Raw genomic sequence first — 144,179 nt, forward strand, 5'->3', positions numbered from 1 at the left:
ATAAAATAGCCTTGCAGAAGATCAATACTTAGATGAACTGAACACTATTAATCAGACACAAGAGACACTTATAAAAATTTATCCAACAATATTCTTCACAGAATGAGAAGTAAACACAAAATATTCTCAAGTACAAGCAAAATATTCTCCAGAATATACTAAGTTGGGTCACAAAATGAATATCAATAATGTTTGAAAAACTGAAATCATGCAAATGTCTTTCCTATCACAATGGCACAAAATTAGAAATCAATAAAGGAGGAAAGGAAAACACACAAATATACACAACCCAGTCACATCCCCAGTCACATCCCCCATTGCATTTACTAGAGACAGGGTCTCACTGTTGCTGTGCCTTGCTTTTGATGAGGCTGCTTTGAACTCACAATCCTCTATCTCAGCCTTCCAATCCATTGAAATTACAGGCATGCACCACATCGCCTGGCTACAACATTCTCTTAACTGAGAGTTAAAGAAGAAATCATAGCATGCATTACAAAATTCTTTGAGTCAAAAGAAAAAAACACAATATATTTACATATATGGAATAGTCTGAAAACAGTGGTGTGAGAGAATTATAGCTTTAAATGCTTACATTGAAAAAGAAAGATCTCACATCAAAAATTTAAGTCTACATTTCAGGGACTAAATAAATAAATTAATTAATTAATAAACAAACAAACCTAGGAGAAGGAAGAAAATAATAAATATTACTGATAAAGAAGAGAGACTCAAGAAAACCAAAAGGTGGTTAAATTGATTAGATTAGTAACATTCCTCACAGAATGAGAAGTAAACACAAAATATTCTGAAGTACATGTGAAATATTCTCCAGAACATACTTTGTTGGATTGATGGGAAGAAGAGATTCAAATTACTAAAATGAGAAATGAAAGAGAAACCTTACTACTAAATGTACAGAAACAAAACAAGTAGGGGAGAGTAGCATGAGCAACTGTATGCCAACAAACTGCTTAACAAAGACAAAATGGTTAAATTCCTAGCAACACAGACTTCCAAAACTGATTCAAGAAGAAATAAAAATCTGAAAAGAACTATTACAAGAAAGGGGACTATATCATTAACAGAATGCCCCAACAAAGAAATGCCTAGGACTAGATCACTCCACTGGTATTCTAACAAACATTTAAAGCAGAATTAACATCAATCCTCAAAATATTCCAAAAGAATTGGAGAAAAGATTCCCTAATTCATTCTACAATGCCAGCAATACCCTGATAACAAACCTAGACAGACTACAAGGAAAGAAAACTACAGTTCATAACCCTTATAGAGAAAGGCAAAAATCCTCAACAAAATCATAGCAGATTGAGTTTATCAGTATGTCCAAAGAAGTCAGGCCCAATCACATTAAATCCCCAATGAAAAAATCTGAAATGATTTGAAATCTGAAAATTTTAGAGCAAATGATGCTACAAGTATTTTGGATTTCAAAACATTTCAGATATCATATTTTTGGAGTAGGGTTGGCCAACTAGTGAAAGATACACAAGTATTGCCAAATTCAAACAGCACTGAAATCAGAAAAACTTCAATTCTGAGCATTTTGATAAGGGATATTCAACCTACATATATCACAGCCAAATGGGATTTTCTCCAGGAATGTGAGAGTGGTTTAACATGAAAATCAATCCTAGGTAATACACATCAACAGTTAAGAAAGCATGACTATTACAAATGATGGATAAAAGCATTTGAAAAAGCTCAATACTCTTTCACAATAAAAATATCCAGTACACTAGGAACAGAAGGAAATTTAATCAGCTTGTAAAAAAAAAAAGCCACAGTTAATGGCATAATCAATGATAAAAAGTGAAAGTTGTTTTCCTAAGTCCAGAAAGAAGTCAAGGGTATCCTTGCTTTTAAGTTCTAGACAGAGCAATTAGGCAAGAAAAAGAAAAGGAATCCATACGACAAAGTAAGAAGTTAATTATCTCTCCTTGAAGATGACATAATCTTCAATGTACCAAATCCCAAAGAATTCACAAAAGGTCTTTTAAACTTAATAAACAAATACAGCAGTATGGGACATATAAAATCAAAACACAAAACCATTTGCATTTCTATATGTAGGCAATGAAAAATTTCCAAAGCAAATTTAAAAAAGAATTCCACCTACAATAACATCAAAACCAGAAAAATACTTAGGAATAAATTTAATCAATAAAGTAGGAGACCTGTTTACTGAAAAATGTAAAATGTTGCTCAAATAAATCACACTACCTAAATGAAAAGACAGCTCACATTCACAGCCTGGAAAACTTAATATTGTTTAGATAATTATACTACCTAATGTGATCTACAGATTCAAATTCAGTGCAATCTTTTTCAAAGTCCCAATGGTATTTTCTGTCATTTTGTACATTTTGAGGAATAGAAAATTTCACTCCAATATTAAAATGAAATTACAAGGGACAGAGAATAAATATAACAACCTTGAAAAAGAGCAAATTCTGAGAACCCATACTTCCTGATTTCAAAGCTTACTATAAAGCTGTTGTAAACAACACACGGGTACTATCTGTATGGATAGACATACAGACACATAAGACTAATGGAATAGAACTGAGAACCCATAAAGAAACCCTTACAACTGGTCAACAATTTTTGACAAATAGTTGACTTACATCCATGGTCAACTATTTTTGACAAGGGTGTTAATATCATTCAATGGAAAAGGACAGTCTTTTCAACAAATGGTTGAAACAAATGGTTATGGAAAAATGGATATTCACATGCAAAAGAATGAAGTTGGACTGGGTACAGTAGTGCATGCCTGTAATCCCAGCAGCTGGGGGAGCTGAAGCACAAGGGTTCCAATTTTAAAGCCAGCCTCAGCAGCTTACCAAAACCCTAAGCCACTCAGTGAGAGTCTGTCTCTAAATAAAATATAAAAGAGGATAGGGCCTGGGAGGAGGCTCAGTGATAAAACAGCCCTGGGATCAAATACCAAAAATCTAAATGAAGTTGGACCATAATTTTATACCACAAACAAAAATTAACTCAAAATGAATGACGGCCTTAAATGTAAGAGCTAAAACTATAAACACCTTCAAAAATAAAGGAGCAAATAATTGTGATCTTGAGAAACTGGCAATAATTTCTTAAATATGACACCAAAGTGACAGGAAAAAAAATTTAAAAGATAATTTGAACCTTTTTAAAATTAATAACATTTTGCATCACAAAGGTACCTTCAAGGAAGTGAAAGAAAATGCACAGAATAAGAGGGAATAATTACAAACAACATACCTTATAATAGTATGATGTCCAGGATCCATAAAGAATTCTATCAAATCAACAACCAAAAGACAAACCTACTTTTAAAATAGACTAATTACTTAAAACTACTTCTTTAAAGCAGATAAACAAATGGCCAAAATACACATGAAAAGATGCCCAACATCAGTAAACTTTAGGTAAAGGTATATTAAAGTTACAATGAGATACCACTTCACTCCTATTAGGATAAAATTAGTAATAAAGGGTCAATAATAAGTATTAGTGAGGATGAAGAGAAATTGAAATCCTTGTGCATTACTACTGGGAATGTAAAATAGTACAAGTTCAATAGAAACTATTTGGTGACTCCACATGAAGTTAAACAGAAATGTATTCCACTTCTGGGTGTATATGTTATACCCCAAAGAATTTAAAACAGGGACTTATATAGATATTTGTACACCAACATTTCATATAAGCATTAGGCACAACAACTAAAAGGCAGAAATGACCCAGTGTCCATCAATAGATTAATGGATAAAGAAAATGTCAAACAAAAAAAACCAAAAAACAAAAAACAAAAAAAAACAAACAAACAAAAAAAGAAAATGTCTATATTTGTAATAGAGAATTATTCAGTCACAAAAGAAATGAAGTTTGGATATATGCTAAACATGAAGGAGCCAAAAAAATGCCAAATGAAATATGCCAGATATAACAGAAAAATACATTATGCCTCCTCTTACATGAAGTATCCAGAATAATCAAAGTCATAGAAGTAGAGAGTAGATTAAAGTTATCAGGGCTGGGGACAGCATGGAAAAGGAATTTTAAAAAATGACTTCAATTTCTGTTTGGAATATTGAAAGATATGAAAATAATGGCAAAAGTACAACTTTGGAATGTCACTAATGCCACTGAACAGTACACTGGTTAACTGTTAAAATATTGCCACTTAAACAAAATAGAGAATTTAAGAAAAATATCCATATGAATTGTTCTAATTCTAATAGATAGATAATTATAACATAATAAGTAGTCTTTCAAATCTAATTTGATAAAGCCTCAGAAAACACTCTGTTCACCCATAGTGTCATATTCTGTGTGTGTTAACAACACTGCTTGGGAAGAAAACAGAGGAGACATCTTCTCTTACCTTTAAGAACTTCATCAGTTTCAGAGGATTTGTAATTATTTAAAGTTCAAATATTTCTGAGTTTAAATTATCTTCACTGTAGTTTTCAGGACCTGAATGATGCTCAAGTATCAATAAACAAATAAAAATAACCCAAACAAACACTTGTTTGATTCCCAAATTTCTCAAAGAAATGAAGAAACATCCCCAGAACATCCTAGGAACAAGAATTTTATAAAACAGCTGGATGTATTCTTCACCATTAGTATGTAAGAATCAAACTTACAGATAACAATAGACCAAAACTGCAACAAAACAATTATATATCCCGTGGAATGGCAAACTTAAGGGTGCTGCTATATAAAATGACAATAGAGATTACTAAAGAATTGTTCAGCACTAATACAATGAAGCTATCAATTTTGAAACCGTGACTTCATGGAATCACAAAGGAATTATAAAATAAAATTAACCTATTTTGCATAGTCATCTTCCCCCAAAAAGAAATATGACCCAACAAAATCCCATTTAACACAACATGGAGATTCTGTTATTATAAATTTAAAAACAAAATGTAGGAATTTCCTAATAATATTTATAGCTTGCAAAGTACAATATTAACTCCTGTCAGATAGAAATAACAGTATTTGGGCAAATCCCAGCCTGAGACACCTGCTGGAGACTTGAAGCTCATTGTCAGGTACCTCTCACACATCAGACTACTGAAGACTGGGAGGTTTGAATACTATATGACTGTTATAGTGTAGATTTTCTTTTTTGTCATTATTGAACAATTTTATGATTATATTTCTTTACATTTTTTGCTCTCCTTTCCTTTTGTTTACATGTTTCTCAGAGTCTCTTTATCACTTTTTGCATGCTAACAACCAACCTCTTTTGATTTTATGCTCACCGTTCTAATATCTAGAACTTCTATATATTCTTCTCTTATCCCATTAACAACTACATCCTACATCCCTCCACATCCTCTTTGTCCTCCATTAGATACTGCAGACCTTATTGCAAATCTGTTTGTTATACTGAAGATAATAATTGAACTCATTCTGTTTATTATGTCAATATTGTAAATGACCTCATAGGGGCTCTTTGGTCTAGGATTGCATATTGTCTGGACTGGGCACTGCTAATATTGTTCTTCCCCTTAAAGGAAAGGTTTTTGAAACCTATAGTGTCACCTTAAGCCTATAAGGGGGAAACTGCAATACGACAGATCTGCACTGCTAGAGGGGAAGATACATAAACAACATGAAAAAACAAGGGAAGAAAATGATTCAAACAAATCTAGATTCTATATTAATAGAATTCAATAACAGTATGCTAGAGATGTCAGAAAAGAACTTAAGATTATACATGATTAAGATGATTTGTGAAGCAAAGGATGAGATAAGAGAGCAAATGCAGGCAATAAATAATAATGCCAATAAGCAGTTGAAAGAGCAACTGCAGGAAGCAAAAGATCATTTCAACAAAGAGACAGAGATTTAAAAAAAAAATGGAGGCAATCCAAGATGGCAGACTAGAGGGTGACTGCATCTCTTGTCACTCCAGAACCCAGGATTCAAGAAGGAGAGGCATTGAAAGACTCGGACTAACATAGAGCCAATGGGGTGAGTCTCCCGCACCGGGTGAAGCTTGGCCCAGGCAGTAGACCCGGACAGGGGCATCTTCTCAGAGCAGGGCAAGGCAGCTAGAGTCTTCCCCAGGCAGCCCTGCTCCCTCTGGCAGTGGACTCCTTCCACAGCCAGCTTCTCGGAGCAGGTTGCCCAGTGAGAGCTTTTCTGCAAAGAGCCAGCTCCAAATCCGGAGCCAAAGGTGAGCTCTTGCCCTCAGGCAGTCTCTGGGATCAGGGAAGGGCAGCCAGAGACTACTCAAAGCTACCCTGCTCCCTCTGGTGGCAGACTCCTTCTACGGCCACCTTCTCGGAACAGACAGCCCAGTGAGAGCCTTTCCACACAGAGCCAGCTCCAAGACCTGGAACAAGTAGCGGGCTAGGGGCAGCTTTCTTTGGAAGCACTGCATTATCAAGTTCCTCCAAGATTTCAGGCTACTGAAGACTGGGAGGTGATATACTGGAGAACTACAGGGACACTATTAGCCAATAGAGGAAATCTGCAATATCTCAGATTCCCACTGATATCTGACCAATATGAGAAAACAAGGGAAGAAGATGTCCCAAACTAACCTAGATACTATATCAATAAAACCCAATGACAGGACAGCAGGAGAAATGTTAGAAAGGGAGTTCAGAATGTACATAATTAAAACAATCAGGGAAGAAAACAAGGAGATGAAAGAGCAAATGCAGGCATTAAATGATCCTACCAATCAACAGATAAAAAAGGAAATACAGTAAGAAAGAGATCATTTCAATAAAGAGTTAGAGATACTGAAAAAAAAAAAAACAGAAATCGTTGAAATGAAGGAAACAATAAACCAAGTTAAAAACTCCATAGAAATCATAACCATAGGAATAGAACACCTGGAAGACAGAACCTCAGACATTGAGGACAAAATATTTAACCTTGGAAACAAAGTTGAACAAACAGAGAAGATGGTAAGAAATCATGAACAGAATCTACAAGAATTGAGGGATATCATGAAAAGGCCAAATATAAGAATTATTGGGATAGAGAAACAAACCAAAGGAATGAACAATCTATTCAATAAAATAATATCAGAAAATTTCCCACATCTGAAGAATGAAATGGAAAACCAAGTACAAGAGGCTTATAGGACTCCAAATATACAAAATAACAACAGAACCACACCAAGGCACATTATAATGAAAATACCTAACATACAAAATAAAGACAGAATTGTAAGGGCCGCAAGAGAAAATAATCAAATTACATTCAGGGGGAAAACAATAAGAATATCAGCAGATTTTTCAATCCAGACTCTAAAAGCTCGAAGGGCCTGGAACAACATTTACCAAGCCCTGAAAGAAAATGGAAGCCAACCAAGAATCTTATACCCAGAAAAACTTACTTTCAGATTTGATGATGAAATAAGATCCTTCCATGATAAACAAAAGCTAAAGGAATTTACAAAAAGAGAGCCGGCATTACAGAACATTCTCAGCAAAATATTCCATGAGGAAGACATGAAAAACAACAATGCAAATCAGCAATGGGAGGAACCAGCCTAAAGGAATAGCCAAATAAAGGAGAAACCAAATCATGTCAAAAAACAAAAATGAGTCAAATGACTGGGAATACAAGTCATATCACAGTAATAACCCTGAATGTTAATGGCCTGAACTCATCAATTAAAAGACATAGACTGGCAGATTGGATTAAAAAGAAAAATCCAACAATATGCTGCCTGCAAGAGACTCATCTCATAGATAGAGATATCCATAGACTAAAGGTGAAAGGATGGGAAAAAACATAGCATGCACACGGACACAGCAGAAAAGCTGGAGTATCCATCCTCATTTCAGATAATGTGGACTTCAAGCCAAAATTAGTCAGAAGGGATAAAGAAGGACATTACATACTGCTTAAGGAAAGCATAAGTCAGCAAGTCATAACAATCATAAATATCTATGCCTCAAACCTTTGCTCATCAATGTACATCAAACAAATCCTTCTTAATTCCAGAAATCAAATAGACCACAAAACAATAATACTAGGTGATTTTAACACATCTCTCTCACCACTGGATAGATCTTCCAATCAAAAATTGAATAAAGAAACCATAGATCTCAGTATCACAATCAATAATTTAGACTTAACCGACACATATAGAATATACGATCCAACAAAGAACGAATACACTTTCTTCTCAGCAACACATGGATCCTTCTCTAAAATAGACCATATTTTATGCCACAAAAGTACTGTTAGCAAATACAAGAAGATAGAGATACTACCTTGTATTCTATCAGATCATAATGGATTGAAATTAGAAATAAATGACAGAATAAAAAAACAGAAACTTCTCCAATACCTGAAGATTTAATAATACACTATTATATGATGAAGGGAAAACAGAAGACATGAGGATGGAAATAAAAATTCTTAGAAATTAGCAAGAACAAAGACACATCATATCAAAATCTCTGGGACACTATGAAAGCAGTATTTAGAGGAAGATTTATTTCATGGTTGCATTCAACAAAAGAAGTAAAAATCAAAAAATAAACAACTTAACACTACAGCTCAAAGCCCTAGAAAAAGAAGAGCAGACCAATACCAAAAGTAGTAGAAGACAGGAAACAGTTAAAATCAGAGCAGAAATGAATGAAATTGAAACAAAAGAAACAATCAGAAAAATTAACAAAATAAATAGTTGGTTCTTTGAAAAAATAAATAAAATTGATAAACCCTTAGCCACACTAACAAAGAGAAAGAAGGGAAAACTCAAATTACTAAAATTCGGCATGAACAAGGGAATATCACAACAGACTCAAGTGAAATACAAAACATAATTATAGGTATTTTGAAAATCTATATTCCAACAAAACAGAAAACCTCAAAGGCATCAACAAGTTTCTAGAGAAATACGAATTACCTAAACTGAACGAGGAGGATATACTCAACTTAAATAAATCAATTTCAAGCAATGAAATAGAAGAGGCCATCAAAAGCCTACCAACAAAGAAAATTCTGGGACCAGATGGGTTCTGAGCCGAGTTCTACAATACATTTAAAGAAGAACTCATTCCAATACTCCTCAAAGTATTCCATGAAGTAGAATGGGAGGGAACACTCCCAAACTCATTTTATGAAGTCAATATTACCCTGATACCTAAACCAGAGACACATCGAGGAAAATACATTTCAGAAAAATATTCTTCATGAACATCGACACAAAACTTCTCAACAAAATTTTAGCAAGTAGCATACAAAAATATATTAAAAAGATAGTGCACCATGACCAAGTGGGTTTTATCCCAGGGATGCAAGATTGGTTCAAAATCCAGAAATCAATAAATGTCATTCACTGTATCAACAGACTTAAAGTTAAGAATCACATGATTAGATGCAGAAAAAGCATTCTATAAAATACAGCATCCCTTCATGCTCAAAACACTAGAAAAAATTGGGATAGTGGGAGCATTCCTTAACATTGTAAAGGCCATCTATGCTAAGCCCATAGCCAATATCATTCTAAATGGTGAAAAACTGAAAGGATTCTCCCTAAAAACTGGAATAAGGCAGGATGCCCTCTTTCACCAATTCTATTCGACATCATCCTTGAAACTCTAGCCAGAGCAATTATACAAACCAAAGAAATTAAAGGGATATGAATTGGAAAAGAAGAACTCAAACTATCCCTGTTTGCTGAGGACATGTTTATATATTTAGAGGAACCTGGAAATTCCACTAGAAAACTTTTAGAACTTATAAGTGAATTCAGTAAAGTAGCAGGTTACAAGATCAATAATGATCATAAATCCAATGCATTTTTATACATAAGTGATGAATCTTCAGAAAGAGAAGTTAGGAAAACTACCCCATTCACAATACCTTTGAAAAAAATGAAATACTTTGGAATCAATCTCACAAAAGAGGTGAAAGACCTCTACAACAAGAACTACAGAAAACTAAAGAAAAAATTAAAGAAAACCTTAGAAAATGGAAAGATCTCCCATGTTCCTGGATAGGCAGAATTAATACTGTCAAAATGGCCATACTACCTAAAGTGCTATACAGATTCAATGCAATTCCAATTAAAATCCCAATGATGTACCTTACACAAATAGAGCAAGCAATTATAAAATTCATCTGGAAGAATAAGAAACCCAGAATAGCTAAGCAATCCTCAATAGAAAGAGCAAAGCAGGGGGTATCACAATACCAGATCTTCAACTCTACTACAAAGCAATAGTAACAAAAATTGCATGGTATTGGTACCAAAAGAGACAGGTAGATCAATGGTATAGAATAGAGGATATGGACACAAACCCAAATAAATACAATTTTCTCATACTAGACAAAGGGGCCAAAAATATGCAATGGAGAAAAGATAGCCTCTTCAACAAATGGTGCTGGGAAAACTGGAAAACCATATGCAACAGAATGAAATTAAACCCCTATCTCTCACCCTGCACAAAACTCAACTCAATATGGATCAAGGAACTCAGAATCAGACCAGAGACCCTGCATTTTATAGAAGAAAAATAGGTCCAAATCTTCAACTGTTGGCTTAGGATCAGACTTCCTTAACAGGACTCCGATAGCACAAGAAATAAAAGCAATAATCAACAACTGGGATAGATTCAAACTAAAAAGCTTTCTCTCAGCAAAGGAAACTATCAGTAATTTGAAGAGAGGGCCTACAGAGTGGGAGAATATCTTTGCCACTCATACTTCAGATAGAGTGTGAATTTCCAGAATATATAAAGAACTCAAAAAACTCTACACCAAGAATACAAATAATCCAATCAACAAATGGGCTAAGGAAATGAACAGACACTTCACAGAAAATGTACAAGCAATCAACAGATATATGAGAAAATGTTCAACATCTGTAGTGATAAGAGAAATACAAATCAAAACTACCCTAAGATTCCATCTCACTCCAATTAGAATGGTGATTATCAAGAACACAAGCAACAATAGGTGTTGGCGAGGATGTGGGGAAATATGTACACTCATATATTGCTGGTGGGGTTGCAAATTAGTGCAACTACTCTGGAAAGCAGTATGGAGATTCCTCAGAAATCTTGGAATGGAGCCACCATTTGACCCAGCTATCCCACTCCTGGGCCTATACCCAAAGGACTTAAAATCAGTATACTACAGAGATACAGTCACATTAATGTGCATTGCTGCTCAATTCACCATAGCCAGATTGTGCAATCAACCTAGATGTCCTTCATTGATCAATGGATAAAGAAACTGTGGCTTATATACACAATGGAATATTACTCTGTTATAAAGAATGATAAAATTATGGCATTTGCAGCAAATGGATGAAATTGGAGAATATCATGCTAAGTTAGAAAAGCCATCTCAAAAATCCAAAGGACAAATGATCTCACTGATAAGCAGATGATGACTTATAATGGGGGAGGGGTTAGCATTAGGGTTAGGTTTATATTTAGGATTAAGTAGGTGGGCAAGAATGGAAGAAGGAAGGACTGTATAAAGGGAAAAGGGGGGATGGGAGGGGTGGGGGCTGAAGGAAAAAATAACAGAATGAATCAAACAATGTTACCATATGTAAATTTATGATTACACAAATGGTATGCCTTGACTCCATTTGCAAAAAGAGAAGCAACATGTATCCCATTTTTTACAATAAAAAATAATGGAAACCCTTGATATGAAGGGAAGAAATAACAAAAAAAATCACAATGGAAATCATCATCAATAGTCTAGGCCACTTGGAGGACAGAACCTCAGACAATGAAGACAAAATATTTCATCTTCAATATAAAATTGTCCAAACAGAGAAGATGGTAAGAAATGAACAGAATCTCCAAGAAATAAGGAACATCGTGAAAAGACCAACTTTAAGAATTATTGTGATTGAGGAAGGCACAGAGATACAAACCAAAGAAATGAACAACATTTTCAATTAAATAATATCTAAAAGTTTCCCAAACCTGAAGAATGAAATGGAAAATCAATTACAAGAGGTGTACAGAACATCAAATACACAATATCACAACAGATTCACACCAAGGCACAGTACAATGAAAATTCCTAGCATACAAAATAAACATACACTTTTCAAGGTTTCAAGAGAAAAGCATCAGATTACATATAGGGGAAAACCAATATAGATATCAGCAGATTTCTCAGCTCAGACTCTAAAAGCTCCAAGGGCCTGGATCAACGTATTTCAGGCTCTGAAAGAACATGGTTGCCAACCAAGAATCCTATACCCAGCAAATCTAACCTTCAGATTTGAAGATGAAATAAGTTAGTTCAATCTTAAACAAAAGTTAAAAGAATTTACAAATAGAGAACCTGCACTACAGAATATTCTCAACAAAATATTCCTTGAGGAGGAAATGAAAAACAATGATGTAGGTTAGCAAAGGGAAAAACTACCTTAAAGAAAAATGCATTCAAAGGAGAAACCAAGTAAAGTTAAAAATGCAAAATAACCCCAAATGACTAGGAATACAAATCATATCTCAATAATAACCCTGAACATTAATGGCCTAAACTCATCAATCAAAAGACATATACTGACATAATGGATTAAAAATAAAGACTCAACAATATTCTGCCTTCAAGAGATTCATCTCATAGTAAAAGACATCCACAGAGTAAAGGTGAAAGGATGGGAAAAAACCTTTCACACACACGGACTCAAAAAAACACCAGGGGTTTCCATCCTTATTTCATATAAAGGGGACTTCAAGCCAAAGTTAGTCAGAAGAGGTAAATAAGGACATTTCATATCACTTAAGAGAATGATAAATTAGGAAGACATAAAGATCCTAAATATTTATGCCCAATAAAATTGTGCATCCCTGTACTTCAAACAAATCCTTCTCAATTTCAGGAATCAAATAGACCACAACACAATAATTCTGGGTCACTTTAGCACACCACTGTCACCACTGGATAGATCTTCCAAACAAAAACCAAACTAAGAAACCATAGAACTCAATAACACAGTCAATAACCTAGTCTTGTTAAACATATAGAGAATATTCCATCCTTCAAAGAGTTAATTCACTTTCTTCTCAGCAGCACATGGAATTGTCTCAAAAATAGACCATATGTTATGTCACAAAGCAGCCCTTAGGAAATGCAAAAAAAAAAAATAGAGATACTGTCTTGTGTTCTATCAGATCATAATGGAATGAAATTGGAAATCAATGAAAAAATAAAAAAATTACTCCAACACCTAGAGACTAAATAATATGCTAATGAATAAAACATGGATAACAGGAAACATCAGGGAGGAGATAAAAAATTCTTAGAGGTAAATGAGAATGATGATACAACATAGCAAAATCTTTGGGACACTATGAAAGCAGTACTATGAGGAAAATTCTTTGCATGGAGCACATTCAAGAAAAGAATGAAAAGTCAACGAGTAAATGACCTAACATTATAGCTCAAATCACTAGAAAAAGAAGAACAGAAAAACGGCAAAAGTAGTAAAACCAAAAAATAATTCAAATCAGAGCTGAAATCAATTAAATTGAAACAAAAGAAACAATTCAAAAAATTGACAAAATGAAATGTTGTTTCTTTGAAAAAGTAAACAAAATAGATAAACCCTTAGGCACACTAATAAAGAGAAGAAGAGAGAAAACTCAAATTACTAAAATACGTGATGAAAAAGAAAATATCATGACAGACACCACTGAGATACATAACAATGAGAAGCTACTTTGACAATTTATACTCCAACAGAATAGAAAATACTGAAGACATCAACAAATTTCTTGAGACATGCTTCTCCCAACCTGAACCAGGGGACATACAAAATTTAAACAGATCAATATCAAGCAATGAAATAGAAGAAATCATCAAAAGCTTACCATCCAAGAAAAGCCCAGGACCTGACAGATTCTCAGCTGAGTTCTACAAGACCTTCAAAGAAGAACTCACTCCAATACTTCTCAAAGTATTCCAGGAAATAGAAAAGGAGGAAACCCTACCAAACTCATTCTATGAAGCTAATATCACCCTCTTAACCAAACCAGGCAAAGACACATCAAGGAAAGAAAATTTTATATCCTTGATGAATATAGATGCTAACATCCTTAACAAAATACTGGCAAGCCATATCCAAAAACATATTAAGAAAATTGTGCACCATGATCAAGTGTGGTTCATCCCTGGAATGCAAGGATGGATTAACATCCGTAAATCAATAAATGTAATTCATTATGTCAATAGACATAAGGATAAGATTCATAAGGTTATTTCAATTGACACAGAAAAAGCTTTTGACAAAATACAACACAACTTTATGCTCAAAACACTAGAAAAAATAGGGATAGTACTAACATACTTGAATATTGTAAAGTCTATTTATGCTAAGCCCAAGGTCAACATCATTCATAATGGAGAAAAACTGAAAGCATTACCTTTAAAAATGGAAACAAATAAGGGATGTCCTCTTTCATCACTTCTATTCAGCATTGCCCTTGAAATACTAGCCGGAGAAATTAGACAGACTAAATAAGTTAAAGGGATACAAATAGAAAAAAAGGAACTTAAACTGTCACTATTTGCTGGTGACATGATTCTATATTTAGAGTATCCAAAAACTCCTCTAGAAACTTCTAGACCTCAACAATGATTTCTTCAAAATAGCAGGTTATAAAATCAACACGCATAAATCTAAAGCATTTTTATATATAAGTGATGAAACATCTGAAAAGGTAATGAGGAAAACAACTTCATTTGCAATAACCTGGAAAAAATAAAATACTTGGGAATCAATCTAACCAAAGAGGTGAAAGATCTCTACAACAAAAACTACAAAACATTGAAGAAAGAAATTGAGGAAGACCTTGGAAGATGGAAAGATCTCCCATGTTCTTGGATAGGCAGAATTTATATTATCAAAAATGGCCATACTTCCACAGGCACTATACAGATTTAAAACAATTCCAATTAAAATCCCTATGACATTTCTCATAGAAACAGAAAAAGCAAACGTGAAATTCATCTGGAAGATCAAAAGATCCAGAATAGCCAAAGCAATCCTGGGCAGGAAGAGTGATGCAGGAGGCATCACTATACCACATCTTAAACTGTACTACAGGGCAATAGTAACAAAAATGGCAAAGTATTGGCACCAAAATAGACAGGTAGATCAATGGTACAGGATAGAAGACATGGAGACATACCCACATAAGTACAGTAACCTCACACTTGACAAGGGTGCCAAAAACTTACAATGTAGAAAGATAGACTCTTCAACAAATGGTGCTGGGAAAACTGGAAATCCATATGCAGTAAAATGAAACTAAACCCCTATCTCTCATCCTGTACAAAACTCAACTCAAAATGGATCAAGGATCTAGGAATTAGACCTGAGGCCCTTCACCAAATAGAAGAAACAGTAGGCCAGAATCTCCATCATGTTGGTTTAGGACCAGACATCCTTAACAAGGACACCATAGTGCAAGAAATAAAAGCAAGAATCAACAAATTGGATAGACTCATACTAAAACGTTATTTCTCAGCACAGGAAACAATTAATAATGTAAAAAGAGAGTCTTAAGAGTGGGAGAAAATCGTTTCCACACACACTTCAGACAGAGCACTCATCTCTAAAGTTTATAAAGAACTTAAAAAACTTTACACCCCAAATATAAAGAACCCAATCAATATATGGTCTAAGGAAATGGGCAGACACTTCACAGAAGAAGATATAGAGGTGATCAACAAATATATGAAAAAGTGCTCAGCATCTTGGGCACAGTCAAGATGGCGCCTGGCGCTGAGCCAAAAGCGGTTGGCTATACAGTATTAGCTAGTTAACAATGTGATTAGTGCATGCCTCTCTCGTGTGCCTATTCTATACCTACAGCTGTTCGCCGTTTACCTCGTGTACTCTCCCTTGATTGGTTGAAGTGTATATAAGCTTGGTAACTTCCTGGGAGGGGGGAGTGGAAGCGAGGAAGAAGAGTGCGAGTGAGGGCGAGAGCCGAGTGGGAGAAGCGGAGTGGCCGAAGCAGGCGTGAGCCGAGCGGGAGAAGCGGAGCGGCCGAAGCAGGCGTGAGTCGAGCAGGAGAAGCAGAGCGACCGGAGCAGGCGAGAGTTAAGCAGAGGGAAAGAGAGCGAGAGAAAGAAAAGAGAGAAGGGGATAGAAAAGAGGGAAAGAAAGGAAGACTGTGCACAATAAACTTCCAAAGCTTCAGACGTTTGTCGTGTCTCTCTCTGCAGGCAGAGGGAACGCGATAACTGGTGCCGAAACCCGGGAACATGAAAATTTTATAAAGAAAACAAGGTAAGATATCTAAAAAATTTTTTTAATAAGTTAAACCGGTTATAAAAGGTCAAAAGTAAACAGGTAAAGGAGAGGCAGCCTTGACGTTCGCGGTATATCGACTATCGGGACACGCGGAATGCGGTCCGGTTAAAGGAAAATAAGGACACGCGGAAGGCGGTCCAGGGACACGTGGAATGCGGTCCAATTAAGGTAAAAGGGACACGTGGAAGGTGGTCCAATTAAGGTACAGCTAGCACGTGAAAAGCGGCTACAAACTTTAATACATATTTGACAGATAGTTTTCCTTTTAGTAATCTCGTTGCTCCTGGCAGCTTGGCCACTGTTTGTTATCGTAACTGCCATAACTGAAGCCATTCAAATTAGTAACAATGGGGTCTGAAAGTCTAAATTCAGGATGCAACAGCCCCTTAGGGAGCTATTAAAAAACCATGGGACACCGTTAAAGGCAAAAACAGCTAGAGCATTTCTCGATACTGTAGAAAAGGTTTCCCCTTGGTTTTTGGATGAGGGCCTTTTAAACACCCTACAGTGGGAACAGCTGGGGGAGGACCTTCGTGTAGCAGATAGGCAAAGCCCTTTACCAGTAGGCACTATGGCTATTTGGTCTCTCATTAAATCCTGTCTACGAGGCAAAAACAAAAAACCTTCACTCGCCGAGCCTCTAGCTGAAGGAAGACAGGTCTTGGAAGAAATAAAGAGGAACGCTCATATCGTTCTCAAAATTCAGAAAGAGGAACTAACTCAGATGAGGAATTATCAGAAGGGGAAGTATCAGGAGAAGAATTAGAAAAAAGAGTACAAAAATTAAGACTAGATAAAGAGCCCCCTCTAGTGCCTGTGTTGCCTAGTACACCTCCCCTAAATAGGGAACCTCCTTCTCATGAAGCGTCCGGTTTCAGATCACGCTTAGAATGGAGTCATCTTGGATTTGTAGCATATCCTGTTTTTGAGGATGCTCAAAATCAAAGATTCCACCAACCCTTAGACTTTAAAATAGTAAAACAATTAAAAGAAGCAGTTAGTACATATGGTCCTCAATCATCCTTTACTATAGCCTTAGTAGACACCTTGACGTCATTAAACTTAGTGCCCCAGGACTGGACTAATCTTGCTAGAGCCGCTCTGTCTGGGGGACAATACCTTATGTGGAAGACATCATGGCAAGAAATTTCTGCGGATACCGCCCGCCGAAATGCAGCAGCGGGAAATCCCCAAGTTGATAGGGACATGCTTATGGGCGTGGGACCTTATGAGACTCTTCAAGCGCAGCTTAATTATCATCCAGCAGTCCATGCACAAATTGCTGTAGCTGCAACCAAGGCCTGGAAAACATTACAAGGAGCAGGAGACTTAAAGGCCAGTTGTCAAAAGTAACTCAAGGGAGTAGTGAGCCCTATGCAGACTTTGTGGACAGGCTGATTCAAACAGCATCACGCATCTTCGGAGATGCGGATCAAGCCATGCCCTTAGTAAAACAATTGGCTTACGAACAAGCTAACAAATGGTGTAAGGAGGCTATAAGACCATGGAAAAATAAAGATTTATCCACCTATTTAAAAGTGTGTAGAGATGTAAATGATACTTCAGCACAAAGCAGTGCCTTTGTAGCAGCCATAGATAGACAAACCACTTTGTTGTCTGCCGCACTTGCACAAGCCCAGGGGAGATCCCCTCAAAGAACTAATAAAGAGTCTCTAGGATCATGTTTTGTGTGTGGACAGATGTGACATCTAAAAGCCACTTGTCCAAACAAAAGGCTATTCCTTGCCCAAGGTAGGAACATCTATACAGGGAATAGTTTGGGAACCGGACCTGGGCTATGTCCAAGATGCAAAAAGGGAAATCATTGGAGCAGTGCCTGTAAGTCTATTAGAGATAGGGTGGGTAATTTTCTAGGTCTAAATCCTAAACTCCAAAAAAATGGGAGACAGGGCCCTCCCCGGGGCCCGCAACAAATATACGGGGCAATTCAACAAGTTCCCCGACAGTGGTATCCTCCCACAGAGAAGGGGAGCGTAGAGCCACCTCAGGGAGTGCAGGATTGGACATCTGTGCCACCTCGAGACTCATATTAACCCCAGATATGGGGGTACAGATGATTGATACTGACTGGCATGAAAAAATCCCACAAAACAGTGTAGGACTATTGTTAGGCAGAAGTTCTTCAACATTAAAAGGACTTATAGTACACCCAGGAGTTATTGATCCTGATTTTACTGGACAAATAAAAGCTTTAGTCTCTTCACCAAAAGGAATTACGGTCATCTCTCCAGGGGATCGTATTGCACAAATGCTTGTGCTACCCAGTCAACATTCTTTATGGCCCAGTAAAAATACAAATGGAGGACAAGGAGGTTTTGGATCAACAGGAACTACTTTAATAAATCTTACTATGGATATGGGACAGAGGCCCCTCCTAAAATTAAAAGTGGGAAATATGGAATTTACAGGTCTATTAGATACAGGAGCAGACAAAAGTATTATTAGTGCAGTGGTCTGGCCAAAACACTGGCCATTGATCACAGCAGCTCAGAGCTTGAGGGGCTTAGGAGTAGCGGAAAGCCCCAATCAAAGTGCTTCCTCACTATCATGGAAGGATACAGAGGGACATACAGGAATATTCCAGCCATATGTTTGTAATGTTCCTATTAGTTTATGGGGACGAGATGTCCTGCAGCAAATGGATATGAAACTCACCACTGATCAGATCTACCAAGGGACTCCTGTAAAAAATATGCTACAAAACATGAACTATAATGATAAAAAAGGATTAAGAGGACATAGTCAAGGATTTGCCCAACCACTGCCCTTACTCCCACCAAAGAACGATTCTCATGGGCTGGGTTTTTCCTAGGGGCCACTGATAAACCATCAATCCCTATAGTATGGAAAGAGGATAAGCCTCGCTGGATTCCGCAGTGGCCCCTAACAAAAGAGAAACTAGAGGCAGCTCATACGTTGGTACAAGAGCAGGTACAAGCAGGTCATTTACAACATTCTACTTCTCCTTGGAATACTCCAATATTCTTAATAAAGAAAAAATCAGGAAAATGGAGGTTATTACATGATTTAAGAGCCATAAATGAACAAATGTACCCTATGGGACCTATCCAATGTGGACTCCCTCTTGTCACTGCGCTACCAAAAAATTGGCCTACTATTATTCTGGATTTAAAAGATTGTTTTTTCTCTGTACCCCTATACAAAGATGATTGTTGGAGATTTGCCTTTACTTTGCCCTCTCTTAATCACACTCAACCTGATCAGAGATTTGAATGGACCGTGTTGCCTCAAGGTATGGCCAACCGTCCTACTATATGTCAAATATACGTAGATAAAGCGTTAACAACTACTAGACAAAAGTTTAAGAGATTATTGATTTATCATTATATGGATGACATACTTATTTGCCATCCAGAAAAAGAAGTATTGTTAGAAGCATTACAATTTATAACTCAAGCATTAGAAAAAAGAGGATTAGTGATAGCCCCTGAAAAATTACAATTGGAAGAGATCCAAGAATATCTGGGTACAAAACTCACTGCTACTACAGTCAGACCATTAAGGTTGACCATTAGGACAGATCAATTGAATACCTTGAATGATTTTCAGAAACTCTTAGGTGATATTAACTGGATCAGATCCTATTTAAAATTATCCACGGGGGAATTAAAACCTTTATTCAATATATTAAAAGGTGATCCTGACTTGAATTCTTCTAGGAAACTTACTCCCGAAGCACGGATATCCTTACAGCTAGTAGAGAATAGACTTCAGCAGTGTTACATTGATCGTTGTGATCCTACTCAACCATTAAATTTAATCATAATCTCAGAGAAACATGCCCCTTTTGGCATAGTTTGGCAAGGAGGACCTCTACAAAGTATAAATCTTCCTAGCTCTCCAGCTAAAACATTGCAATCATATCCCCAAGCTATTGCTCAGGTAATATTCAAGGGAATAGAATCTTGCATTACTGTTTTTGGAATCCATCCGTCTATTATTATAACTCCTTATTCCACTCAGCAAATTAAATGGCTAATTAATAATGATGATGATTGGTCAGTATTATATTGTTCCACCTCAGCTCAGTTCGATAACCATTATCCCCAACATCCCTGGATTCAATTCTGTAAAAATACTCCCATAATTTTCCCAAAAGTAACTAGTGCCCAGCCTCTTAAAAACTGTGTAACCATTTTTACTGATGGCTCCAAAAATGGAGTAGGTGCAGTACTTATCAGTAAACAACTTCACACCATAATAGTTCCACCCAACTCCGCACAAGTTACTGAACTCGCAGCGGTAATATTAGCCTTTAAATTAGCAGATAATCAGCCATTCAACCTCCTATCTGATAGCTTATATGTTGTCAACGCTTTACATGTTCTTGAAACAGTACCCCTTATTTCTTCCACGTCCACTGTAGCTTTTTATTTTATCACGTTACAAAACCTTATTCTACAGCGTAAACATCCATTCTATGTAGGACATATTAGAGCTCATTCTAATTTACCAGGACCTTTGGCCAATGCTAATGACTTGGTAGATATGGCCACCAAATCAATTTTTGTTTTTTTCTATAGAGGAACAAGCAAAACTCTTTCATGAAAAATTCCATGTAAATTTCACTACCTTGAGTAGAAAATTTCCTATCTCTAAATGTATGGCTCGACAAATATAAAAAATTGTCAACATTGTGCTCCTTTAATCCCAGTACAATCCTTTGGAGTTAACCCCAGGGGACTGCTACCTAATCATATTTGGCAAATGGATGTAACCCATATTCCTGAATTTGGTACTGTCAAGTATGTACATGTGTCAGTAGACACAGCTTCAGGGGTCATTATGGCTTCCGCTCATTCCGGAGAAAAGGTAAAAGACGTCATTCAACACTGCCTACAAGCATTTGCTGGCTGGGGCATACCTAAAGTTATTAAAACAGATAATGGCCCTGCTTATACTTCCAAAAGCTTTCGGTTGTTTCTACAAACATTCAACATCCAATCAGTCACTGGCATCCCCTATAATCCTCAGGGACAAGGCATTGTAGAAAGAACACATCTTACCTTAAAAAATTGTTTAAATAAACAAAAAGGGGGAATAGGAGCCTCCTACAAGTCTCCTAAAGATAAACTTAATTTAGTTCTCTTTATTCTAAATTTTTTAACCTTGGATAGGGACGGCCACTCTGCAGCTGATCGGCATTATAATCCCCATGATACTCCTCAAGTATGGGTAAAATGGAAAGACATCCTGACAGGTTGTTGGAAAGGACCGGACCCAGTCCTTCGTTGGGTCCGAGGGTCTGTTTGTATCTTCCCACAGGATCAACAGACTCCAGTCTGGATTCCAGAAAGGCTGATCAGAGTTGTACAACATGCAAGTGATGCTGCTCCTCCTTGCAGTGATGAGCCTGAGCCTTCCCTCAATAACAAAAACTCAGACGGAAAGGCAAACCCGGGACCTATGGGCTATTGTTAGAGCCTGGCCATATCTTTTACTTCTAACTAACATATTTTTTTTCCTTTCCCCCCCATTTCCCACTATTTCTTACAGGTCTGTTAATTCTACCGATAATTTTTCAAATCATACTGTTCTTGATCGCCCAACTCATGAAAAACCCTTTCGATAACTGGCTATTTTTCATTTCTAAACAAAGATATACCGGTCTACAGCCTTTCTTTGCCTTAACAGGAGGAACCTTTGCACTTTGCCGATGAAATTATGCTGCAGATCAGACCCAGAGTAGGACAACTCGTTCTGCTGACCTTAACTGTACCAGAAATATTGCCTTTCCTCCCATGTCAGCTTGTGTATTTTCTCCTTTTATGTTTCTGCTAACTGGTACTTCTAATAACACAACTTTTAACTGCTCACTAACCGTGTGCTATTTCTCACAATGCTGGAATGGTTCTTTTGCCACCTGTGCAATTCTGATGCACATTCCTACCTTCCTACCTGTCCCAGTTTCTGTTACAGATACAGAATTGCCAGTGCTATTATCAAGAAACAGAAAAGACTTTGGCATCACAGTAGCTGTGATCATTGCCATTGCAGCTTCTGCAGCAGTAGCATTGACACAACCATATAGTAACAACAATTACCTGGCCAAAAATACAGCTGCAGCCTTACAGACTATGGAGACCCTAAACCAGCATCTAACAACAGGCTTACCTCTTGTAAATCAAAGAATGAACTTACTACAAGAACAAGTGGATATCTTGCAAGAACTTTTGGGACTGGGATGCGTTTATTCCTTAAGAACTGTTTGTGTCACCCCTATTGTATATGATAATTCCAGCACCGTGGCTGGGTTATCTAGAAAATTGTCAGCCTATTTTATCAATTTGATGGTCTTATTTCAAAACTGAGAGCTGAAATTTTCAAAGCTAATTCTACTAGGGTGCATATTGTTTCTGTATCTAATATGGCTAAATAGTTTTTTTCTATTTGTGGCTTTGTCAAACAATGGGCAGGCTTAGGAGCTATGATAGTGCTCCTCTGCCTTGGCTCCCTTCTCTTCATTTGTTTTGGCATGCACCTACAAGACTGCCAACAGAGGGATCGGATTATCTTTCATCAGGTCATGACCGCCCTAAAGGCCGGCAGCTCCCCACAAGTATGTCTCTCGATGCTGGACCGGTAGTCAGAGACGGGTAATGAAGGAGGTGGCTATGTACCAACCTAAGACAGGAGCTGCAGCATGCTCTGCAGACTCTGATGACGGGTAAGGACATATGCTGACCACTGAACCTAAGACAGACACGGTCCCGAGCCTTAAATTTATAATAAAGAAGGGGGAACTGTCGGGGTACCCGGGACTCCCAGCCTTGGGCACGGTCAAGATGGCACCTGGCGCTGAGCCAAAAGCGGTTGGCTATACAGTATTAGCTAGTTAACAATGTGATTAGTGCATGCCTCTCTCGTGTGCCTATTCTATACCTACAGCTGTTCGCCCTGACAATTATAGATATGCAAATTAAAACCGCCCTAAGTTTTCATCTAACTCCAATTAGAATGGCTATTATCAAGAATGCAAGCAATAATAAGTGTTGGCATGGATGTGGGGAAAAAAGGCACACTCATATATTGCCAGTGGAGGTGAAAATTGGTACGGCCACTCTGAAAAGCAGTATGGAGATTCCTCAGAAAGTTTGGAATTGACCCACCATTTGACCCAGTTATCCCACTCCTTGGGTTAGACCCAAAGGACTTAAAATCAGCTTACTACAGTGATGCAGCTACATCAATGTTCATAGCAGCTCAATTCACAATAGCTAGATTGTGCAACCAACCTAGATGCCCTTCAGTTGACAAATAAATAAAGAAACTGTGGTATATATGCACAATGGATATTACTCAACCTTAGAGAACAATAAAATTATGGCATTTGCTGGTAAATGAATTAAGTGAGAAAATATCATGCTAAGTGAAATAAGCCAAGCCCAAAAAACCAAAGGCCAAATGTTTTCTCTGATAAGTGACAGCCTTTTGAGGTGAGTATTGAGAGAACTGTTAGATCACTAGGGAGAAAAAACTGATATAAAATGAAAAGAACTAAAAATTTTGTTTTAGATTTAGGGTGGGCCTTACAGTTTTGGATCAGGATCCATATATTACTCAGCGTTAGTGTCAGGGACAGCCCTCTGTGATATGTAGGAAGGGCTTGTGTTTATGGTTATGGTTAAGATTAGGGTTATGTTAAGGATCATTGTCAGTAATTTAAGTGTATAAAGAATGACTCAGTGATGAGTTGAAAGGACTTTTTGAGATGTACATTAATTGCTTTCTAAGGTGAGTAGACAGTCTGTCTGTTGTGTTTAAAGAAGGCTTGGCAAGAAAAAGAGTTAGTAAGAACTGCTTGGAAAGGAGTATATTTTGGACCAAGTGAGGTATTTAGACATGCCTCACTGAGGTGTGTAGGGATAGTTCTCTGAGGTGTATAGGGACTGCTCTTAATGTGGGTAGGGAGGGCTACATTTGATGTGTATGAGGGTATGCTCAGGTGTGTAGGAAATTCCCTCAGGTTGATAGCATGTGACCTCTGAGCTGTGTAAAGAGTGCTCCACGAGTTGTGTAGGAGGGTTCCATGGTGTGTGTGTCATAGGACAATTTAATGTGTATGGATGTGCCACTGATGTGAGTTTGGAGGGCACACAGTAGTTCAGAGAAAAGTTGCTTTGTGATGTGTAGGAAGGGTTCAGTGAGTTGTTTTTGTAGGGCCTTTTGATGGAAGAAATGAGATCTCTGAAAGATTAGTAGGGAGGGCAAATTGATGTAGAAGGGAGAAAACTATGAGAAGGATGTGGGTTGTGGTTAGGCTTAAAGTTTAGGGTCAAGGTCATGATCATGGTCAGTATCATGGTCAGGAAAGGCCCTCTATTTTATGTAGGGAGGGCTTGGGATTAGAGTTAGGGTTAGGTTTAATGTTAGGTTCAGGATCAGGGTCAGCATTTGTGGTGTACATAGAAGGCCTATGTAGTGACTCAAGAGTGTTCTGTGAGGTGTGCTTTGAAGGCTCTCTGAGGTGCATAGATCGGCTATTTGAGGTATTTAGAGAGGTTTTGCAAAGAATAGCTTGAATAGCTTGTGCAGGGAGAATTTGTGTCTTGTTATCATTAGCAGAAGTGTCTTTAAAACAAGTATAGTTTTTATTCAGTGAGGTATGTACGGATGTCTCTCTGAGATGTGTAGAGATTGCTTTGAGGTGATTAGAAAGTGTCTTTATGTATGTACATGGAGGACACTCTAAGTTGTGTAGGGAGGGCTCTCTGAGGTTAGTAGTGCATGGTCTTTGAGCTGTTTAGAGTACACTATGAGGTGTGTAGAACTCTATGACATGTAATAGGGCTATTAGACGTGTGTGGGTGGTCCAACTGTGAGGAGTGGAGAGTGCTCACACAGGTCTGTACAGAGTGTTTACTAAAATGAGTAGAAATAACTTTAGTGAGTTGTGCTCAGAGAACCATTTGAGGTGAGCAGAGAGTGATCTTTAAGATGAGTATGGAGAAAAAATTTATATAGAAATGGAGGAATTATGAGGTGTGGAGTGAATTGTCTCTTTGGTGTGTAGGTAGAATTTACTTAGATAAGTGGAGGGGGCTCTCTGAGCTTGTTGTTCTCTGAGGTGTTTAGTGAGGACTCATTGAAATGCAGAGGGATGGCACTCTGATAAGTGAAGGGAAGTCTCTCAGGGTCGTGTAGGGTGGTACCTATTAGGTGTGCAGAAGAATCTATGAGGGTTGTAAGAGGGCTTTACATCTGAGGAGAAATGCTGTCTCAGTTGTGTAGGGAAAGCCCTCTGAAGTGAGTAGTGTGATAACTTTGATTTCCATATGGAGAATGTTCTAAAGTTTGATGGGAGCATCCTTTGAAGATAGTATAGGGAATCTCTGAGGTGTTTTGGGAGGGCACTCAATGGAGTATCACAAAAAATCTCTGAGTTTTGTAGTTTTGGCCTTCACAGTGAATAGAGAGGACTTTTTGATAGGTAGCGCAGGCTATCTGAGATGCACAGGTAGCATTTATTGAGATTTGAGGTTTGATGAAGTGGTCTAGGGTAAGGATTTAGGGTCAGGTTCAGAATCATGGTCAGTGTCAGTGTCAGAGAGGGCTCCCTGGTATGTAAGGAGGTCTGAGGTTTAGGTTTAAAATAGGATTAGTGTCAAACTTGGAGTCAGGTTCAGTATTTGCAATTTATATGGAAGGACCCTGTTGTGAGTCAAAATGACACATTGAGGACTTTCTGTCATCAGTAGATAAACTCTCTTGAGGTGTTTATAGTGTACTTACAAAGAAGTTTAGCAGAACTAACTAGCAAAGAAATCTAATTTGTACAAACTGAGATATGTAGGGACATCCTTCTAAAGTGTGTAGTAAAAGCATTTGAGGTAAGTAGAACCAGCTTTCTTTGATGTCTAAGGAGGGTACTCTGAGATTATTTGGGAGGTGCTTTAAGTTGGTAGTATGTGACTGCAGAGGGAGGAAATTATGACAGGTGTAAGAGAGCACTACACAATGTGTTTGAGATCTCCCAGTGGTGCATGGGAGGTTTTCCTGAGGTGAACTTGGTGGGTTAACAAAACTGTATAGGGAGGGTGTTCTGTGAATTTTAGAAAGGGCTTAATGAGTAGTGTTTGGTGGGCCTTTCAAGGTAAGGCATGAGAACTCTGTGACATGAGTAGGGAGAAAACACTGATGTAGAAATGAAGGTTCTTTGAAGTTAAGGTTAAGGTTAGTATTAGAATTAGTAATGTATCAAGGTCAGGTTCATGGTCACTGTCAATGTCAGCAAGGGTTCTCTGTGGTACATATGGTGGACTTAGTGTTAGGGTGGGAGTTAGGGTTGAGTTCTGAGTTGGGGTCAGTATTTTGAATGCATAGGAAAGGCCTCTATTGTGAATTAAAGGTCTCCCTTAGGCATGTATTGAGGGTCTTCTGAGGTGAGCAGATGGGCTTTCTGAGGGATATAGAGAGTACTTGAAATGAAGTGTATTTAGTAAGGAGGGCTTTTAAAGGAATCTTATTTGCACTTGCTGATGTGCATATGGAAGTCTCTCTGAGGTGTGTGGAGACTGCTGTTGAGGTAAGTAGGCAGGCTTTCTTTGATGTGAATGAAGGCTACTTTGAGGTGGTAGAGAGGACTCTCTGAAATTGGTAGTTTGAAGTGTCTGATCTGTTTAGAGGATCTTGTATAAGGTCTGTAGAAGAGATTGTTGATGTGTGTCAGCAGACTGTATGATGTTTGTGGGTGATCCTTCTGAGATGAGTTAGGAGGGCTCACTCAGGTGTATAAAGAATGTATACTGAGAAGAATAGAGAGGACTCAGTGAATTTTTTCTGGAGGGCCTCTTAGCAGAATAGTGAGAGCTCTGTAAGAGAAGTAGGGAGGAAAAACTGGTGTAAAAGCGAGGACCTTATGGAGTGAGAAGGGGGGCCTATGTCACATGTAGGTCAGACTTGCTGAGATGGGTAGGGAAGACTGTCTGAACTTTTTAGTGTAGGTTCTCTGAGGTGTATAGTGAGGGCTTGTTTAAATGCATAAGGATGGCATTCTGATGTGTGTATGAGTGCTCTCACAGGTGTGTCAGGAGTTTTCCATTATATATGCCAACAAATCTATGGGGGTGTAAGTGGGCCTTATGATTGAGTAGTGATGTTAACACAGTTGTGGAGGGAGGAACTTCTGTAGTAATAGTGAGATCTCTCTGATATGTGTAGGGAGAACACACTGTGTATTGATGGGAGGGTTTTTTGAAGATAGCATAAGAAATATCTGAAGTGTTTGTGAGGGCTTTCAATAGAGAACAATGGGGCTCTCTTAGGTGTGTATATGCAGCACCCAGAGATGAGTAGGGAGAGTTTAGATAGAAGTGAGATCTCTCTGTGTTGTGTTTGTAGCACAGGTTGAGGTGTGTAGCATGGGCATCCTGATGTTTGAATTAACATCTCTGATGTTTACGGGGAGTGTTTGCTGGGTTGTACACGGATGGATATCTGAATTGTTTGGGTGTTGCTCAATAAAGTGTGGAGGAAAAATCCCTATGCTGTGTATGGACAGCACTTTGAGGTGTGTAGAAATGACTCTTAATATGAGTAGGGTGGTATTACTTAGATGTTTAGGGGAATGAGTTTTTGGTGTGTAGGACATGTTCTCTGGGGTGTTAAAACAGGTTCTCTTTGTGTATGGTGGTCTGTTTGATGTATATAGGTAGGGACTTCTGAAAGGTGTTCGGGGGATTTATAAGGTTTGTCAGTGAATTTCTTGCTATGAGAGGGAGGGCTCAATAACTAAGTAGGGCTTTTGCAGTATATAGGAAAGACCTCTGAGGTGAATGGAAAGAGCTCTCTCATATGTGTAGTGAAGACTTTCTGAGGTGAGTAGAAATTCTCTATGAGGTGTTTAAAGAGTACCACCTAGAAGTATAGTTAGTACAAAGGTCTCATATAGAAATATAATTTGTAATCATTAAGGTATATATGGATGTCTACCTGAGGTTGTCTACACAAGTAGGCACTTCTCTTGATATACAGATGGTGTTCATTGATGTTAATGGAGTACACTATGATGTGTGTAGAGAAGGGTCTCTAAGATTGTTAGTGTGCAGCTGCTGAACTGTGTAAGGAGGTGTGTATGAATTGTGTAAGAGGGTTATATGATGCTTGTCCTAGGGCTTCTTTCTGTGTGTAAGAGGGCCCCCTGAAGTGAGCTAAGATGGCTAACAGAGTTGTACAGTTTATGTGCACTGAAAATTTTAAAAGAACTGAGGGATCTATGTTTGGAGAGCCATTTGAGATGAGTAGTTAAGAGTTTGGTAAGATAAGTAGTGAGAAAATACTGATGTAGAAGGGAGAGCACTATGATGTTAGAGTTAGTTTAGGCCTAGGGTTAGGTTTTAGTGTCAGGGTCAAGTCATGGTCAGTTTCATGTTCAGGGAGGACTCTGTCATGTAGGGGGGACTTAGGTTTATGCTTAGTGTTAGGGTTAGGTACAGAGTAATAGTCAGTATTTACAGTGTATAGGAAAGGCATAGTGGTGAGTAAAATGTGTTCTGTGAGGTGTGTATATTGAGACATCAGTGAGGTGAGTATATAGGCTCTTTGAGGTGTTTAGAGGACTTGCAAAGAAACACTGTTTCTTCTTGCAAAGAAGTATGGTTTTGCTCACTGATTTATGTAGGAACTTCTCTGACATGTGTAGGAACTGCTCTAGATTTGAGTATGGATGGTACACTTTGTTGTGTCTGAAAGTTAAACTGAGGTGTGTAGAGAAGTCTCTTTGAAGTTGGTAGCATGTGGCCTCTGAGCTGTGTTTTGTGGACTTTATGAGGTGTGCAGGGTAGTTCTATGATGTGTATTAGAGAGCTACAAGAAGTGTGTGTGAGGGTCCTTTCAGTTGATTTGGGAGGGCTCACTCAGGTGTACAGATAGGGTGCACTGAAATGAGTAGAAATGACCTAAGTAGTTGTGTTTGTAGGTTTTTTGCATGTGAGAAGTGAGAACTCTGTTAAATGAGTAAGGAGGACAAATTGATATAGAAGGGAGGGCCCCATGAAGTGTGGAAAGAAGATCTATATGGTCTGAATTTAGTAATCATGGAGATAAATAGGCTGGACTCAGGTTTGCTGTGTATGTTTACTGAGGTGTGCACTGAGGCCTAATTGAAATTCACAGGGAAAGCATATTGATGTGTGTTTGGACATTCTCAGAGGTGTGTAGGGAGGTCTATATTAGGTAGGCAGAGGAATCTATGAGGGGCATAGGAGGCCTCTTTGATACAGTAGAAATGCTATCTCAGTTATGTAGGGAGGGACTTCTACAGTGAATAGTGAGATCTCTGATATGAGTATCAAGAATAAACTCAGGTGTGGTGAGAGGAATATTTGAGGATAGAAGAGAGAATCTCTGCAATGTTTTGGTAGGACACTCAGAAGAGTTTCTTGGAGGTTCTTTAGTTTGTACTTATGGCCCTTGCAGGTAAATATTGAGGGCATTTTGGTTAGTTTTGAGGGCTACAAGAGATGTGTAGGTATGGTTTTAAAGGTTTGTTGAAAGGGCATTCTGAGGTTTGTATAAGAGCCTCTCTGAGATTTGTATGGAGGACTGTTGAATGATGTGTATAAGGTGGGTGCTCATTTGTAAAAATTAAGAGTTACCTGAGGTGTGTATTTGTGGATGTCTATAGTGAGTAAGAGGAGATCTATGAGATAAATGAGGACAAACTGAAGTTTGAAAGGCCGACTTTATGAGGTGTGTAACAGGGCCCTCTGAATAGTGAAATTATGTCATTCTGAGGTGTGTAGAGGCAAGGTATGTGGTGTGTAGCAATGATTCTCTGGTCCCAACATTGATACAGTGATTGATAAATAATGTGTGTAGGAAATGTGTCTAAGGTGTGTATGGATGGCCCTCTGAATTCTGTAGAATGGGCACTTGATATGAGAAGGTAGGGCTCTGAGCTGTGTGGAGAGGTGACTGCTATGTGTGTAGGAGGTTTTCACTGAATTGTGAAGGGAAGATTCTCTGAGATTTGTAGTGCAGATGATTAGAGGTGTGTATGGAGGCCTCTAATAAGTGTGCAGTAGGAATCTATGAGGGGTGCAGGAGAGCTTGTCTGCATAGGTATGCTCTCTGTTGTGCATTTAGGGTCCTCAGAAATGAATAATGAAATCTATCAGTTATGACTAGGTAGAACACAATGAGATGTAGTGCGAGTATTCTTTGAATACAATAGGGGCAACCCCTACATTGTTTAGGAAATTCACTCAACAATGTTTCCAGAGTCTTCTCTGAGATGTGTCAGGCCAACCCTCAGAGGTGAGTAGAGAGGACATTTTGGTGAATAGTAAGTTGTATCCAAGTTGTGTAGTACAGTGTGTTGTTGTTTGTAGCATGGGAATTCTGTGGTTTGAATTAACATCTCACTGGAATTTATAGGGAGTACTCCATGGGGTGTATAGGAAAGGCTTTCTGAGTTGTGTAATTGTTGCTCAATAAAGTGTGGAGGTAGTGTCCCTTCAGGGTATATGAACGGGAATTTGTGCTGTGTAGTAAAAGCTCTTGGTATTAGTAGGTTGTCATTATTTAGATGTGTAGGGAAGTGAGTTTGAGGTGTGAAGGAAAGATTCTCTGAGGTGTTAGTCGGTTCTCATTTTTATGTAGGGTGGGCTCTCTGACATGTAGGGAGGTCCCTCTGAATAGTGTAGAAGGGCTTTATGAGATTTTTCGGAAGGCTTATTGATGAGAGTGCAAGTGTTCACTTAAGTGAATAAAAGGGCTATTTGCAGTATATAGGAAAGGTCTCTGTAGTGAGTCAAAAATTTTCTCTGAGGTGTGGGTGCAGGATCTCTGAGGTAAAAAGAAAGGTTCTCTAAGGTGTTTAAAGAAAACTTGCTAAAAAGTATAATTACTAGGGCTTGTGAAATACTAGTTTGTAATCACTCAAATATGTCTTTCTGAGGTGTGGAGGGAATGATGTAAGGTGGAGCTCTTTTAAAGGATAGTATCACAGCTTGATCAGCATCAAATTCAGTAAGTCACAAAGGTAAGACAAAATATAAACACACACAGAGAAAAACTTCTGAGGGTCTGGTGTTATCTAAATGGGAATCTGAGTGGAAGGCTAGACTCTACTCACTTCCAATGGCCTGTCCTGTTTCACCTCTGGTCTTCTTGGGAAAAATCACCAGAGTTGTTGGTCCCAATATTGATATAGTGCTTCAATCTTGAGTAAGTCCCCTACTAGAAATTTCCTGAGGAATAAACATCCAAAAATGAGTAGACAACAGGAACTCATGGTCTGGACTTGCTGTCTCAACACAAGTGAGCAGAATGGGAATTTATCTGGAATGTGGTTGCCTAGCTACTAGGGTTCCAAGTTCTGTGTGTTCTACTTCCAAGGAAGTGAGGTCACTTCCCTGGGGACTCCATATGCATAGCTCTTTATCACACAAGATGGCTCTAATGGCCAACTGATATGCAGGTTTCTTCCACTTTCCCTTGACATACATACATACAAACAAGTGGACATGGTTAAACCAACACACCCTGAATCTGGTCACCAGACTGTCACAGGTATAGCCAACTCACCTGGTTTGAAAGACAGTTTGAATCAGACCCATTTCCTCCTTCTGGCCATGTGGGTGGTCCTGAAGTCATTATGCCTTATGAGGTCCAAAATTTTTGCCATTTATTCCCCTGGGATTATTCTAGTATATGCTTTTGAAATTGTCATCAGGTGTATAAGGCCATTTATATCCATACTCCTTGGGAACCCTAATGTTTGAGTCATTTGTCTGTAATGCACCAACATACAGAAAACACAACACAGAAGGAGAGGGACAAGATATGACATACAACTATACCATGATGTGAGTCCAACAGTGAAAGAGTGGAAGTCAACTTCTACCGTGTCCTTGTTTCCACTCTGCCCCACTGGAACTTTGTAATGACTAACTTTCAGAGATAGACTCCTGAGCTGTAAACTTTCCAATGCTTCCTGTGAAATTTAAAATTGTTTCAATATTTTTTCTCATTGTATGATATGGGTACACTACAAGGGATCATTGGCACCAGAGAATTCTATTGTCCCAATCCTGTAACTTCCCCATATAAGTGAATCCATATCAGCATCAGTTTTCAAAGAAAAATAAATCAGCAAGAGCCATGGTATTTCACTTCCAAGATGTAGTCTTCAGAAATCTTATTTCTTTGTCTCCATAGTTCCATAGCAGTGGCACTGCTATAATTCCAGAGATTTTTTGGAAAAGTTTGTGTGGCAGCAGGCAAAGTTCCAGGGACCCCATTAAATAGCAAGAAACTGGAATTTGTTTCCATTTCTAAATGCCTCACATAGGTTAGGATATTTTGGTTATAAAATTCATGAGTGCAATTTTTATCAAAATAAATGATGGTGTGAAACTGCCAAAACTTTGTGCAATACCATGGTCATAACCATGGGAGTGGAATTCTCTTTTTCTATTACTTTATGGAACATCTGCACTGCTTCTTTCAAGGTCACAGCAGGTCATTTATTTTTGTGTGTGTTCTTGAAGACAGTTTCTTTCTATTCTTCTAACTAAAATTTGGAAAGAATGCCCCAGTAGAAGAACAAAGACCCATCTCAGAAGTCAATATTTATTCACTAGCTTAGGTTACTGGAGCAGAGAGAAGGACTGACAATTCAGTTTTAAAAAAATGGAAAAGGACAAGGTAACCACTCTCTTCAGGGGATAGTCATTAATCTAATGTATGTTCACTGAGTGCCCTGTGCCCACTTTTGAATGAACACAACAAGCTGATCTCCTCCTCTTCTATTAAAAACATCAAAAATTAGAAAAGCATCTCAAAGACTTAGAACTATCTTGCTTGTGCACACAGAACTAATTGGCTTCTCCTTACCTTCCCACAAATGTGAGAGTCTGATGATAGACCACTGGCTTGGAAAGACTTTAATATAAATACTCATATGCACAATCACCCATGTTGAGGGTTCCCAGGAAAGGGCATTGCTGAATGCTTCTGTGCTCCTTGAAATTTACTGGGGAAAAACAAATGGAAGAATCACCACAAGTAAGTCCTGCAACTCTGAATGGTGCTGAGTTTGGTAAGCCATGAGGCACCAGTGAATTTGAAAAAAGGAAATAGTCCCTGTATTTTAAAATGATAAAAATCAAAGTCATGGAACATTCTCCCCCTTATCTCCTACTCTTGTAGGTTTTCATCTTATGACATTATGGCATTATGTGATAACATTCCCTATCCACTAAGTTTATTCAGGAAGGAGAAAGAGCCCTGTATGAGCTTTGGCAGGCCTGTTAGAACCATGAAATGAGCAGAAGTTTAGTCAGTTTCCAAATCACTGTAAAAAGCCTTTAAATTAACAATGTCAGCTAGTGATAACTTCTCTTCATTGACTACTATTGTAAAATGCCTAAAAGTTGATTTGCTGGGATTGTTGCATAATTCTCCAAAACAAGAGAAAAAATAAATCCCAGAAAAGGGGTGATGAACCCTGGGTTTCAGAGGGGTTTGATTCCACTGGAAACAGATTCACTGTCTTAACAAAGAAGTCCCACAAACAAGTATATCAATAAAGCCTAACTGAGTGTTACTCCCTTACCTCTAATACATCTTTCTACCAATATCCTCAACATGGTTCTGTACCCAGTTTTCCCAGTCCTGACTTTGACACTCAGAATCACAGCATCACCAGATCCAAACACTGAGGCACCAACCTCTGAGGTCTGCACTATTCCCGTTCTAAGAAGAGCATCCAAGACAAAGGTGTAGTACACCAAAATCTCAATAGAAAATTCAAAATGACATGCATTTTTTTAAATTATGATTTTTCTGACAAGTAGACCAATGTAGACAAAATAAAAATTTTAAAGTGATATATTATGACCACAGTTTCCCTACTGAAATCTAAATTAGGCAAATACAGTGATTAAAGGCACAGTGTGAAGCCCAGAACAATCAATGTCAGTGTGAGATTGAGACACCCTGTAAACACAGCCCACAGACTTTGACCTCTGGTCTTGTGTTACCAAGAAGCATCAAGGCAGTACAGACTAATCTGTCCCTCCTCATGTCCTCACATCTACAGCTGCATATTCAGGGTATGATGATCCTGACAAAGCAACCATGGACTTAGGGGCCACCTGGTTTGTCTCAGGTGCAATACTGCAACTCAGATCTGAAGGGTCAAATCCCAGGTGGCATGGAGCCCTGTGTATGACTGAGGGATGTTTCATTGCAGTTGCCTTATTGATGACATGTTCCTCCCAGAGAAGTTGGACAAAGAGAATGCTTTTTATGTGGCTACATCAGCTGACTTCTGAACTCTTTACGTTACTGGGCATGGTTTGTTTCTAATGGAGCCTGTTGAGAACTTACATCCTCGTTTCAGTTACGGCTCAGTCTTACCTCTCTGCTCGCTGCCAGTGAAGCTCATGAAGTGCAGCCCTAGTCAAGAAAATTCTTAATAGTATGGATTGTATAACAGGACAACTATTATATCAATTTTGGATGGTGTAGTACTGGTATTATTATTAAAAACTAAGGACAGATATTGCATTATCTTGAGGAGTTTTATTATGATATTTTTGCATAATAGACTACATAACAGCTATTATATTTGTTATGGATGTTATTTCTCACCACTTCTATCAATATCGAAGGTCTATGGAAGCTATTATGTTAATATTAAATGCTATACTATGGAACATGTAATAGTATTAAAACCTCAGGACCACTATTATATTACTATATATATTTATATCATTAAAGACTATATGGCAGCTATTAGATTTAGGGGGTACAACAATCATACTTCTTAAAGTATGATTATTACATCAATTTTAAAAGGCAGTTCTCAAATCAGTTTGATATGTCATATTATGGATATCATATTAGTATTAAAAACTATGAATAAATCTTTAGGTCATTTTTAGAAACTCAAGTATGCATATCATTTTAGGATTAAAATCAACATGGTAGATACATTAATTTTATTGATAACTCATAAAATTATTTAATGCCAAAAATGCAGATATTTTATTAGCATAAGGTTGTACAACATAAATATGCTAATGTGAAATGCTACAGAACACCTTATTACAGTTTTAGATGTTATATCAAGGATATTAAAGTTATTATTTTGGTTTCAGGGTTTATGAAAAAGATGGCATAAAGTAATATTAATGGCTGCAGGAAATAAATTTCATTGGTTTTTTAGGCAATGATATGGTTGTTATATTAGTATTTCAAGGTAGAGGGGAGCTAGTATATTCATATTAGATGCTAGGCTATGAATAACACATTAGATTTAGAGGCCACAGCACAGCTTCTATATTCATATTTGATACTCTAGTTTGGATATTATATTAGTATTTGAGTACTCTGAATGACTGTTTTCCATTAATGATGTTGTAATATCAGACAAATTATATTAATATTAAAGGACAGAACAGCTTTTATATAGTTTTTCATGCTATTGTATGCATATACTGTTAAAAAAAAGGACATGGAATAGTCATAATAGACATATTGTATTATTATTGAACTTTACAGGAGAGCTATTATATGTGTTTTAGATGGTCACTATGGATATTATAATCATCTTTAAGGTCCCAGGGATTCTACTATATTAGTTTAATGTGGAATAGTAAGAATATTTCCTCATCATTAAAGACCACATGGCAGCTATTAGATTTAGGGGGTACAACAAATTTATCACATTCATATTAAGGGTAACAAGTCAGGCAGCTATTTTGTTAGGTTTAGATTTTATAGAATGGAAAGCATGTTAGTATTAACAGCCAGAGGCTAGTGATTACAGCAGTTTTAATGCTACAGTATTAATATAATATCAGTATAGAAAGAACAAGGGACAATTTTTTAAAAATAACAGAATTCCTTGAAAATTAAATTTAATTTATTTATATTTTATGTGTTGCTCAGAATTGAATCCAGTGCCTCGCTTGTGCTAGGCAAGTGCTCTAACAGTAAGCCACAAACCCAGCACCGAAGGACAGTTTTTATATGAGTTTAAGAGGCCACATATTGCATATTACATAAATTTGAAAGGACTCAGGGAAACTATTAATTTTGGATGTAAAATCAGTGATAATAAGATGGCATTAAAAGCCAAAGGACAACTACTATATTAGTTGTAAATTCTAATGTATGAAAATTATGTAAATACTAAAGGACACAGTGCATACTAAGGATGTTATGTGAGTGTCAGCAGTCACATTAAGGGTATTAGGGTCTTCAGTCACAATGAGTATATTATATGAATGTCAGGTTCCACAGTAAGGATATTATGTTAATGTCAGCGGTCAAGTGTAAATATTATATGAGTGTCAGATTCCAAAGTGAGGGTATTTATGTGAATTTCTTGTGTCAGAGTTATGATATTATTTGAGTGTAAGTTATCAAATGAGGTAGGTATTAGATTTCGTTTTGGTGAATATTTATGTGTGGGAAAGCATGATACAATGATCTCAATCACAAAAAATGGAATATTGTGTATGTATATTCATGACCTGGACGTCATGTCCAACTTAGCTGCTGGCAAATGAATAATTTTGTTCTTTGCTTGCACTTTTATTTTTTAATGTAATTTCTGTGTTAAATTTAAAAAATGCTATTTTTTTAAAAATAGTCAAGTGAGGATTATATATGAATGTGAGAGTTCATAGGGCAAATATTTTGTAAGTATTTTAGCCACAGGGAAGATATTATGTGAGTCTTAGAGGTCAAGGGAGAATATTATGTAAAAGGGGCCAGAATGAGAATAAGTAAGTGTCATAGACCACATAAGGATATTCTATGTCAGTGGCTATAGTGTGGTAATTACCAGAGTGTCAGAGGCATTGTGAAGGTATTATGTGAGTGTTAGTAGGCAGATTAAAGATATTATGTGAATGTGAGCTGCCATTATGTGTCAGAGGCCAGATTGAGGGTAATATCTGGATTTCAGTGGCTACAGTGAGGACAGTTTGTCAAGGTTAGCAGTCAAAGTGAGAATATTATGTGAGAATCTAAGGCCATAGTAAGGATATTGTATGAATGTCAGAGGCCAGATAAGGACTCTATGTGTGTGTCAGATGTTATAGTGAGGGTGTAATATGAGTTTAAGAGGCCACATGGAGGACATTTTATGTGTGTCAGAGACCAGAGGAAGAGTATTATGTAAGAGTCAGAGGTTACAGTATGAACATTTGTGTGCATGTAATTATTCATAGTGAGGATATTATGTGAATGTGAGAGTCCAAAGTGAGGGTATTATGTGAGTGTGAGAGGTCACATATTATTATATGAGTTTCAGAGGTCAGAGTGAAGATATTATGTAAAAGTCAGAGGCCACATTGATGTTTATATGTGAGTGTCAGATGCCACAATTAGGGTTTTATGTGACTGTCAAGGTAACAGTGAGGAAATATTTTGAGTCAGACCAAGGGAAGATATTATGTGATTGTCATGGCAACAGTGAGTGTATTTTATGAGTGTCAGAGGACACAAGATATTATGTGAGAGTCAAAGACCATAGTGAGGATATTGTGTGTCAGAAGGCATAGTGAGGACTTTATACAAATGTTTGAGGACACACTGATGACATTATATCAGTGTCAGAGACCAGACTATGTTCATTGAAAGTCAGAGGACTCAGGGAAGATACTCAATGAGTGACAGTGGTTACAGTGGTCACATTGAGAATATTATGTGTGAGTGGTAAGAGTGATGATATTATGTGAGTGTCAGAGGCTACAGTGAGTGAAATGTGTGAGTCTTATTGGCTTCAGTGAGGGTATCTTATTAGTCATAGGCCACATTGAGGATATTATGTGAATGTCAGATGCCACTGTAATGGTATTTTTTTAGTTTCAGAGGCCAGAGTGAGGGTACTAAGTGTCAGAAGTTTAATTGTGTATATTATGTAAGTGTCAGAGGCCACATTGATGGTATTATATGTGTGTCAGAACAAAATGAGGATATTATGTGAGTGGCAACTGTCCCAGAAAGGATACTTTGTGAGTGTCAGAGACTAGGGTTGGGATATACTGTCAATCACAGGGACAACACTGAATAAATTATGTGGGTGTCAGTGGCCACAGTGAGGATATTTTGTCATATCAGGGGCCAGTATGAGGATATGATGAGTGTCCCAATTCACAGTGCAGTGACTGTCTTGGACCATAGTGAGTGTATTATGTGAGTGTCAGAGGTGACAGATATATTATGTGAGTGCATAAGGCCACATTGAAGGTATTTGGTGAGTATTAGAGGTCACACTGAGGATATTATATGAGTGTCAAGGTAATAGTGATGGCAATTTGTGATTGTCAGATGCCAAGTGAGGATATTATGTGAATATTAAGGGCAAAAGTGAGTAATTAAGTGAGTGACAGTGGTCACAGTTAGAATATTATGTGAGTGTCAGAAGCCAGATTGAATTTATTATATTAATATCAGAGACCAAATGTGAATATTATGAGTGTCAGAGGCTACATTGCAAGCATGATATAAGTGTCTCAGGTCCCAAAAAGGTATTGTGTGCATGACAAGTCACATTTAATGTAATATGTGAGTATAGGAGGCCACTCTGTGGGTATTATGTGAGTATCACAGATTAGAATAAGGATACTATGTTAGTATCAGAGAACAAAATTATGACATTATGAGTGCAAGAATTCACAGAAAGGATATTATATTAGTTTCAGACATCACAATGAGTGTATTATGTCAATGTCAGAGGTCAAAGTGAGGATATTTTATGTGTGTCAGAGGACCCAGTGATAATATTTATATTACTTTCAGAGGAAACGGTGTGATATGGAGTGGCAGAGACCGGAGTGGTAGTAGTCTGTGTCTGAGGTCAAAATGTGTGTATTATATGATTGTCAGAGACCAGAATTAAGGATTTATGTGAGTGTCAGAGGGTACAATGAGGGCATTATGTGAGTGCCAGGGGTCACAGTATAGTTATGTGTTAGAGGTAGCATTGATGATATTATGTGTCAGAGGCAGTTTAAGGATAAAATGTCTGTGTCAGATGTCCAATTGAATGCATAATATCAGTGTCTGAGATTACAGGGAGGTTGTTATTTGAGTGTCAGTGGTCAAAGTGAGAATATTACATTAGTGTCAGAGGTCAAGTGAGGATATTTTGTGAATGTCATAATCCAAAGTGAGGGTATTACCTAAGTAATAGAGATCCCAGTGAGGTTATATTGTGATTATAAGAGGTCACAGTGAGGATATTATTTGAGTTCAGAGGTCATGTGAGGATATTATGTGACTATCAGACTCACAGTGAGGATGTCATGTATCACATAACAAGTGAGAAAATTAGGTGAGTATCAGAGGCACCAGTGAAGATAAATGAAAGTGTCCAAAGTCATTTCAGAAAATAATTTGAATGTCAAAGATCACAGTGAGGACATAATGTGAGTGTGAGTGGCCACAGTGGTATTATGTCAATTTCACAAAAAGAACAGTGATAATATTACATGAATGTCAGAGAACTCATAAGGGTAATTATGTGAGAGCCAGATGACACATTGAGGGTATTCTGCGAGTGACTCAGGCCACATAAGGATATTATGTGTGTGAGAAAGGTCACACTGAGGTTATTATGTGAGTAACAGAGGTCACACTGAGGATATTATTTCAGAGTTAGAGGGCAAAGGGGGTATTACCTGTCTGTCAGAGACCACAGTGAATATATTTTATGAGTGTTGTAGACCACAGTGAGGGTAATACTTAAGCATTAGGGGTCAGAATGAGGGTAATCTGTGAGTGTGAGATGTTAGTTGAGGGTATCATGTCTATTTTAGAGGTCAATGGAGGACATTTGTGTCAGATGTCAGAGTGAGGGTATAATGTGTCAAATATTAGATTGAGGGTATGACATTAGTGTCAAAGGTCCAGTGAGGATATTTTTTAATGTCACAAGAGACATTTTGTGAGTGTGAGATGTCAGAGTGAGGATATTGTTGAGTGTCAGAAGCCAAGTCAGGCTATTTTGTGACTATCAGAGTCACAGTTAAGATATTCTTTGAGTATCATATGCCATAGGGAGATAAAGTGAGTATGATAGGAAGCAATAATTATATTATGTCAGTGTCAGTGGCCACAGTGAAGTTGTTAAGTCACTCAGGGTTTTATGAGAGTTTCAGAAGTCACTATAAGGAGATATGAGTATCAGAGAAAAGAGGGAGGTTATTATGTCAGTTTCAGAGGCCACAGTAAAAGTATAATGATTGTACCTGAAGTCACACTGGAGGTATTTTTCAAGTGACAGAGGTCACAAGAAGGATATAATTTCAGTGTCAGAGGTCACTATGGGGGTATTATGTGAGTTTAAGAGGCCATGTTGATGGTATAATGTGAGCTTCAGGGGTCACCATGTGGGTATTTGGTGAACATCATTTGTAAAACAGAGGTTACTGCCTGAGTGTCAGTGGTCACAGTGAGGTATTATGTGAGGGACCAGACAAGTTGAAGATAATTTTTGAGTGTCAAAAACAAAGTGAAGGTGTTATGTGTCAGAGACCATTTGGAGGCAATCGTGTGAGAGTCAGAATTCACAGAAAGGATATTATATCTGAATCAGATTTCACAGTGAGATTATTTTATGAGTATCAGAGGTCACACTGAGAGTATTATAAGTGTCAGAGGTCCAGAGAGGTTATTATGTGAGTGTCTGAGACCACAGTGAGGATATTATGTCAGCATCAGCTGTCACAATGAGGTTATAATGTGAGAGTCATAATTCATGATGAGGGTATTATGTAAGCATCACAGGTCACAGTGACTGTATCATGTGAGTGTCAGTGGTCACACAGGATATAATCTGAGCCACACTGAAGGTATTAAGTCAGTGTCAAGAGTCACAGTATTGGTATTGTTTGAGTGTGAGAGTCCACAGTGGGGGTAATATATGAGTATAAGAGGTCACACAGAGTGCTATGTGAGTGACACAGGCAAAGTGAGGACATTGTGTGAGAGGATATATTGAGAAAATATTATCAACATCAGGGGCCTTAGTGTGGATATTTTATGAATGTAACAGGTTATGATGAGGGTATTGTTAGAGTCACAGGCCAATTGAGGACACTGTGTGAATGTGAGAGGTCACATGGAATTTATCATATAAAAATCAGAAATCAAGTGAGAATATAATGTGTGTCAGTGGCAACAGTGAGGGTATTATGTGAGTATCAGAGGAGAGGTCAAAGTGAGATTACAATTTGAGTGTCAGAGGTCATATTCAGATTATTAAATGAATGTAAGAGGACAAAATAGGATATTATGTCAGTATCAGAGGACACAGTGAGGATATTAAATGAGTGTTCAGGGTCACAGTGAGTACATTAAGTTAGTTTAAGAGGCCGTGTTAAAATATTATGTAATGTCAGAGCCCAGTGAGTTATTGTAATAGTGTTAGGGGCCACTGTTAAGTTATTATGCAAGTGTCAGAGACCAGAGTGAGGGATTTATGTAAGTGCCAGAAGCCACAGTGAGGGTTTCATTGCAGTGTCAGATGCCCCAGGTAGGATAGTATATGTCAGGGGGTGCTGTGAGTGTATTATGTCCATGTCTGAGGTCATCTGAGATCATTATATGAGCATCAGAAGCCACAGTGATATGATGTCAATTAGAGGACACATTGAGGGTATCAGGTTTGTCTCAGGTCACACTAAAGAAATAATATGAGTGAGAGATGTCACTGTGATGATATTCTGTCAGTGTCTGAGGTCAGAATGAGGGTTTTATGTGAATGTCAGGGAACACAGTAGGGTATTATGTGAGTGTCAGCAGCCAAGTGAAGATATTATGTAAATGGCACAGGATACAATGAGGGTATTACGTGAGTATCAGTGATCACAGGAGACTGCTATATGTCTGTGATCATGCTTACTATCTTGTGTTCATGTCAGAGGTCACAGTGAGGAAATTTTGTGGGTGACAGAGGCCATGTGACAAGAATACATGAGTGCCCAAGGCCATAGTGAGAATTTTTTTTTGTAATCAGAGTCCACAGTAGGGTATTATGTGAGTGATAGAAGAACAGTAAGAATATTATGTCACTATCAGAGGACAAATGAGGATATTATGTGAATGCCAGAGGCCACATGAAGTTGTTATGGAAGTGTTTGAATCACAGTGAGTAAATCATATAATGTCAGAGGTCTGGTGAAAATATTGTGAGACTGTCACATTAAGGATATTTTGTAATTGTCAGAGAGCAGAAAGAAGGTATTATGTGATGGAGAATAGGCACAGTGAAGGTATTAGGTGAGTGTTAGATACCCCAATTGGAATATTCTGAGTGTCAGAGGCCACATTTATGGTATTATGTGTCAGAGAGCATATGCAGGTGTTATATTAGTATCTGAGGTTACATTGAGGGTATTATATGAGTGTGAGAAATCACAGTGAGTGCATTTTTGAGGATCAGAGGATTAGGGTATTTTATCAGTGACAATGGTTATACTTAGGGAATTATTTGAGTGCCTGAGGTCACACGAGGATATTATGTGAGGTAATTATGTGTCAGAGATCACAGAGTATAATATGTGAGAATCAGAGGTCACAGTGAGAATATTATGATGGTGTCACAGGTCAATTTGCTGAGGGGGTCAGGCACCAGGGAGAGAGATGATATTTTGTGTTTTAAAGGTTACTTTGATGGTTTTTATATCAGAAGTTCCAGTATGGTAATATGTAAGTGTCAGAGATAACAGCAAATTGTATGAGAGTCAGAGGCCACAGTGATTGTATTATGTGAATATAATATTCAGAAAAATGTCAGTGTCAGATGCCAAGTGAGGATATTATATCAGTGTCATAGGCCATATTTAAGGTCTTATGTAAGATTCAAAGTACACACTGAATATAATATGTGTGCAGGACTCCAAAGTTTTGTTATTATGTGAGTGTCTAAGGTCACAATGGAGATATAATGTGTCAGTGGTAACAATGAAGGAATTATGTAAGTGTCAGAGACCGATTGAGAACATTCTGTGTCAGAGGCCACAGCATGGTATTATATGAGTGTTTGATGTCACACTGAGGTGTATTTTGTGAGGAACTCATGTGACAGTGAGAGTAATATGTGAAAGGAATTTTGTAAATGAGAAGGTATTTTTTAAATGTCAGAGGTCACAGTTTGGAAAAATTTTTAATCTCAGGGGCTATTCTGAATAAACATATGAATATAAGTGAACACAGTAAGTATATTTGATAGCATCAGATGCCATAGTGAGTATATTTTGTCAATGGCAGGGACCATAGTGATATGTGCTATCAAGGTCACAGTGATGATATAGTGTGAATGTCAAGGTAACAGTGAGGATATTTTGTGAGAGTCAGAGGCCAAGTGAGGGTATTATGTGAATGTCAAAAGCCACAGTAGTGTATTATATGAGTGTCCTATGTCACACTGAGCATATTATGCGAGCATGAGAGGCCCCAGTGAGGGCTTTAGTTGAGTGTCAGAAGTCAGTGAAAATCCTATGTGTGATAGGCCATGGTGAGGGTGTTATGTGAGTTGCAGAGGCCAAGATACTATGTGAATGTCAGAGGTCAGAGTAGTGTAGCATATCAGTGTAAGAGGCCTCAGTGTGGGTATTATGTGATTTTAAGAGATTATATTGAGGGAATTATGTGAGTGAACCAGGACATGTCAGGATATTATGAGACTGTCAGAGGCCACATTGCTCCATTTCTGAAATTGAAAAAAATGTTTATCCTGAAAGATTGACTAGGAAGTTTAAGGCATATACCCAGGATTTCATGGATGCCCAGTACACAGCTGTATTGCCCATGATGATGAGGAAAAATGGATTTGGGGGAAGAAGAGGGAATAAAGCCAAGAGGTACAACAGAAAATGAAATATGTTGGGACCAGAGCCCCACATTCCTCCATGAAGTGCCAGGCCTGGTCCTTAGATCTTGATATGAGGAATGGGCCACTTCCCTAACTAAGACCATTTTCTGAAAGACCATTTACCTTGCTAAGCCAAATTTAGACTGGTAACAAAGTCCTCCCAGCCATGGCGTGCCATGTCCCTCTGGGAGTCACAACTTGAGGTCAGTACACTCTTGGCTAACTGAGGTTTAATTTTGCAGCCATTCCTTCTGGATACATTGGGCTAGGTGCTGAGTAAAGGCTGGCACAGATTCTTGGGCATATTTGACGTGTCCCAGAGTCTCCTAGGATTTTCTAGCCAGTGCAAGTATCAGTCTTGACAAGAAGTAATCACAGTAAGGGGACCAGGGCTCTAGTTTTATCCTAGTGGCAACAAGCAGCATATCAACATATAACCTTCAACATTGCTAATGAAATAACTTACTTGTGGAGTCATGATGAGGGGGTTCGGGAAGCAGGGAAAGAGAGAAAAAGAATCATAGAACTGCAGCAGTGGCTGGCAGCATAGTCTCGCACCCTTGAATTTCCTTGCAATTCTAGAGGACCAGCAAGAAGCAAAAGGTTCACTTGTGAATATTCATCCTGCATGGGAAAATACCTGAAGTCAGGGTCAGGGCTCAATGCCCAGAAAACATTGACATATTCAGTCCCATGGGAATGTTGGTTTCAATTCTGGATATTTAGGGGAAAACACTCAAGATGACTTGGATTCTGCAATATCCAGTGCCATTATTCTTGGCATGGCACCTTCCATGTGACAGGACAGATTAGGCACACCTAGATGAGCTCCTAACATTAGTTTCCAGTGGCTGATGTATAGGGTTTGCAGGAGAGAGTTGGGTATGCCAGGCAGCACTGAGGCTCTAAGTGGAGACAGTGAGTCTAATCAGGTCACATATCTCTATATTTCTGCATACTACCCCACAAGTTTACTAGCAGCACTAGAGTTGAATGTTTGAGACCTTTTGCTCAAGTACATCATCAGATGGCACAGTAGTAATCTCATCATACATGCAATTTTCTATTTTATTTTACATTTGAGTATTTTTTGAGTTACTTAAGCCTCCATATTTTTAACTATCATTCTTAAGTCTGCATAAGAGTTGTGGAACAATGTACCAATTGATTCAGCCATATTGCTCCTCTTGAATACTTAGGTTCCTCTAGTTTTTAGCTAGTATGAAAATTATGTGTAAAATTTAAAGATCTTACTATATAGTAAAACCAGAGTTAATGTAGAAGATTTTTGGTTGGGGAAGGAATTCTGTTGTCTCCCATCCCTTTCCAAAAAGACAAATCTTCCTTGGAATCCTGTTTTCTTGTCACAAGCTCGACCCTTGAATGGTCCAGACCTTTGCCCCCTTAGACTATTTGTGTCACTTGCCCCTACTCAGTTCTATTCCTGGTGCAGTTGTGCTGAATCTTGGATGGTGGAAAGCAGCCTTCCCTCTTGGTTATCCCCCACCAACACTGTGAGAGGATCCAGAGGTAGCCAGACTGAAGTTCAATTGTAAAATAGGACTGAGCAACAGGGAGTAGAGTGGCTGACTGTGAGAGAAAAGGGCAGAGGCCACAGCAGTCTGACTCCTGAAAGACACAATGACTCCATAGTGCTTTCTAAAGAAGATAAAATTTAGTCCATGTGCAGCATCTGGTATAAGCAGTCACATAAAGCCTTTCCCATTCACAGAATGGAAATTCTTGGAGTCTTCAGGAGGAGGGTGGGGTAGGGTGGGGATTTTTAGATATTTTTAGGTGACCCAAGCCTGTGATTTCTATTTCTAGAGGATCATTAGAGTCTAGCAGATCATGAAGTTAACCTCCTAGGTGAGAGAATATCCTTGTGACTGCATTGTCATATTACAGAAATTAGAGTGAAGGGTTAATAATCTGTCCTTGGAGTTAGGAGCCCAATGTAATTTGTGGTGGAAATATTTTCAGTTGAATAAATAATAAACATGTGCCAGGAGTCAGGGGACATTGATTCAATATAGCTGTGCCCCAGCTGGTTGTGCAAGATGGGGAGACAAATACCCTCAGGTCTGGCTTGCTTCTCTGTACACTGAGGGCATTTTCCTGCATACTCTCAAAGGCCCTTCTTTCCTTTGGTGGCTCCTCTGTTCTTCCATTGAGATTGGACTCTAGCAGACATTAGAGAAGCAGATGGACAGTAGGACAGCCTAGTACTTCTCAGCCTAGTACTTCTCAGCCTAGTACTGCCTGACTTCCTGAGGACACGTGCAAACCTGGTTTCTTCTTCCTAGAGCACTTAACAAGCAATAACCACAGAATAGATAAATTGGGAGTTATGACATCACTCAATGATCAGGAAATAAGGTGCTGAAAAGATCCATGACACCTGGATTAGATCACATTTAAAAGGGTATGTAGTTGGAAACTAAAAATGCAGTGACCAGAACCAGGAACCTGGTTTTGAAGTGTGTGAACTTGAGTACATTTGGGGTAGTATATCTTCCTGGCCTCCTGGCTAAGGGAATTTAGAACTTCCCTCACCTTTCTCTCAGAGTGCAATGGATATTGAAGGAGTGTCTGGATAACTGCATGTGGCAGAATAGCACAGGAGTACTTTGTGTTCTGGTGTGAACCAGTAACTCCAATTCTCCAAGCTCATTCTGAAAACCCAGATGAATGATTTTGAATGGTGCACATATGTCTGGTAATTAATTTAGTAGTTCTATGGGATTTTGGAGTCAATTTTTATTTGGGGCAAATGGTAATCATTTTTATTAAAAACTGCCATAAAGCACTGAGGTTTTAAATATATTTCAGTAAGTACAACAGGCAAGGTGACTTAAGAAAAATAAGTAGGCAAAAAATAATTCAAATGCAAAAATCACAAAGGCAATGTGGAAATAAATATTTGTGGAAACAACTAGAAGATGTGAGTAGAAAGGAAGTCTTCCAAACTCAGCCTCAAAATGACCGGTGTGGGGTCTCCACGAAGTGCTATCAGGAAGTCTTTATTCCTTCTGATTTCCCTCTTCCTTCTCAAGGTCTATGCTAATATTTTTGCAACTCAGAGAGACTATTAGTGAGCTGGTAGACCAAGAATGATTTAAAACCCACCTTTGGATACTGGATTTGTCTTTATGTTCTGGCTCACCACTTCCATGACCAGTGGCCATGGGAAGGAAGTTTTACACCCTTTGAGCCCTGATCCCCTCATCTATGAAGTGGAGATGTCCTGATACCAGGGTTCTTTGACAATGCCATGAGGTGACATAGAGACTTCCCAGGTCTGTGGTGTAGTCAGCTATTCCCCAAAAGGTCATAGGTGAGTGTGGATAGCAGTGGCAGAGAATGGAATAGCAGTGACTGAGATTGGCAGTCTCTGATGACATCATGGTTGTGGCATGCCTGGTGCCTAAGAATGTTTCAAGGGCAATGAATGCTGGACTGCTGCTGTGGCAATGCCCTGCATGAGGAGGCTCTGTCTAAGAGTCCTATCAACTCTGATCTTGATCTCGGGCTTGTATCTCCTGGGAAGGAAGAAATATTTATGGTAGATGATCATAATATTTCACCAGCTCCACTTCTCCTGTGTCTGCCCACTTTAGAATAACTTTTAACAATGGACCTTCTTGAGTGCTACACAAAGCTCCTAACATTAATCTTTGCAGCTCTGGACTGCAACTGTGGAAAAGCTACTTAGATGTCCTAGTTTTTGTGACTTTTCTGAATAGAGAGAAAAATTATTTCATAGTCATTAACCTGATAGTGGGACTATATAAATAAGTATTGCTGGTATAACTCTTTAGATCTACATCTTCATCAGAGAGCAGAGCTACACTTTATCCCAGTGTGATCTTCAAAATCTGTGTGAAAACACAGCAGAACAATTTCTGAGTACAGAGCAGTTGTAAGGCAGCAGCCAATGTGGCTGGCTGGGGCAGGTGGAGTGAGCACAGAACATCTATCCTTGCTTGACAGCTTCCTCCTGTCCCCCATTCAACATGCTGAGTGAATGATTCCCTTGTCTACTCATGAACCATCACAGCAGCCACCCACTTCCACTTAGAAGACCAACTCCCCAGGTCCAAGCTGTCTCCTGTTAGGGTTTTATGGGAAAGGAGGGGCAACTGACCAGACTGGGTGTGATGTTTCCCAATTCAAGGAGCACCTAAATGCCAGGGAGCTGTGTTTCACACTCCCCAGCCCTGAGTTGTCAGCAGCCATCATGCCATGTGGCTGCTAGGACCCTAGACCAGGTTCCTGACTCAGCCAAAGCCCATGTATGCCCAGATTGGAGAAGCAGATTCTTAGGGCAATGCTGTTGGGGGCTGGTGCTAAGCTTGTTGATCCACGTGCCCTCATGAAGCCCTCCATTCTTGTCTGGTCCCCTAGACCTCCTGGGGGCTCACTACCCACAGCAGGATCTATGTGACCGGGCTCTCATGATGCCCAAGGTGGCCAAACTAGCGCAGGGCCACCTAGCAGGCCTGGATAGCAGTGTGAGCTGTCAGGCTTCACTGGGGTCCTCTATCCTGCCTGAATCTGGATCAATCCATAGCTGGCTCGGTTGTGCCTGCACCCAATGTAGCTCCTCTTCAACTGGGCCAAAAACTTAGGATCACCTTTCTTGATACTTCGGTCAATGACCCACACTCCCTTCCTCTTTTCTCTTCCCATCACTGTGGATCCAGCATTTGTGTTGAATCTTGTTCTGAAGTGGTCAGGAGCAGAAGCGTCTCTGGTTGCCATGGGACCCGTGATGCCACTGGACTGTAATTCCACCCCTTGTGACTTCAGATGCTGTCTCTGGTGCAGAAACTAGGTCACAGAAGCAACGCCTCAACATCCAGGTTGCCCAAGGTCCAGAGAACACCTCTGGGGAGAGAGACAAAGTGCATCCTCCAACTGGACACTGGAGCCTCCATGCCCTTCATACCTGCCATGTCCTAAGCCTGCCCCTTCCACTTCAAATAGAGTTGCTCTCCCATCTTTTGCTCTCAGGGCACAGAAGCACTGGAAACCTACTGAGGCCATTTTCAGAGTTCAGGATTGCAGTTGAATGATTGAGAGTTCCCATATATGACTTTCAGCCACTTTTCTCACTCCATTGAATCTTGAGAGAAGAGCTGCAAAAGTAACTAGCAGTAGATGTACATTGGATGAGGAATTTTTTTTTCTGCCAGTAAATTTTGGTCCTGGGACCCCAGACCTGTGCCTCTTTTGATTTACTGTCAGCGTCTGGCTGAGTTGCTGAGGCATTCCCTAATTTTGGGAAAAAAAAGCTTTGCCAAAGAAAAACACTTTCCTCTACCTCCTCCATCAATGGGACTGTAGGCAAGTTTCAGCATCTACACTGGGTTGTACCTTTTGTCCAGATATCTCCTGCTTAGAAATTTTCCAAGGAAAATGACAGGAGGAAAAAGAATAGTGAGGAGGAAATCATCATAATATGATTGGAATTGGCTAGCTATCCAGGTGTGAATGATCCCAAAATCTCCCTTCCTACTCACCACCTGAGTATACAGTCTTTCCTTCCTCCATTCCTGCCCCCCTCCCTAAACCCAACTCCAACCCCAACACTAACCCTTCCCACCCCCCATTATGTGTCATCATCCACTTATTAGCGAGATCATTCTTCCTTTGGTTTTTTGAGATTGGCTTATCTCACTTAGCATGATATTCTCCAGTTTCATCCATTTGCCTGCAAATGCCATAATTTTATCATTCTTTATGGCTGAGTAATATTCCATTGTATATATATACCACATTTTCTTTATCCATTCATCAATTGAAGGACATCTAGGTTGGTTCCACAATCTGGCTATTGTGAACTGAGCAGCTATGAACATTGATGTGGCTGTATCTCTGTAATATGCTGATTTTGAGTCCTTTGGGGATAGGCCAAGTAGTGGGATAGCTGGGTCAAATGGTGGTTCCATTCCAAGTTTTCTAAGGAATCTCCACACTGCTTTCCAGAGTGACTGCACTAATTTGCAGCCCCACCAACAATGTAAGAGTGTACCTTTCTCCACACATCCTCGCCAACACCTGTTGTTGCTTGTATTCTTGATAATTGCAATTCTAATTGGGGTGAGATGGAATCTCAGGGTGGTTTTGATTTGCATTTTTCTTATTACTAGAGATGTTGAACATTTTTCCATATGTTTGTCGATTGCTTGTATATCTTCTTCTGTGAAGTGTCTATTCATTTCTTTAGCCCATTTGTCAGTTGGATTATTTACATTCTTGGTGTAGAGTTTTTTGAGTTCTTTATAGATTCTGGAGATTAGCACTCTATCTGAAGTATGATTGGCAAAGATTTTCTCCCACTCTGTAGGCTCTTTCTTCGCATTGCTGATAGTTTTCTTTGCTGAGAGAAAGCTTTTTAGTTTGAGTCTATCCCAGTTATTAATTCTTGCTTTTATTTCTTGTGCTATGGGAGTCCTGTTGAGGAAGTCTGGTCCTAAGCCGACATGTTGAAGCTCTGGACCTACTTTTTCTTCTATAAGATGCAAGGTCTCTGGTCTGATTCTGAGATCCTTAATCCATTTTGAGTTTAGTTTCGTGCATGGTGAGAGATATGGGTTTACTTTCATTCTGTTGCATATGGATTTCCAGTTCTCCCAGCACCATTTGTTGAAAAGGCTATCTTTTCTCCATTGCATATTTTTGGCCCCTTTGTCTAGTATGAGAAAATTGTATTTATTTGGGTTTGTGTCCGTGTCCTCTATTCTGTACCATTGATTCACCTTTCTATTTTGGTACCAATACCATGCTGTTTTTGTTACTATTGCTTTGTAGTAGAGTTGAAGATCTGGTATTGCGATACCCCCTGCTTCACTCTTTCTGCCAAGGATTGCTTTAGCTATTCTGGGTTTTTTATTCTTCCAGATGAATTTCATAATTGCTTTCTCTATTTCTGTAAGGTACATCATTGGGATTTTAATTGGAATTGCATTGAATCTGTATAGCACTTTTGGTAGTATGGCCATTTTGACAATATTAATTCTTCCTATCCAAGAACATGGGAGATCTTTCCATCTTCTAAGGTTTTCTTGAATTTCTTTCTTTAGTGTTCTGTAGTTTTCATTGTAGAGGTCTTTCACCTCTTTTGTGAGATTGATTCCCAAATACTTTATTTTTTTCAAAGCTATTGTGAATGGGGTAGTTTTCCTAATTTCTCTTTCTGAAGATTCATCGCTTATGTATAAAAATGCCTTAGATTTATGTGCATTGATCTTATATCCTGCTACTTTACAGAATTCACTTATGAGATCTAAAAGTTTTCTGGTGGAATTTCCTGGTTCCTCTAAGTATACCATCATATCATCAGCAAATAGGGATAGTTTGAGTTCTTCTTTTCCTATTCGTATCCCTTTAATTTCTTTGGTCTGTCTAATTGCTGTGGCTAGAGTTTCAAGGATGATATTGAATAGAAGTGGTGAAAGAGGGCATCCCTGCCTTGTTCCAGTTTTTAGAGGGAATGCTTTCAGTTTTTCACCATTTAGAATGATATTAGCCATGGGTTTAGCGTAGATGGCCTTTACAATGTTAAGGAATGTTCCCACTATCCCTATTTTTTCTAGTGTTTTGAGCATGAAGGGGTGCTGTATTTTATCAAATGCTTTTTCTGCATCTATCGAAATAATCATGTGATTCTTGACTTTAAGTCTATTGATATGGTGAATTACATTTATTGATTTCCTGATGTTGAACCAACCTTGCATCCCTGGGATGAAACCCACTTGATCATGGTGCACTATCTTTTTAATATGTTTTTGTATGCAATTTGCTAAAATTTTGTTTAGAATTTTTGCGTCGATGTTCATTAAGGATATTGGTCTGAAATTTTCTTTCCTTGATGTGTCTCTGTCTGTTTTAGGAATCAGGGTAATATTGGCTTCACAGAATGAGTTTGGGAGAGTTCCCTCCTCTTCTATTTTCTGGAATACTTTGAGTAGTATTGGAATGAGCTCTTCTTTAAAAGTTTTGTAGAACTCAGCTGAGAACCCATCTGGTCCTATTCTGAATCCCACATATGCCTGCCTCTCCTTCTGCTCCAGTGGCCTCCATGCTCACTGCCATCATTTTCTGCTCAGTGATCAGCTATAAGTCTTTTCCTCCTTCAATAGACAGGGATAAACTTTTCCCCTCATCACATACCACTACATGGTGGGTCTTGACATGCACAAAAGTTCCTTGCAGGATTGCTGTGAAAAGGAAGATGAAGCGTTCCTTAGAAATTTGTTGGTTTGACTGTGGCAGGGTTTTCTGCAGATAATTTGACAGAGTCAGACCAGTAGATGATCTACAGGGTGGCTAAAAGTGGCTCCTCTGAAGCCAAATAAATTGCTCCTTTTGGAGAGCACTCACCTAGCATGCGAAAGCTTGGAGGTTCAAATTCCCAGCTCCTCAGAGGTGAGAAAAAAAAACTCTTTCTTGTATGCCACCCCTCCCACGTCTCAAATGTTTCTCCTCTTTTTATCCATTCAATCGATAAAATTGAAAAAGTACCAGTGGGATACACAAGCATTTTCCAATCAGACTTTCAGCATGGAGCTATGGTGACAGAATTTCTTCCCAGGTCACCTGCAGTTCATAAGAGAAGGTGTACCTTGAGATGAGTCAACTCTCAGGAACCCATAGGACAGACAGATCATTCTCATGAGTTTGCTCATGGTGGTATATCCTCAGCCTGATCTTGAAGAATATGATGCTCAGGTTGCAATAGTAGGAGCTTCAAAATGACAACTGCATGAGTCTTTGGCAATGACCAGGCTTCTTGGGCACAATCCAGACTCTGTGCAAGTGAAGAGGACTTGCACACCTCAGCACTTTCCATATGAACCTCAATTTCTTCTGAAAATCAAAAATTGAGGACCAAAGACAACTGTCCTTGGCCCTGACTTTTCTCATTCAGTTTTCCTTTGCATCAGGTTGCAAATGATTTGAAGTCAAATTGTATGATTTTGGGATGAACACATGTTAGCTCATGCTAATAGCATTCAGGAGGAACAGGGGGACTTTGCAACCTAGTCTCCCAGTATCATTGGGGGTCCAGTGTCAACAGGAATGAAGCCCTTTTATAGAGTGTTGTTTATTTGGATGGATGTCTGAAGAGATGCAGTGTAGAATTGGGTGAAGGATATGATGTCTTATGTGCAATGTGGTTCTGGGACTGAGGGGATTGTGCTTCACAGGGTCAGAAATGACACACAAAGCCCTATTTGAAAGAAGTCACACTGAAATAAGACAAGCAGAGACAATAGGCCTGTGGTGTGTTGGTGGTGGATATAAGTGAGTCCAAGAAACCAAAAGTATGTTAAAATTTGACAAAGCTTGAGGATACACTCTTCTTGCTCACTAAGGCCTATCACATGGATGTTCTTTAACCTATTCTGTTTTGATATTCAGGTTTTACCCATGTTGGATCTTCACTTTTGTTTTTGAGAAGGATGGTTTTGAATAAATTTCTGATATTGAAGTGCACTCTTGAATTCCAGAGCCATGTTTTATTGCTGCCTATCCCAATGTGAAATCATTTATTTTGAAGGTCATTGGGGTAGGTTGTGTGCTGCAAGGAAAGCCTTTCCTCAGAGGTCTTGTGCTGAAAAGAATAAAATCATCACAGGCATCATAAGCTGTCCTTGAGAGCAACAGGAAAGAGCCCAGAATTGTCAAGGACATTGGTGTCCTTGCAAGGGGAATTAGGGTTGGTCATTATGGTTGCTTAAAGAATGATATGGCACTGACTGCCTCCTGAATCTTTACAGTATGTTGAAGCTGAAGAAATGTTTTGGAACTTTGGCATAGACCTTAAGCAATAAACATTGCTAGTTTCTCTTCACTGAATTTGGTTTTCATTTGGTTGCAAATGTCTTGAAATCAAATTGCATGATTTTGGCATGAATATGTGTTATCTCCTCCTGATAGCATTCAGGAGGAACAGAGTACTTTGCAACCTAGTCACCCAGTATAATTGGAGGAATGAAGCCCTTTCGTAGACTTTTTAATGGAAGTTCTCAAAAGATTCATTGTAGCATTCTGTGAAGGATATGGTGTTTGCACATGCACCATGGTTCTGGAAATGAGTGGATTATGCTTCACAGGGTCAGGAGTGACACCCAAAGCCCTATATAAAGAAGTCACACTGAAAGAAGTCAAGCAGAGGTATTAGGCCTGTGGTGTGTTTTTGTTTGATATAAGCAAGTACAAGCAATAAAAATGATGTTAAAATTTGACAAAGCTTGAGGATACGCTCTTCTTGCTCACTAAGGCCTATCACACTCATGGATGTTCTTTAACATATTCTGTTTTGATATTCAGGTTTTCCTGCAATTATTGATCCTAGGAACCCAGACACTGTGAGCCATCACCACTTCTCTTTGCCTGTTTTGATTTACTGACAGCATCTGGCTGAGTTACTGAGGCATTCCCTTATTTAGGGAAAAGGCTTTTCCCAGGGGAAACACTTTCCTTACCTCACTTATAGGGGTGCCAGGCTACCTCTGGTGCAAGTAAGCCCTCCTGAGTGAAGACCCCCTAACTCCAGGAGTTGGGTTAATCAGGCTTCTGGTGAGCATTGGCAAACTAGTTTATTTCAGAAACAGGTATACATTTTATAAGTTTCTTGCCCAGTCACAATGTGCCACAGGGTATCAGACCACCAGGCTCCTATACAGTTTCCCTTGGTAACACTAGGTCAACTTGGGGCAGTTATAGAATTGGAATGCTCCACTCTGCCTTCCTAGGTCATAGAATTGGAATGTTCCTCTCTGCAAGTTTATACTCTTGAGACATTAACTGCTTTTAGCCAAGAACTAGGATTTCTTCCAACATTGCATCACATTTCATTGAAAAAAATTAAAAATTCTTCCAATAAAGAATAGTGGCAGCACAGACACATAGTGCTTTCTGATGTTTCCATGGATGAAGTCAAACTGACTGGAGTGTGGCCACATGATGAAAGGAGGGGCTGAGGGACTCAGTGGAGAGTCAGCAAAGAGAGTCTGCTGCCATATAAAACCCAGAAATACTGGCTTTTAGAATGAGAAAAACATCCACAGGAGGAAGAGTCCACAGCTGTGTCAGGGAAACATAGCTGAGTGGAGATTTTAAAAACTCCCCTCCAGTCAGCTGTGGAGAATCCCACCAAACCAATTAGTCAATGCAGAAAATAATTGGACCATGAGTCTTCATGTTGGTCAATTTCAGTGGGGATCTGACATCAAGACCTCACCACTGCTTAGGCACATCACACAGAGAAAGCTATACCCCAAAAGGACCCACACCTAAGAGGGGATTCTTCTAAATACATGCAAAATTTCAGCCTATTAACACACACAACATGAGAAAACAATGAGACCCCTCCAAAATTTTCATTATTCCCCAATAACTGCATCCAAGGACTCTTTTTTTTTTTCTAACATCCACTGAGGAAATGAACTGGAAAATTAGATTGTACCCTAACCACAAAGGTTCCAATCTAGATGGTTGTTATTTGGTTAAAAGTTACATGTGAGACTCATTTGAGACTATTACCTGCCTCAACATAGACAATGATTTCAAGGGATGATGGAAGCTTTAATCTTGTCATTAATGACTAGTACTGTGAAATTAAAATCTTGTATCATTGGGAATAACCATTATTGGACACAAATGACATCAGTGGCAATCACAGTTATGCATGTTCATAATTTTAACTGTTTATTCATAAGTCTTATAGTTAGCATTTTCATCAGTGAGTTTTTACCAATGAAAACACAAATATTCAGAAAAAAATGCTTCAATTACTAGAATAAAACTCACTTTTAGGTTGCCATGATTTCCAATGTTATTTTCATACTTATTAGATTGCATTATATCTAAATATGAAGTTATGACATTTAGATTCCTAAAGAGTTTTGCAAAAGGTCATTTCATTTGAACTAATTTACATTCTGGATATGAGGAAAACAGGATGAAACCACGAATTCAAATTCCCATGTTTACATACCTGTGACTGCTTATTTTCAGTGCCACTAAGCCCTTCCTCCTCTTCCTCTGATGTTACATCTAACAGTAGTCTGTTGACAATGGATAGTTTACTTGAGTTACTTAATACTCCTGGAAAGTATAAAATTCTATCAAATTAAAAATTAATAATAGGCTTCATACTAGATCATCATTTGCTTTAGAAACTATCTTATTTTGCTGTGTGTATTTGATTGTGCTTGTGTGTGTGTGTGTGTATTCATGTTTTGTGATTTTATCCAGGACTTTTGCAACCTTAGCAATTACTCTACCAATGAGTGGTTTTACCAAACCTATTGTACTTTGAGAGAGAATCAATATAAATTTTTCAGGGTGTCATCAATCATGCCATTCACCCATCTCAGTCTCCTAAGAAGCTATGTTTATGTGTGGCCAACTATACCCAGCAAATATTTACTACTCTGATCGCCCACCACCCACGGGGACAATCACAACACATACGCTATTGAGCACAAAAACCAAAAAGCCTCTTTATTCCACAAGTTTCCGACTTATATTGAGAACATCACCCTATCAGAGAGTAGACTACCAGGAAAGTCAGCCTATCAAAGAACAGTCTCCAGGCAGATACCAGGATCGCATCACGTACAACAGCCAATCAGAGTTACTTCCTAAAACTTGTTTACGAGTGCAGCTATGTTTGGCAAGCTGCCATGTGCCATCTTAGAGATCAGGCCATGGTGCGGCTCTAGGGCCCTCAGAGCCCACCCCTGACATCTCCCCCTTATTCTTTAAATAAAGAAAAGATGACTTGGGACCATGCCTGTCTTAGGTTGTCCATGGCAAATTACATCCTTACCCGTCATTGGAATTCTGACCTCCAGGCGTCAGAACCCTGTCTTAGGTTGGTATGCATTTCCACGGATCTTACCCATCTTTGACTACTGGTCCAGCATGCTTAGCCATACTTGGGGGGATGTGCCTGTCTCAATGGCTGTCAAAGTCTGTACTATAGCCCGTCGATGACATTGGGCATCTTGGCGAGCTCTGATTTGGCTGCGTATAACATAGGCTATCCCTAAGCAGATAATAATCAGAATAGCCACTGTTCCAGCCCACTGTTTTGTCAATCCCAGGGCTTTAGATAACAAAGAGAACATCTCGGATACCGATGCAACTTGAACCCTGGTGGCATTGACTCTGAGTATTTCAGCTCGTAGCTGACTGGTTAAATTATCAAACGTAGATGACCAATTGCCAGTAAGGTAGACAGAGAGATTTTTAGACAACATAGCCGCAGAGCTATGGTTACTATAAGCAATAGGGGTGACACACACTGCTCTTAAAGGATAAACACATCCCAGTCCCAAAAGTTCTTGCAAGATATCCACTTGTTCTTGTAGTAAGTCCACTCTTTGATTTACAAGGAGTATGCCTGCTGTTAGATGTTGGTTTAGGGTCTCTTTAGTCTGTAAGGCTGCAGCTGTATTTTTGGCCAAGTGATTGTTGTTGCTGTAGGTATGGCAGTTGCTAGTGCTGCTGTTGCAGAAACCACTATTGCAGTGACCATAGCCGCTGTGATGCCAAATTCTCTTCTGTTCTTTGATGGTAACACTGGCAATTCTGCATCTGTAACAGAGACTGGGACTGGTAGAGAGGTAGGGACACACATTAAGACTGCCAGCGGGAACCTGGAAGCATTCCAACATTGAGAGAGATAGCACCCTAAGAGACTAAAAAGAGGTTGTAAGTTAGTTCAAGGGGGGCTACGAGCATCATGGTTATCAGGAGTATGTTGGTCTGAGTTACTTGTTGGTAGTGTTGGCACTGGTTGAGTTAGTCGCTCAGGAACCCAGACAGGCGATGTTTTTTCCTGTGGAAACACACAAACCTGAGCCACGGCTCCAGTAAAGCACCGGGTCCGGGCCGTTCCATTGTCCTGTAAGAACATCCTTCCATTTTACCATCACTCTATCATGTTGTTTATGATTGCCATGTCTCTCAGTGGCAGAGCGACCCTCATTATCCAGAGTTTAAAAATTTAAATTAAAGAGGCAAAGAGAAAGTTTATCTTTAGGGGAACTGAAGGCCTCCCCTATTCCCCCTTTTTGTTTATAAAGAGTCCTTGTGGGTTATAAGGTATACCTGTGGTTAGAGTTATTTCAAATTTAGTGAGAAATTGGTTCTTACCAAATTTAGTTTTTAAAGAAAAATTTAGACTCTATAATGTAGTACAATACTCTAACAGTTGCTTAACCGTAATTGTATAAACCCCTATTTTTAAAACTAATTGTTCTAAAGAATAAAACTTAATAGACACAAAGTTAAGAGTAAATTAGTGTTTCTAAGAAATCCTTGTTATTTTACCATGTCATTTTACCATATAGATTAAACTTTGGTTTATATTAGAACATTACTATTTCACCTTAGGAAAAACCTTAAATAGCTTTAACTGTGTCACATACATACAACCAACTTAGTTACATGCAAACTTATTGAAATTTGCCCTTTACTTACATAGACCTTTTTAGCATTTACTTAGACCCTCATTTATTTCATCACACAAGCACTTTCTTACCCAGAAACATTTCCTTTTTCCTTTTATTAAATATATTTCCATACCCAGAACCTTTTATTTTCTCTTTCCTATTTGTTGACCCCTTTTTGTTCACATTCTGAAACAACTCTTTCGAAATTTCTGAATTTAGATAAATTACTCTATTTTAATAAGATTAAATATTTTGTTATTTATAGTACTCTAATTGAAACACAGTTGAAACTTTTGGGACCCTTTGTGTATAGAATTGTACCTGTTAGGACATAACTCTTAGTAACCTTGTTTTTAGTTTAGTGATGACACAAAACAATTTTCTGTACAAACACATTTGAGTAATCCCATGCATGTCAATTCTAATTCACTTATTTTCTTAAAAAAAAAACCAAGATATTAGACAAGTGTCCTGAACAGTATTTGCCAGCTTTTTCTTGTTGGAGGAAAGTCCTAGAAAAATTGATGTTAGACATTTTATTAACATCAATATTTTATTAGCTTGACCACCTCGAGACTTGTGAGTTATTTTCAATAACATTTTACTTCCATTAGTTTACCCAATTTGAATTGAGTCTTTAAATCACGTGAATTAAGAGTATCTGGATCCATTTTTAAATTTCAATTTTAGGAGCGCTCAATTTTGATACAGACAAAACATGACATTGGATAGCACGACATACACATAACACAAAATCAAAGGCCTTGAAACTTTATAGGTGAATCTCCATTGCAATGTAAGAGATGTTCAAAAACTCTAGTTGAATAAAAAATAGAACTGATCATAAAGGTCATGAGCTCAAAAAAAAAATGTAGAATTCAAAAAAAACAAGAGTCCTGGAAAAATGATACAGGAAAAATGATACGGCCGTTAATTACTTTAGTAAAGCACCATAAAATTTACTTTTGCTGGAGTTCAGGTAAGACTTTTTGCTTTTTTTTTTTTTTTTCCTTTTCTTGGGTTTGAGACAGGTCTCCTACTGAGCCTTCAAGCTTTCTCTATTTACATTTCAATGTAAGCCTTGACTGAGATTTGGATCTGAAAGGGGAGAAAGTGTTCCAGCAGAAACTTGATGCCTAGGGCATTTTAACCCTTAATCCTGGTTAGTAATCAATTCAGGTTTGGTCTCCCAATATTTGTGGGGACTGGGGCTACTCTATTATACTCCTTACTAGGACATGCCACTGATGGTTGGGGTGGTTTGTTTAGGAGGCGGCTCTTTGGGGAGAAACTTTGAGCCCCCTTTGGGAGGTCCTGGAGAGAAGCAGACCTTAAGGGTGGATAATGTAGGGCAGACTTCTAATGGAGGACCCTCCCCTAAACTGATTTCCCTCTTCCTAACAAGTTGTTCCTCACACCCAGTTTCATTTTCCTTGTCTGTCTCTGATCTTATTGACACCCTTTCTGATGCTTTAGACCTTTCCTCTTTTATTTCCTCCAAAACCTCTTCCCCTTGTTTTATGGCCTTTCTGCATTTTTCAATATTAACTCCATTAACCTTCTAATCAGTGCACTTCGCTTTACTTATAAAACTCCTTAAAAGTGAGGTACCAACATGAAGAATTAAAAGATTACACAGGATGAAAATAAGCAGCTTTCTTTACTGAGAAAAGATGGAAATCATCTATGTGGCTAAATCAGCTTATGAGGGGCTATGGGTCCAACCAATTCCAATTTGGGAATTGCCCGAGTGATGCAATCACTATCAGCAAAAAGATCTGTTACTCTTAAACTCTACAAGGGCTATGACAGCTGCTTCCATTTTGTGAGCCTTGAGTTGAAGAGTTCTGTGCCCTGTTTCTTAAATGATTTGTTAACATCTTTCCCTCAACTGTAACCAATTTGCACTCGTTAGCCCAATGTTTTTTCTTTTCTGTGCCTCGGGCAAAGACCTGAGGCGTGAGGTGTAACAGATTTTACTATAGTTATCTCTTATCTTTTGTGAGGGCATTATCTCTTTGCTGCTGATTTTGTGCATCTATTGAAGCGTATTGGCCTTCTCCTATTAACATCTCAACATTTCTATCAGGAAACCTTGCTACTGTTTCTGCAAGCAGTTTCAACAGCTATTTCTTTGCCACTGAGCTTTCCAATTAGACATTGTCCTCCAGATAACACTGCTCTGTATACCTGTTTCCAATCAGTCTTAACTGCCTCTTTAAAGTTTTTCTAATGGTTGATGGTATCTCTATTTTGGTCCTCAAATACGGGCAGGTTCTACAAATTTTGAAGCTCTTTATATTAGGTTTAGCTTTCTACTACCTTTTCCCCTAGTTCTTAAGTTTTCACTACCACTTGGTTATTTCTTTGGGGTTCTTTGTATTAGATTTAGCTCTCCTTTTCCCCTTGTTCTTAAATTTTCTGAGTAATTGTTTTCTAGGTTACTACCACTCAATCCTTCCTCACTTTGTTCTCTTTAAGAGTTCTTTTCTGTTGCTATTAGATCCTGTTTATAAAGATCCTCTCCAAGATGTTCCCGCTGTGGAATATTTAATAATCCTTCATCTAAAAACCAAGGAACTACCTTCTCTATTGTATCTAAGAATGTTCTAGCAGTTTTGGTTTTTAAAGGTGTACCATTGGCCTTAAGCAGTTCCCGTAAGGGTTGTTGCATATGAACTTTTGATGTTTCAGACCCCATCTTGTACAATGTAAACCGCGTTCCACATGCTTATCTAGTCCTTGAACCGCCTTTTGCTTAGTCCGGGGTGTAGCCGCCTTTCGCGTGCCACTTTCACTTTATTACCTTTAATGTGGACCGCCTTTCGCTTAGTCCAGGGTGCAGCCGTCTTTCGCGTGCTACTTTCACTTTAATGCCTTTAATGTGGACCACCTTTCACTTAGTCCACTGTTTTACTTTTCTTTTTATAACCGGCTTAACTTGTTAAAATTTTAGAATATCTTACCTTGCTTTCTTACTTATCCTTGTAAAATTTTCATCCCCAGGTTTCAGCACCACTTGTGATCGCCCACCGCCCTCAGGGACAATCACAACACGTACGCTCTTGAGCACAGGAACCAAAAAGCCTCTTTATTCCACAAGTTTCCGACTTATATTGAGAATATCAGCCTATCAGAGAGTAGACTACCAGGAAAGTCAGCCTATCAAGGAACAGTCTCCAGGCAGATACCAGGATCGCCTCACGTACAACAGCCAATCAGAGTTACTTCCTAAAACTTGTTTACGAGTGCAGCTGTGTTTGGCAAGCTGCCAGGCACCATCTTAGAGATCAGGCCACGGTGCAGCTCTGGGGCCCTCAGAGCCCGCCCCTGACACTACTCTATGCATGCTTTTCCTGTTTGAGAACTTCAGAACTCATCAGGGAAAAACTACATGTCAACAGGCTTAATGCATAAAAATAACTCAAAGAATTATCCTTCCAGGAAAACTAAAGTTCCCAGAAATAAATTTTTAAAAATGCCCACAAAATATCCAAATTCATAGTTTTCTACACTCTCCTTGTAATAATAACTTTTCAACATGCTCTGTTCATCAGTATTGTTTTCCTAATGACAGATACTTCTTACTCATTTGTCAATGAATACCTTCATATCTAAAATGTTTTATCCACTATTCTGATGAATTGATTTTCTTCTTTTAGAAGTCAAACTATTTGTTCAGTCCTTCAGGACTATGGCTAATGTTCCTGAGTTTAGTGTTTCCCCCCTTGGGGCTACCTTAGTAACCCAGCAACTATTCTGTTTAGGACCTAGTAAATTGACCTGTAAAAATTTTCTGTACAAATCTAATCCACTTGCTCCCAGATTGCTGGGGATATCTTTTATATCACCGTGGTGTCAACAGCTCTAATTATTTGAACCAATAAATGAATAAGTTTTTGGTAAGATGTAGTTGAGAAAAAAGGTAACTTTTCTGCAGGTTGGTATGAAGAGAGGCTTAAGGAGTGAGATCATGAACCAGAGGCAGGAAATAGTAAGAACAGGGAAGGCTGTAGCATGACTCAGAGAAAAGCAACAAATGGACCCATATTTGTATGACCATATAGGGATGGATGAGGAGTAATGACAGAGGACAGTAGAGGCAGGAAAAAGGATAGAGGCTGATGGCTGCATATGCAGTGTAACTAGACCAATATCAATGCTGTGGGGCAGACATAGAGGGCCTTGGTGAGAATACAGATAAATAATGAGAAGGCAACATTCCATTGTGATGTTCCTGAAGACCTGAATGGAGGGAATGTTTCCAGAAATAGAGAGGATAGACAATTTTCAGTACCTGTATAGAATGAAGTTCAATTAAATTAACAAAGTTTTAGAAGCTGGGCCAGCTGAAATGCTTACTTTTGTTTCCTTTGCATTCCTTTCCAGAGTTACCTAGCTCATGTCCCCATCCTGTTAGTTATTTAAAAGCAATTTCTAGAGATTTGGTCTTAGATTATTCGTACTACAATTTCTTCCTATTCAGTAGTTTTATCTTAAAATATATATATTTGCTAACAGATATATAACCCAGGAAACATATATGACTGATCCTCATCCTCAGCATTATTTACTTACTGACTGACTGACTTATTTATTTATTTATGAGATAACTTCTTGCTAAATTGCTATGGCTTCACTCTTTGCTGAGGTTGGCCTAGAATCTGTGATCCTCCTATACCACTCTCTGGGTTCACTGTGATTTCAGGTGTGTCATTGTACTTGGTTGACTAGAAATATAATTTTTGTATCTTCCTTGTTGTTGTCCTTTTCTTTTACCCAGAGACGTGCTCAAAAAAATTTGTGTTTTCTCTGGATCTGGTTATGACTGAATTAACATGCAACAGCTCTTCATTTAGACTCCCTCAAGGCAGTTCCCTCCCTTGCAAATCAGAATGTGGTCCATGGACCAGGAGCATTGGAAACATCTTTAAATGTTTTAGAAATGTGGATGCAAAAACCTGTTGAGTACAATGTGCATTTTGAACATGGTCCCCAATATTGGATTCAGTAAAGTTTGAGCATTCTTGGCTGTAGCTACTCTTCTACCAACTTCTCTAACATAACTTGCCTTTTTGAAATCCTCATATATTGTTACCCAAATTGTAGGTGTATTAGTATTCATAATCTTTCAGTGAACATTTTATCAGGGTATACTTTGCTGATCCTTTCATAATAGTCCTACCTTTTTTAATTTCCAGATTATATTATTATGCACCATATTTACTTTTCTATGAAATCAGAAACTTTCATAATAGCAATAAATTACATACATCTATGGTGGATCATATGTGTTTGTGTTTATTTATGGCAAACCAAATATAGCACTGCATGACATGGCATGAATTTCTTAATTACATTCCATTGTTGATAAAGAAAAAACTGTTGGAAATTTTTACTCTGTCTCTAAGACCAGTGTTGTTACTGAAAACTCACAATTTTTCTAATGCTTTGCTCTTCCACTTTCTAATGTTTAATCTGAATTTACCTCCCTTCACAATATGTGCCCACTTCTTTTGCTTTCTTTTGCTTTTTGTGATATGTAATTTTCTTATTCTTTGTTCTCTCTTCTTCTCTCCCTTTTTTATTTACAAACTTCCCTCTGATATAAACTATGGGAAGCCATTCTTATTTAGCAGAATCAGATGAGGCTGAGCTATGAGATTCAGAGACCTGATTTCTAGGAACTAACAGGCATAAAGTTCTGTTCCAGATTACCAGGAAGCTTGTGGTGCTGTGTGCCAGTGGTTCCCTGTCTCCTTCTGGAATATATTCCCTAAGAGAATGGATTACTTAACTCCACTCTATCCTGTCAATCACAGAAGATGCTCCTCTATGTCTTAACCCCCTTTACCTGTGTATTAAAAATAAAAAGAGAGTTGTGTGAATAGTTGTTGTTGTTAGAAGCCAGAGATGATATGGCCAGACCAGTCATACGCCTTCTCATTTAAAAAGTGTATTAGATCTTGTGTGTTTATTGAGTACATAAGTTTTTGGGAAATAGACTGAAATAGAGAATATCCACCTCCAGCAGTTAACTCTTTCCTCAGCAACGAGGGACATGGCAGAGAGGACCTCCATACTATGCAGATCCTGAAATGGAATTCAACTCCTTTACTGACATTCTCAATTTAATCTGTTACTGAAACTGAATAAGATATGACACTTATTACCATTTAACTATTTTTTCTTTCTATATATTTATTATGTTTAATTCTTCAACTATTAGAATCTACTACTACCCATGTTTTAAATAAACATTATAGCAAATGTTATTTTATAATATGTGGTTCTTACCTTCTATAGGTCCTGTTATGCCATGTTTTTCTCTTTGATATGCATCACCAGATAAATGACAAATGCATTTCTGAGGAAGACATAGAGAGATGACCTGGAAAAATAAACATCAATAATCAGGTGCATAAAGGTTTATTAATCACTAAGGTGATACCCAGTTTTCCAGTTTTTAAATAAATTAAACTTAAAAACTAGAGAATTACACATTGAAAACTGACACATTTTATATCATAAGCTTGCATATCCTCTGCAAATAAAGTAAATTTTACCTTCTCTTCTTCAACTGGTAAGGGTTCCATAACACTTCCTAGTAGGCAATGATGAAAATTTCTCACATTAAAGTCTCCAGATGAAGCATTGGCCTGTTTGGGATAGAACGGTGGAGATACAAGTAGAAATATAGTTGCTCCACAGAACCCTCCCCAAACTGGTATATTGTACAACTAGAAGTTGTGGAAACAATTTTGACATTTTAATCCTTTTGGTCTTGCAATTTTTAACTGTCTTCCATGTTTTTTCCTTATCATTTATGTTTTTAACTTTCTATTTCATATGCTCTTTTCATTGTTTTACTGGTTTTCTTTGCACTTGTCTTCTTGTCTCTCATCCATATCTGCTCAATATTTCATTTGTAATATTCATCCTCCTTCTACCTCTTTTTTCCTTACACCACTTAGTTTTTGATACCAGGGATTGAACTAAGGGGTGCCCAATCAATGAGCCACATCTCCAGTCCTTTTATATTTTATTTACAGACAGAGTCTCACTGATTGTATTTGGCCTCACTCAGCTACTGATGTTGCTTTAGACTCATGGTCCTTCTGTCCCAGCCTTTGGAACTGCTCTGATAACAGGTGTGAACCACCATTCCCAGCCCATGTGTCCCTATATATTTTAATATTAATTTTGGAATCACTAGTGGCTAAAGTGTTGTTCATTGTACATTATCATTCATCAATTATCATTGTTATTACCATTACAGAGATCATTTTAATATTTTATAAGTTAAAAATGTGCTTTGCTTCTAAGATTTTGCTACTACTGGTAGTTAATCTTTATTCTAAAAGAATTTTGTGAGTGAGTGATCCTGAAACTTTTGTCACTCTGTTAGGACTTTGACAATTAAATATAAACCATGATCAGATTATATCAAAAGAGAAATTGGTTCAATAATATGACCACAACTAAGAAGGGAAAAGAACTCTATTCAAATGCATGCACAAACCTATGCATACTAACACAGAAAACAGGAGAGAGCAAGGCAATAAGAAACCACCAAAAGCTCCTAGTTCCCTGAGAACTTAATTCACATTTTTGTGGAAGATATGCTGTACAAAAATTCAAATAATTGGTTGTAAATAATTGAGGAACTAAGAGAAAAAAGAGGTTCCAAGATGGCGGCCTAGAGGGAGACTGCACCCCCAGTCGCTCCAGAACCCAGGAGTTAAGAAGGGGAGGCATTGAGAGACTCGGACTGAAGTGGAGCCACGGGTGAGTCTGCCCACTGGGTAAAGCTCGGCCCGGGTGGCAGGCCCAGATAGAGGTGGCTTATCGGAGCCGGGCAGGGCAGCTAGAGTCATCCACAGGCAGTCCTGCGCACTCCGGCGGTGGGCCCCGCCCACACAGCCAGCTTCTCCAGGTTCTCGGAACGGAACTGGCCCGCTAGTGAGAGCCTGTCTGAACAAAGCAGGCTCCGAGTCCCGGAGCCGCTGCAGTGCAGTGTACTCCTGCAAAGAACCAGCGGAGAGCCTCGATCTGCAATCAGCCTCAGGGATAAGGGCAGGGCAGCCGGAGACCTCTTCAGGCGGCTCTGCCCACTCCGGCTGCGGGCTCTCTTCATGGGGAGATCCAAGATGGCGGCCTAGAGGGAGACTGCACCCCCGGTCGCTCCAGAACCCAGGAGCTAAGAGGGGGAGGCACAGAGAGACTCGGACTGAAGTAGAGCCACGGGTGAGTCTGCCCACTGGGTAAAGCTCAGCCCGGGTGGCAGGCCCAGATAGAGGTGGCTTAGCAGAGCCGGGCAGGGCAGCTTGAGTCTTCCCAAGGTAGTCTTCCACACTCCGGCAGTGGGCTCTTCCCACACGGCCAGCTGCACGGTGCAGGCCCACAGTGAGAGCATTTCCGCACAGAGCCAGTTCCAAAACGTGGAACCAGTAGGGGGCTAGGGGCAGTATTCTTCAAATGAGCTGCTTTATCAGATTCCTCCAAGACATCAGGCTACTGAAGGCTGGGAGGTGATACACTGGAAACCTACTGGGACACTATAAGCCAATAGTGGAAAACTGCAATATCTCAGGGTCCCACTGACAACTGACCATTATGAGAAAACAAGGGAAGAAAATGTCCCAAACAAACCTAGATACTACATCAATAAAACCCAATGACAGCACAGCAGAAGAACTGTCAGAAAGGGAGTTCAGAATGTACGTAATTAAAACGATCAGGGAAGCTAATGAGGAGATGAAAGAGCAAATGCAGGCATTGAAGGAGGAGATGAAAGAGCAAATGCAGGCATTAAGTGATCGCACCAATCAACAGTTAAAAGACCAAATACGGGAAGCAAGAGATCATTTCAATAAAGAGTTAGAGATACTGAAAAAAAACCAAACTGAAATCCTTGAAATGAAGGAAACAATAAACCAAGTTAAAAACTCCATAGAAAGCATAACCAATAGGATAGAACACCTGGAAGACAGAACCTCAGACATTGAAGACAAAATATTTAACCTTGAAAACAAAGTTGAACAAACAGAGAAGATGGTAAGAAATCATGAACAGAATCTCCAAGAACTATGGGATATCATGAAAAGGCCAAATTTGAGAATTATTGGGATTGAGGAAGGCTTAGAGAAACAAACCAAAGGAATGAACAATCTATTCAATGAAATAATAACAGAAAATTTCCCAAATCTGAAGAATGAAATGGAAAACCAAGTACAAGAGGCTTATAGAACTCCAAACATACAAAATTACAACAGACCCACACCAAGGCACATTATTATGAAAATACCTAACATACAAAATAAAGACAGAATTTTAAAGGCCGCGAGAGAAAAGAATCAAATTACATTCAGAGGGAAACCAATAAGAATATCAGCAGATTTTTCAATCCAGACCCTAAAAGCTAGAAGGGCCTGGAACAACATATACCAAGCCCTGAAAGAAAATGGATGCCAACCAAGAATCTTATACCCAGCAAAACTTACCTTCAAATTTGACGATGAAATAAGATCCTTCCATGATAAACAAAAGCTAAAGGAATTTACAAAAAGAAAGCCAGCATTATAGAACATTCTCAGCAAAATATTCCATGAGGAAGAGATGAAAAACAACGATGCAAATCAGCAACAGGAGGCGCTAGCCTAAAGGAATAGCCAAATAAAGGAGAAACCAAATCATGTCAAAAACAAATATGAGTCAATTGACTGGGAATACAAATCATATCACAATAATAACCCTGAATGTTAATGGCCTGAATTCATCAATCAAGAGACACAGACTGGCAGATTGGATTAAAAAGAAAAATCCAACAATATGCTGCCTGCAAGAGACTCACCTCATAGAAAGAGACACCCATAGACTAAAGGTGAAAGGATGGGGAAAAACATACCATGCACACGGACACAGCAAAAAAGCTGGAGTATCCATCCTCATCTCAGATAATGTGGACTTCAAACCAAAACTAGTCAGAAGGAATAAAGAAGGACATTACATGCTGCTTAAGGGAAGCATAAATCAGCAAGACATAACAATCATAAATATCTATGCCCCGAACATTGGCTCATCCACGTACGTCAAACAAATCCTTCTCAATTCCAGAAATCAAATAGACCACAACACAATAATACTAGGCAATTTTAACACACCTCTCTCACCACTGGATAGATCGTCCAAACAAAAATTGAATAAAGAAACTATAGATCTCAACAACACAATCAGCAATTTAGACTTAACAGACATATATAGAATATACCATCCAACAAAGAATGAATACACTTTCTTCTCAGCAGCACATGGATCCTTCTCTAAAATAGACCATATTTTATGCCACAAAGCTACTGTTAGTAAATACAAGAAGATAGAGATACTACCTTGTACTCTATCAGATCATAATGGATTGAAATTAGAAATAAATGACAGAATAAAAAACAGAAACTTCTCCAATACCTGGAGACTAAATAATACACTATTATATGATGAATGGATAACAGAAGACATCAGGAGGGAAATAAAAAAATTCTTAGAAGTAAACGAGAACAAAGACACATCATATCAAAATCTCTGGGACACTATGAAAGCAGTACTTAGAGGAAGATTTATTTCATGGGGTGCATTCAAAAAAAGAAGTAGAAATCAACAAATAAACGAGTTAACACTACAGCTCAAAGCACTAGAAAAAGAAGAGCAGACCAATACCAAAAGTAGTAGAAGACAGGAAATAGTTAAAATCAGAGCCGAAATCAACGAAATCGAAACAAAAGAAACAATCGGAAAAATTAATAAAATAAATAGTTGGTTCTTTGAAAAAATAAATAAAATTGATAAACCCTTAGCCACACTAACAAAGAGAAAGAGGGAGAAAACTCAAATTACTAAAATTCGGAATGAACAAGGAAATATCAAAACAGACACGAGGGAAATAGAAAACATAATTAGAAGCTAATTTGAAAATCTATACTCCAAAAAACAGAAAACCTCGAAGACATCAAAAAGTATCTAGAAACATATGAATTACCTAAAATGAATGAGGAGGACATACACAACTTAAATAAATCAATATCAAGGAATGAAATAGAAGAGGTCATCAAAAGCCTACCAACAAAGAAAAGTCCGGGACCAGATGGGTTCTCAGCTGAGTTCTACAAAACCTTTAAAGAAGAGCTCATTCCAATACTCCTCAAAGTATTCCATGAAATAGAAGAGGAGGGAACCCTCCCAAACTCATTCTATGAAGCCAATATCACCTTGATACCTAAACCAGACAGAGACACAACGAGGAAAGAAAATTTCAGACCAATATCCTTAATGAACATTGATGCAAAAATTCTCAAAAAAATTTTAGAAAATTGCATACAAAAATATAATAAAAAAATAGTGCACCACGATCAAGTGGGTTTTATCCCAGCGATGCAAGGTTGGATCAACATCCGGAATCAATAAATGTCATTCAACATATCAACAGACTTGAATTTAAGAATCACATGATTATTACAATAGATGCAGAAAAAGCATTCAATAAAATACATCATCCCTTCATTATCAAAATACTAGAAAAAATTGGGGTAGTGGGAACATTCCTTAACATTGTAAAGGTCATCTACGCTAAGCCCATGGCCAATATCATTCTAAATGGTGAAAAACTGAAAACATTCCCACTAAAACCTGGAAGAAGTCAGGGATGCCCTCTTTCATCACTTCTATTCAACATCATCCTTGAGACTCTAGCCAGAGCAATTAGACTAACCAAAGATTAAAGGGATACAAATTGGAATAGAAGAACTCAAACTATCCCTGTTCACTGATGACATGATTATATATTTAGAGGAACCTGGAAGTTACACCAGAAAACTTTTAGAACTCATAAGTGAATTAAGTAAAGTAGCAGGTTACAAGATCAATGCTCATATATCCAATGCATTTTTATACAAAAGTGATGAACTTTCAGAAACAGAAATTTGGAAAACTACCTCATTCACAATAGCATTGAAAAAAAATACTTGGGAATTAATCTCACAAAAGAGGTGAAAGACCTCTACAATGAGAGTTACAGAACACTAAAGAAAGAAATTAAAGAAAACCTTAGAAAATGGAAAGATCTCCCATGTTCTTGGATAGGCAGAAGTAATATTGTCAAAATGGCCATAAGATAAAAAATTGCTATACTGTTTCAATGCAATTCCAATTAAAATTCCAATGATGTGCCTTACAGAAATAGAGCAAGCAATCATGAAATTCATCTGGAAGAATAAGAAACCCAGAATAGCTAAAGCAATCCTCAGTAGAACGAACGAAGCAGGTGGTATCACAATACCAGATCTTCAACTCTACTACAAAGCAATAGTAGCAAAAATGTCATGGTATTGGTACCAAAATAGAAAGGTAGATCAATAGTACAGAATAGAGGACATGGACCCAACACCAAATAAATACAATGTTCTCACACTAGACAATGGTGCCAAAAATATGCAATGGAGAAAAGATAGCCTCTTCAACAAATGGTGCTGGGAAAACTGGAAAACCATATGCAACAGAATGAAATTAAACCCCTATCTCACACCCTGCACAAAACTCAACTCAAAATGTATCAAGGTCCTCGGAATCAGACCAGAGACCTTGCATCATATAGAAGAAAAAGTAGGTCCAAATTTTCAACTTGTTGACTTAGGATCAGACTTCCTTAACAGGAATCCTATAGCACAAGAAATAAAAGCAAGAATCAACAACTGGGATACATTCAAACTAAAAATCTTTCTCTCAGCAAAGGAAACTATCAGAATGTGAAGAGAGAGCCTGCAGAGTGGGAGAATATCTTTGCCACTCATACTTCAGATAGAGCATTAATTTCCAGAATCTATAAAGAACTCAAAAAACTCTACACCAAGAATACAAATAATCCAATCAACAAATGGGCTAAGGAAATGAACAGATACTTCACAGAAAATGTACAAGCGATCAACAGATATATGAGAAAATGTTCGACATCCATAGTGATAAGAGAACTGCAAGTCAAAATTACCCTAAGATTCTATCTCACCCCAATTAGAATGGCGATTTTCAAGAACAGAAACAACAATAGGTGTTGACGAGGATGTGGGGAAAAAAGTACACTCATACATTGCTGATGGGGTTGCATATTAGTGCAGCCACTCTGGAAAGCAGTATGGAGACTCCTCAGAAACCTTGGAATGGAGCCACCATTTGACCCAGCTATCCCACTCCTTGGCCTATACCCAAAGGACTTAAAATCAGCATACTACAGAGATACAGCCACATCAATGATCATTGCTGCTCAATTCACCATAGCTAGATCGTGGAACCAACCTAGATGCCCTTCAGTTGATGAATGGATATATAAACTATGGCATATATATACAGTGGAATATTACTTCACCATGAGGAATGATCAAATTATGGCATTTGAAGGCAAATGGATGAAATTGGAGAATATCATGCTAAGTGAGATAATCCAATCTCAAAAAACCAAAGAACAAATGATCTCACTGACAAGGGGATGAGGACATATAATGGAGGGTGGGAGGAGTTAGCATTAGGGTTAGGGTTAGTTTTAGGGTTAGGGATAAGGAGGGTGGTAAGAATGGAGGAAGGAAGGCCTGTATAGAGGGAAAAGAGGGGTGGGAGTGGTGGGGGGAAGGAAAAAATAACAGAATGAATCAAACTACATTACCCTTTTTAAATTTATGATTACACAAATGGTATGCCTTGACTCCACGTACAATTAGAGAAACAACATGTATCTCCTTTGTTTACAAAAAAAAATCTCTGGGACACTATGAAAGCAGTACTCAGAGGAAAATTTATTTCATGGAGTACATTCAATAAAAGAAGAAAAAAATCAACAAATAAATGGCCTACCCCTACAGCTCAAAGACCCAGAAAAAAAACAGAGCAACACCGAAAGTAGTAGAAGACAGGAAATAGTTAAAATCAGAGCTGAAATCAATGAAATTGAAACAAGAGAAACAATTTTTAAAATGACAAAATAAAGATTTGATTCTTTGAAAAACTAAACAAAATTGTAAACTCTTAGACACACTAACAAAGAGGAGAGAGAAAATTCAAATTACTAAAATTCATGATGAACAAGAAAATATCACAACAGACATGATTGAAATACAAAACATAATTATAAGCTATTTTGAAAATGTATACTCCAATAAAATAGAAAATATAGAAGATATCAATAGGTTTCTAGAGACATATGAATTACCTAAACTGAACTAAGATGACATAAACAATTTAAATAGACCAATTTCAAGTAATGGAATAGAAGAAGTCATCAAAAGACTACCAATAAAGAACAGTCCAGGACCAGATTGGTTCTCAGCTGAGTTCTACAAAAACTTGAAAGAGTTCATTCCAATACTTCTCAACGTATTCCATAAAATAGAGAGGAGGGAACCTCCCAAATTCATTCTATGAAGCCAATATCACCCTGATACAGAAAACAGACAGAGACACATCGAGGAGAGAAAATTTTAAATCACTATTTTTAATGGACATTGAAGCAAAAATTCTCAACAAAATTTTAGAAAAGTGGCATACAAAAATATATTAAAAATATTGTGAACCATGATCAATGGGTTTTTTCACAGGCATGCAAGGTTGGTTCAACATCCAGAAATCAATAAATGTAATTCATCACATGAACAGACTTAAAGTCAAGAATCACATGATTATTTCAATAGATTCAGAGAAAACAATTGATAAAATATAGCATCTCTTCATGGTCAAAACACTTGAAAATTTAGGGATAGTGGGAATATTCCTTAACATTGTAAAGGCCATTTATGCTAAGCCCAAGGAATGATATTCTAAATAGTGAAAAACTGGAAGTATTCCCCCTAACAACTGAAACAAGACAGGGATGCTCTCTTTCACCACTTCTATTCAACACTGTCCTTGAAACTCTAGCCAGAGCAATTAGACAGACCAAAGAAATTAAAGGGATATGAATAGTAAAAGAAGAATTCAAACTATCCCTATTTGTTGATAACATGATTATATATTTAGAGGAACCAGGAAATTCCACTAGAAAACTTTTAGATCTCATAGTGAATTCAGTAAAGTAGCAGGATATAAGATCAATTCCATTAATCTAATGCATGTTTATCTAATGCATGCTTATATATAAGTGATGAATCCTCAGAAAGAGAAATTAGGAAAATTACGTCTTTCACAATAGCCTTAAAAAAAAAAATACTTGGGAATCTATCTAAGAGGTGAAAGTCCTCTACAAAGAGAACTACAGAACACTAAAGAAAGAAATTAAAGAAAACTTTTAGAAGAAGGAAAGACCTCCCATGTTCTTTGATAGGCAGAATAAATATTGTCAAAATGGCCATACTACAAAAAGTACTATACAGAATCAAGGCAATTCCAATTAAAATCCCAATGATGTACCTTAAAGAAATAGAGCAAGAAATCATGAAATTCATCTGGAAGAATAAGAAACCCAGGATAGCTAAAGCAATTCTTAACAGGAAAAGTGAAGCAGGGGGTATCGCAATACCTGATTTTCAACTCTATTACAAAGAAATAGTAACAAAAATGTTATGGTATTGGTATCAAAATAGACAGGTAAATCAATGGTACAGAATAGAGGACATGGACACAAGCCCAAATAAATACAATTTTCTCATACTAGACAAAGGTGCCAAAATTATGCAACGGAGAAAAGATAGCCTCTCCAACAAATGGTGCTGGGAAAACTGGAAATTCATATACAGCAGAATAAAACTAAAACCCTAGCTCTCAACCTGCACAAAACTCAACTCAAAATGGATCAAGGAGCTCGGAATCAGACCTTGGAATCAGAGTCCCTTCATCTCATAGAAGAAATTTTAGGTCTGAATCTTCAACATGTCAGCTTAGGATTAGACTTCCTTAACAGGAGTCCCACAGCACAAGAATTAAATGCGAGAATCAATAATTGGGATAGATTCAAACTAAAATACTTTCTCTCCACAAAGGAAACTATCAGCAATATGAAGAGACAGCATACAGAGTGGCAGAAAATCTTTGCCACTCATACTGCAGATAGAACACTAATTTCCAGAATATATAAAGAACTCAAAAATCTCTATACAAATAACCCGATCAATAAATGGGCTAAGGAAATGAACAGACACTTCACAGAAGAAGATCAACAAGAAATCAACAGATATATAAAAAAAGTTCAACATTTCTAGTAGTAAGAGAAATGCAAATCAAAACTACACTATGATTCCATCTCATCCCAATTAGAATGGTGATTATAAAGAATACAAGCAACAACAGGTGTTGGCAAGGATGTGGGGGAAAAAGATAAATTCAAACATTGGTAGTGAGGTTGAAAATTAGTGCAACCACTCTGTAAAAGTGTGGAGAATCCTTAGAAAACTTGAATGGAACCACTATTTGACCCATCTATCCCACTCCTTGGCTAACATCCAAAGGATTTAAAATCAGCATAATACAAAAATGCAGCTGCATCAATGTTCATAGCTGCTCAATTCACAATAGCCAGATTGTGGAACCAGCCTAAATACCCTTCAATTGAAAAATGGATAAAGAAACTGTGGTATATATGTACAATGGACTATTACTCAGTCATAAAGAATAATGAAATTATGGCATTTGCAGGTAAATGGATGATATTGGAGAATATCATACTAAGAGAGATATGCCAATCTCATAAAACCAAAGGATGAATGATCTCACTGATATATGGGTGATGACACATAGTGGGGACTGGGAGGGAGGCAAAAATGAAGGAAGGAAGGACTCTATAGAGGAAAAGAGGGGTGGTAGGGGTGGGGGGAAGGAAAAAATAACAGAATGAATCAAATGTGATTACCCTATATAAATGTATGACTACACAAATGGTATGCTTTTATTTTTGTACAAACAGAGAAACAGTATGTATCCCATTTGTGTCAAATAAAAATAAATTAAAAAAAGAAGACTCACAGGATCTGAATACTGCAAGTCTGTCTCTATACCCCTGAGGTGTCTGGATAGTGCAATGCAAAACTTATACATATAGCACCCAATATGAAGTTGTCTAGGAGCTAGAGGCCCTGTGGTATTCTGAATATTGTATTCTGGCCTTCTGCCTTCAGATCCTCACTTGGAGATCTCTGGGAGTGGTAGTCCACACAGACAACTCGGCCACTCCAAGAATCGTGGGTAGTGTAGTTTACTTATCTACCACACAGTCCTCACCAATGAGGATCCTGGGAGATTCTGGTCGCTGAGGATTCTGGGCAACATTATCCAGTGTTGTGCCTGTGTGCCCCTGCTGGGAGAAACAGGAGAACAGCAGGTCACATGTTTGTCTTGATACACTGAGAATTCTAATGGAATACAGTCCTGTACCAATGCAGTCCCCACTGTGGAGGCTTCTGGAAACTCTAGGCTTCACATCTAGGTTAGTCTCAGGATTTATGGGTAGTGTACTTAAGTATGTCCAGCCCTCGCTTGGAGTCCTCTTGAACTTGCAGACTGAAACTCACCTCAGCAACACACTCAAAGATTTTAGAGAGTATAACCCTACAGTTCTCAATGCAGAGGAGCTTGGGAGCTGCTGGCACTACATATTGTGGGTAATGTAGTCTTGTGTTTTGCCCATTCCACACAGAAGAAAATGGTAGCTCAGGTCCTATTAGAATTGTGGGTAATGCAGTCTAGTGGTTTGCTCATTCAACACAGAGAGTTCTAACAGTCCCAGAGGACTATGGGTAATGAAGGGCAGTGTTCTTGCTCAATTACTACAGATAATCTTGGAAGCTAGAGCACCTGAGGATTGTGGGTACATAAGGCTAATGGTTTATCTGATCACCACAGAGAATACTGGGAGTTGCAGCTCCTGAGAATTCTAGATAATTTAATCTAGTGTTTTGTGTGCACAGACCTGCTTGGAGAAGGGCCACAGTAACTGAAAACTCTGCTTTTTCTGGTACTCTGAAGATTCCAGGTACTGTGCTCTAACATTGCAGCCCTCATCACAGAAGTCTCTAGAAGTTGCAGAGTATAGGCATCCCCAGGTAATTTGTGCAATAAAGTTTGGTATTCCATTCTTGCAGTTTTCACTCCAAAGGCTCCTGGAAACACCAGGTAACTAAGGGTAACATGTAGCACAGTTTGTCATTCTGTTGCCCAACCCTCACTGTGGAACTCTCTGTAAGCTGCAGGTTTCCAAGGGCTATTGGTAGTGCACACTGCACTTGGCCCATTCTACCCTCATTGCATTGGACCCTGGAAACTGTAGATCCTGAAGGACTCTTGGCAGTGCAGTCCACTGTAAATTATGCAGCCCTGACCCAAGAGCCTCCTAGTAGCTGCTTGCTACATTCCCAACCAGTCACCCCTGAGAACTCTGGGCAACTTGTTCCAGCATTCTGCTGCCCATCAATGATGAATATGGCCCCAAAAGCTTTGAACCATGTGCTTGCTCTGGAATCCCAAAGATTCTGATCAGTGTAGCTCAGAATCCTGTCTTCCTAGATCTCTCCATAAAAGACTGTGGGTGTTCTAGCAGTATGTATGCCCAGGTACCCTCAGGAGTTCTGAGCAGTGTAATCTGGAATCTATTGCCACAGCTGTCACCACAGTGGCTTCTGGGAAATGTCAAATAGCCCACCCATCTGTGCACAGACTCACCAAGAAAGCCCCAGTATCTTTTGTAAAAATCAAGGTCACATATTTAAAGAACTCTTTCCACAATATTATTGCATTGATACATCAAATTCTCATTGTTTTGATATTTTAACTCTGAAAAAAGAGCACCATAAAAACAGGAATAAAATTAAGCATTGAGGTGGCACTAGCCTTCCCTTAATCCCCCATGAATCTCCAGGGCACTCCCATGCAATTCCTGCAACATTCTGAGGTTGAGTTTCAGTGTTTCTCTTTTCAGTGTCCTGGGATTCCTCCCCACATACAATCCCCATTTATAAAAAACATTATGCTATGATATCACATTATGAGTTTGAGCAGCCAAAGCCTCAACAAAGGATGTTTTTGGAAAAGTAAACTCAGCTAAAACATTACCTATGAAAGTAAAGAACATGGCAGAGTTTCCTCCTCAGCATGTAGAATAGTGGATGAGAGGCTTTCCCTCATTTTTCCTCACCTTTTCCTCAGATGCACTTTGGTTATCCTGAAGCCACAGTGACATCTCACATGAAGGTGCCAAGGAGACATGGTCTCCAGGTGTTCCCAGTACAGTCATCTATATCCCTGTATGGGCCTCAAAGAGAAGGAGGCTCTCATCACCAGAGTCATGGCCCCAAGTTGCCCTCATTCTTATTTTCTTTCCCCTGTGGGTATAGGATACCCATTTCTGGCAGGCAGATGATTCGAGAGGATGAGGAAAAGAGCCCCACAGAACTACCTGCTGGTCACTGTGGGCAAAACAGGACACTTAAGGCTTAATGTTCACTGGTTGGTGCCACTACATCCCTTCTGGCAGTTCTGATGAAGCTCTGAAATTCATGGTTTTGATTTTTCTAGGCAATGACTTTGGTAACTTGGGGATAGGAAAAACAGTAGAGTGAAACAGAAATTATTACCTATGTACATTTATGACTGCATGACCAATGTGATCACACAATATGTACAATCAGAAAAATGAGACATTACATTCCATTTATATATGATTTATAAAAATGCAAAAAATGCATTCTACTGTCATGTGAAAATAATTAGAACAAATTTAAAAAATTTAAAGAAAACAGCAATAAAGCCCAATATCCTATGTTTGATGAGAAAGTATGGTGATAGCAAAAAGCAAAATATATGGTTGACAGACTGAAGTTCATTGATTTCTTATATATCAGCAATAGTTTGTGGAAAAAATTGGAATTTGAAACTAGACTAACAAAGAATTGTAAACAATAACATTTATAATCACACCCCAAAAATTTAAAATTTTAAATAACTTCTAAATTACAATTATACTTTCAGGAAACTAATAAATACAATTGAAAGAAACAAAGCAAAATATAAAAAATTGCAGGCATATTCCTTGTTCAGGTTTCTACATAGGATAATATTTACTCAAATTTGATTTAAGGATAGGTACAATCACACTCAAATATCCAGCGTACTCTTTCTGAACTTAGAAAAGATGGCACAGACTGCAGACGGACAAAAAAATGAACTTGCACACCTCGATCCCAACAACTGTTAGAAAGCTGAAGCAGTGGCCATAATGTGATGTGCTGTGAACTTGGCTGGGCATATGCCTTTAGTCCCAGTGGCTCAAGAAGTTGAGACAGAAGGATTGAGAATTGAAAGACAGCCTCAGCAAAAGTGAGGTCTTAAGGAACTCAGTAAGACTATGTCTCTAAATAAAATACAAAATAAGGCTGGGGATGTGGCTTAGCGGTTGAGTGCCCCTGAATTTAATCCCTGGTATGAAAAAAAAAAAAAAAAAAAACCACAAAAAACAAAAACAAACAGAAACTAAAATAACAAGAAAAATGTCTCATAGCTTGGATATAAAGCTGCTCAAAACACAACTGACATTGGGAAATAATACATAGGAAGAGGTTGCTGAGCCCCAGACTGACAGCAGGAAAGGAGTGAATCCTGAGAACCTGCCAAAGGATAGGATGCCCACATCTGCTCTTGTGTTTGGTACATTCTTTTCTTTGAGGGGAAAACTGCATATTTTAGGCCTGATAGAGTAGTGAACACGTATAACCCCAGCAAAATGAGAGCCTGAGGCAGGAGGATGGCAATTTCAAGGCCAGTCTCAGTGACCTTGTCTCAAAATAAAAAAGTACAGGCTTAGGAATATAGCTGGGTAGAAAATTGTCCCTGGACAGATACTGAAACCCCAGTAAGAAAAATGAAAAGCAGTGCTGTTTTCAGAGATCCAGTCTGGAGGTAATATTACTGTTTTTAGAAATCCATAGGACAGGCCTCTACTGGCAAAATCTGAGGTAGTGGGTAGGAAGCTGCCTACCTCTGCTAACACAACACTTGTGCATAGACCCTCTTCCAGATACAAATTATGGGGACTGCTGCTGGGGTGAGTTGGTAAACCCTGCAAGTAAAGAAATTCCACACTCACTTGTGGGAGCAGGAGTGTGGACCATGTGTGGCACCACAGAGACTCAAGTTGGGAGGCAGACACAACATCCAGCCCACCATTCTGGGCCCCTAGATCCAGGCTCAGCATGCTTGGCCTCCATCTACCTCTCTGGAAGAATCAGCTGCAACATTGATCCCAGCAGGCTCCTCAGGCTTCCAGAGAACAAATAATCATTGGATCCACTGACTTCAAATTGTGTTCTGCCATCCCAGTCTCTCTCCACCAAGTGCCACTGAGCCAGGTTCTGCTGTGAACTCCTTTCCACCACCAGGAAGATGTGTAGTGCATTCTTTCATCCTCCTCTGGCAGGTACACAGAAACCTGGACAACACCCACTAAGGTTTCCTTTTTTTTACTCATACTTCATCTCTCTGAGTTAAAAACTATCACTGCCTCACCCTGTCTCACCGTCTTTCTCTCCCTGTAAGATGTGTCTGAGAATATCTTAGAATTTGCTTCACTCTTAAAGATGAGCTGTCATGACTTGGTCAGCTCTGAGTGAACATAGGTGTAAGAGGAAATGGCTAGAGTGGGAAGGTTTCTCTCTGCCCTGAGTATATAAGGCAGGACAACCACCTTTGATCTTGTGACCTCAGATATAGAACCCAGGCTTTGGGTGGAGATTGTGCTGGTCTCTCTTCTGCCACAACTGTGACAAGATTCCCTTGTGTCCATCTGCCCAAGGCCTTCCTGACCACCTGGTATGTAGTTCTGCTCCTTCTTTATCTACCTGTTCATTCATCAGAACTTGGAGAGCACTCTGAGAGACAGAAGCAGAGGACAGCCTGTAGTTAGGAAGCAGGGGCAGGTTCATAGCCTTGTGGAAGTTGAATGGGAACAGTACAAGAAGACACCCAGGGATTTCAGGAGACCTAATTCTCTAAGCTGAAAGGTATAACAAAAAGACAATTCGAAAGTCTGAGTCAGGACCACCTGTGTGAATGTTCAGAACAGCAAGATGAATAGTAACCCAAAAGCTCTGAGCAGGCAAATGCAGGTTGTCTGTCAAGAACTGAACACCTTACCTAACTACACAAACTTCTTTAAAAAGGTGACTTTTTTTACATTTCTGAAGGGAAATGTGTTTCCAGCTCAGAATTCTTCCCCTGCCAAATGATTAGTCAGGTGGAAGAGTGGATTTCAGACATTTTTAAGACATTCAACAATTCAGAAAATTTACCTTCTTGGTGCATTGTTGGGAAAGCTAATTGAGAATTTTCTCTAAGAAAACAAGGGAATCAAGGTAGAAAGAACAAGATTTCCATTCAGCAGGCACTGGAGACCCCCAGCAAAGCAGCTGTGGGAGTTCCAGCCATGGCCATGCCACCCAACCTAGCCCTGGAAAGTACCCTTGCAGTGGCAACAGGAAGTGGAAGCTCCATGCAGAGAATTCTCAGATGGTGTTCATGAAACCCCGGGAGATGTTATAGATGTAATAAAAATAGATATGCAGAAAAAAAGGCATTTAGAAGGCAGGTGTGATGGTATGCACCCATAATCCCAGTGGCTGGAAATGTAGATGCAGGAGAATCTTGAGTTCAAAGACAGCCTCAACAATTTAGAGATACTTTCAGCAACTCAGCAAGACCCTGTATCTACATAAAATATTAAAAGGACTGGGATATAGCTTGGTGGTTAAAGGACTTCCTCTGGTTTCAATATTTGGTATCAAAAATAAAATAAAATAAAATAAAATAAAATAAAATAAATAACAAATGCATACAGAAACTTTATGAAAACAAAAAGGTAAAGGGAAAATATTATACATAGGACACTAATAAATGCAGTTGAATCACAGTATTCTACAAGGGAGGTCAAAGACTCTATTGGATTTGATAGACAAAATGCACATGTAAATGATAACTGTTAGGTCGGATATTAGGCAACCGTAGGGGGCAAAACTGAGCAGCTAGAACAAAGACCAGTCCACCAAAGGTGACCAGAAAGTTCACAGCAAGGTGGATGGGAAGTTCCACTGACCCTTCACACCCACCTGTCACTCAACAAGACCCCCTCCCATTCTAGTCTATAAAAACCCTGGGGAGCCAAGGCCACGTGCCATTTTCTCCAGATCCCTATACCCCGGGGGTCTGGGAATTTCACCTGAGAGCAAAATTCCAATGAAACTTGCTTTGGCCACTTTTCTGTCCCATTTTATTTGGCTGCTAACCATGCCCACCGAGACCCGCCGAGTTTACATTTGGTCCCGCGTTGAGCCCGCTGAGCCTGCCCGAGCTTACATTTGGTGTTGAAAGCTGGGAGGGGGTTTTTTGGGCTCCCCCACCTAGGGATTGAGACCCACCCCCTCCTCAGAAGAGCCAGGAGATTCCGATCCGTCCCTTTCAGTTCTACTCCATTTGGTACATCCTGCTTCAAAGTGCGGTAAGTTCCCTGGGTTTTTCCCCATATGCCGTTCCAATCTACACCCTCCATTGTGCAGGAGGTCTGTCTGTGGGCGCCCCACAGGTCTCTGCTCCGTTTGGGCTCTGGTTGTTGTGAAGACGTTCCAACCTCCATTCAGCCCCCCGTTTTTCCATTTTTCGGCCCCTGAAAGTCAAAGAGATGTCTTGATTTTCAGCCCGCCCACCATTCTCCGGTGTGCAGGAGTCAGAACTGGGACGCCTTTTCTTATTCTGGCACACCTGTCTGGGTGAAATTGGAAGGCTAATGGGAAATACAGGGAGCTCACTAGACCCCAAAACTCCTTTGGGGTATATCCACTGCAATTTTACTAAACTGGGACTTTCCAAAACTTAAGCCATAAGCAGCTAGTTTTTTTATTCAAGCCTCAGTATGTTTTAGGTCTTAAGATGGCCACCAAAAGGCACTTGCAACCATTCGCAAGCTTTCTTTTTGGAATTTGGCACTCGCCCCGCTCCTCCTTCTACCTGCTCCACCACCCACATTCTCCTCCCCTGAGCAGTCCCAAACCCCGCCCACCTCCATGCTCTGGCCAGAACTCCACCTCCTCTTCCTGTCCTCCAGCCGAAAACCCACCCTCTCCTCCCCTGGATGCAGCTCCTTCCCCCTTCCTCCTTGGAGCCCTCCCACTTCCCCTTTCACCTCCTACTTCAGAATGTCTCTCTGTCTAGTCTGTTCCCTCCTCCCATCAACACTAACAGGCAACTTTATCAGACTCTCCCACTGCCTAACCCAGAGCTTCTTTATCCTCTCCAGGAAATAGCTAGTGCAAAAGGGTTATATGAATCTATGTTCCATTCTTGTTTAGGGTCTTTCTCTGCTGATTCCTCTACTTATATTAAGGAATTTGAGTATCTTTCCCAAACTTATAGTCTTAATATCCTTTCTTCCTTTCCCAGTATCCAATAGGTAGCACAGGACCACGCTGACCAAGCCTATTTAACGGATATAACTTTATCCACAGGAGCAGGTTTCAATAACTGAACCAAACTGGAACTACCAGGAAGGCCAGCAGGGCCACCATCACTGTGCTTGCATGGTCTAATACCTCATAGTAGGCATGCAAGCAGTCTCCAATAAGGTGGTAAACTTTGATAAACTGAGAGAAATTACCCAGAATCCAGATGAGAATTCAGCTGTTTCTTAACAGCCTTACAGAGGCCCTTACTAGATATACTAAACTGGACCCTAAATCTCCCTCTGGCACTACAGTGCTAGCAACCTGCTTCATTTTTCAATCAGCCCCTAACATAAGAAAAAAAAAAAAAAAAACTCAAGTGAGCTAAGGAGGGCCCTCAAACCCCTATCCGAGATCTGGTGAAAAATGGCCTTTAAAGTCTGTAATGCCCAAAAACTCAGCCAAATTGGTCAGGCAAGTTTATTTACAGAAAAAGGTGACACTCCAATCCCAAGCCTTTTTGCTGCCCTGCAGCCTGTGACTCTAGTGAGAGCTTCAAAGGGGAGCCAGCAACCCCCTCCACCAGGGGCCTGCTTCAGGTGCGGACATGAAGGTCACTGGGCTCATCAATGTCCAATCCCATGGCCCCCCACCAGGCCATGTCTTGCCTGCAAACAAGCAGGACACTGGAAGAGTGACTGCCCTATGGCCCGTCCCTCCCCAGCATCTCTACACAGAGGTGTGACCAGCCAGGCAGTCCATTCCCATGAGCTTTTGGGATTCACAGAAGACTGAAGGATCCTGGACTCGAGGACCCCTATACCTAGCCAGGCCCAGGGTAAAAGCTCCAGGTAATGGATAAGTCCATAATTTTCCTTATGGATTTGGGGGCCACCTATTCTGTCTTGCCTGCCCACTCTAAGCCTTTATTTCCTTCCCAGGTTTCAGTTATGGGAATTGACAGAAAACCCTCCTTCCCTAGCAGAATAGCTAAATTAGCCTGTGCCCTAGAGGGACATCCTTGTTCAAACTCTCTCCTAGTTTTTCTCTCCTGTCCAGTACCCTCCTAGGAAGAGATGTTCTCCAACCCCTAGGATCCACCCTGCAGCTTCTTCCCAGGCACACTGCTAGTGCTCACCTTCTTTTACCTCTCTTTCATACATTCTCTAGCGCTCCCACACCACCTACCCTACCATTGACCTGGTCGACCCCCAAGTCTGGGACACTTCCAAGCCAGTCATAGCCTCCCACCACAAGTCAGTCCTTATCCAACTAAAACCTCAAGCTAAGTTTCCCTCACCACCCCTTCAGTCACATATTTGGACATACTCCTCACTCCTACCTCTAAGAGTCTCACAAAAGACAGAATCCAAGCCCTGTGTGACTTACAGCTGCCAGAAACAGCAGGTTACATTCTCTCCTTCCTGGCTTTAACTGGTTTTTTTAGACACTGGGTCCATAATTTTGCACTCCTTGCCAAACCATTAGATCAGGCAGCAAAGGAGACTCCACATGGGTCCCTTACCTCCCCCAAGATGATAGCTAACTCTTTTTACAAGCTCAGGGATGCTCTCATATCCTCCCCTGCTCTCTCTTCCCAACCCTAACCATCCTTTCCACCTCTTCACGGATGAAAAACAGGGTGTTACCACTGGCCTCCTCACACAGCCAACTGGACTTTCCTACAGACCAGTAGCATATCTCTCCAAGCAGCTTGATTCCACAGTTTGTGGGTGTCTACCATGTCTCCAAGCACTGGTGACAGCAGCTGAATTAACTAAGGAAGCTCTAAAACTCACCCTACTTCAACCAATAACTGTGTTTTCCACCCATCAACTGCAGGACCTCTTAAACCATAAATCCCTTCCACTCCCACAGGTGCTAAAGATGCTACGTTCACCTCATGAAGACCTCTTCAATTACCCACTCCCCTCTCCTAACCTATCCATTTTTGTAGATGGCAGTTCTGTGCTGGGTCCTGAGGGACGCTGTAGAGCTGCTTTATGCAGATGTCATCACTGCCTCAGTTCTGGAAGCCAATTGCCTTCCAGAAGGGACCACTTCCCAAAAGGCTGAACTCTTTGCTCTGATCAGGGCTCTAATTTTATCCAAAGGTAAACAAGTCAACATCTAACCAGATTCCAAATATGCCTTCCTGATTGCTCACTCACATTGAGCTATATGGAAGGAGTGTGAAGTTTTCACCACAAAGTGCTCACCAGATAGGAAAGGAAAACAGAAGGTTCTAAGTATGGGAATGTATTCAGTAGAAAGTAAAAGAATGTTTCTAAGGCAGAAAGTTCTTGTGTGATGGAATATATGAGGGTCAAAATAAGTACTAAGAAAGTCTGGTAACTAAAGGGAAAATTTCAACAAGTTTGCATATAACTAAGTTGGTTATATGTACATGAGACAGGCTGTGGCCTGGTACCTGGGAATGTTCCTATGCAGGAGCACAAGATGCCTGGCTGCTATGCCAGTACCCTTGCTGGGAAGGCTCTGTGCAGGAATCCTATCAGCTCTGACATTCATCTCAGGCACACAGCTCTTGGGCAGGAAGGAATTCCTTTGCCAGATAACCAGTGTTTCCTCAGTTCCCTTCTCTGGTTCCTGCCTGCCTTACAGTAACTTTGGACAGTGGACTTTCATGAAAGCAACATAGAGCTGCTAACATTGCACTTTGCAGCTGTGAAAAGTTGCATAGATGTCCTAGTCTCTGTAACTTTCCTGAAAACAAAGAATAATGCTTATGTAATCTTTAACCTGATAATAAGACATATATAAAGATTGCTGATGTAACTCTTTAGAACTACATTTCCATCAGAGAACAGAGAACAGAGCTCCATCTGATCTCTGCTTAATCTTCAAAATCTGTGTTTTGTGAAAAGCCCCACCTTATCTGAAATAAGGCTCTGCCTCACCTGGCTGCATGTTAGAATGGCTCCAAAATAAGCTAGATTTTAATTCATTTAAAGTTGTGTTTGAAAGTTTGATGTTTACTGTAAAGATTACTGTGATCTCAAACAGGGGATATAATGAATAACTCAGAATTCAGGATACCTATGGCACAAACTGAATGTTTTACTCTTGGTGATTCCATTTTGTATTTTCCTTGTAAACTGTTGCCTGATTAATTTTTGCATAAGTAGTGCTTCAAGAGCAAACACTGTAAATTAACTTGAAATGGTAAAGCATCACCAATAGGACAGATAATGTAAACCCCAATTAGATAAAAGGGGATAAATAACTGTAAAGTCATAGACATTGAAGTTAAAGCCTAGCACTCTTACTTTCTGACTGGTGAGACTAACTTGCTGGATGGTTAAGATCAAATTTAGAAATTGAGATTAAATACAGAGGCCAAGAAAAGTCAGTAACAGGCCAATTTGACCAGCTTAGTCTTAGACCCCTAACAAAACAGTTAAAACCTAAATATAGCCATTCTTTGGCATTTAAGAGAAACAATAGTTAAATGCAACCTAAGATGTACACTTGTGTTAACCTCCCTAAAATAAAGACTGAAAACTACAAGAGAGAAATTCTTAGGCAGATGTACCTGCTAACTATCAAGAGAAACTGCCAGAATCAGGAGTTTTTAGTCAGTTTAAGGCCTACAGATCCTCCTAAACTACATAGGTAGGCTTAATCTATGCTTGCTAGTATGATTATCTAGCTCTAAGTCACAGGAATATAGAGATCTCTACTAAACACAGGTTATACCAACAAGAGGACTTAATTATGCAGTCACTGACAACCAAAAGCTAGAACAGCAACTCCAGAAGTCAGTAGAGACATCTGCTGCCCCCTGACATCCCTGCAAAGATGAATAACATTTATTGCTCAAGTTTCCTTGCAGAACCATTGAGCACTAGATCTGACAGCAGACAAAGAGGGAATACACCTCTTCCTAAAAGAATGTTGTTGCTGCATCAATGAAACCAGTCCAATGAAAGCAATGTCAAAACTCTTAGATGTTTAAATAAAAGGCTGAAGCAAAAAGAATCAAATGACCCCTGGACAGGATGGCTGAACCCCACTCTTGTCACCACGCTGACCCCTACCCTTACTCCCCTATTTGTGATAGAATTTCTGCTAACGATTACACCCTGTCTTCTCAGGTTTGCCTGGAACTGCATAAGTGAGGTCATCAGGGTGACCTACAACCAGATGCTCCTACATTCTTATAGTCGCCTCCCCACCGAACTAGAACCCGAACCTGTTTCTCCCCACGACGCCCCCTAACATGCAGGAAGTAGCCAGAGAGACTCCAGCTCCCTATATCACCAAAAAGGTCGGGATGTTAGGTCAGATATTAGGCAACTGTAGGGGGCAAAGCTGAGCAGCTAGAACAAAGACCAGCCCACCAAAGGTGACCAGAAAGTTCGCAGCAAGGTGGATGGAAAGTTCCACTGACCCTTCACACCCACCTGTCACTCAACAAGACCCCCTCCCATTCTAGTCTACAAAAACCCTGGCAGCCAGGGCCACATGCGATTTTCTCCAGGTCCCTATACCCCGGGGGTCTGGGAATTTCACCTGAGAGCCAAATTCCAATGAAGCTTGCTTCAGCCACTTTTCTGTCCCATTTTATTTGACTGCTAACCGTGCCCACCGAGACACGCCGAGTTTACATTTGGTCCCGCCGTTGAGCCCACTGAGACCGCCAGAGTTTATAATAACCATAAATGAAACTAGAAAAACATTTCTTCCCTGAGTTGTGTGGTTAAGTCCAAGGAGTATGACTTCCTCTGTGGCATGGTCCTGGCAGGTGAGGCACATGACTGCAGTGAGGAACACAGAAGGGACTGATCAGAAGACACTTTGCCCACACTCTGCACCTCAAACTAAACCCAAGGGGCTAAATTTTCCTATGCAGAACTTCAAGGTCTGTGCTAAGGGGACCTACCTTCAGAGCCAGGAACACCAAGGGCAGCAGCTGCCATGGTTACTTCAGCAGAACTCATCACAGAATGCAGTCCATGATGATGGATGTGTTGCCTGTTGTAGAAGCCAACTTCCTTGGAGGATGCCAGTGGAAAGTCCAACAGCCATCCCTTGAGGGCAGCCAGGGAGGTATCCAGCCCATCACTGGTGGAAGCCAGAAGGCAGAGACCAGGTCCAGAGCAGTTGTGAACAAGGGTGGCAGGATAGTGGTCAGTTTCTCCTGGTACATCTCACCACTCTCTAGTGGTCTGGAGGACACAGCAGAGGCTGCCTCAGGCTGCAGCAGCTTCCTAGGAGCAAACTTCAGACAAGTTCAGTGTGTGTTCCACAATGAGTGGCCCTGAAGGGTGTGGCACTGAGTACCCACCTCATTGCCTGGACCCTCCCCTGTGGCTACAAAGGCAAAGGTTGTGCTCCTGTGGGTGAGGCACCAAGAATACTCAGAGGAGACCAATACTACATCCTAAAATACCTTAGCAGTTTATCTACAACTTTCTGCAAAGTATTGAAAACTGAAAACATTTAGCAAGAATCTAAGACCTGAGTGAATTGGGCAGAAGCTTGTCATAATGCAGTGAATTACACCAGTGATCACTCACCTCTCTAGTGCTCCTCCTGTGTTTCCAGTACACATCCATTTGACCTTCCTGTAGCAACCAGATTAGCAGGCCCTGTCATCATCCCCATGTCTTTGGTAGGAGTTTATGGGAACATGCCTGAGGTCATACACCCGGATGGAGTTGGGTCTGTACTTAAGGTTGTCATGGCTGGTGTCATGGGAGATGGTACTATCACAAGCATGCACAGAAAATGAGAGAAGTGTACACAATGCAGTGATCAAACCAATTGGGGGCTGGCCTGGGCACCAGCCCCACATTGAATAGCCTGGACTGCCCATGCTATCCTTCTTCTGGTTTTGGGATCATGCCTCAGGAAAATTGAGCATGGAGAAAAGTGAAATGGCTCAACAGTATTGGTGAGGAGTGGGACCTCTGGTCACTCCTGAATCCATGAAATAAGAAACTGACCCCCAATGGGAAATGAGTACCAGAGACAGCTGAATCTCTAGTTAGCAGGAATATATGCTTTTCTCTCCAAGACTATAACCCCAATCTCTGAAATACACATGAAGTCAGGGGTATGTAGGTCAACTGCAAGGAGCGAGCATGGCAGCAGAGGAAGCTGCCACATCCAGGTTCCTGATGTGGGATCCTTGCTGGTGACATCATTCCCACCCAATGGGATCACACCTGTCTCTGACCAGGTACCAGAGTCAGGGCTCAGAATACTCATATCCACTCAACACACTGGTCTACATCTAAGGAAGTAAGGGAACTGAATAGGCATGAGGCCCCATAGCCTGAGGAGATGACACTCCCTGGCAGCCAGTGGCCTTGGATTGTGAGGGAACCAGGAATGTTCTGGGTCAGGGCCAATGGACTCCACAATCCTGGGTTGGTCTCTGGGAACTGTGGAGGATCAGTTTCCTCACATCCTGCTGAAAACAGATCGAAGGAGGAAAGGCTTAGTGGACCTACAAGTCAGCAGGTGAGTGCAGCTGTACTGACAAACAGCAGTGTCCACTGGGCACCTGGATATCCTGTTTATGACCCTTCGTCTGACTTTGAGCTGATACCCTCCTGTAATTATGAGCCCAGAACCCCTCAAACCTACAGCTTGGCTCAATTCTCAGATCTATTCACTGTCTCTCCCCTCTGGCAACATGATGCCCCATCTCCAAATTGACTCCTGAACTCACAGTCACAGTTCCACCTGAGTCCTCCCAAGTCAACCTGTCTCTGTCACAAATTAGACCCAGGGTCAAAAAGTAGGAACCATTGGCAACTCACCTGTCCACTGAGACCTGTAAATACAGCCAGAGTTGTCAAAGCAGCTGTCTGAGTGCTACAAGGGCTCAGAACTCTCCTCAGCACTGGGAAATTCTGTGAGTTCTGGCAAGGCCTGCCAGGCTGACAGCACATGCTCAAAAAGTATATTTTGGTGCCATTGTAATAGGCAAAACAGTTGTACACCTGCTCAGTAGTCAAGCTTGTCTCTGAAGGCAAAGTCTCCTGCCCAACAATACTTCTAGCTCTGAGATACAGAGATGAACAGAGCTGGCTGGGGCAACTCATGTCCACCAAGTAAGTTGTGTGAGCCTTGCTAAGCTTTCCAAGGACAGCAGAGCAATAGGCCATGCAGTTGCTCACTGGAGATAAGGCGGTGTTGTGAGCATGTGTTGGGGAGGCAGAGCAGGTCCCTGTGGACAGGACATACGGGCCCCACTTCCTGTGCTGACCCCACTACCAGCCAGATGTGGAACCTGCCTCCCAAGCTGACCCCAACCTCACTCAGCTGAACTCCAGAACACTCAAAGGCTAGCCATGGAACATCCTGCATCCCTGGAGGAGCAGGGCCTGCAGAAGCTCCTGGCCAGAGCCAATTCTTTGCCTGGAAATACCATAGGCCTAGTTTTATAAGGTTCATCTCAGTTGTGGGAAACCCTGCAGATTAGCCAGGGTGAGGAATTGCCCTGAACACCCAGGCACTTTTCAAGTCATGCTGAGAACTCACCCTCAAATTAGCCAGAACTGTCAACCCACCTTGACACACTTTACCTTTTCCAACAGAGGATGGTTCTCATCTGCACAGGTGAAGAAGTTAAGGCATGGAGAGAGAGGCCTGACAACCCATCTTTGCATGCACAGCTAGGGTGCAGCACAGTCGGCACCACAGGTTTTGGACCCAAGGGGTCAGTGTTGACCCACTCCTTAAGTGAATGACCACCCAGTAGGTCCAGGACCTCAGATGCTAGCAATGTTCAAAGTTGAGTGAGATGAAGGGGACCCTATCCTTGCCCAGTAACAGCTCACTCATCCTGAGCCAGATTTGACCAACAACCAAGGATGCCCAGGCTGTCACCTAGGTGGTCACTCCATTTACAAAACCCTGACAGTCCACCCTGTTGCCTGTACCATGTCCACAGAACTGGAAGAAGGTGCTGGGAATTATATGCCCTGTTATCTGTGGTTGTGATTCCTTGGCCCCCTGCCATCTCAGAACACTCCTGCCTCCTGACCCAGATGCAGAACTTGGCTCTGGTAAGAAGTCCCTGCACAGGACATGTTCTGCCCTGTGCTAGGGGTGGTGACCATGTTTCCTCCAGTCTCAGCTACATGTTACATCATCAGACATACCTGTGAGCCATCATGACTGAGATTATAATCCTCTCTGGGGCTTCTCTTCAGCAAGATGAGGTAAGGCAGGCCACAACATCTGGCAGAGGGAGAAAAATATCAACAGGTCCTACACAGAAATGTCTTGGGAGTTTTAGGATGAAGAAGAGGTCACTTACCCTTTAAGGGAACTGGGACCCTGACACAGAACTGAAAATTGGCAGAGACTGTTCCTGGGGGTCCTACCAGATGTACACCTTCTCTTTACAGTTCCCTCTGGCTGCTGGGTGGACTTATCCAGGCCCTAAACAACTTAGTAAGTCTCTGTTTTAAAATTAAAAATAAAAATAAATGAAAAAGAAAAGGTTTGGGATGTGGCTTAGTGGTTGAGTGTCCCTGGGTTCAATCCCTGGTACAAAAAATATCACTTTGGGCCAGACATATCACTATTTGGACCATGCCCAGAATCACCCAGACACATTTTAATCATAAGCACAATCCTCATAGTAGATGGGCAAATAATGATTACAAGTGGCTCTCTATCAATAAGGACAGGTTGTGATGCCAAATGTGCTGAGATCCAATGTACCACCAGATGATGAGAGAGACACTTCTGCTCTTCATAGTGTGAGAAATAGGTCTGGTAGTTCATTTTCAGAATCTAGTTTTCAACCTTAATTGGATCCAATTGTAACCCTTCCCTTTTCCCTGCCCTAATTCTAAAATTAGTCAGTTGAGTAGACTGTAACCCCAAACTCCTCATGTCAGAGTAAAGGGCAGCACTGCATTAGGTTAGAGATAAAAGCAGGTGGACAGCCCACCCAGGCACTTGCTAGGCAGTTTCTTGTAGCATAGCCTTCTACAAGAAGTAAAGATTTGCCTTGCCCACTCACTTTTGTGCATGGCATCATTTTTTTGTGGTACCTTTGTATTTCTAACATGACTTACTGCAGATTGAGATCCTGGGTTTACAAGACAAGGACATAGCTCTCCAAAGGTGGACCATGTCTTTTCCATTGATTTTTTTTCATTATTTAGCACAGTGTGGCACACGATGACCACTGAACATGGACTTGATGATTAGGTAGTTTACTTCCTGTTTCCAAGCCAGTTTAAGTTGATCCAGTGAAGGTAGGTCACCCTGACTGAGATTATGTCCTTTTGGGTATAGTGGAAGCATCCTCCACCTACTTCTGCACCCTGTCCCACCATCCAGACTGACCTCTAGAAGCCAGCAGGCTGCCTGCAGTTTCTTCTGCTATACCAGGACACAGGCACACAGCAGAACCACATTCACGTTGTCCAGGAGGTATAGGTGGAGCTGGCTCTACAGAATGGCAGCAACTAGTGGCTGTGCCTTGGCAGGGTCATCCTGCATGTCTTGGCACAGCATGCCTACCAGGGTCACCAGCTCTGCTGGGGGCTGTAATCAACCCTTGCACTCCCTCAGCTGTGCCAGAAATCTCTGCATCCTCTCCATCACAGAGCTTGTTCTTCCTATCTATCAATAATCAGATCAAGTATGTGTGGTATGTGACCCTGAGGGCAGCAACACCTGCACAGGACAGTAAGAGTGAACATGAGAGAGGAGACCAACATCACACACCCTCTAGAATTTCTTTCTAAGCACCCTAATGGTTGATGGTACAAAACACTGACCTGGGTGCTTTCTGTAACCATTCACCTAGGGTCTGAATTTCTCCTCTTTCCCCTACACTTATCCACAGGTCAACTGGCCTGTCCATCTCCTTTCTCCTCAACCCTTCTCCTCCAAGGGCTGAACATTTCCTCTCACTTCTGGTGCGGCTTCTGGTTCACCAGAGGCCCTGGGCTGACAGATGGGCAGCAAGGGTCCACCAGAATTCAAATGCATGCAACCTATTCACAGCAGAGACACAACATGCTGCCAGTTCCACTAGTATCATAAACACATTTCCTGGATCAAACTCTCTTAATGCAGAGCACCCCACCAAAGGAGGAGATCTCTACCTGGGTGCTGGGGGAGATTTCTGGTGATGGATTTTGAGACATAAGAACTTACTCACTGCCTAATATGCTTCTGAGGAATACTCTCCTGAAATTGAGGCCTGAATGTGCCCTTCTGGAGGCAGGGAATTCTGCCTGTTTGTGCTCCATGGTTGTGGGTCTGGCTTGGTGAGGTTGTCCCTAGCAGGGACTTGGCACTCTCTCATTTATTCCTTGTCCCTCAGTCCCTTGACTGAAGGGAGCTCCAAAGGTTCAAGGGCAGGGGACAGAGTCTTCTCAGGACCTAGGTTTCCTCCAGCACCCCATCTTTGGCTATTGGGGAGGACAGGGCTGGGTGCAGATTGGATGGGACCATTAACCAAAAAAAGAAAACAACTTTTTCTAAGGGAATGTGCAGAAAAGAGTGACCAGGGGGAGACGGGTAGGTTGTTTGGCTTCCTGACTGCAACAGACACTACCATGTGCACCTACTTTTCAAGATTTATTGCACTGGAAAGCAAGGACAGGCCCAAGCACCATGAAAACATGGGGGAAAAGTTCTGTTCTTCACACCTTAGGCCCAACTACCAAGCCCCTGGAGACTCCCACCCAGATGCTCTTTTGAGACTCCTGACACAGAGTCCCTTTGGACCCACCCCATGTGCCAGACCACCCTTCCACCCATGGAGCCCTGGAAAAACCAACCTCCACCCACCTGCATTGGCAGGCCCAGTCAGACACACCCTGCAGGGAAAGAGGCACCAGATGGATAGCACAGAACTCAGATGCTACAAAGCTGCAACCAATCCACACAGGCCTGGGAGACCTGGGACCAGTCTCAGAAAGGAAGGGCAACTGACCAGACTGGGTGTGATGTTTCTGAATTAAAAGAGCAGCTAAATCAGATAACTGCACTGCATCCTCCTCAGCCCTGAGCTCTCAGCAACCATCATGCCATGTGGCTGGTAGGGCCCTAGGTCAGTTGCCTGACTCAGCCAATGCTCAGGTGCTCCCAGACCTGGAGGAGCAGTTTCAGAGGGCAATGCTGCTGGGCCTGGTGATAAGCTTGGTGACCCATGTGCCCTCATGCAGCCCTCCATCCATGCATTGTCCCCTAGACCTCGGTGGGGGCTCACTGCCCATAGCAGGACCTAGGTGACCAGGCTGTCATGTAGCCCAGGGTGGCCACACCAGCACAGTGCCACCTAGCAGGCCTGGAGGGTAGTGTGAGCTCTCAGGCTTGAGCAGGGTCCTCTGTCCCGCCTGGACCCAGAGTGATCCACAGTCAGCTTGGCAGCACCCCACACACTTCATAGCTTTTCTTCAAATGGGCCAAGAAGTTAGTATCCCATTTTTTGAATCATCAGGCCAATGGCCTTCGCTCCCTTCATCTTTCCTTTTACCATCACAGCAGAGCTGGCACTTGTTTTGAATCTTGGTCTGAAGCTGCCAGGACCAGAAGCATCTCTGGTTGGCATGGGAAACATGATGCCACCGTGCTGTCATGCTGCCCCTCTGTGACCTCAGGCAGTGTTTGCAGTGCATGAGGTCATGGAAGCCATTGCTCAACATCCAGGTGGCCCAAGGCCCAGAGAAACCTCTGGGGAGAGAGATAAAGTGTGTCTTCCTACCAGAGCCTGGAACCTCTGAGCCCTTCACACCCGCCATGCCCTAAGCCTGCTCTTTCCACTTTGAAGAGAGTCGCTCTTCCATCTTTTGTTCTCATGGCACAGGAGTACTGGAAATCAAAAGTGAAGCTGTTTTCAGAGTGGAATGGATTACAGTTGAATGATTCAGAGATCCTGGATATGACCTTCAGCCACTTACCTCACTCCATTGAAACTTGAAAGAAAGAGCTGCAAATATAACTGGCAGCAGATGGACAGTGGTTGAGGAATTTTTTTTTCTGCCAGCAAATATTGGTCCTGGGTCCCCAGACACCATGCACCATCACCACTTTCCTTTGCCTCTTTAGATTTACTGACAACATCTGACTGAGTTGCTGAGGCATTTTCTAATTTAGAGAAAAACTTTGCCCAGGAGAAACACCTTTCTCTATCTCCTCCTAAATAAGAAGGTAGGCAATATCCACTACGTTCACTGGGTTGTGCCTATTACCCAGATATCTCCAGGTTAGAAATTTTCCAAGAAAAATTCCAGGAAGAAAAAGAAATGAGGAAGGAATCAGCAGATTGTGATTGGAATGGCTAGGGATCCAGGTGTGAATGATCCCAGAAATCTCCCTACATACTGACAATCTGAGCATATTCTGATTCTCACAAATGCCTGCCTCTCCTCCTGCCCCAGGGCTTCCATGCTCAGTGACATCATTTTCTGCTCACTGATCAGCTACAACACTTTTCCTCCTTCAACAGACAGGAGTAAACCTTTCCCCTCACGATGCACCCCTCGATTGTGGGTCTTGATGTGCACAAAAGTTTCCTTGAAGGATTGCTATGAAAAGGAAGTTGAGGAATACCTTAGGTATTTGTTGGCTTTGTCCAGGGCTGGGTTCTTTTTTTCAGAGAATTTGACAGAGTCAGACCAGAAGAGGATCTAGAGGGTACCTAAAAGGGGCTCCTCTGGAGCTTAAGAAATAGATTGTTTTGGAGAGCACACACCTAGCTGGCACAAGGGCTGTGGTTTGAATCCCCAGCCTCTCGTAGGTGAGAAAAAAAAAAAAAAAACTCTCTTTTCTCATCTCAACTTTTTCTCCTCTTTTCTTCCACTGAATCTGCACAGTTGAAGAAATACTAGTTGGACATGCAAGACTTTCAATCACACTTTCAGCATGGAGCTGCTGTGAAAGTTAGCAGTGCATCCCTGGTTACCTGAATTTCTTAAGAGGACATGTTCCTTGAGATGAATCAAGGAACTCATAGGTTAGATTGTTCTCAAAAGTGGGGTCATGGGGGTATATCATCAGCAAGTTCTTGAAGAAGATAATGCTCACCAGGATGCAATGGCAGGAACTTCAAAATGATAAGTGCTTCTCTCACTTTTCCTTTGCATTGTGTTGCAAGTGATTTGAAGTCAAATTGTATGATTTGGTGATGAATACGTGTGAACCATTGCTGATGGCATGCAGGAGAAACAGGGTTATTTGCAACCTATTCTCCCAGTATCACTGGAAGTCCACTGTCATGAGGAATGAAGCCCATATAGAGACTGTTGTTAATATTGATGGAGGTTCTGAAAAGATGCAGTGTAGAATTGGGAGAAGGATATGGTGTTCTCGTATGCCCCATCATTCTGGGAATGAGTGGATTGTGTTTGCAGGATCAGGAGTGACACAAGAAGCCCTATTTGAAAGAAGTCACACTGAAAGAAGGAAAGCAGACGTTAGTCATATGGTGTATAGGTTGTGGACCTAAGCATGTCCAAGAAATAAAAAGGTTGTTAAAATTTGAAAATGCTTGAGGATACACTCTTCCTGCTCACTAAGAGCTATCACATTTTGGATGTTCTTTAAGGTATACTCTTTTGATATTCAAGTTTTTCCCATAAAATGTGTCTTCACTTTTGCTTTTCAGCAAGGCGTTTTGACTAAATTTCTGATATTGAAGTGCACTCTTGATTTCCAGAGCCATGATTCAGTGATGCATATCCCAACAAGAAGTCATTTGAATTGAAGGACAATGGAGTAGGTGGTGTAGTGTAAGCAAAGCCTTTCCTCAGATGTCATCTGCTGAAAAGCTTAAAAGTCAGCATACATATAATCAGCTGTCACTTGTAAGCAACAGGAAAGAGCCAGGAATTCTCAAGAGCATCGGTGTCCTTGCAAGGGGAATTAGGGTCAGTAATGATGGATGCTTACAGAATAATCTGGCACTGATTACATCATATTTCTCTCTTTACAGTATATTGAAGCTAAAGAAATGTCCTAGAATTTGGACAAAGACCTTAAACAATGACATTAGTGTCTCTTCACTGAAGTTGGTTTTCAGCACCAACACCATTCTATTTTTCATGCCCCCCAAAGGTCCTGACTCTTCATTTTGGAGTATTCAGCCTTGAAGCTTTGTGTCATTCCTCTTTCAGCATGATGCATGTTCACATTTGGTCTTCTGCCCTGTGAAAATGTGTTCATCATGCTAAAAGCAGGCTTCTGTTTCATCCAGTGGCTTGTGCTCTGTATCTTACAGCATCTGGTAAAAGGACTGTTGGCAATTTCCCAGAGGGCTTTGTGCCACAGAGGTACTAGTCTGGTCAAGGGAATGAACCCTTGTGTGAACACAGTTGGCCAGGTATTTCTGCATCTGAAGGTGACTTGAAGGACCTCAGGAAAAATCATGACTGGATAATTTCTGAGTGCAGCCTAGTTGTAAGGCAGCAGCCAAGGTGGTTTGCCCTGGCAGGTGGGGTGAGTACAGAACATCTCTCCTTGCTTGACAGCTCCCTCCTGTCCTCCATCCAACTAGCTGACTTAATGACTCCCTGGTCTCCTCATGAGCCATGACAGCAGACACCCACCTCTACTTAGAAAACTGACTCTCCAGGTTCCAGCTGTCTCCTGTTAGGGCATTCTCAGAAAGGTCGGGAAACCGAACAGACTGGGTGTGATGTTTCCCAATTCAAGAAGAGCCTAAGCCAGGGAGCTGAGCTGCACACTCTCTGGCCCTGAACTGTCAGCTGCCATCATGCCATGTGGCTGCCGGGGCCCTAGGCTAATTTCCTGACTCAGTCACAGCCTGGATGTGCTCAGATCTGGAGGATCAGATTTGGAAGGCAATGCCACTGGGGGGCCAGTACTTAAGCCTGGTGATCCATGTGCTCTCATGAAGCCCTCCATCTCTGCCTGGACCCTAGACCTTGTGGGGGCTCACTGACTGCAGCAGGAGTTAGGTGACTGGGCTGTCATGATGCCCTGGGGAGCCAATCCAGCACAGTGCCACCTAGAATGCCTAAAGGGTAGTGTGAGCTGTCAGGCCTCAGCGGGTTCCCCTGTCCTGCCTGGAACTGGAGCAATACACGGCCAACTCAGCTGCACCCTGCACACCCCATAGCTCTTCTTCAACTGGGTCAAGAGGTTAGAATCCCATTTCTTGAAACATAAGGCCACTGGCCCTTGCTCCCTTCATCTTTCCTCTTACTGTCACAGTGGAGCCAGCACTTGTTTTGAATCTGGGTCTGAAGTGGCCAGGACTGGAAGTGCCTCTGGTTTTCATGGGCACTGTGATGCCACCACACTGTCATGCCAACACACTGTGATGTCAGACTGTGTCTGTGGTGCAGTCATGAGGTCATGGAAGCCTGTCCTCAATATCCAGGTGGCCCAAGGCCCAGAGAAAGCCTCTGGGGAGGGAGAAAAAGGGGTTACCTGTATGGGAGCCTGGAACCTCCATGCCCTTCACACCCACCATGCCTAAAGCCTGCCCCTTCCACTTCTAATAGAGTTGCTCTTCCATCTTTGGCTCTCAGGGCACTGGAGCACTGGAAATCAAGTGAGGCCATTTTCAGAGTGTAAAACATTGCAGTTGAATGATTGAGAGATCCCAGTATGACTTTCAACCACATATGTCACTCCATTGAAACTTGAGAGAAAGAGCTGTAAACATAAGTAGAGGTACATGGACATTGGATGAGGAATTTTTATTTTTTCTGCCAGCAATTATCAGTCCTGGTATCACAGAACCTGTGAGCCATCACCACTTCTCTTTGCCCCTTTAGATTTACTGACAGCATCTGGCTGAGTTGCTGAGGCATTCCCTGATTTAGAGAAAAAGCTTTGCCCAGGAAAAACATCTTTCTCTACCTCCCCCTAAATGGGATGGTATGCAAGATCCAGCACATCCACTGGGTTGTGCCTTTTACCCAGATATCTACAGGTTAGAAATTTTCCAAGAAAAATGCCAGGCAGAAAAAGAGGAATGAGGAAGGAATCAGCAGATTGTGATTGAAATGGCTAGGGATACAGGTGTGAATGATCCCAGAAATATTCCTACATACTGAAAACCTGAGCATATTCTGATTTCCACATATTCCTGCCTCTCCTCCTGTTCCCTGGCCTCCAAGCTATCATTTTCTGCTCACTGATCAACTACAATCCTTTTCCTCCTTCAATAGATAGAAATAAACTTTTACCCTCATGATGAACCCCTCGACTGTTGGTCTTGATGTGCACAAAATGCCAGGATAACAGGCAGGTGTGAACATTTGTGCTGTTCTGGTCATTGAGAGTTTGAGAAACAATGTTGGTAGATATCACTTTTGCTCCTGATATCTGATCAGATTTCTGAATCTTGCCTCCATCTAAGTTGCTTAGGGCCATGCTAAATTGCTGAGGATGACTTTTAACTCACACCTTCCTGCCTCAACCTTCCAAGTCAGTTGTTTGACAGGTGAAAGGAAGTCCATGACCAGGACCCCAGATCACCATCCCAGAAGGGCAGCCATCAGGACACCATGGAGTGTTTGGTTGCTTTCAGTATATTGCAATGATGGTCAGGTCACCCTTGCCAGCACTTCCTCCCTGGCAGCAGTTAAGTGCTCACTGTTCAGCATAGTGTCATTCTTTGTCTTCTCAGACCAGCTTTGCATCAGTTGCCAACTGTCCAGATAAAATGTCCTTTGCTGTTCTCTTCTGTGGGTAAACTGGTGTGGTCATCTGGAGGATGTTTTGCTGTAGTCTCAGAGTCTCAATTCTGTGGGTGCAAGTTATAAATGTCAGGGATCACCTTCAGATCCCAGTCACTTTTCAAAATTTATTCTTATTAGTTATACATGAGAGTAGAATTCAGTTTGATGCATCATACATAAATGTAGTATAACTTCCCATTCTTCTGCTTGTAAATGATATAGAATCACATGGGTCACATAATCACATTGGTCATATAATTATATATGTGTATAGATCATCACTTTCAACATGTTGAATTGCTGTTTCATATTTAAACAATCTCTAGTGACTGGCTTTGGTATTCTTCTTAAACCCTTTGAGCTCTCCCTTGAGGTGTCAATCATAATCTTATTTTTGTCATTAATATGACAAAAGGATGCTATGGAAGATGTATTAGACTTTTGGCACCTTGAGTAGTGGAAACCAGTGTTGTGGGAACCACAGGTGAGGATGGGTGTGGAAACCAGCAGCAAGACAGTGAAATGGAATAGGACTGGGTTTTATGGCCAGGACAGCTTCAGGATTTCTGAACTCCCAAAGAGACAGGGGAAATTGTGCAAAACAGATGCAGGAGAAGATTCAAGGGTAGCTGTTATGTACAGGCCTGTGTTCTACCTGTGGATATGTTCTTGAGTATATGACAATGTTGTAGGCAGTATGGGTGAGAAAAAAAGAGATTTCTCCTGCCTATGCTGTTTCACAGTAAGAAGTGCCCTGATTAATTTCTTCCTATATCCAGGGAAGATGCTATCCCAGGTGGGAATTGATGTTTGGGAAAATCTATTGTGGTGGTTGTGTACAAAATGAATAACAGGTGTCCAATCTAGTAGGTAATAAAAATACACAAACCTGTTATGATGAGCTTTGAGCAAGGTGTTAAGACCTCCTGCCTTGTATCTCCACACATGGCTTGCTCTGCTCTTTAGCAGTCTTTCTGTTCAGTGTTCTGGTCAGTGTATTACTTTTGGCCATCCAGGTGGACTCTACCATCTCCTTTCTCCAACTTCTGATATTTGCTGTTGTGCCTAAGCATTTATCTTTTGAGACTTGATCCTCTATCTTATTCCCTATCTACTGTGTGTGTGGGGGGTATTGGGTGTGTGGGAATGGAACCTGAGACCTTGCACATGGTAGGCAAATGTTCCACCCCAGTCTTTCCTATTTGTCTCATATTCTTTACTTTGCTTTTATGTTAAAATAATTATCTGCCCATCCTATGCCCTCTACTCTCCATTCCCTCAAAACAAACACTTCCCTCTCTTTTAGTTTTTTCTACTGGCTTTTCTACACAATGGCTTATTCTTCTGCACCATGACTTTCCAACTTTTGAATACTCATTGCAGAGGGGGCTAACTAGATTCTTTTTTATCCTCCTTCCTTCAAACTTTTCCATCACATAATGCTGCTCTCTTCCCATGTCCCCATAATTTAATAATAATAATAATTATAATTAAAATTTAAAGTAGAAATGCAGATCTGTAAATACATCACATGAGGGGAAGCCTCATCAGGAAGAGTCACTTTTTCAGGTATTGAAAGTTTTATTCTAATATGCCTATTATTTCATTTAATCTGGAAAAAATAGTTTCTTTTAGAAATAAATTTAAGGAAAATTAGGTGTTTAATTTTTATTAGAAGATTAGAGAACATACATTTTTAATTGGTAATAGAATAAAAATCCTGGATTGTGGTAGAGGGTTTGCCTCTGATATCCATGGATAACATGGGAAATGACGAATTCCAAATTTCAAGGTGGTGTGTCAAGTCAGGGACTTTGAGAGTTGGTGCTGCTGTGTGTGTATAGCTGTAGAATTAGGGTGTTGACAATCAGTTGTTTTCAGAATCACTTTCCTTCACAACCTTAGCAAATGCTTTATATGAATTAACATCAGTCTGGAAAATGTGGATCCCCAAAAGATTAGGCCTATCTTGGAAGAACATTAGAATTAAGCATTGTAAATGTCTTGAATGCACCTTCTATTTTGTGCTGTTTATCTGAGAAGGCAATCAAACTGCTGCTTGAAGGGGAGGAAACTGTTGCTTTCTTAATGCCCAGTATTTGTGCTGTTCTGCTCATTGCACAGAGTTCAATCTCAGATAGCCAGGGTGAAGAAAAATGATGTGTAGAGGGAAAAAACCACATAAAGAGTTGCAGATGTTTGCTAGAGTATGTGCCCTAAGTCTGGTAAACCATGTAAATATGTGTTTAGTCATTCATGTACCACATAAGGCAGAACAAGCTTCTAGGGAAAGGTGCACATTCAGGCAACTGCAGTTCAGGCTTAGACTTCAATTTGCCATGTCATCTAGTGTAAATTCACCTTCAGCCTCAGTGCATAGAAGGCAGAAGTTTTGCATAGTTTGAAGGAAAAATATTCTCAAATGAAAAATTTGTCATAAGTGGAACTTGTCAGAAGTGAAGTCTTTTGTCTATAACCAGTAAAAAATCCTGTATATGATAAAAAGTTTTCTTTCACTTCTACATAGAAATGTACAAGAAGAAAACACAAATTCCTCTTTATACATTTTGTGTTGGCAAGGACTGTTCTAAGAATGAATGAAGTAAAATGAAGATTTGCTTTATTTCTACATCTTTAAAAACTTTTATTTGTTTGTTTTATTTTGGTGCTGGTGATTGGATGCATGCCCTTTAGCTTGCTAAAGTTAAACTGACTTAAAGAAAAGTACTCTTTTGCAGATGTTCAAGTGATTTATGGATATAGAAAAAAATATGTTTGCCCCTAGTAAGAGAAGAAATTTAATTCTAACATTAAATGAAATACATTTCTCAGCTACAAAGTTTTGAGAATGCAAGAGGAGTTATACTTAGACTCTGCTGCTTAAGGTTAAACTGCATAAAACTCCTCAAATAGATGATTTATTGGTAAGTTCTGTGCAACATTTAAAACTGTATACATACCTAACCACCAATTCTAGTATACCAAATATTTTTCCATATATTTGCATTCTTTATATTTTATCCTGTTCTATACAGTTATCTTTTGGCTATTGGCAAACAAGTAATTTGTGAAAGTTTATAATGTTTTCTGATATCCAGATTGACAAGGCCCTGCTCACTACAAACATTTTCATAGTGTTAGCATGACCTTATAATACTACATGCATGTGGGATTCCAAAATGTTATAACTTTGATATTTTATTATTTTTTTTAATTTTTGCAATATTGTTAACCATAGAAAGAGCTCACATTTGGGGGACAAGGAGTATTCCCTTCCACAAAACCTCCACTAGGACCCAACCCCATATGGATATCCTTAGTACCTTGGGAACAAGGCAGGGCAAGGGACATTAAGGGAGCAGCAGGCAGCCTATGCAGACTGCTCCTTTGCTTATGTATGCTGCTCCTTTGGCCTGGTGACTGAAAGTGTGCACTTCCTGGATGCTGTGGACCAATACTTTGTTCTCCCTCTTACATAAACAGACAAAGAGTAAGGTACAATTACAGGAAACTCTATTAGAACAGAGGAACAAGCAATGTTGTGCAGAATGCTATTGGCAGATATTTTTAAGTATAGTCTGTCAAAGTGGTGACAAAATTGGAAAAGCGTTATGTTCAGTGCTTTGGTAAGTGAGCAATCTGCCAGTGAACTTTATTGTCTGCTCTCTTGAAAAGTAACAATAAAGTCATGGCAGAAACTCAGGGCTCTTCCACAAATCTTGCTCTGAAGATGGTTAGCTGAAGAGAATACCAAGTTATCCTTCAGAATTTAATTAACTAGTGAGTCAAGCCTGTGAGAAGTAAGCTTCTTCTTCTTTTGTAACTTTCACAACAATGTTATAAAGGAAGAAATAAACAGTGGGGCCATGTTCTCCATTCAAAGAGCTCTTGTAAGTTCTCTCAGTAGACAACACATAGTGGATTATATCTGAAGAACTCCTTTTTAGCCCTCATGTTGCTATATTATGAGCAATATTTTTCTCATTATTCACTTTTCTACAATGTATATAACATACTTTTGAAAGTGTGTACATGAACATTAAACTGGTGTGAGTACTTAAATGTTAAACAGTCTACAGGGAAACCAGCTGAAATTTTGCTTTTGTTTTACTGCTCATTAAGAGGGTCTGAGTGAAACCACCAAGGTATTCAGGTCCCCAGTACAGAGGCCTCCATGGGGATCTGAAAGTCACCTCCTGGTGAAAGAAGAGCTGATTTCCCTTCTGCTCTGCCCCACGAGCAGAGCCTGAGTGATGGAGCCCATCAGTCCCTTTCCCCCCAACTGGCCCCTTGACCTTCAGCCCCTGACCTCACAGACCTCCCCATACACGTGTCTTTTATCAGGTTCATCAGTATCACCTCCCTGAGATTAAAAAAAAAAAAAAAAACATTTTACTGCAGCTAAGTCATCAATCCTGGCAACCTGGTGGAATCTGTGAATCTTGCTCTCCAAGCATAAGACAGCCAATTTCTTCTGGACTGAGTTCATCAGGAAGTCTTGTATACCTCTTCCCCTGGGGACTTCCATAGTCTCTGACTTAATCCTCTCAAACATAAGGAATTGCTTTTAAGCACCCTTGCTGGGCATTTACTGTCAATGGTGAAATAGCTCTTGCCAAGCAACCCCATAAACACAACAGCCAGTGGTGGAATCTGATGGCCAGCAGTGATGGGTTCCACAAGGATTCACCACCACACCATGTTATATCACTTTTACATTTTGATATGGACAATTTATTAATATTAAAACCCACAGAAGAGCTGATGTATCATATATGTTTAAAATACAGATAATACATTAGTATTAATGCCACAGTGCACTTATTTTATCAGTGTTAATGATATATGTGGATATTATATTATTATTAAAAGATAAATGGAGAAATCATATGAGTAATAAATGATACTTTTAACAGTATCATATTAGAATTAAAGGCCACAATTTATATATAATATTATTTTGTGATGCTGTGCTATGGATATAACATTAATATTAAAGACCACAGGGCATGTAAAATGAATTTTCATTTTGGTACCATATGCAACAAGGCAGGCACATTATCATGTTTAAAATCTACAATGTGGATACCATCTCAGTACTGAGGGTCACAAGGCAGCATCTTGTAGTTCCTGTGTTCCATTATGATAACTATCACTGCCAAAGACTTGGCAGCAGTTACTCTATCACTTTCCATGCTCTAATATGCTTGTCATATCATACTAAAGGCTATAAGTCATCTGTTATATGAAGTTTTTATGGGTCCATGGGAATAGCCTATCAGTCCTAATGGATACAGGGAAGCTATTTGATCAAGTTTTGATACTACAACGTGGACAACATAGCAATATTAAATGTCTAAATGTATCAACTTTATCACTTTTTATGTTATAATTTAAATCTCTTTTCAGTTATAAAATCAAAAAGGCAGCTATTTTATCAGTTACAGATGCTATAAAATGGGTATCTGGTCAGTACTGAAGGCCACAGTGCATCTGTGATATTAGTTTAAATACCATTAGGAGGATAATTTACTAATTTGGAAAGTCCCAGGGAGCTGTAATATTAATTTCAGTTTTCAAATACAGATTTCCTAGTAACATTAATGCCACAGGGCAGTTACTATATGAGAATTGAAGCTCTACATGAATATTAGATTATTACTAAAGATCTGCAGGCCATCATTAGCAACAAATGCCACCATATGTTATCATATTAACACTCAAGGCCACACTATATATGACATCATATGATCTGCATGAATACAAGTGACATTCATAACTAATGACAACAGGGAATGCCACAAAGATTTTCTTTTCCATTCAAAAGACCACAAGGTTGCCTCATTAAGAGTTTTTAAACCTATAATATGGATACCGTTTTAGTATTGAGGGCCACAAGGCAGTTCTCTTATCAGTTTTCACTGCTACAAGGTGAATTTCAAATGAGCACTGAAGTCCACAGGTCATCTATTTTAACATTTTTTACATGCTACAATATGGAAAAGATCTGAATACCCAAGGCCACCAGACAGCAATTTTATCAAGTTTTGATAGTATAATGTGTACATAATGTTCCCAATAAGGCCACTTGCATGTAAAAGGGATTATCATTTTCTACAACTGCACAAGGCAGACTTGACTTTACATTTGAATGTTATAGTGTGGATAGCATATTAACATAAAAGGCCACAGAGAAGCAATATATTAATTTTACATGCTACATTGTGATATCAAAATAGTGTTATAACCACAATAAGTTATATTAATTTTACTTTCTAAACTATGGTTATTTTATATATTATTTTTAAAGGGCATATGGCAGCCATTATATTAGCATTAGGTGGTTACTATGGGTATCTTATTAGCATTAAAAGCCACAGGTCATATATGATATTGGTTTCTTATAGTATGGATATGACATTAATAATTAAGCACAGTACACATGAAACATGGATTATCATTTTAGTGTGAAAAGCTGACAGGTAGCTCTTATATTAGTTTTGGATGCTGTGTAATGTATACATTAACATTAAAGGCTACAGGGAATCTAGCATATTAATTTTACATGCTGTACTATGGATGTCTTAATAATAGTAAAACCACAGGGCAGTTATTGGCTTTACATGCTATGGTGTGGACAATACATCAATACTAACAGCCACAGGTTAGCTCTTAGTGTTCTCTTAGATGCTACAGTATGGATAGTTTATTAATAATAAAGTTCACAGGACAGCTATAGTATTAGTTTTAGAGTTTATATGATGAATAATATATTAGCAGTAAAGACAACAATTCAGTTACTATATTACTTAAGAGTATATACCTTACATAAGTATTAAGAGTCAGTAGATTTTTATTACTTGTAGATTTCATAGTTTGCATACCATGTAGTATTACAGGTCACAAGAGAGCAATTACTTTATTTTAAATTGGCTATCATATTAATATGGTCATAGGCAAGCTATTATATTAACTCTAATTGCTATAGAATGGAAATACTATATAGTATAGTATTTAAAGATCATAGGGCAGCTACTATTTCATGTTCAGGGGCAAGTTTTGATATGTTATTAGTATTAAAGGCCACAGAACAACTATATTAGTTTTAAAGGTCACATTGTGGATATAATATTAATATCAAATGCCACAGAATTACTATTATATTATAGGCTACCTTATGGATGTTGCCTTAGTCATAAAGTCCACAGGACAGCTCTTTTATGAGTTTTAGATGCTACTGTATGGATATTAGGTAGTATTAAAAGGCCACAAGGCAGCTATTTCTTCAGCTTCATGCAGAGTGAGTTCCTCCAGAAGACCACAGACAATGTGGACACACAGAGACAGAAACTTCTCAATGAGAAACCTGAAAGGCCCTGCCTCAGCCAGGTGAACACAGTCAGTACTAACAGGATATTCCCCTTTGGGGACTGAGATGACAGAAATGCTATCCACCTCTGTGACCTGCCTTCACCAGACCCAAAGCCCCAGGATAAATATGAAGATAAAAAGTAAACCCCTATAGAGAACAATATAAAAAGTATCTGAAAGACCCTCCTTAACCTTTTTAAGGTCATCAGAACAAGGAAGGCCTAATAAACTGTTTACCCCCAAAGAGAAGTCTATAGGGACAGGAACTGAATGTCATTTGGAATCTGCTGGGTCATCGAACAGGAAGAGGCAGAACTGAGAATTTGAAGGAAATACAACTGCATTTAGTGATAGCACACTAGTGTTGTTCTTCATGACATCTTTTCTAGGACGTTAACTCATCTGAGACAGTGCACATAAAACATATCAAAAGAAAAACAATGAGGTTACCTGAGAAATCTCTGCCCTTTCTTTGCAATTTCTGTATAAAGATAAACACTACTCAAAAATAAATCCTTAAGACATGATTATAAGTTTTCAAACACTTGGTTGTTTATACAATTATAATTGCTGATAACTGACATTCTAACTAGTTCTGTATTTTACTATGAATCCCAAAAGTATTTTAACAGAAAATTAAGCCATTTCATCTAATATATAATTCAAGATAGCACCACTTTTACAGGTTTTATGTTGAAATAAAAACACACATACATCAACTTATATTTTTATGCAGTCACTAAGTAGTAGTTGTGGCTTCTAAAAACTTGATCACTTGCACTAGAGAAAAAATAATATTTTAGAGACTATTTTAACTCATGACTGAACTTCCTCAACAGAGGGACTTTCACTGTGAATGGGTCACTGATTCCAAAGAATCCTTGTCCTTTTTTATTTCTATTCATATTCTTTAGCAGTAATAAATTCAAATTGTCATTTGACAAATAGTCAAAGAGAAGAAAAAGATAAACAGGATTGGCAACCACAGTGGATGATGCCTAGTGAGTAGATCAGGTTAGAAGGACGCCAGAGTCCATTGCCTCCATGATGCTCTTCAGGAAGTGGAGAAACTGGGGAAACATAGTACATGGATGATCTTAGATGTTCTTATGTTTTTGAAAATTACTTTTCCTTTTAGAAATCACAAACCATTATTGGAAGCCCAAACTCTTGAATGTTCCAAATTAAATTGAGCTTATAAGTGATTTTATTATCACTCTATCTGGTTACTAAATTTATGATAAATAATAGATCTAGGTGCTGGGGATCAGTTCAACTGTAGAGCACCTGTATAGCATGCAGGAGGCCCTGGGTTCAACCTCCAGCACCACAAAAGAAAAAGAAATAAAAGAACTATATCTTATTTATGTAATCAAGTATAAATCAAATAATCACTTCTTCTCACAAAATGTGTTAGACCTGAAAATGTGGACACTATCAAAATAAAAATTCTCCTCTGAGTGGATTGCACAGCTAGATTATCATGAACAGTAGTGTCTCATCATAATGCAAGTTCATATTAAACATACATCAAAACAAAAAAGCCTTTACTGGCTGTTGACAAGGGAAAATGGACATGGTCTGTTTAGAAAAGGACACATTAGAAGCATATGATACATCAATCCTACAGGACAAGACAGGCACTTTGACACCAAGTGCTGTTACCCCAGCACATGGCAGGCTAAGGAAGGGGGATGACATTTGGGAACCACCTGGCAATTAGGCAAAACCCTGTCTCAAAATACAACATTTAAATGGCTGGGGATGTATGTAGCTCAGTGCTTGCCTAGAACATTGTACAATGGTCACTTGGTTCAATTCTCACTGCCAAAAAATGGTGCAGACCAGACTTTGATCACAGAACAGGGCAGAAGTCATTATGCCAAACTCCCAAAATGACCAAACTAATTTGCACTATGTTCAGCTCATAATATAACATGTCAAATCCCTGCTTCTACTAATTCAAATTTGATGACCTTTTAAATATAATAAAAATTGTATGCACTTTGTTAATAAATTCAATAACTATGAGAGGTATACATGACTTTGATCTGAAAGCCACAGGGGCACTGGTATTATGATAAAACCTAGTCATGGCACTTCCTGTGACAATAGGCCCATCCCCTGGAATGCAAGGAAAAAGAGAAATCTTTCTGATGAATGTACAACTTTAGGAAGACAAATAGATGCACTTTCTAACTTTGAAAATTAGAAAAGAAATTGATTTCAGAAGATTGTGTTAATTAATGTATCAGAATTACAAAAAGCAACTGCTATCTTCTCTTAAATAATATGATTTGAATCCTGATAAATTGCATATAGAGTGGTTTTAAATATCATGCCATATGATAGCTGACATTAAATATATCACCATTCTGCTTCTATCTTCTAAAAAGGATTTGAAAATTTTTCTTAGAAAAAAGTCATCCAAATTAGGAAGATTTATTGTGGTATGTGTGTATGTGTGTGTGTGTGTGTGTGTGTGTGTGTGTGTGTGTGTGTGTGTGCTGCTGAGATCCAAACCAGGGTTTCTCACATGCTAAGTAAGTATTCTGCTACACTAATGTGCACACAGTTGTCCCACCTTAAGCTACCTTCCGGTAATGCTCCAAGACGCTCCACCCTGTCCCAATCCCCAAACCTACCTGCCCTGTCCCACCACTTCTTGCCCTGCCCCACCACCCCTTGCCTTGCCTTGCCTTGCCCCCCCACCCCATCCTACCCCACCCTGCCTTGCCCTGCTCTGATCAAAGGTAACCTGACCAAAAGGCGACGACCTTACCAAGAGAGGGTACGTCACCAATGGCAGTTGATGCCACATGATGTGTTGAGCATGCAGAGTCCCTGGCCTTTTGTCCATCTGTGCCCAGCCCCCAAGGCCTCCCTGTCCTGGATCCCCAATATCCAGACCCTGACTTCTGTGGTTGGTCTCAGACCAAGCTCCCACTGCCCCAAGAAACACAAAACTGAGTACCCGCCAAGGGTAGAGGCCTTACCTGAGGGTGACCTAACCTGAGGGAGGTGGCCTACCCCAAGGACAGCATGCTGACCCAGGATCCATAGGAGGCAGCCTTCTCCTAGAGCAGTAGACTTTCTGAGGTGGCCTTACCTGAGGGAGGCATTAGGTTGCATTAACCGGGGACAGCGGCCTTACTGGAGTGAACTGCCTTTCCCAAGGGTGGTCTTCCCTGAGGACAGGGTGTCCAACTGACCCCAGGGTAGGGCTTCGACATTATCCCAGGGCAGGATGGCATCCATCAAACAGAACAGCATGTGGTGCAGGCAGTGTGTCTCCACCAGCTCTGAAGCAGCCAGACACCAACACAGGACATGATGCGGAGGCCTCCAGAACACCAGCACACATGGAGTGGGCAGGTCTGGACCTGAGTTGCACATCTGCTTGTCCATTCCTGGCATCACCTGAGAGCTAGGCATGCACAAAAAACTCTAGCGGCCTGGGCATGCTCCCACGTGGCTCTGCCCAATGTGGACTTGCCTTGTCTGAGTCCCAAACCACAAGAGATCTGCTTTGGGGGCCAGAGGCACCCACAGGGGAAATGATCCCACAAGAGCAAAGTGCTATTTTTGACCCTCCTGTCCTTGTTTGGGCACTGGTGAGCACGAGATGTGGCGAACTCCCATGAGAGGCTCTGTGGAGGTCCTGGGGATGTGGACGCCTCCACATCCCCGCTGCATCTCAGGGATGGGGCCTCCTGGTGCCAGATTACTCAGTTTTCTTTCCTGGGTCAGAGACGATGCCTCACAGGGTGAGTTTAGAGAGGCTTTTTTGGAGGGTGCTCACTAAATGGTCTGAAGTGCTCAGGGCTTTCCCATGATAGGGTCATTTAAAAATGTCCACTAAGGGGGCAAGTGCAGCTCTGCCCACCAGACTGGGCCCCCCTACCCCAGAACTGCAGTGAGTGGCCCTTGACTTGACCTGCAACCCTCTCTGGGGTGTGTGCTACTATGAGCAGCCCACCCACCCCTACTAGTGAGGGTTCACCTGGGAGTCCCTTCCACCCAGGGCAGCCAGAACAGTGGGGTCCTTCTGGGTGCCTCCACCACCCTGCACATTGCCTGGCCAGTAGGGGTTCATCTGGGAGCCCCGTCCTCCACAGCCCACTAGTACATGCTGGGTACTGTGGCCTGGGCCTGTGCAACTGCTAGCCAGGTGGTCAGAATTCCTGGGAGAACCAGGGATCATGGGAGAGCAAGAGCTCTGCATTTTGCAGATCTGATTTTAGGGGGAGTGGTGCAGGAAGCAGAAAGCCATGCAGAGTGGAGGGGGCTTCAGTCTGAACCATGCTGAGTCTACCAACAGGAACAGATCCACCTGGTGAACTATGTGGAGGATTACCTAGCATCCATTGACTCTCTGCCTTTACACCTGAAGAGAAATGTCTCAGAAATGTGAGAGATAGAAGCAAAATGCCAAGAAATCCTGAAAGAACTGGATGAACATTATGAGAAGTTGAAATGAGACACAGATGGTGCCCAAAAATACTGAGTGCTGTGCTGCATCCAGAGAGCCCTGATTTGGAGCCAGGTGCTGGGTGATGAGAAGATTCAGACCCTGAGTCAGATGGAGGAGCTGGCAGAGAGCCAGACAAGACAAGTGGACAGTCACGTGGAACTCTTAGAGGCACCTTAAGAGATCAAGGACATTACTGGCAAAAGCTTCAAAGCTGCCAAGAGAAGGAAAAGAACAAGACAGTTGCACAGGCAGAAAAGATGAATTACAAGACTACACTGTGGCCACTCAACAATGTGAATCAAGTTATGAATGTATCTAAATAATTATGACCATGATGACATCACCTCAGGAACACCCAAGGAAAAGAGTGCAAAGACCTCAAAGAACAGCCTGCACTGCCAAAGCACAGAAGGATGCAAACCTTCCCAGTGATGAAAATGAGCCCAGATACTCTCTGTGCAATCAGGTGGCCTATGGAGAAATGATACCTTGCAGAAATAGCAAGTGCCCTCATTGGATGGTTCTACTTCTTCTACTTGGGACTCAGTCAAAAGTCAAAGGATAAGTGGTACTGTTCCAAGTGTCAGGCAGAAATGAGAAAATGATGGGCAAACATTGCAGAAGTCCAAGAAAAAGAAAGCCTATAAGAGATAGTTTGTGACATTCTCTAGTAGAACAGAATCAGTCCATGAATGTTTTTGCATTGCCACCTACGTTGAGGTGTGTGAATTTTCAAATGCATATTTTCAAGAAATGTTAGAAAAGGTGCAGTTCCCTTCTTTGGGAGGGCAGTGATTCTCTTGGCCTTTCATTTTCACTGGTAACAAGTGTGAGAAGGCAGTATGCTGTGAATCAACAGTTTCCACATACCTTACCAAAGTCCTACCCTCAAATCAATGGTAAGCAGTTCCTGACCCTGAATCTCTCACCTCAGGTTCCTGAATATGGACCTTCAGGTCCCTGAGACCTCAGCCTGACTGGGGGATGGAGTTTTGGACCTATGGACTTGAACAACCAATGAGTGCACCACACTCAACAAACTGAAGATGCTGTGCTTTCTTAGTGTGCTTAAGCATCCTCCAACATATTACCTGAAGGAAAGACTGTTGAGGAGGAAAGAATGTCATGTTGATCAGGCAGCTAGGAAAGCACTACCACTAGTGATCCTGACTGAAGACTACCCTTACAGGTTTCCTAAGGTACATTAGAATTAGATTACACTTGATGCCCAGGTTACTGGTTTCCATGGAAAATGATCATGTACACAGTGTTTAGAAAGGACACACTAGCAAGGTCTAAGTTTCAAATCATAAAATAACAACCAAATTGCTGGTAAGTCAGTCAACCATTCAGTTCAACATCATTTTGAATCTAAGGTATGAGTGCATACCCAGGGTTCTGAACTATACAAATCTTTACTCATCAGCCTTCTATAGTGTAGTTATGGGTCACAGATTCATGTAGTCCTATCTTTGGCTGTCTTACCTTTGCCTAGAGAACTCCTAAGTGATGGACTTGCAGAACAATTTAACAGGATTAGTTTTCTGCTATTCCAAGCAGAAATTTTAGCACATGAAACTATCTTACCATAAGCAAGCTAACTATAAATTCTACTCTAAGTTAGGAAGAGGGCTAAAGTCATTGAACATCTGTTTTGATTTGCCTTCCTTTCTTCATAAATTTTCTTCTTCCTTTCTGCTACAGCACTTTTTCACAACTAGATTACTGAATTAACATTAAACACTGCTTTCTTTCTCTTTTTCCTTTTTGTTGTGCTGGGAATTTAACCCAGGGTCTTTTACATGGGAGGCATGCACTCTACCAACTGAGTTATATCTCAAACCACTTCTTTATTTTTAATAAGGCTACTAATATGTACTTTGTTAATAAAAAGTACCAGTGTTATGAGAACAGATTGATTATTTGGACTGCAAATAATCAAGCTAGCAGCTCTTTATGTTCCTGGAGTACACATACCTCAGGGGTCCACCCACCTTCACCCTCAGACCATTTCTGATTGTGACTCCATTTAACACTTTAGCATATCATTAAATCCTTGTGTATGTGTATTGCTACTGTTCATAACCCATAAAGAGTGGATGCATTCCTAATGTGTCCACACTTTCTCCCTACAGTCTGGTACAGGGTTTGCTACAATATTAATATTTTACACCCATTGTTTGCTACAATATTAATACCCATTGTTGAATGGTAATATAAATTGTTTCATCTTCTAAAATTAGAGATCTAGTTAGACTTTAATGTAGATGACCCATGGATAATGTATTCCTAGAGTTCTTCATCCATTGTTAGAGCAAGTGTGGTCCTAGCCATAGAGGAAATACTTGCTCTAATTCTTCATACTGGGTGACTTCAATTTTATTATTAAGCAGAAAATACTCCAAGTGTGCTATACTTGTTTGGAAAACTGTTGACAGTACTGTGTAAGCAGAAGCATTGTTATATCAGAAGTATTCTGTTAATTAAATGCATAAGGCATTCAGCTAATGTTCAATGAACTTACCATGTTCAACATATAAATTGCTGTCATCATCCATTGGGTTCATGACTCCTGCAGGCATGACATTATCACTGCCATATTTTCTTCAGCCTCAAGGATTAGAGGTCTCCATGTGCTGCCAGTATTGTTATAAAACACCTAGTACCTTCCTGAAAACATTTTGGGTTTTTTTGGTTTGTTTTTTTTTTTTTTTTTTTTTTTTTGGAGTGCTGGGGATTGAACCCAGGGCCTTGGGCTTACAAGGCAATCACTCTACCAAATGAGCTATATCACCAGCTTGTTATTTTTAATTTTTTTAATATTTGGTAATTTCTTATCACCTGTGCTATGTAACAGGATTCAATCATGGTGTGTAGAGCCAAGCCAAATTTGTTTCATGTATCTCACTTTATCCACAGTGTCTGGCAAAAAACCCAAGTTAATATCCTACTAAATGTGGAACTGGTTTATTTTGCAGTTTTATTTCTTTGTACTATTTCAATGGGGTACATCACCTCTACCCACTCCCAGCCCAAAAAAAATCAAAATAAAAACAAAAGCAAACAGTGAAACAATAGCAAAACAGTGAAACAAATACTACTTCTTAAAGAATTATCTTCAATGTACTTAACTTTTCTCTATTTGAAAACAAAAACAACACATCAGCATTTCTTTTTTAATTTTAAAAATACAAATTTAGTTTGTTGAGAAGAAGAAAATTGTATTAGTCTGTGAAGGCTGCTACGACAAGGTACTGAAAACTGTGGACCTTATAAATAAATTTACTTCTCATGGCTATGCAAACTAGGAATCCCAAGATCAAGGATTCAGTATCTGGTAGGGCTTGCTCTAGTTCACAGACAGCAGTTTCTTACTATGCTCACATGGTGGAAAGGGACAAGACAGCTCTCCCCTAATGACCATCCAGTGAACACACCTTATACCAGCACAGTGGTGATTAGGTTTCAACATGTGTGTTTTAGGAGAAACACACACTTGCAGACCACAGCAGTAATGTTTTCTACAGTACAATGAGTTTGAAAATAAAGGACTAAGTATAAGACCCCAGATTCCAAACAAATGATAATCCACCAGGCATTACCTGCCTTTAAGTCCAGTGAATCAGGAGATTGAGGCAGGAGGATTACAATTTTGAGACTAGCCTCAACAACTTAGCTAAAACATAAAAAACAATTGAGAATATAGCTCAGTAATAAAATGCACCTGGGTTTTATCCCTATTACCAAAATAAATAAGGAATAACCATATGTCTCTATAATTTATAATTTGGGGAAATTAAAAGTGATATTGGGCCAGGTACAGTAGTACATGCCTGTAATTCTGGCTACTTGAGAGAGAGAGACAGAAGGATCACAAGTTCAAAGCAATCCTGGAAAATTTAGTGAGACACTATCTTAAAAAAAAGAAGAAACCTGAGCATATAGCTCAGAGGTAGATTGTCCTTGGGTTCACTCCCCATTGCCACACACACACACACACACACACACACACACACAAAATCTTGGCATTGGTAAAGGTAACAGAGAATCCTCTAGTTTGCTGAATCCTTTGTCTATTGAAATTTAATTTTAAATTGTAAATGTCTTTTTGGTACTGTTTCACTCTTTTCATTTGAGTGATTACATATTGAGAAACTCTGCAGACAAAACTCCAGATCAGGAGCTAATGGGATAAGAGTAGCTTATTCTCTAGAGAAAAGTGAAAAATATAGCTAAGGCTTTAAACAATGGTTCTAAGAAGTGTGATGTGGGACCAGCGACATCATATTTCAAAGGAACTAACTAGTACAAATTCTCAGGGCCAACTTAGCAAAACTTCTGCATGATTCTCATAACACATTAAAGACTGAGATCCATTAGTTCAAACCACAAGCTCTTAATTGTTTTATTATTATATAAAATATGTGATTCACAGGTAAGAGACTGAGTAGAAAATAGGCTTGCTTTTGCAAAAATACTCCATTTCAAATATTGACAATATCTGTAATGGCTGAGGAAATTGCACTCATTGTTCAGGTATATACTGCAGTATTTATTGCTCTTTGAACCTTTCTTAACCCTCTGGGTCACAGCATGCTGTTGTTGCATTGCTGCACATGGTTCCTGGTAACAGGTGCCTTGTGTGTTTGTGGATGTGACTGAGAAGCCTACAGAAGCAGTACTTTCCCACAAGAAGACTGCCCTGAACTGTGCATTATGGCTGCTGTACTGGGTATTGACTGTTAGTAGGTGTTCTTTGTTTTTTTCCTTCTGAAACTACTCAACCAAAATAATAATTGGATAGCAGACTTCTGTGGTTTCCAAGTATTTTGTAACTATATTATCAGAAACTCCCTAACACTTTCAGAACATGTGACAAAGTTCATATGTTATTTTACATAAAGTCTTTGGAAAAAACAACTTGGGCTCTAAGTGAATATCACCCTTGCAAGACACATAACAAGTGCAAATATACACATTTTGCTGTAGCCTACCACTTTCTACAAAAAAAGTATTCACTGCAAAATACTGAGGAGCAAAAACATTTAATCCAAAGGTTGTTTTTAGCTGCTTAAATTCAGTAAATATTGGAATGTTAGGGATTGTATTGCCATTGAAAATAAATTATGTCAGTATACTTTCCTAAAATCATTTAATCTTAAGTGAATACTTCAGAAATTCCTGCTATGTTTAATGTTAAAAATCAAGATTGGTCTGGGGAGATAGCTCAGTTGATAGAGTGCTTGCCTCACATGCAGAAGACCCTGGGTTGAATCCCCAGCACTGCAGAAAATAAATTAAACAAACAAACAAATAAATAAAAAGTGTTTGTACAGTTTATATCCAATTGGAAATTAACTCAAATATAATCTCTAATAACTTTAAGCCATAGTATATTTGCATTTATGATAAATATACATAATGTATGTCCCTCCTTATTACTTCATCTAACAATATATTATCAAAGATATTTATATGGTTGTTTTCAGTCTCATTTCTCAGTTTGTGAGAATTCATTTTAAAATGCCTTGCCTGATAAAGGATGTTAGCCACTGCTGATGCCTACATCTGCCTTTTCCCTCTTCAGTTGGCTAAGTCACTTTAATAAAGAAAGTGTACAGATAATCTCTTTGCTCACTGGAGAAGTCACAAGTTCCTGATTGTATGTTAATGTGGTATTAAATTAGACAAATTATATTTAAAGTATACAAAATTCATTCTTTCTAAAATTTATTTGTCTAATAGTCTAAGAGCTGGGAGGACATGAAGAAGAGAAAGAAAATTTAAAGTCATCTATACCACTTATTCTTCATTTAGTCAAATTCACATAGGCTAAATTAACCAGTTCTTCTTCTTCTCTGTTGTTTTTGATAGTGCTGGAGATAGGACCCAGGGCTTCACCCTTGCTAGACAAGCACCCAAACCCTGGACTACATCCCCAGCCTATTTTTAATTTTGAAACAGGGCCTCACTCAGTTGCCTAGCAGACCTCAAACTTTTGATGGCCATCCTTTGTATTCTTTGGTATCACCTGCCTCTACTATCCTGTTATTGCTACTCTGACAGCTGTGTTCACATTTTAATTTTGTTGACATTTCTGTCCAAATAGGTTGTGATAAGGTTATCAGGAGAATAAAACCTAGCACAGTCACCTGCTGGTGGTGGCCACTCAGTTGAAAAGTAGTGGGTTGGAATTTCCACAATATGGAAATATTCGGGAGAAGAAGAAAAAGGTATACTTGATTGAGTCATTAAACAATTGTGTATTACATTGTAGGATGTACTGGGCATGAGGAGAAACAGCAGGTGGTGAGTCTGAAAAGGCCCATGTCTTGGAAGTCATGTTTTAATAAGCTATATTCAAAATGCAAGATGCAATTAAGGAACACTAGTAGAAACTTTGATTTAATTTGGTCAGCCCTTATGTTTTACAGAGAGGTTATTAAGTGTAACTTGAAAATTATGCAAGATTCAATATTGATAGACTAAGTCTTAAAATGAATAACAAAAATATCAACAAATTAAGCCTTTTATAGAATAATAACCATTTCTAATTTAATGCCTACAATAAAAAAATGATGACTCTGACTAAAATTATGATTACTCTTCTATTTTAAACCTTTAAAGATATTCTCTATTACAAAATAAATTTATCAAAACCATAGTAAGTAGGTTGGGATGTAGCTCAGGGTTAGAATGCTTACCTAGCATGCGCGGACCCTGGTATCAATTCCTAGCACCACTGAGTATATACATATAAATGCTTTTTATTTATATAAATTTTCATTTTGTTTTCTGCATTACTAGGGTATGAACACAGGGCACTTTGCCACCAAACTATATCCCCAGCCCTATTTGTTTTTATTGAGTCTGGGTCTCACTAACTTGCCCCCACTCACCTTGAATTTGTAATCCTCATGCCTCAGTTTTCCTATTTGCTAGGATTATAGGCACACACTACCATACCAAGCTTAAATTAATATTTTAAAAGAAACTCAATTTCAGTAAATATTTCTGACACTAGTTAACACTAAGCATTTTACATTAATCTCTGAGATAGTTCCTGTCTTCATAAGTTAGCATTCCAGAAATGCATGGAAGCAAGTCACTCATGATATAATATTAAGGGTACAGATAATATGCTGTTGCTTCACAGAAGTGCTTCATGTCAAAATTCAACTTTGAATCAAGATTGGACATTTTGATAGAACTTTGAATTTTGGACTTGATAAGAATGGTCATTTTAGAGACACAGATAGCAAAGAGTAATGCTGACAGACAATTTGTGGTGTGTTTTCAAAGAACAGAGTTTAATCTTACTTAGCCAAAACTTATAATATAAAGAGGATAAGAGAAACAAAGCCTAGAAAATTAGAATGGCAAGTCTGTGGTGGTGTTTAGAGTGGATGCAGTAGGCAAGGAGACAGAATTCCATGTTCCTTTTTTAAACCCACAGTTGATTTCTGAATTAAAAGTGTTGAATTCCTTTGTCAACAAACCCATCTCTCATGGTCAGGTTTTGATCCACAGTAACAAGGCCAGGCACTGAGGTGAAAGCTCTCACTATAGATTCCTCCTGTTCTGAAGGGGTTGATAAGCACAATGATCATGAAGAATTGACTGGGATCAACTGATCTTCAAATAATGTATTTTTTTATTCCAGTAAATTGAATAGTTTGCTAAAATAATACTAAAAATAAGAATTATGACAACAAATTCATTATTAAGCTAGGACAGAGACTTTTAAATGAAAAATGACCAAGCAAAACCTTAGGCTAAATAACGTCATTCCTCTTAGCAAAAAATAGTGGATAAATCAGTGTATTTTAAATTCTGTACCCTTTCAAGCAGATATTTACAGAGGTTGTCCAGCACCAAACTTTCTGGACACATAGGCAGTATTATTCATTTTGAAGGACATGGCTCAATGACAAATGCAGGCCACGAAGCACAAGTGACTGGACCCCAGGGCTCCCACCGCCTCTTCTGCCAGAACTAACCACAAGTAATGAGCAGCAGGCATGGTGGCCACCCTCTGTTCATTTCAGTCACCTCAGTAAACCTCATATAGGAGTCCACACCTTTGTAGTGTCACATACAGCTTCTCTGTCTGCATCATCCTGTGACTCACCCTTTGCATTTAGACTGCACATAAAATCTCAAGCTAAAATTCTTGCAAAGAAATTAAAAATGATTTAGCATCACTTATAGGCAAGTTGTACCTCCAGGGTAAGGTATAGCTGACTTTAAAGCAGGGATTTCATTTACTTAGCTTCCCTTCATTACTAATTAAAAGACTGAGAGGTGAGTTATATCTCTGAAGTTTTAATTTAGGTTTCTACTCCATACCTTTTACCTTTCCTTTAATCCATTTTAGCAAGTGTGTTAGCTTTCCACTGCTGTGACAAAATAACTGAGTTAAATCAACTTAAATGAGACAAGATTTATTTTCACTTTTTAAATTTTGGATTCAGAAACATCATTGTGCTTGACCCCATTTTACTAGGCCTATGGCAAGGCAGAACATGGCAGTGAGCACAGAGAAGAGAAAAACTGCTCACTTCATGGTGGCCAAAAAGCAGAGAGGCCAGGTGCCCAAAATAGCCTTAAAGGGCATACACTAAATGTCCCATTTCCTCCAGTTAGGGCCCACCTCTAAAGATTCCATCCCCTCCAATAGCCCATGAAGTTGTAAATTTACCAGGGGATTAATTCATTATGAGGTCAGACCCCTAGTGATTCAATCACCTCCTGAAGACCCCATCTATGTACCCTGCTGCATTGAGGACCAAGTACTCAAAGCAAAAGCTTTGGAGACAACCCAGATCCAACTACAGTAGCAGGTAACCGAGTTGTGTGATTTAGCACCTGGGAGAAGTTTCCAAGTTTTTCACATGGAAGAAAGCAAACCTTTTATGTTTGTAGCCCCCTACAAACATATTTGTATTCCCTCCTCAGCTTGAAATGTAAGAGAAGATTATGGATGCATTGAGTACCAAAACCTGACAAAGGGCTGGTAGATGTCCTCTCTGTCTCCAAGTATGTGAGAAAAAATCAGGAAGATGTGCTGTTTCCAAGCAAGTGAGAAGACCTCAGGAAAAAGTGCTGTCTCTAGGCATGTAAGAAGATCTCAGCAGGGAGAGATGGTTAGTTCACCTAGAGAGGAAGGACCTTCAGATCTTGGTTTTCTAGCTTTTACCACATTTCTTTATACCCTAATATAAAATGGAATACACAGAATCTTCAGAAGTGAAGGATTCTCATCACCTGGGATAGTGGGCATTTCACAACATCTGACTCCTGACCAAGAGAGCCTCTTCCATAATTTGATCATATGTGAGAGCCCAAATCATTCCCCAACCCAATCCTGGCTGTTGAACCCAGGGCCTCACACCTGCCAGTCAAGATCTGTGACATTGAATTACTTCCCTTTTTTATTTTATTTTTGAGACAAGTTCTTGCTTAGTTGCTGAGATTGTCCTCAAACTTGTGATTCTCCTGCCTTAGCCTACCACATAACTGGGATTACAGGCATGTGTCCCAATTCCTGTTCTCTTGCATTTTCTTATGCCATCACATAAGTGAACTTGCCTAGACAAATCATGCATGCTTCTGCCCACAACTCATGACCCAGAACTTTTGCAGATGGCTCAGTCTATCTGCAAGAGAACAGGTAATTGTTCATTTTCCATGAATAAAAGCAGAAAATCTCTGGTGTATATTCATACAAGAAGCCAAATACCAAGGAGGTTATTTATATTGGAAATCATGAAACTGAAACACAGGAATATTCCTTCACTCTCACTACCTTCCTGCTTAGTCACATTCCTAATAGGAATTGTGATGGGCTGACAGATCTGGCTCCATGAGAATGTTATAGACAAGACTCTAAGGGAAATGACTAAACAGACTCCATTTTGCTCTGAGACTCCATGTTATGTAGGAAATAAGTTCCTCCCATGGGAACACCCCACCTCTGTGCCCATCATCAGTTACTTAGTGTGACATGTTTAATAATATACAATGGCAACTCCTATGTAGTAACCAATGTACCATGTAAACGGTAATTGTGTGGATGTTAGCAACCATTCTTTAGTTTGTACCTAGGTAAGGGTCAGTTTGACCCACTTTCCCCTCTGTCGATGATCTCATGATGTTAGTTTGTAATTTTGAATCATAGCAACAGACACCTATGATTGATGTGATTTTTGATATAAAAACCCCTACAACCCTGTGGTCGGTGATGATCTCCCAAAAGCCAATTTTGGGGCATTGTGTGAGACAGTCAGCTGGCCAGCTTAATAAACACTTTCAAATTCGGACTTCTCAGTGGTGATCGGTCTGTTCTTAAGTTGCACCCCATAACATTTGGAGGCCCCAATGAGATCCTTGCTGCCTGGTGGGTAATCACCACTCACCACTGACCTGGAAAATCCTGTGGAGGGGAGAGGTCACAACATTGCTCCTAGGGGAAGGCCTCTGAGAGACGTTCCTCAGCCCCTGGCCTCATGGTTTGTGAAGCCCCACCTCAGGACTGAACTAAATTCTCTGAGAGAGTCACCTGTTTCTGCACCCCTGGGGGACTGGTAAGTCTGTTTCTGGCAGATCTACATCTGGGGACTCTGAGGAAGGCTGGGCACAGAATTACTTCCTGATTCCAGGGCTGGCAAGACGTTGCTCAGTTCCTCTGGTCTGGAATCTGGAGTGGCCACTTGTCTGCATCTTTGGTGTCTTATCTGTTCTGTGTTTGTCCTTTACTGGTTTTTTTTGTTGCCTTTAAGTGTAAGCATAGGTCAGTCTCCCTCATGTCAGTCATGTCCTCCCCTCCAGTGCATGTGAACTAATTTCCAGGTATTCCAGAAGAGAGTTAGTGACTATGGAACCTGCTGCAATGTCTTTTCTCTCTCTAAATTCTGTGAAAGAAAATGACCAAATTTTGAGGTCAGATGGCCCCCTCAGGTGACAACCAAATTGTCTTTGGGCAGCCTGAACAATCTGATCAAATGTTTTATAGTCAAATTTGGAAAAAAAAATGGTTAAAAAGGTTTTTAACCATGTTCACTGAAGCTTACATTAAAATGTAAACTGCTGCCAATAGAAACTTTCAACTCTTGGAGTTGGTCCACCAAATGCCAGGCTAAAATTTTGATGGCTGCTATCCAAGAGATCATAAAAACCAGTTTAGAACAAGACCCCAACCTGAGGGGGCTCTCCCAAAAAGACCAATGGAAGTAGCTCCCTTGCTGTCTCTTTGGGAAACTCCTTTAGGAAGGGATAAGTCATAACCTTGTCTATATTCTCTTAATTCTTTTTCATCTCAGAATGGAGGCCAAAAGAACTTTTAAAATTCTATTTTTTTTTTTAGTTCAAAATTTCGATCTGGTGCACCCAGGTTAATCTTTAATCAGACCTATTTTATCCAAGTATAAAGTTTTCTTAATGCTCTGTTTCATTCAGAGGCCAGTTTACAAGGGTTAACTCTCAATCTAATAGGTTTTAAAAAATAAGCTTTAAGATCTTTGTCCATCTGTTTATTTTATGTATAAGTACACTGGTGTATTGTCATGTCTACATATATTTGTTACCAAAATTGATATATGAGTTCATAAATTAAAATTTTAAAAAATGGATCCAAATGCTTTTGATTTACATGATTTAAAAGGTTTTTAAATTGGGTAAACAAAAATATGACTTTCAAGTTACTAACACAGTTTTGTTTCCAGGTGGTCAAAAAAAATAAAATGTTAATTTTATAAAATGTCTAATATCCATTGTTTCTAGGTTTTTCCTTCAACAGGAAGGAAATGTCTGATATGGCTCAATACAATTCTCTGATATCTTGTTTTTTTAAAAAAATAACTAAATTAGATTTAATATATATAGGGTTGATCATGGATGTGTTTGTTAGAGACATCTGATTGGTTTAAAAAGTTAAAATGCTAACTGTTAAATATAACATCAAGTACTCTTAACTCCTTAAATTCTACAGGGTAACATACTTAAAACATTTTTGGTGTTTTCATAAATTGGTAAATAAAAAAGGGTTTAAATTTACTTTATGTTATCACTAAAAACATGATTACTAAAAATCTTAACAGGTATTATTCTATATAAAGGGTCCAAAAGTTTCAACTGTATTTAAATAGAGATCTATAAGTAATAAAATATTTCATTGGATTAAAATGGAGTAATTTATCTGAATTCAGAAATTTATAAGGGTTGTTCAGAATATAAATTTTAAAAAGGGGATCAACAGATTAAAACATTGCAAGGTTTTAGATATAAAATATATTTAATAAAAATGTCTCCAGGTAAAAATATTTTTATGTGATAAAATAAGACTATAATACATCTAAGTAAACAAGAGTGTCTAAGTGATTAAAAAGTGTTAATTAAGGTAAATTTTAAAAGGGCTATGTGTATAATGTACTGATATAAACCAAATTTCAGTCTATATGCTAAAATGACCAATAATTCTGAAACAATTAATTTACTCTTAACATTGTGTCTGTTAAGTTTTATTCTCTAGAGCAACTAGTTTAAAAATCAGGGGTTTATACAACTCTGGTTAAACAGCAACTGTTAAAGTATTGTACTACATTACAAAGTCTAAATTTTCTTAAAAGTTAAATATGGTTAATATAAAAACATCAATGTAATTATGATTCTATCACTCTTATATATATATATTAAATGTGTTTATGTCTTCCAGGTATACAAGTCTTTAAAAGGTTTAAAAGATCAAGTTAGTGTTCTCCAACCTAAAGTGTAATGGTAAATTTAAACTTATCAAAATAAGGAATTTTATTGGGGATTTATTTATATCATTTAGTGTTCTAGTAACTGGACCTGAACCTTCTACACTGTCATAAAAATGTAAGTGTATTTCTAAAAGATAATGGGAGCCTGATCTCTTTAAAAGTTAATATCATGAAACAGGAAAACATTTTGCCACTTTACTACACAAAAGAAAAGTTAAAATCTCTCTCAGCTTTCTTTGGTTCATGTTTTAGATGTAATATCATATTGTGTTAACTAACATTTAAATAGACTTGGGAAAAATATATGTAAACTTTATAAAGTAATATTTAAAAATATAAATGTCAGCTTCAGAACTAGGACTGCTTTACCTAAGATTTATAAAGAGCCCTGCCTTACCTGAGATAAGGCTTAGCTTCCCACCTTACTACATGTTACAATGGCTCCAAAATAAGTCAGACTTCAGTTCACTTAAAGTTATATTCAAAAGATTTTTTGTTGTAAAATTACTGTAATCTCAAACAGGAGATATAATACATAGCTCAGTCAAAATTTAAAATAGCTATTACACAACTAGATATGTTTTTACTGTTGTTAATTCCATTTTGTATTTTCCTTGTAAACTCTGTAACTGTTGACTGATTAATGTTTTACAGAGGTACTGCTTCAAGAACAATCTAAATTAATTTGTGATAATAAGCTGTCACCTATAGGACAGATAATATAGACCCCAGTTTAATAAAAGTGGGTAAATGACTATAAAGTCATAGACATTAAAGTTAAAACCCAGTACTCTTACTGTATAACTGGTGAAACTGACTTGCTGGATGTTTAAGATCAAAACCTAAAGATTGAGATTAAAATAAAGGGGTCAAGAAAATCAATATTTGGCTCTTTCCCTCAGAGTCAGCCTAAGCCCAGGGAACAAGAGAACTTCTCTAAGGAGCTTTGCAACTGTGGGCCACACAACCTTCTGATCAGGGAGACTGATGTGACCACTAGAGGATAAGAAGCCAATCAGTGTACCTGCTGCAGAGGAGGGTCCTAGGAAAAGGGAGACATCCCTATTGCTTCCAAAGGAAGCCACCTGATCAAGGAAACCCTACCAGGTGAATGGCACTAAAGGAGCTAAGAAGCTGCTCTCAAGTTCCCCAACAGTGATCCCTGTGGGAACTCAGCTGACTCTTAACAGCAGATAGGAACAAGGTCAATTTGACAAGCTTGGTCTTAAACACCTAGCAAAACAGTTAAAAGCTAAAACACAGTCATTCCTGGAAATTTAAGTAAAACTAGAGGTTGCAAAAAAATATTGTTAGACAAACGTGCCTGATAACTATCAAGAGAAACTGCCAGAGTTATAAGTTTTTAGTCAGTTTAAGGCCTACAGATCATCATAACCTCTGGTACAGGTAGATTTAATACATGTTTGCTGGTATGATTCTCTAGCCCTAAGTAACAAAAATAAAGGGATCTCTACTAAACAAAAAGATCATGCCAGTAAAAAGATATTTTACAAAAATCAGATGACATGGAGTAAGATTTACAATTAAGGCCTTATCCTCTCCAGCCTTGTTAGACTTTGTTAGGCCATTTATGTAAACAACATCCCAGTTCTTCCACTTCCTGGTAAGAGATTATTAATTTCTATCAACTTCATGATATTCATTGACAATGTTCCAGATGCTATTTTTTTTTGTACTCACGGTTTTTGTTTCTTTCATAGAACAAGACTTTTATCCCCTAGAAATATCCAGTTTCTAAAAGGAACTTTTTACTGCTTGCCCCACCCAACATCACCCCCTCTCAGCTTCAAAGCAGCAAGAGTGGTCATCACCCTTTTTCCTTACAGCAGTAAAAAGTCCCTAAAATTAGAGGGGTAATAATAAAAATTTTAAAAGACAGTCAATCTAGATAGGTAAATTGGGTTAAATCACAAAAATAAGGGCCAGTTTGGGTTCAGAAAGTTGTAGGCAAATGACTTCTGAAAGATTCTGAAAATGTTAATGCTTCCAGAGCCCTTTCTCCACCCTTCCCAAGAACCTGCTCCTGTTCTAACCTGTTGTTAAGTCTCTCCAACAGGATCAACTTATGAGAGAACCAGCTGCAAGAGACCACTAATTTCCAACACCCATTTCAGTCAGAAGACTATGTCAATGTCAAATGGGTTCCAAAAAGGAAACATATGGGACTCATGCATTGATCTAAATGAGTGGCCCCTGTACTTTTAATCAGGTCATGCATGATAAACTGTTCAACTAAATATGTTAAAGATAGAATCCAGTCTGTTAACTAATGGGGTTGCACACTCACTGCAATCACCTATGCACTACTAATGAATCAATGATTTGATTATGCACAAAATACTAGTGTGGAATGTGATGGCATGACAGATCTGGCTCCATGAGAATATTATAGGCCAGACTCTAAGGGAAATGATTAAACAGACTCTATTTTGTTCTGAGACTCCATGTTATGTAGGAAATAAATTTCCCCCATGGAACACCCTGCCTCTGTGCCCATCATCAGTTACTTAGTGTGACCTGTTTAATAATATACAATGGCAACTCCTATGTAGTAACCAATGTACCATGTAAACAGTAATTGTGTGGATGTTAGCAACCATTCTTTAGTTTGTACCTAGGTAAGGGTCAGTTTGACCCACTTTCCCCTCTGTCGATGATCTCATGATGTTAGTTTGTAATTTTGAATCATAGCAACAGACACTTATGATTGATGTGATGTTTGGTATAAAAACCCCTGCAACCCTGTGGTCGGGGATGATCTCCCAATAGCCATTTTTTGGGGCATTGTGTGAGACAGTAAACTGGTCAGCTTAATAAAGACTCTCAAATTTGAACTTCTCAGTGGTGATTGATCTGTTCTTAAGTTGCGCCCCATAACAGAATGAAGTTCAATCCCCAGTGCCATGAAAACAAGGAATTAGAAGCTGGCTCTCCACAACTTACTGGTCTCTAAGTTGTTCTATAGCTTGCCTTTCCCATGAATCTGAAGAATCTCTGAGAGTTGAGGCTTGCTTCTACTCATATCAGAGTCATCTGGATCAATGACAGACAGTGTTCATGCTCTGTAGTGTTTCCCACATGCTGTGCCCAATTCTCTATTGCCACTGTTGTGAGGAACACCAATTCTGGCCAACATGGCATATTTCAAGTTTCCTCAGAGCTGGACAGTGGTTGGTGAGGGTGATCAGTTTATTTCACTTTTCCCAATCTGGCCATCTTCAGAGTCTGATTGTACCACAGCACATCCTTTTTAGTTTGCAATGCAGTCTGGAACCTAGAGTAGATGACCTCCAGAGACTTGTTATCTGCAGCACCATCTTCCTCCCTTAGGTATGGAAGGGCCCCCAACCAACTGCAGCAGCTAACATGGGCAGAAAGATAGGGGAAAAAAGATTTATTGCCTGTTAAAATCCATCTTAGTTGCTCACTTATTTCCTTTCCTTTTTCCCCATATGTTTTATTGATGTGTTATAATTATACATAATACATAGATTTTTTTTCAGTACTGGGCATTAAACCAGGGATGATTTTCACTGCACTTTTTATATTTTAATTTTATATTTTATATTTTATTTTGAGAGAGAATCTCAGGAAGTTGCTTAGGGCCTCACTAAAATGCTAAGACTGGCCTTGAACTTGTGATCCTCCTGCCTCAGCCTCCTGAGTCACTGGGATTATAGGTATGCACCACTAAAATTGGATTCTTTCCTTCTTTTCTTTTCTCTCCTTTCCTTTCCTTTCTTTTACCTGTGGAATTCAATATTGAATCCAGGAGCAATCTACCACTGAATTTTAGATCTTTTAATATTATTAATATTAATTAAATATTTATTTAAATTGCCCAGACTGAACTCAAAGTCATGATCCTCTTTCATTAGCCTCCTGAGTAGTTGGGATTCCAGGCATATACCATTGTTCCTGCATTAGTCCAGCTCTTTCTAACTCCAGGTCCCTTTGCTAGCATGCATGGTGCCCTGTGCTCCTTGCACAAAGGACAGTTTATCTTTCAGGGCAACCTGGGTCTCCTCCACAGGAAATCACTTCCTCCTGCACACTACAGATTCCACACTGCTGAATCTCACTGATTCAGAAGTCTTCCCCAACTTCTTCAATTGAGACTGCCACTTCCCCAGTGTGGTCCTGGGACACAATCCCAGTCCCTCCTTGTTGTGGTTTGGATCTGGAATATCCCCCAAAGTCTCTGGTGTTGAAAGTCTGACTCCCACTGCAGTGATGTTCAGAGGTGGGATTTTGGGGGCTCTGATTTCATCAGTAGATTAATCAATTGATGGAGTCATAGCTGAATGAACTACAGGGAAGTGGAGGGAACATAGGGGGTTTAGCTGGGTACAGTGGCACACACTTGTGATCCCAGTGATTTCACAAGCTAAAGCAGGACTATTACAGGACCTTCAGCCTCAGCACATTAGACCCTGTCTCTTTTAAATAATTAATTATTTAATTAATAATCTGGGGGTATGCGTCAGTGGTAAAACACCCCTGAATTTAATCCTAGAACAAAATATAGAAAAATAAAAAAGAACTCGAGGAGAGGGGACAGTTTAAGTGAGTTTGTTTTGTGGGTGTGCCCCTGAGAACTATACCTTTGTCCCTGACATTTTTGTTTCTCAGGTACTGTGAGCTGAACAGCTTTGCTCTGCTCTCCCATGTTCTTCCTTTCTCTCCTCACACAGGTCCAGAAGCACTGGAGTCAGATAACCATGAACTGAAATCTCTCATCATATCCTCACCTCTGACACTCACATAATACCCTCCTGTGGTCTCTCACACTCACATAATATCCTCACTTTGCCTCTGACACTCATAATATTCACTTCAGTGACCACTGGCACTCACATAACACTCTCACTATGACTTCCGCCACAATCACAATATTTTCAGTGTGACCTTTCAAACTCACATAGTATCGTCAGTGGGACCTCGAACACTCAAATAATACACTCACTGTGGCCTATACTCACCCAAATCACTCACTATGTCCTTTGATAATAACATACTATCCTCACTTGGGATTTGTCACTGATAAAATATATTCCTGTGGCCTCTGGCTCTCACATTGTATCCTCACTTTGCCTCTGACACTGACATAATACCTTCATTGTGTGCTCTTATGCTCATTAAATGCCCACAGTTGCCTCTGAATCTCACAAAACACTCTTACTGAGATATTTACTCATATAATATCCTCATTTTGACAATATGCATTCACATAATACACTCTTGTGATCACTGACACTCATATAGTATCCTAAATTGACCTCTGGCCATGATATAATATCCTCAATATGACCTCTGACACTTACTTAGTAACTTACTGTGATCTCTAACTCATAATATCCTTAGTGTGGTTTCTGACATTCATAATTTTCTCACTCTTGCCTCTGTCCTTCACAGAATATCCTAATTCTGGCTTTTGAACCTTCAAAAAATATCCTAATTCTAGGCTCTGGTAATCACATAATTCCCTCACTGTAGCCTCTGACACTGATATATTATCTTCATTGTAGACTCTCACACTCATAATACCCACACTGTTGCCTCTGAAACTCACAAAATACACTCAATGTGACCTGTGACATTCATATAATACTCTTGGTTTGACCACAGGCACTCACATAATACTCTCCTGTGGCCACTGACTCTCATAATAATAACCTTACTGTTACCCCTGACCTGCATATAATATCCTCATTTGGCATCTTACACTCAAATAAAACCCTCATTGTGATCTAAGACACTCTCATAATACCTTCAGTGGTGCTTCTAATACTCATATGATACCAAAACTGTGGCCTCTAATACTCACAAACTATACTCACTGCAGCCTCTGACACTTATATAATATCCTGAATTTGACCTCTGATTCATTATACCCTCATTGTGACCTCTCCCATTCACATGCCATCAATATGGCCTCTGAATCTCATTTTAATTCCTCACTATGTCCTCTGAAACTCACATAATAACTTCACTGTACCTTATGAGCATCATTTAATATCCTCATTATAATACAAAACTGCTCTCCCTGCCCTTTCCGCTGCAGCCATTTTCCCCACCTCCAACTACTTGTCAATCTGTGAAAATCCAGGCTAGCTATTTGTTCATCAGTCAGCTTGCAAGTATTCTTCTCTGTTATTGGTCCCCTGTTAGCCTGGTGGAATTACAACTGCTTAGGGTTAGCACCCCTGCCATCTTTTCTCATGCTCTCTTCTCTCCTACTCACTTTCTCTCTCCTCCTCACTTTTCACACTCTCTCTTGTGTGTGCCCTTTCTCTTTCCTCTCATTTTCTCTCTTACCCTGCAGGAGATGGAGACATTCTGTTTGCTTAATAAACCCTCTTATGCCAATTCCCATGTCTGGCGTGGTTTTTGTGCATTTTTTTTTACATTCACATAGGCTTTGACACTGATGTAATATCCACCTATGGCCTCTGATACTCACACAGTATCTCTTCCATGGCCTCTGACACTGATATACCCTCACTGTGTACCCTGACAATGATACAATACACACACTGTGAGCCATAACACAAATATTTTAACTTGGTCTCTGATACTATCAATATTCTCATTGTGACTCATACACTCATATAGTATCCTCACTGTGACCTCTAACACTGACATAATATACTCAGGGTGACCATGTAAACTCATAATAACCTCACTATTTTAGTCAGTTACTTTGGTACTGTGACTAAAAGGATCTAACCAGCACAACTGTAGAGGAGAAAAGGTTTATTTTGGGGCTTAGGGTTTCAAATGTCTCTGTCCATAGAAGGTCAGCTCCATTCCTCAGGGATCAAGGGGAGGCAGAACACCATGGCAGGAGAGTGTGGCACAGAGAAGCAGCTCATGTGATGAACAGGAAGCACAGAGAGGGGTCTCCACTTGCCAGATACAAATACATACCTCAAAGCCAAGCCCTAATTTCCACCTTCTCCATTCACACCTTTCCACTCTGGTTTCCTCTCAGTTAATCCCTATCAGGGAATTAACTTACTAATTAGTTTAAGACTCTCACAATCCAATTATTTCTCCCCAGAACATTCCTGTATTGTGTCACATGTGAGCTTTTGGGGAACATTTCCCATCCAAACCATAACATTTCACCCCTGGCCCCCAAAACTTCACAATGCAAAATATATTTTGTCCATTTTCAAGAGTCCCCATAGTATTAACAGTTCTGAGATTGCTGCAGTCCAAATTCTTCCCTGAGGCTTAAGGCTATCTTGTATTGAGCTCCTGCAAAATTGAAAGCAATCTACAAGTATCCAACAAATAATGGTGTGGAGAAAATATTTACATTTACAAAATTAGGGGCATAGAAAAAAGGGATAGGACCAAAACAAGACTGAAATCCAACTGGGCAAACAAGTTCTGAAGCTCCACATCTGTCATCTGGGGAACAAGGCATAATAATGCTCTCTTCAAAGGGCTTGTATAGTTTCCCCCTCCTGTGGCCTTTTAGGTACAACCCAAATAGACTTGTGCCTTGAGTCTGCTGGATTCCTGCAGATTTCCTAGGATAATATCTCATGTTACTGGCATTTCTTAATCTTGAGGGTCTCCATTGTAGTTTTGACTTCCTCTTCACATCTCTATACTTTGATTTCTCAAGTGGTGCCTTCAGTGACTCTGATGCTGCTGCACTTTTGAAAGTCTCCCAGACCTTCCTTTGAAATCTTGGTGGAAGTCTCCATGAGCCCCTAATTACAGCATCGTACATTCCTGCAGAACCAGCACCTCATGGTTGATGCCAAGGTCTGCCACCATCTTGAGCAATAGCCAAGTCTCTGGGACCCTTACTGTAGCAGCCTCTGAGTGTCTGGGTGCTGAGCACAGTGAAGAAACTTCCTAGGCCTCATTGTGCAAATAGGGTGTCCCATTTGTCTCTTAAGAGAATTTTCAACTTTACTCCCTTGAGACTGAGATGGGTGTGGTCTTGCCAACTCCTGAAATGCCCTCAAGTCATCTTTCTTATTGTCACCAGGCAAAGTCTTTAGTATTTCTTTAGGGGAAGTCATGTCTTTAACAACTGCAACTTCCTTAGCCCTAGTTTTACTCCAGTCTTTTCAAATCCTAATTTTTAAATCTTTCTGCTCTGCTTTCTACTCCTGAATATCACAATAAACTTTAGTAAAAAATGCCAGCAATATCCATGCCATAATTTAGATATGATTTGGGCCACAATGTCTGCACAATTCATAGAGTTATACAAGTCTTAGAAAATATTTGGGCCATAGAAGCTAGAAAGGCCATAAGGAATACACATATGATAGATGTTACAGAGATAATAGAGGTTACAAGATGACAGAGGCACAGGGAATTTATGATATACTCTTCATAGAGGCTACTCATGCCATGGAGTTTACACAGGTCAGGACTTTAGGCTGTTCAGAACATAAGGTTACACAGTTTATTCTGTTTACACAGTTCATAGAGTCAAGTGAGGTCATCAAAGGATTTTCAAAGTTCTACAGGTCAAGAGACTATTCAGATAATTTAAGCCTTGCAATACCTAGATGCTATATGTGTCATACAGGTTGAGATTTCAAAGAGGTTCATAGAGATTCCTCAGGTTATAGAGAGTATGCAGGCAATAGTGGCTACTCAGGCCATGGGGGCTATTCAAGTTGTAGAGTATATGCAGGTTATAGATGTCTCTTAGGTAATAGAGGTAAACAGGACCATACAGGCTACATAGGAGATACTAAGTTCATTTAGGCTATTAAGGTCACAGATGATACTCTAGTCTTATAGGCTCCTGAGGTTATAAAATATATGCAGATATAAAAGGTATTGGTAATAGAGTACACTCAGGATAGAAAATCTTCATAGAACATAGAAGATCCTCAGATCAAGAAGGTGTGCAGGTCATAGAGATCATTCAGACAAAAGGATATGCAAATCATAGAAGCTATGCAAGGAATAGAGTTTATGTTGGTCAGGAAGTTATGTAACTCATAGGGGCTAGTAAGGATATTTAAGTTTTTCAGGTCATAGAAACTACTCAGCTCATAGTGTGGCCTTTGAAGACATCAAGGCTACTTAGGCTATAACTGTTGCACAGGTCAGATAGGCTACTTAGGCCAAAGAAGTTAAAGAGATTACAGAGTCTATACAGGTCACAAAGACTATGCCTATCACAGATGTTATACCAGTAATAGATACTACTCAGTAGCAACAAGCAACATATTAACAAAGTATTCTCATGCCACAGAAGCAGACATATCAAATTCTCAATCCCCTGACCCAGGGCCAAAGGAGGGGGAACTCTTTTCACCTGAAGATGCACATGTCTACTTCACAAATGTTTCAGATTCAAACAGAAGCTCTGTCCACAAACCCTTTCATGCCACTAGAGGGAATGTAAGGATAAACATGATTTCTACTAAGGATGCTCAAATAATTCTCCCTGGGGAAGTTTATAATGAAAGGGGAAATACAGGATTTGTTTCCACTATTATTACAGCATGTTTACCTATTACTGAAACTAGACCAAAACTAACCCTTTTTTAATGATCAACCAATCACAGGGTTATTGGAAACCAGGGCTGATGTTGCAAATTTACCTCTCTCAATATGGCCTCATATATGGCCCTTACAAAGGGCCACTCTGGGCAATGGAGGCAATAATGAGCAGGTGTCTATGTGTTCTCTATGGTTACAATGCACTGTTCCTTCCAATCCACAGCAAGTTATTACTCATATTCAACCATACATACCCAATTTCAAATGTCTGTCAAGTTGGCTTTTTTGTATGGACCTCTGTGTTTCTCATTGCTTTGACATTAAAATGGAAGGTTACCACTCCTGTCTTGGTAGAAAAATGGCCATTGTCTAAGGAAAAGGTGGAAATTCTGGAGGTCCTCATTCAAGAACAGTTATAATTGGGACATATTGAACTCTCTACCATGCCATGGAATACACCCATTTTTATCATAAAGAAGGAATCATGGAAATGGAGATTTTTACAAAATTTAAGAGAAATTAATAAATGTATACAATCTATGGTTCCCCTTCAATGTGGATTGCCTAACCCTAATCTAATCCCTCAGGATTTTTCCTTATATGTAATAGATGTAAAATATTTTTTTACTACTCCTGTCTTTCCTGATGATTGAGGTAAATTTGCTTTCACAGTTCCTGTATTCAATTATCATAAGCCTGTTGATAGATATCAATGGGCATTTCTTCCTCAAAGTATGTTAAGTAGCTCAATATTTTGTCAAAATTTTGTGAATAAGGCTCTTCAGTGTTTCTGAAAATTATTCCCACATATTGTTGTTTATCATTATATGGATGGCATTTTTATTGCTGGGCCAATACTTAACAGAAGATTCTTTAACTAAATTGCAACATGCTGTATTACAATCTGGCCTCCTTGTGGCCACAGGGCAGGGGGAAACAATGACAATTCCCTATTAACTATTTAGAACACAAAATACTCCAATTTTACTCATATTCCAAAATTGACTTTTCCTTCCACATTTTCCTTAGTTCATTTGCATAAAGTTTTAAGGCATTTAAATTGGGCCCAACCATATATTTCTTTAACTACTGACATGCTATCATCCTTTATACAGAAGTTAAAAAAGCAATCATAACCCCACCAGTTTTTTCTAGTTAACTCCTGCACTGCCTGCATCTCTTTGGTGTGTTAATGAGAAATTATCTACAGTTTTATAGACTCCCAACACTCAATGTTCCTTTATCTCTAATAATCTTACTGAAAAGCCTATGCCTTCATTGCAGTTGTTGCAATTTATAATCAAGGCTTGAGTATATAGAGTGGTTATACTCTCCTAATTTTCAGGAAGAAATGTACTCCCTTATGCTGATATGTATGCTCAATTGATCTCAGATAGTCACAAATGCATTTTATCACTTACATCTATGTCTTATATTTGTTCTTACAGAAACAGATGTTCATGTACTTTATCTTATGGAAAGACTTTACATTTACAGTATTTATAATTTCTTTATCAGGCTATCTTAACAGACTTGTTAGCTCCTATTGCTTTCCATGCACTTCTGGATGAACACCTTTTCTTATCGTGTCAAGTCTCTCATGCTTCTTCTATAATGTTGTCTACTCTGATTTCCAATGGGATTACTATCCTATACTAATGGAGGAAAACATAGAGTGTAATATTTATATTCATTGATTAAAAAAGGGACAGATTGTTACACATTGCTTTAACAACATCTGCCCAACAATTGCTAGGTCAGATGAGTTTAGAATGTGCCTTTAAAAATTTGGTTACACCTCTCTTTGTAAAACTTATCCAAATTTCCACAACTATGCTGGCCAATATTGTGTTATTTCTCTGTTGTATCCTGTTTGTTGGTGGTGGCCCTCTATAGAAAACTGTTCCATTGTTGGCTTCTTGTAGTCATTATAAAATTTGGGTTATTTAGCAGAAATTGTTAGTTCTTCTGAAACTTGTATCCACCAAGATGTAGATATGGGAAGCATACTGGGATCTGTTTTTACATGTGGTGTTTAGCCTCTAACTATAGTCTAATTAATATGTTTCATGGAACTCATTTTTGTTTAAGCAGATTAATAGCATTTCTCCCTCTCCTCAGAATTTAATAGGTCACCATCCAACTCAGCAATTACATAAAGGGCTATATACTTAGATAAAGATTGTGATGATTTGGTTAATCTATTGTGTAAAGCAGAATTTGAGGCTTTAAAATTCTGTTTAGTTTGGTATTCCTGCCCTACCAGTAGGAGCTTATAAACAGAAAATGGGCTTACCTGTGCTATGGTAAAAAATATTAATTACAAATCAAGGACAGTTACTAAGAGATAATGAGGAAAAAAACCACATTATCAAACTATTCTTGATAATAGGATTTCTACTGATTATTTGCTGTTGTTACATCATAAGGGATGCCATAAATTTAATAACCTGTGTTGTTTCAATCTAACTGATAACAGTAATTCCATTCAAAAGGAAATGGATCATCTCAAAGACATTGTAAAGAAGGTGCAAAAAGATGATGGAAGTTGGAATTTATTAGATTGGTTAACCTCATGGCTACCAAATTTACATGGATCAGTTTTTTATTGGAGGATGTTTATGGACACTTGCCTTATTATGTTGTGCTTATTTTTATTAAAATGTCTGTCTTACTTTCTCCTCCACCTTCCTTATACAAAATACAAGTCATATCTATTCAAAAGATCACACAAAACAAAAGCTTACAACTGTAGAGTTTCAGGCCATGAGAAATTACAGAGGAGTGTAAGTCCTTGAGTGAGTACATACCTCAGATGATGAAGACCTTCTGTTTCTCTGGCATGGCAACATTCTGCAACTCCTCTGTACTTGAGCTGTTATCTTCTTATAAAAACATTTAGTACTAGTGGACTCTGAGAAGCAAGCAAGTTATATGATCTGCACATTATAACTAACTGCACTAATGTAACGTGATATATCCCTGAAGTAGATAATAAATTGAACTGGTTTTCCCGTGGAAGTCAATTCTTATTGTAGGCCATCCTGTATGCTTGCCTCTGTATTTTTTCACCCCTTAACCTTTAAAATCTCAGTTGTGTAGGGAAGGCCCTCTGAAGCGAAGTAGAGGAGAACACACTAAATTTTGTTGGGAGGGATCATACAGGGAATCTTTCAGGGGTTTGGGGAAGGCACTCAAGAAGTATGACAATGAATTTCTGAATTTTATTGTTGTGGCCTTTGAATAAATTCACAGGAATTTTTGGTAAATGTTTGCTACCTGAGATGCATATACAGATTATTTTTGAGATTTGTTTAATGCTTTTTTTTGAGATTTGTATGGAGGTCTCTTGATTGGTCTGTATGGGAAAGGTACACTTAATTGCATATTAAGAACTCTTCAAGGTGTATAGGGATATATTTCTAAAGTGAGTAAGGAGAGATCTCTGAAATTAATGGGGAGAACAAACTTGAGATTTTAATGGATGGCTCTAAGAGGTGTGTAACAGAGCCCTCTGAATTGTAAAAGTAGGGAAATATGAAAAATGTAGAGAGGTACTGTTTGTCTTACTCTCTGAGTTTTGTATGGATTGTTCAATGATGCATGTAGGAAGGGTTTCTCAGGTGTGTATGGATGAACCTCTGTGTTGTGTAGGAATGTGCTTGATGTAAGTTGGGTTGGCTTTCTGAGATGTATAGTTAGGTGTCTGTGAGTTGTGTGTGAACAGAAGGAATCTCTGAGGTTTGTTGTTCAGGCTCTCTGAGGTGTGTAGGGAGATCTCCATTAAGTGTGCAGAAGGTATATATGAGGTGTTATAAAGCACTTTTCCCTGTGTAGTAGTGCAATCTCAGTTGTGTAGTGAGGGCCCTCTGAAGTAAATAGAGATATCCTTCTGATATGAGTAGGGAGAACACACTAAGGGTGTCTTTTAGGACAGTAAAGGGAATCTCTGAGGTGTGTAGGTAAAGCGCTCAAAGGTGAGTAGGGACAAAGTAGGTGTGTAAAGAAGAAATTTCTGAGTTAATTGTTGCTCAATGAAGTGTGGAAGAAGTGTTCCTAAAGTGTGTAAGGATGGAATTTTGAATTGCGTAGGTAGGACTCCTGATGTAAGTAGATAGGGATTACTTACATGTGGATGGAAGTGAGTTTGAGGTGTGCAGGAATGGTTCTCTGAAGTATAAAGGCAGGTTGTCTTTGTTGTGTAGGGAGTACTCTTTGAAGGGTGTAGGAGGGCTTTATGAGGTTTGTAGAAAGGCTTATTGGTGAGAGTAAGTGTTAAGTAAGTCAAGGGCTACTTGCTGTGTATAGAAAAGACCTCTGATTTGCATCAAATGTGTTCTCTGAGGTTTGTAGTGTAGGCTCTCTGAGATGTTTAGAGTAGGCTTGCAAAGAAGTACAATTAGTATAAATGGGCTTTGCACACATGCTGTTCAGCATCTGTACAGAAAAGTGTGGTTAATCCTGCCTGGGACTGGCTGTGGTGAGGAGGGTTCCTCTCAGGGCCTTTCTGTGAGGCCACAGTCACAACACTATTCCTTGAGTACCAAAAATCTCACCACTGCTTACTGTGTTCCTTCTGGAGGATATGCCAGACTTTAGTCCCCTGCTATTCCTACCACAAAGGGTGGAACCTGGAGTTTACCTATTCATTCTCTAAACAGATTCTTAAATGACCACTCTTGAGGCAGAAGCCCCCATTTTGATCCAAAGACCACTCAATTCATTCTTTGACATCATTTCTCTTTGATATCTGGCAGGAGAGTTTCATACCAATTAAACCAGAATTGGGGACAGGCAGTTTGTGTAGAAATAGCAGATCAGGTCAAATTGAGAAAATGAAGACCATGAAAGTCATCTGCCTCTGGAAGTAGGAGACAGCCCCTGGGAGAAAGAAATGTTAAGGATCTTCAGAGCACTCTGACTACCAAATTTACCTGCTCTAATGCCCCCTGGACCCTTGCCTGGCTGAATTACTTTGACAATCCCCCTGCCTCATCCACTTTGACTTTTTATATCTCACCTGCAAAATCAGGTCTACTTACATAGGCAGGAAGGAGAGATAAGGGGGGGGAAGAGAACTGGAGAACAAGAGACCTTAACTTATAAAAGATGTAGGGTGTGCTCACTTCATGGGACTTTACAATATCAGCCATGGTCCCATTCTCCCTTCAGGGAAAAGTCTGTATTATTATTACTTTTAAAATAAACCTGCTTAATATGCTTGCCTTGGCATGCTTCTCTAGTGTTCAAACTTCAACAATAGAAGAAGAACTTGTCACTGGTAAATGGTGGTATCACCAAAAGAAGACTAGAAGTGTGTCGTCCATGGACATATGTGGTTTTCCTTTCTGCAGTCCAGGTGTGGGTAATCTACAAGCTCCTTCATGATGAGCACTAGGAAGATTTCAAATACATAGTACACATCCAATGGTTAATCTATGACATCTTCTCCAAAGGTTGGGGAAGCCCAAAGGGATATTTTAACACAGAAAATGTAGTCAGAGTGTCAAGGGAAAACAGAACAAAAGATTTTTCCATCATATTTTCAGGTGATATCACTCATGCACATATATACGCACACACAGAAATATACACATACATCACACATGCACCAGCACACACAAACACACACACACACACACCACAAACACACACAAACAAAAATTCCTGTTTAGTTGGGATTATCAAAATGGGAATCTGAGTGGTGGGTTAGCCTCCACTCACTTGTAATAGCCTTTCCTGTCTCACCTCTGGTCTCCATGGGAAAAATCACCAGAGTTTGAAACCCAGCATTGATTCAGTGCATCAACACTCAGGAAAGGTCACTATTCATAGTTTTCCTAATACCTGAGCATCACAGATCAGTAGATAACAAGAACTCATCGCTCTGAACTTGCTGTCTCAACAAAAATGAGCAGCATAGGACTGTATCTGGACTGTGAGTGCCTAGCTACTGGGTTCCACGTGTGTGTGTCCATTGCCAAAGAAATGATGTCACTTCCTTGGGGACTGTTTACCTGAGAACATTTCTCATGTAAGATATTTCCTAAGGTCCCATGCAATGTAGGCTGCTGTCATCTTCTCATGACATATGCACAAGTAGACAAAGTTACATCAACATACACTGGATCAGGTACCCAAAAAGGTCTAGTGTAGCAAGTTCTCCTCATTTGAGGAGACAGAGCTTGGTTTAGACCCATCCCCTATTTCTGCTCATGTGTGTGGTCCTGAAGAAGTCATTATGCATTGCAGGGCCCTTCACAGCTTTCCCACATCTCCAGGGATTATTCTAGCATCTACTTTTGAAGTTTTCAGCAGATATATGAGCACATAAATAATGTACTCTATGGGAAATCTAACACTAGGGTCATGTGTTGCAATGCACAAACATACAGATAAAAAAAAGAAGATGAAGAACAAAGGATGACATGCAAGTCTACTATGACATGAGACCCACAGTGAAAGAGAGTAAGTGAGTTCCTCTCTTGGCCATGTTTCCATTCTGCACCAATGGAAGTTTTGATGGTTGATTTACAAAGATAACCTCCCAATGATATAGACCTGAAAATGGATCTTGTACAATGTAGAATTGTCTCAATGTCTCTTCCCATTGTACAAAATAGTTAAACTACAAGAGACCCCAACCCCACAGTATCCTGGTGCCAAAGGCCAGTAGCTCCCTATCCTTTTAGTGAATTTACATCAGCATCTGGTTTCAAAGAAATAGAAATCAGCAGGGTTCATGAGATTTCACTTTGAAGGTGCAGTCATGGAAAGTCTTGTTTCTAATGGTTTCATATATCTAGAGCAAAAAGCACAGTTGGGATTCTAGAGCTGTGCAGAAAAATTTGTTGTGGCAGCTGGCAGATGCTGGGGATACTTTGAAGTGACAAGGAGCTGGAATTTCTGTACTTCCATTTCTAAGTGCCTCATGTAGGTGAAAATATTGTTTTATAAGATTCACTGATGCACCTATTATATCAAGAAGCAAGGATGGTGTTAATTGGCCAAGCATTTGCCCAATATCATGGACATAACCATAGGAGAGGACTTCATTTTCTCCATGTCTTTAGGGAAAGACTACATTGCTTCTCTCAGAGTAGCACCAAGGCACATTCTTTTTTGTGTGTTTGTGTAGTTGATGACAGAGTTTCTCCTATACTTCCAACTAAAATTTGGAAAGAAGGCCCCAGCAGTAAAAACAAATAAGCATCTCAGAAGGCAATATTGTTTAAATACTGAAGGCTACTGGAGCAGAGGGAAGGAGAGACAATACAGTTTTGAGGACTGAAAAGGGAATAGAGGACCACTCCTTGCACAGGATAGTCACTAACCAAATGCATCTTCACTCAGTTGCCTGTACTCAATGTTGAAAGAAACACAAAGTGATATCTTTCCCTTCACCTAAAGAACCTCAGGCATAAGTAACATTACAGGAGACTCCGGCAATCTTCCCTGGGCACATGGAGTTAAGTTGCTGCTCATTACCTTCACACCAAAGATGAGAGTCAGATGATAGTCAACTGTCCTGGAAAGACATAAAATCAACACATATTGTTCACAATGCCCCTTTGGGGAAGTTCCCATGATAAGGCATTTCTAGCTGCTTTTGTTGTTCTTTGAAATTTACTGGGGAATAACAAATGGGGATGAATCATTGAAATGAAGATCTGCAACTATGAATCATTTGGGTTTGATACACACTGAGGCTCAGTCAACTTGAAAAGAGGAAATGGTTCCTGTTTAATGGTAGAAGTCAAAGGCATGGATATTCTCCCCTCATTTCCTATTCCTACAGGAATTCATCTTATGGCATTAAGTGATAAAATTTTCTATTCCACTAATTTACTTCAGGGAGGAGGAAGAGCCATGAATGAGTCATGGCATGCCTGATGAGACCATTAAATAGGCCAATGTTCTATCAGTTTCCATGTTACTATAAACAACTTTTAAGGTAACATGGAGAGCTGGTGATAATTTATCTTTGTTGGCCACTCCTGGAAAAGTGTCTCAAATTGCTCTGCTGGGATCTTACATCTGTAAAAGGGGGCAAAGAAGAAAACACAGAGAAGGCATGATAAATTCTGGGTTCCAACAGGGTTTAATTGAGCTGGAAACAGATTCACTGTCTTAATAAATAAGTCCCATGAACAAGTATATGCCTGAGTCCAGCCCTAGCACAAGTCCATGGATTCCACACAGGTAAATGGGGCGTGGGGAAACAGCATCGGCAATGGATGGAGAATGAAAGACACAGACTCTAGTTCTGGTTGCAATCAATCCCACTTTATTCTGGTGAAGGCTGGGTTTATATACATTTTTCTTCAGGCTATAATGGCAGTCTTGTGGTTAATATTAAAGAAGTTTCCAAAGCGTAGGCAGAAACAGCCACCTTACAGATTATCCTTACCTAATCACAATTGTTTTAAGAATATCTAACTATGTCAGTGAGCTAATAAATGTTTATTTCCTTAATATCTAAACTCTATGTGACCTAAGACTATTCTTATTATTCTCACGGATAAAGCGATAGACAAGAAATCTCATGTGACCATCTCTACTAGGTCCATCTGGTTAATATCTAAATTGCTGAGTTAAGGGCTACAGGAGGGCAGCGGTCCCAATGGTTACTGTGTACCAACATTTATTATAGGGGTGACCGATTCTTTGTAGGAAGGAAGGAATGTTGTGAAACCTTTTTGTCTTACCTCACCACCACACATAAACAAAACCATCATTAGAATTTAACCAGCCTGATGGAGACAAAGGCAGATCTATATCTATTTTCTCCAGAGGCTTTCAGGGACTCATTGCATGGTTGCAAAATTATTTTGACTTTGTTAGTGGTAAAGACCCATTTATTTTCAAATTGTAGGTAATATTTTCTAGAATTTTTGTTGTATTCCCCTCATCCCCTTAAGCAATCCATTCAGACTAAAATGAGTAATATATATTATCAGAAAAAACACCAGCAGAAAAAACACCATGCTCTGGAGCAAAACATCCAGCAATTCCTTTCAGGATGAGCCTTTGCAAACATCCTCCAGAGATCTTTGTCAAGCACTGGATGGAATTCCAGACACCCTCCCAGCTCCTCCTTTTTATTTTGTAAAGTGAAGAGGCCTTCTTGAATTTTACTCTCTTGACTAGTCTGAGGATTACTCGGAGGATGACTGGAAGACAAAGATTTAAAATTAAAATACATACTCATATCAAGCCATATTGTAATATTGTATTTAGGAATGTACTATTAAATATAGTTGTTTTTATATTATGAAACGTTTGGGAGGCAAAATTATCTGCTGGAACAACCAAGAGATGAGTCTAACTTAACATTTTTCTTTGTAGTTGTAAAGCATTGATATCTGGTGCTATATTAGTATTATTCCAAACTCCTTTAAGGTGAATTTTAACTTGTTCCCAATTAGTATTATTATCAACCTTTAAGGGAGTAATACAAATCCATTTGTAGTTAGCATGGCATCTAATGGTCATTCTTGTTTGAATATTTTGAATCTTATTTTCCATAAAGAGAATAGCTTCTTCAAGAGCATTAATTCTTGTTTCTAATTTTTTATCAATTTTTTCTTGTGCCACTAAAGCCACAGAGACATTATGAGATACATCATTTACATGTGAAGCAGTATGAATTTCCTGTACAAGCGCTGTGGTTGAGAGAGCTAAAGAAGTGATTATACTGATTAGAGCTGTTATTCCTAGGATCAAATCTGCAACAAAACTTTGGTCTTAAAGTTCATTAGCTGTTTTTAAAATTTCAACACCTGGGTGATCATACCAAGATTCTGTAAGATATATTGGCAATATAACAAAATTAGGCTGATGTACAATTAAAAACACCTTTAAATTTTTAGACATGGTTGAATTAATACAATTAGTAAGAACACAATCATGGCAATAAATGTTATAAGCTTCCTTATTTTTAGTGATATTGAAATTATTTATGGTAGACATAAGAATACCATGAGAAGCATTTATACAAGCACTTACTTCAAAGTCATTAGGTTTACTTAACTTAGGTCTTTGTAATAATACTATATTAGTAGCTGCTAATAGTTTATACAAGTCAGGAAAGTAAGAGAATTTACCATTTATAAGGTCACTCTGATAGATGGGTGTACCCATCCAGGAGTAAACCATGTATGAATAGGCTCATTGGTAAGAAAAGGGTTAAAATTAAAATGTACTATTTTATTCTGTCTTATCTTTAACCAAAGTTCATAATCAAAATCAGGAGAAGACACAGAATAATCTGTAATAGTAGTAGCAGAG

The 144,179-nt window shown here is 39.5% G+C and overlaps 1 pseudogene; it reads left to right on the top strand.

The window, feature by feature from the left end:
- The first annotated feature begins 110,896 nt into the window (after positions 1 to 110,896).
- On the top strand, positions 110,897 to 112,269 carry LOC124973255 (inhibitor of growth protein 1-like; annotated as a pseudogene).
- The last annotated feature ends 31,910 nt before the right edge of the window (positions 112,270 to 144,179 follow it).

This window comes from Sciurus carolinensis, assembly GCF_902686445.1.
Source record: "Sciurus carolinensis chromosome 14 unlocalized genomic scaffold, mSciCar1.2 scaffold_114_arrow_ctg1, whole genome shotgun sequence".
NCBI lineage: Eukaryota > Metazoa > Chordata > Mammalia > Rodentia > Sciuridae > Sciurus > Sciurus carolinensis.